General features: G+C 33.9%; 1 protein-coding gene across 2 annotated transcripts; it reads left to right on the top strand.

Moving 5' to 3' along the window:
* Positions 1–36,553: 36,553 nt before the first annotated feature.
* Positions 36,554–140,397, top strand: Csnk1g3 (casein kinase 1 gamma 3). Of its 2 annotated transcripts, none has more exons than XM_026396190.2 (14): positions 36,554–36,886; positions 63,167–63,592; positions 71,038–71,078; positions 75,272–75,341; positions 89,348–89,496; positions 91,209–91,443; positions 110,080–110,165; positions 110,287–110,371; positions 112,254–112,402; positions 113,791–113,886; positions 123,583–123,678; positions 130,114–130,220; positions 130,732–130,755; positions 139,763–140,397. In XM_026396190.2, exons 2-14 carry the CDS (start codon positions 63,415–63,417, stop codon positions 139,815–139,817), a joined length of 1,371 nt encoding a protein of 456 aa, XP_026251975.1. In that variant the 5' UTR covers positions 36,554–36,886; positions 63,167–63,414; the 3' UTR covers positions 139,818–140,397. The 2 variants fall into 2 exon arrangements, with proteins under 2 accessions (XP_026251975.1, XP_026251974.1); XM_026396189.2 differs by having other exon boundaries at positions 36,554–37,128.
* Positions 140,398–144,179: the final 3,782 nt, after the last annotated feature.

The raw sequence follows: 144,179 nt of genomic DNA, 5'->3' as shown, positions 1-144,179 counted from the left end.
CTAACTCGGTAGAACCATAAGTTTTTTTATCAGGTGAAAGAAATCTTTGAGTACCAAAATTCCAATTTAGCAGAGACTAAATAAAGAAGGGAAAGAAGATCATTAGGTTGAATAGAAAGAGGTTCTATCTCCATTTAATTTTTACACCCATTATATTTCTGTGTGCATTCATTCTGAATGTTTGTGTCTCTCCAACACTAATATGCTGAAACCTACCCACCAAAATGATGGTATGAAGAGTGAAGCTTTTGGGAGCTGACTTGGTACTCATATAAGCAAAAATTGAACAGATATGTGTTCTCTGTCCCTTACATGTGAGGACACAGAAAGAAGTTCGCAACTACGAAGCACAACAAAGTCTCATCAGACACTGAACCTGCTGGCATATTGACCTTGGACTTCCCAACCTCCAGAACTGTGAGAAATAAGTTTCTGTTGTTTATAAATTACCCATTTTAAGGTATTTTGTTAGAATAACCTGAACTAAGACTCTATAGGTGAAAGAACACCAAATACTTGTCTCTGATTCAAAGCTTCCATGCTTTGGATATTTTAAGTTTGTCCCCAAAGGTTCAGTTGTTGGAGTCTGGTTCCTCAGTAGGGTGGTGGAACCTATAAGAAACAGAGCCTGGTGGAAGGTTCTTGAGTTTGTGGGACTCTGTCATGTTCCTTGACTCATGATGGGTTTTACTCTGTCACATGCTCTGCCATGATGTGCTGTTTTGTCACAGGCCTAATGCAGCAAGGCTAGTTGATCAGGGAGTAGAACTTTCAAAACTATGAGCTAAATCCTAATACCAGACCTTAAACTAAAAAAAACGGCATGGTATTGGCACCAAAATAGACATGTAGACCAATGGTACAGAATAAAAGAGATAAACCCACATAAATATGGTTATTTCATACTAGACAAAGGTGCCAAAAGCATACATTGGATAAAAGATAGCCTCTTCAACAAATGGTACTAGGAGAACTGGAAATCCATCTGCAGCAAAATGAAATTAAACCCCTATCTCTCACCCTGCACAAAAATCAATTTAAAGTGAATAAAAAACTTAGGCACTAGAACAGAGACCCTGCACCTAATAGAAGAAAAAGTAGGACCAAATCTCTACCATGTTGGCTTCTTAGGAACTTCCTTAATCAGACTCCTAATACACAAGGAGTAAAATCTAGAATCAATAAATGAGATGGACTGAAACTAAAAAACTTCTTCTCAGCAAAGAAAACAATAACATGAAGAGAGAGCCTAAAGAATGGGATAAAATCTTTACGACATACACGTCAAATAGAGTACTAATATCCAGGATATATAAAGAACTCAAAAAACTAACATCAAAACGCCCAAATAACCCAATCAATAAATGGGCCAAGGAACTGAAAAACACTTCACAGAGGAAGAAATACAATCAATCAACAAACATGAAAAAATGTCCCTTATCTCTAGCAATTAGAGAAATGCAAATCAAAACTACTCTAAGATTTCATCTCACTCCAGTCAGAGTGCAATTATCAAGAATACAAGTAAAGTTTTGGTGAGAATGTGGGGACTGAAAACTGATGCAACCAATTTGGAAAGCAGTTTGGAGATTCCTCAGAAAACTTGGAATGGAACCACCATTTGACCCAGTTATCCCACTCCTCAGTTTATACCCAAAGGACTTAAAATCAGCATATGACAGTGACACAGCCACATCAATGTATATAGCAGCTCACAATAGCTAAACTATGAACCAACCCAGATGCCTTTCAACAGATGAATGGATAAAGAAAATGCGATACATATACATAGTAGAATATTACTCTGCCTTAAAGAAAAATGAAATTATGGTATTTTCAGGAAAATGAATTGAGAAAGAGAATATCATGCTTAAAGTAAAATAAGCCAAACCCCCAAACCCAAAGGCCAAATGTCTTCTCTGGTAAGTGATACTAATCCATAATGGGGGTGGAGGAATGAAGGAATTTTGGATTGTGCACAGGGGAGTGAGAGAAGGGGAGGAAATGTAGGGATCGGAAGGATGGTGGAATGAGACAGACATTGTTACCCTATATACATGTATGATTACACTACTAGTATGACTCTGCACCATGTTCAGCCAGACGAAGGAGAAGTTGTGCTCAATTTGTTTACAATGTGCCAAAATGCATTCTGCTGCCATGTATAACTAATTAGAACAAATTTAAAAAAAAATTATGAGCCAAAATAAACATTTTCTCTTTATGAGTTAATTACCTCAAGTATTTTTTATAGTAATAGAAAGCTGAGTATGCAAAGATTTAATGTCTTCTCTGATGGATTTTGGCTTTGCTTTAGGCTGATTAGTCCCTTCTACTTCCTGATTCCTTCCTTTTGCAACAGAAATGTTTATCCTGTCCCTATCCCACTATTGTATCTTAGAAGTATACAACTTTTTTTTTTAAATAGGGGCTCACAGCTGAAACAGTTTGTCTTGCATCTCAGAGAAGACTTTTGACTTGGACTTAGCAAGATTTGGGGAATATTGGAGATGGAATGAGTGTATTTTTCATTGTGAGAGGATCACGAATCTTTGTGTCCAGGGATGGAATACTGTGGTTTTAGTTTGTCCCCAAGTGTTCATGTGTTGGGATCTTGGTTCTTACAGAGACAATGTTGGGAGGTAGAATCTTTTTAAAAATATTTTTTATAAGTTGATGGACCTTTATTTTGTTCACTTATTTATATGTGGTGCTGAGAACCAAACCCAGAGCCTCACACATGCTAGGTAAGCGCTCTACCACTGGGTCACAAACCCAGCTCCGGGAGGTAGAATCTTTAAGAGATAGTGTTCAGTGAAATATTATTGCTGGCCCATCCCCTTGCTCTAGATTCTTGATTTATGGTGTGATATTTTCCTCCCACATCTCTGCTCCCATGGTGATGTCATCAGCTTTGAGATCCCTACACAGCCAAGCTAATAGGCATTTTGTTCTTGAATCTTCCGAACTGTTAGCTAAATAAGACAATTTTTCTTTATAAAATTAGCCTATTTCAGTTATTTGGCTACAGTAACAACAATGGACTAATTCAAGAGTACACACTGTGTCTACAGAAGAACACTCCAGCCTGGAAAGATATTGTTCCCAAGCTACATAGCTGAATGTGCAATAGGCATGCTACGAAGGCAAATTCTTTCAAGTTTGGAGCATAGTATGCTTGTGATTCCACAGATATCAGTATATTGTTTTATTTTACTATAAAGTAAATGGATCAAAAGTAATATTCATTAAATACATAGATGATGATGCTTGTAGATACATCACATTTAGAAAAAGCAAATTTAAACTTAAAATAAATGTTCATTCCAATAATAATCCCAAACCTCCCCTTCATGAAAAAATTTAATCAGCCTCATATCAAGCATCCATCTGGTTCCCATGGAGTTGATTATCACATTGGAGATTCATGTCTGATCACTGCAGTTGTCAAGTTGGACACTCAGCAGTGGCAATACCAGGTAACCATTGGTTAGGGGAAGTCCATAAACTTGAGTCCATGCATAGTTAAATTTATCTCAGTGTGACAAATTTTTATAAGCTTATCAAACATAAGAGTATCTTTACAAGTGTCCAACTTTATTGCAAATCTCTTTCATTTATTTTTTACCAGGACCAAATAGCAACCAAAAGCCATTCCCAAAAAGAATTATTACTTGGCCTAGGGGATGTGCTTCCACTCAAATACCTTAGGAACCTCTGCTGTGATGAATTTCCACAGGGTTTAGATGGTATTCCAAATTAGCTACAAAATCTTGTGACCTAGTATATCCTGTTGGATTCACTAGGTCACAAAAATGAAGTAGCAGAGGCTGCCTGCTGTGATGCTTAGAACCTTTCCTAGTCCAAGGTTGTGTAGTCAAAGCTTGAAGCCATTGGGTTATTGTGTAAATGAATCAAAGACTCACATCCATATTATTCGTTGCTTCCAAAATCCAATGAAGTCTATGAAGTGTTATGTTTCTTTCTGTAAGGGTACTTGGTGCAAGGTAGAGTAACTCATCCTTTGTATTGAAGAGGTTATCCCTATGGGCTTCAAACAGATGAAAGGCCCATCTAAAGTCACTGCTACTTTCTAGTCCTGGGTATTATCAGCATTATACAATAATGTAGTGGACTAGCATGATGTCCTATGAAATGATGAGACAACAGAGTACTCTATAGACTAAATTATGGCAAAGAGCTCAAGAGTTGTAATCATTAGACAAATATACTTCCTACTTTTTCCTGCCAACTGAAAGTAAACTTCTTTTGATACACTTTATTTTTTGAAATAGCGTTTGTCAGATCAATAGAAATACACCCAAAATTAATTTTATTTGCTCTAGTAAAGAAATTATATCTGGATTGCCTACTATGATTTGAAAAACAAATTAAGTTTATGACAATCAGTTGGATGAGAATGTTTATGAAACATAATCTGAGTCTAGGGTAAATTCTGCTTAGGTCAAACAAGCTACTTCTGTATCTTTTTAAGTCTTGCAAGATGGCATTTAACCTTGCATCTGTTCCCAACCTCTCTCAGCTTCCTCTCCATTATAATATGGATTTTGATTTACTCTTCTGACAGGGACGGGGAATTCTAAATTTTCTTTGGTTCTTCCTATCACAATCGGTATGACAACAATACGGATTATTATCAAAACCAGGACATCTTTATAGTAAAAAAAAAAAAAAGGAATTCTAGGGCTGGGAATGTAGCTCAGTGACAGGCCACTTACCTAGTGTGTGCAAGACCTTGGGTTCATCCCCAGAATTGCAAAATAAGTACATATACACATACATGCATATGTACATTAAATAAGGAAAAAAATGAAAAGGAATACTAGCAACAATTATGCTGGAAAAGCAGACAAAACTGTCACTCCAGGAGTCAGGAATCCAGTGTGAGGATTTGGTCATTTGCTGAGGTTAACTATACTGATAATACATTTAGGACTCAGGAAAATAACCATTACATAAATTTAGGAACACATTGGACTTCCATGAGTCACAATTCTATACAATATCTGATCTTCTTTAAGCCTCTGTTTTAACCAGTAAACCACTTTGATAACTTATCTTCACCACCTGGAATTATTATTAGCACAGAGCCTGTAGCCAATAATTCCTGAAAGGTCTGAGAATTTCCCTGTCCTCAATGCACAATTATTCTGGTAAAAAAATTACAAATTTTTGGTGGAAGTTTACAAAGAGTATTTGTAATTACAGCATACTTTTGTAAATGTATCCAGCCTTCTCTAGATGCTCTGGGGATGTCCCTGCATGGACCCAGGTCTGGGAATTAAAAGCTTGACTCTGTTGTGGTAGCTCAAGGCAGTCCTTCCAACCTAGAGGGCTGCTGAGTTATATTAGTCAAATAGGACCTCTATGGGATGTTCCCCAGGGAATCTAATTAGAGACCTGATGACAGTCAGGATTAGTGAAGTCAGACACTTGTTTGATAATTTCCTCAGGAAAGCCACTACCAGGTCTTCAAAGAAGGCAGAAACAACCATATCCCAAAAGGAAAAAGAAGCTACCTGATGAATCGTTCAGTTTCTTCCAAATATCCCTATTCCAGTTTTTAAAAATCCACTCTTTTCAGTAACTGCTTTAATTTTCACGAGACCAAAAACAACAACAACAACAACAAAACACTATGGATTCAATTAACAATATTCCTGAACACACTGTATTAAATTTTGAGTTTGACTTTTGGCTATTTTAGCCTAGAAACATAAGAGATAAAACATTTTGTGTATATTTACTTGGTTTTTAAAAGTAAGTCTATTGCCATTCACTAACTTCAAGCTGTCTGCTACCAAATGATGCAACTGCTCTACCAACCTTCCTTGATCTCCTTTTCCTAAGATTTATTGTACATACCAGGACCTTTAGAGAGTAAAAGGAGATGCTAATGAAAATTATGCTGGCGTAAGAAGTATAAAATATCAGAGGAATCAAACATAACAACTGTATTTATGCTTTCTATATTGTCTTATGGCATTAACCATGAAGCTGCTCAAAATCTTATCTTCAATGGGCATTCATTGTAGGTTACCAGAAACAATAATTGAATTAAATTTTAATGACTGTATCACCAGAATAGCATGCTTTCATAACAGTTTAATTTTATTTTATTTAAGCCTATGCATATTAAATATAACAATCCCTGATTTCCTGTATTACTATTGAAGTCTCTTTCTTATAATTGCTTATCTTGCCAATGTCTTATCAGTCAGAGTTCTTAGTATCAAATGATTCTTCAAAGAGAGTGTTGGATCTCCTAGATTCTCAGAAAAAATAACTGTTTGCTTCAGAAATTGGCATATTCTGGAGTGTTTTGAAAATCTAATGTGGGGCCATCTGGCACAGTGGTATCTGACACCAACACCAGGTCTACCAGGTGTTGACTCACAACAGCCTTTTCAGTTTTATTATTGACAACTAATTACTATCATGTGCACTAATGGACTTTAGCCTATTAAAAAAATTTACAATAAGCATTTGCCTTCCACATTAATGACCAGATACTACTCAGTCATTTAAATGGGTGTTTTAATCAAGGCAATGTATTTGTGTAATTTACAGAGTTAATTGTGTAGTTTAGAGCTAAGCCTTTCTTTTAATGCCCGGAATAAATAGGTAATTCTGGTGCATATGAACAGACTATAATAATGCCAGTGGAATGGCAAATGTGGCAAAAACAATCATTTTTATGCTTTGGAGGAAAAGGGATCCAGGGCCAATCCTCTAGCTTTAGGACAGAAATTTGCTTCATCAATAAAGGAATTAGATTAGTTGAACTATAATTTCCAGTTCCATTATTCTATGAGTCTATAAAATACCAGCATGGAATTGCATATCATTCAATGTTAGAAAAGAATAGTTACTTTAGTCCATTAAAATGCATATGCCTACAAAGTTTAAGTTTTTTGTTTTTTCCTGCTAGCAAAAGAGGTGGGTTGAAGGGAGAAGAGGGCATTCCATGCTTTGGCAGAAGGTGATCTTTGTAGGATTGGTTCAGAAAATTATTCTGTCATCAGTTTGGAAGATTCTGAAAAGAGGAACATGACCAACTATGCTGGGATACAAGGAGCCACCTGCACGGACACTTCAGATTTCAGTAGGATGTAGTACTGGTGGCTCACTCCTTTTTGACATGGAGTGCCCACTCACATGGCAAGTTGAATTTCAGGTCTTTGACATTACCATTTGCAACAAGGTACACATTTCCTATATGGTTACAAGAGGTTTTGTTTTGTGAGAATAAATGTGGCCTATGCTCCAAATATTGTGCTCCAGAAGATTAAATACTAAATTTTCATATTACTACTTTGAAATGTCTTTTGAAAATTGCTTAAGTGACCCATCAATACCAAATAGTGATGACTTTCCTTTGGACTTAAGGCTTATCAAACAATGAATGTTCCCCAGAAAAAATATTTTTAAAAGATGCTGAAGAAGGGCTGGGGATGTGGCTCAAGCGGTAATGCGCTCCCCTGGCATGCGCCAGGCACTGGGTTTGATCCTCAGCACAACATAAAAATGAAATAAAGATGTTGTGTCCACCAAAAACTGAAAGATAAATATTAAAAATCTCTCTCAAAAAAAAAAGATGCTGAAGAAAAGAAATACTGAAAAACAGATGTCTTAAAAACATTGTGTGACTTATAGGCAGACAGGGTACACCTTCTACCATCTTTATTTTTTGTGCATGTATGGATTTGATTAATTACCATGAAAAACAATACTTTAAAATCAGGAAAGTAGAAATTTGTTCTTTGAAAGTCATTTTTTATTGAATTTCTTGAAGTTATGAAACTCTACTTTTAATCAAATAAAATTCTAATTGTATTTTCTTTTATTTGGAATCCAGTTTTCCCAGTTGAAAATTTGGGCTTGGGCTGGGGATGTGGCTCAAGCGGTAGCGCACTCGCCTGGCATGCGTGTTCCATCCTCAGTACCACATACAAACAAAAGACGTTGTGTCTGCCGAAAACTGAAAAATAAATATTAAATCTCTCTCTCTCTCTCTCAAAAAAAAAAAAAAAAAGAAAGAAAGAAAAAAGAAAATTTGGGCTTTGATCTTAACCTGTGAATTACTCAACATAATCCTGAACATGTTCAATTTTATAAGAAATCACTGTGATCCATTCTGGAATGAATTTCCCCAGGGCTTCTTTAATGGCCTGTGTTTTAATGCATATTAGTTTTAAAATTTTCCAATTTGATCAATTCCTTTTAAATTTGAATGAGATTCCACTTTCCCACATGTACTCAGATAATCTATTGACTCACCATCAGTGGAGCATGCACTTTGAGCAGGTCTTGCAGTAATGGTGGTATGAATCCACCCAGACCCAGACACTCATCTGACTATTGCTGTGAATACAGATGCTCCTGATTAGCTAAGTTACAGGTCTGGACTTTCACTATGGAACAGAGTGAAACCTGGAACTTTGCACTGGGCATACTCTCAGGCTGAAGCATGTGGTACCAACTTCTGGCCTGCAGATTAACCAACAGCAGACAATTACTTTCATTTCTGAAGAATATCCAGGCTTTCACTCTCTTGTTTCCTCTTTCCATGTCCTTAGACTGGAATTGTTGTATTTGCTAATATTTCCTAGCTGAGGTTGAGTTTCAAGCCAAGGACGTTACTGCAAGCGTAGCAAGAATAGAAAATCAATACCTTATTGATTGCCAGTGAAAAAGGCTATGAATAACTTCAGTTACCTCTTTCTAGTTTAAGGACCATTGTTCTATCTTCCCCATTTATGGATCTCTGAGTTTTTATAATGAAAATGTTAACACTGAAAGACCTAGAAAAAACTTTTCATGTCTGTTCAAAGTTTGTAAATTCTAAAACAGTTGCTTAAAAAAAAAATCTTTCAACCTTGACCTAAAAATGTTTATTTTCCTTTTTAGCTTTTTAATAAGAAATATCATTTTCTTGGTCACATCACTAACAAAGTGTTTATGCTTAGACTGATCTAATTTAAAGTAAAAATATTTGCCAGTCTACAATATTTTCACTTAACTTCATTATATCAAAACTATATTGTTTGTATGATAATGTATTTATTAAAAGTCTTTCCCCTCCCTCAAGGGTCAAGGACCAAACCCAGGACCTTCTTTCATGTGTTAAGCAAGCACACTGCCATTGAGTTAAATTTTCAACCCCATATTTATTTTATTTTATTTATTTATTTATTTTAAAGAGAGAGAGAGAGAGAGAGAGAGAGAGAGAGAGAGAGAGAGAGAGAGAGAGAGAGAGGAGAGAGAGAGAATTTATTTATTTATTTATTTTAGTTCTCGGCGGACACAACATCTTTGTTTGTATGTGGTGCTGAGGATCGAACCCGGGCCGCATGCATGTGGCTTGAGCCACATCCCCAGGCCCCATATTTATTTTAGATATGACATTTCTTTCAGACATTGAAAATGGAAGAGAATATTTAGTTAACTATAACATAAACATATTTCATAGAGAGCTTGGTTAATGCTTTAACATTTTGGAGCTTAAGAAAATTTATTCATTAGGTATCAGAACAGAGGGTGGAGGAAAGTAAGTTAAAAGAGTCTGCCTGACTTTGTAGGATCAGGAAGAAATATGATTCTGCATATAGAGAGCAGCTCTTTGGGTGTCTACAAATTGCAGACTCAGGGACATTGATTCTGACTCTGCCTTCGGGAAGGCTGATTCTGATTCTGATAAGAACTGGAATCTTGCTGTCATTTTTGATACTGACTCACTGATGACACTGTGGTTGCAAGCAACAGAAGTGACCTCAGCTAATTTTAATGAAAGAAATGCAACACAGGTGCATGGATATTTCCAGAATTCAAAAAATTTTGAAGACCCAGACTTCAGAAAGGACAGGAACTAAAACAGCTTTGGCAATCTAAGTGTCCATTCAAGTCCAGACTCAGGAATGAAACAGTATCAGTTATTTTCCATTTCTTCCTTTGACATTCAAATTCTGGGAGAGAGAGTATACAATTGATTTAGCTAAGGTCCTAAGCCTAAGGTGAACAAGGCATTTGAACATATGGCTCTACCTATATTAATGGCAAATGGGGAGGGGTCTCAGAGAGAAATTAGGAAATGAGCTATTACCAGAAGAAGAGCTGGGAAAACAAGCAAACCAATAAATAAGAGATATCCAGTATAGGCAGTATTGGGGATTGGCTTACTTGGCATAGCAGTATTTTTCTCACCCTAACATTTCAGGGTGAGAATGTGTTATTCCTTGTCCCAAAATCCTCCTCTCTCCATAACCATACAGTCTTGACACTATCCTCAGCCATACCCAATCCATAGACTCACCATCCCCTCGGAAAGTATGTGAAAAACCAAGTTCAGCTCTAAGAGGACTGCAGATTAAGGAGCTCTTACTTGGTTTAGGCTGTGCCTTATGAGTTAGTTCTAGATAGGTTCTACTTTATTCTTGAGATCGAGTCTCCTTGTTTCTGAAACTTTAGTTCTAGTGATTGGAAACTATTCTTGTCTCCTGGATCTGACTTGGATTAGGACTCTGCTTTGCTGCTTGCTTGTCCCTCATCCTCACCAAGTCTTGGATGCCTTCCTAAACATCTAATATATGCCTGGTGCCCTGATGCCTATTACAAATTATTCCTGAGGTGTTCTGCCTGATTTCTTCCAGCATAATGTTTTGTCTGTGAAACTGCTTTTGATATACCTGGTGGGATCCTGCTGATGCCCATTGATTTTCTGCCAAAAATTTGCTTTTTAAAAAATTTATTTATTTATTTGAATTTGTTTTACATGACAGCAGAATGCATTTCAATTCATAGTACACATACAGAACACAATTTTTCATGTCTCTGGTACACAAAGTAGAGTCATACCATTCGTGTCTTCATATGTGTAGTTAGGATAATGATGTCCATCTCATTCCACCATCTTTCCTACCCCCATGCCCTCTCCCTTCTCCTCCCTCCCCTTTGCCCTATCCAAAGTTCCTCCATTCCTCCCATGCTCCTCCCTTCACCCCCAATATGGATCAGCATCCACATATCAGAGAAAACATTCGGCATTTGGTTTGGGGATTGGCTTACTTGGCATAGCATGATATTCTCCAACTCTATCCTAATCCAAGTCAGATCCTGCAAATGCCATGATTTTATTCTCTTTTAATGCTGAGTAATATTCTATTGTGTATATATATCACAGTTTTTTTTCTACCATTCATCTATTGAAGGACACCTAGGTTGGTTCCACATTTTAGCTATTGTGAATTGTGCTGCTATAAACATTGATGTGGCTTCATCACTGTAGTATGCTGTTTTTAAGTCCTTTGGGTATAAACTGGGATAGCTGGGTCAAATGGAGGTTCCATTCCAAGTTTTCTAAGGAATCTCCATACTGCTTTTAAGATTGGATGCACCAATTTGCATTTCCACCAGCAATGTATGAGTGTGCCTTTTTTTCTACATCCTTGCCAACACTATTGTTGTTTGTTTTCTTCATAGCTGCCATTATCACTGGAGTGAGATGAATTCTTAGAGTGGCTTGGATTTGCATTTCTCCAATTGCTAGAGATATTGAGCATTTTTTCATATATTTGTTGACTGATTATATATCATCTTCTGAGAAGTATCTGTTCAGTTCCTTGGCCCATTTATTGATTGGGTTATTTGGGGTTTTTTTTGTGTGTGTGTGTGTTAAGTTTTTTGAGTTCTTTATATATCCTAGAGATTAGTGCTCTATTTGATGAACATGTGGTAAAGATTTGCTCCCATTCTGTGGGGCACCTCACCTCACTGATTATTTATTTTGCTGAGAAGAAACTTTTTAGTTTGAATCCATTCAATTTATTGATTCTTGATTTCATTTCTTGCACCATAGGAGTCTTATTAAGGACATGATGGAGATTTGGGCTTATTTTTTATTCTATTAGGCACAGAGTCTCTGGTTAAATTTGTAGGTCCTTGATCCACTTTGAGTTGAGTTTTTTGTATGGTGAGAGATAAGGGCTTAATATCATTTTGCAGCATATGTATTTCCAGTTTTTCTAGTACCATTTGTTGAAGAAGCTATCTTTTCTCCAATATATGTTATTGTCACCTTTGTCTAATATGAGGTAACTGCATTTGTGTGGGTTTGTCTCTGTGTCTCTGTGTCCTCTATTAATTAAGACAATATTACTATTGGTCTACAAGTCTATTTTGGTGCCAAATACCATGCCGATTTGTTACTATCGTTCTATTGTATACTTAAAAGTCTGGTGTACTGATGCCACCTGCTTCACTCTTCTTCTTTTATTTTTAATTTTTTTTTTTTTAGTTCTATTGTATACTTAAAGGTCTGGTGTACTGATGCCACCTGCTTCACTCTTCTTCTTTTATTTTTAATTTTTTTTTTTTTTTAGTTTTCGGCGGACACAACATCTTTGTTTGTATGTGGTGCTGAGGATCGAACCTGGGCTGCACGGATGCCAGGCGAGCGCCCTACCTACCGCTTGAGCCACATCCCCAGCCCCCTGCTTCACTCTTCTTGATACAAATTGCTTTGCCTATTCTGGATCTCTTATTTTTCCAGATTAATTTCATCATTGCTTTTTCTATTTCTCTGAGGAATGTCATTAGGTTGTTGATTTGAATTGCATTAAATCTAAATAGTGCTTCTGGTACTATGGTCATTTTGAAAATATTAATTCTGCCTATCCAAGAACAAGGGAGATCTTTCCAACTTCTAAGGTCTTCTTTAATTTCTTTAGCATTCTGTAGTTTTCATTGTAGAGGTCTTTCACATCTTTCATTAAGTTAATTCCCAAGTATTTATTTATTTACTTGTTGAGGCTATTGTAGGGGTAGTGTTTCTAGTTTCTCTTTCAGAGGATTTGTTACTGGTGTACAGAAACTCCTTTGATTTGTGGGTGTTGATTTTATATTCTGCTACTTTGATGAATTCATTTATTAGTTCTAGACGTTTTCTGTGGAATTTTTTGCACCCTCTATGTATAGAATTATGTCATTGAAAATAGTGATAGCTTGAGTTCTTCTTTTCCTATCTGTATACCTTTAATTTCTTTCATCTGTCTAATTGTTCTGGCTAGAGTTTCAAGAACTATGTTAAATAGAAGTGGTGAAAGAGGGCATACTTGTCTTGTTCTAGTTTTTAGAGAGAATGCTTTCAATTTTTCTTCATTTAGAATGATGTTGGCCTGAGACTTAGTATAGATAGCTTTTACAATGTCCCTATTATCCCTAGTTTTTCTAGTGTTTTGATCATGAAGGGGTGCTATATTTTCTCAAATACTTTTTCTGCATCTATTGAGATGATCATATGATTCTTATCTAAGTGTACTGATGTGATGAATTACATTCATTGATTTCTGTATGTTGAATCAACCTTGCATCCCTGGGATGAACCCCAGTTGATCATGGTACATTATATTTTTGATATGTTTTTGTATTCCATTTGCCAGAATTTTATTGAGAATTTTTGCATCCATGTTCATTACAGATATTTATTTAAAGTTTTATTTCTTTGATGTGTCTTTGTCTGGTTTTGGAATCAGGGTGATATTGCCCTCATAGAATGAGTTTGGAAGTGTTACCTCTTTTTTATTTCATGAAATAATTTGAGGAGTATGGATTTTAGTTCTTTGAAGGTCTTGTGTAACTCAGCTGCATATCCATCTGGTCCTGGGCTTTTCTTGGTTGGTAGGCTTCTGTGGCATACAGTATTGTGGTTGATAGCTGTCTCCAGACCCTGTGTGGTGTCCCCAGGTGCAGGCTACCATGTGTAGGGGACTATGGTAGTGGTTGCAGTGTCCCAAGATGGAGGTGACCGGAGGAGCCCCATGTTGGTAGATGGGGATCCACATGGAGTGGCAGCTGAAGGTCCTTTGCATGTGCAGCAGCCAGGTGTCCTATGTGGGAGCAGTGGTTAGGATTCCTGCATGGATGGGTGGGCAGGAGTCCTGCACAGGATCTTCTGCCAGTGTTCCTGCTCAGGCACCCAGAGGTCCTGCGTTGATGCTGAGGCCTGGATTCTTATGGGGGCATGGAGGTTGTGATCCCTGTAAAGAAGCCTTTGTTGGGAGTCCTCTAATAACTCACAGAGAAACAATATTTCCACTACTTGAATCCCAGCTTATGGAGTGACACAGAATGCAGCCTCCCTCTAGGCCGCCATCTTGCATCCTCGCTCCAAATTCTCTCTTTTTGGCATTCAGAAATACCTCTTTATGTGGTTCTAATTCATCCAGTATTCTCATTTAGTTTTTAACTTTGAAGTTTATTTCAGTAAACATTATATAGATATAAAATCTTTCTAATACTATATCTAAAATTTAAAGACATTTAAAATAATGACCTGCAGTGCAGCTACCACCCACTTTAATAAACAGAATATCTCTTTCTTGCTTTTTTCACTTTGTTATCTTCCTGAACTCAGCCTCATAATTGGCACAATGTAGGTGCTCAATAAATGTTTGTGGAAGTTGCAGAAGCAAGGTTTAGTAGCCTACCCAGTCTTTCTTAATAAAACTTTGATCTAAAAATAGCATTTAAGCCAGGTGTGGTAGCAACTGCATACAATCCCACTAGTGGGAGGCAGAGAGAGAGAGAGAGAGAGAGAGAGAGAGAGAGATTAAAAAAGGGCGGGGGCTGGGAAATGTAGCTCAGTGGCTACAATCCCCAGTTCCACAAACACCCAACCCCCCAAAACCATTTAAGTATTGCATGTGCAGTGAAACAAGTTTTAAGATTGCTGTTCTGATACTTACAGCCAATAATCATAGTTGAACACAAGGTTCATGGAACAATATAATGGTGTCAGATTGCTTTTTTGTATGAATTTAAAACCCTTAGTCTGTGTCTGTTCTAATAAGATATTCTATCATTTTCTTCTCCCTAATTCCAATGCTCTGTTTCAGGCTGGCTTCTGTGTTTGTAAGTGGGTGGAGAAAATACTTCAGATTCAGCCTGAAGCAATGAGGGGGAGCTCTTGGTGTGAATGTGCAATCCCCACACCCACCCCATGATCTCTGCCCACAGTGGGCTATCGCATTATGAGTGTGGGGAATATTATATATATGTTGGCAGACAAAATCATACTCATAAGTCAGTTCATTTCAGTTTAAGTGGATATTACAAGTGAATTGCCACCTACATCTGAAATTTCCTGGTTCTTATAGTACTAGTTCCCACCCCCCCAAAAAAAATCCCTTTCTACTAACAATAAAAACTGTTCAGATTTTCAACAATTGTGACATTGTCTTATAAAGTTCACTAAGAGCCTTTGCAAATCCAATTTAAGAGAAACTCTATAAATATGCACAACATTGCTCTCCATTAGAAAAAAACAACAGAATTTAACACATCAGACTCTAAGGAGGACATAATAAGTAAGTACTTTAACTTTCGCTATGTGGGGGTTGATTCTGTAGTGGCTGAGTGGCTCAGAATATTGAAAGAGCAGTATTTCTCTGTGTGGGTGGTGGGTGGGAAGGAGTGTCTCATATGCAAGCAGCTAAGAGGCAAAAATGTTTGTGGTTGCAAAGCAGGGGAAGACATTTGTAAAGCTTATGCGTATAAAACAATCACATATAGACTTTGCATGCATTAAAGCAAGGGTCAGTAACCTAGAGTCCAGAGTCTAGCTCTGGCTCACTTAAGAGTTCTTCATGATTCACTGTGTAGCTTTTACCAGTCCAAACTAGATCTGGCCAGACACGGATTGGCACTGTTTTGTAACTTTCCTGATTCTATATGTACCTGGGGCCTAACCAAAATGTTTATCACTCAACTCTATCACAGTTTCCTGAATTTAGCCTTTATGTGATGAAGTCACTTGACATTATGATGGAAAAATCTCAGATTTTCTCATTCTCATAAAAGATGATTTTATAGGCATTTTAAACACTACTTGTCATTGGATTTTTTTTTTTTTGTGTGTGTGTGTGTGTGTGTGGAGCAGGGTAAAAGGGGAGTAGATACCACTCCATTCAAAAGCAATTTGAATTCTAGAGGTCATTTTTAAGTGAGAATAATCTGAAGATGGAACAACTGTCATTAAAAAAAAAAAAGAAACAATCAAATAACTTTTAAATATAAAAGTAGCTTGAAAATGTATGGAGGTGAGGAAAAGGAGGGTTGAACAATGAGAATACCCTAGGAAAAAGACAAAACTGTTTGGAAAAAAGATGATTTGGCAAGACAAGTCAACTTACTCATGGAGGCAATGGGGACAATCATCTTCAGAGTTTTATCTCAGGGGCTCAGAAAAGATTTGTCTGCAATGAAATTCTCACTTACTATAGTAGTTAATTTTGTGCTGCTATGAAAAAAATACCTAAGAATGTGTAATTATAAGGAAATAAGTTTATTTTGGCTCACAATTTTAGAGACTAGTAAGTTCAAGACATGCTGGCACATCTGTTCAGCTTCTGGCAAAGGCCTTGCACTGTTTCAACTCATAGCAGAAAGGAGGTAAGTGCATATGAAAGAGAGAGAACACAGGATGGACTTGCTTTAGGAGGCCTGGCTCTTGAGTCATTACTCCATTCTAGTGAGAATAAGAATTCACCCATGAGAAAGGACTTGATCCTCATTAGGGATCTGGCCCCATGACCCAGATGCTTCCCCACGAAGCTGTACTCCCCATGTTATGCTCGAATTCGGGACCCCCCAAAACCACCGGAGACCAAGATCTATGTAAGCTGCAAAGAGGTGTTTATTGCGAGCTAGCTCTGTCCTCCGCATGCACACAGCAACTGGTGACGCTGAGAGGCCCAGATCCCAGGGTTTGCAGCAGTTTTATACACTCTTTGGGGAAGGCAGGAACTTCACATACATCATAGCATCTCTTAGCAAATCATCATTCAAAAATCAAACAACAACTCTTAACATTGATTAGCACATTCACTGGCGGGAACAAGTTGGGTAAGGGTGATTGGTTAGTACAAGAGGGGGATTCATTTGAACTGATTGGTTTAAGCCACCAGGGGAGTACGTGCTGAACTACATGGCTTCCCAATATGTTATCAACCACCATAAACTACTGGGAGGATCATCTGGCATCCCAGGTATTTTCCCTGTCTCCTGATTGGTGGTTGCTAGGGGGTTGCTATGGGTCCTCACCCAGCCTGACTGAGACAGGGACACCTGACTCTGCAGATCTCTTATTTGTAGATAAACAACTCAGCAGGGTGGGTATGTCCCTAGGAGTGCTCTGTGGGTTTTTCCAAGGACAAGGGTCATACCCCCTTCCTTGGGCAGGCTTTGCTCTGAGGTGGAGGCTGGTTTTTCACCCACCATTGCATAAGGCTCCAACACAAGAACTTTTGGGGTGCACACCCAAGCCATGTCATTCATTTTTTAAGATTACTACTTGATATCCCTATAGGAAACATTCCCAGGGTCAAGGAGTAAAGGTTGTATCATGATATAACAGTGTCATGATATAAGTTGTAAACATCCCTAGTAATAGTAATGACTATTTGAGTTATTTCCAATGATTAATTGTTTTTATTTAATATCTAAAGAAATGGGAGTTCAATGACAATTAAGAAGAGGTCATTTTGGAGCATAAAGTATGAGAGCACTGGGCTAGAGTAGGAAAGATGGGAGGGATTCCAATGGGTTAGGGAAAGTAGAAGTAAAAATAGTGGGAACAGTGGTCCTGGGGAAGAAAAGATATTTAAATCATATTTTCCCCCTAGAGGAAAACTTTTAGTTTTCTAAAATTAGGATAGGGGTGATGTTTTATACTATCTGGTTATGTTAGTCATCTTTCTGTCCCTTTAACAAATGCCTGATGGGGCTGGGGTTGTGGCTCAGTGGTAGAGTGCTCGCCTAGCATGAGCAAGACCCAGGTTCGATTCTCAGCACCACATAAAAATAAAGGCATTGTGTTGTGTCCATTTATACCTAAAAATAAATAAATAAATAAAGATTTTTAAAAAAATGCCTGAGATAATCAACTTATAAAGAGAAAAGATTTGTTTGGCTCACCGTTTTAGAATTTTCAGTCCATTATCAGTTGTTTTGGGCCTGTGATAGCAAATCAAGGTGGGAGCACAGAGCAGAGTAAAGTCACTCACCTCTTGGCCAGGAAGGAAAAAAAACAAAGAGGAAGAAGAGGATGAGATAAGATATCCACAATCCTCTTTGAAGGCACACCCCTAATGGTTAGAATATCTCCCAAGTGGCCCTACCTCTTAAAGGTGGGGACAAAGTCTTTAACACATGGGCCTTTGGGGAATATTTCACATCTAGACTATAGCACTGGTAGTCTTTCCAAATGCCTGATACAATGTAAAGTAGTAAGAACACAAGCTTTAGAATTCAGATTTAATTTTAAGCCGCCTTCCACCTCAGACAGGTTAAGTTCTCCATACCTAACTTAAGCACAATATATCTGGTGGATGTACTGGTTGCCTACCCAGGATTTAGTTCCCTTGTCTTTTTTCCTAAGAAAATCTTACCTATACTAGCCAGTGGCCAGTGGCAGTTCAGAAAAGTTCAAATCCAACCCAGCTGTAAAAGTTGGATTTGATGGCTTCATTCTACAAGCATGTGATCAAATTTAAGCTAATGCTGTATAGAGCAATATTTTTGGTGGTGGTGAGGGGGACCTTTTTCAATACGAATTAACTCTCCTGAGACATCTACTGTAAGAAATATTCTCTGTCTGCGTGTATGCTGGTGTGCTAATGTGAGTCTCCAAATGACCGTAGCCATTTTGCTACCATGAAGGAAAACAACTGAAATTGAATTTGACTTATAAAAGAGGATAAAAATGAGAAAATTGAAGAGGAATTTAGGCAGGGCAGCACTGGAATTTTACTAGAAAACCTTACCTACTACTGAACTTATTAGTATATGAGTCAAAAAATTCCCTTTATTACTTAAGCTAGGTTTTGATTTAGGTTTTTTTGTTATTTTCAACTAAATCATTGCTAGCCAATGCATAAATTTCAAATGGGTTTTGTGATGTTCATGGCCTAGCACAGTGCTTGGTATATAAATAATAGTTTGAAAAACATTTCTCCACGCTGGGGATGTGGCTCAAGCAGTAATGCACTCTCCTGGCACGCGTGGGGCACTGGGTTTGATCCTCAGCACCACATAAAATAAAATAAAGATATTGTGTCCACCGAAAACTGAAAAATAAATATTAAAAAATTAAAAAAAAGGAAAACATTTCTGTATTAGTTTTTTTAAAAATTAATTTAATAACTAGTGAACTCCTATTGTGTCATTATGAATAAGACATGACACTAAGTTCTAGAACTATAAAGATAAATAAGACTGGATCCTTGCTCTTAAGGAGTTCACAAAACACTGACTAGTTTGTTTCCAATAATATCTTGGGTACACTAGAGAAGCAGAAGCAGAAGTAACTGGATTCTTTCACCTGGAATAGAAAGTTTTGTTAAATCGAACTTAAAAGGCTATTTTTTTTTCTTTTAAAGAGAGAGGTGAGAGAGAGACAGAGAGAATTTTTAATATTTATTTTTTAGTTTTTGGCGGACACAACATCTTTGTTTGTATGTGGTGCTGAGGATCGAACCCGGGCCGCACGCATGCCAGGCAAACGCGCTACCGCTTGAGCCACATCCCCAGCCCAAAAAGGCTAATTTTGAACCTAATATTGACTTCAGTGTTAGGTTACCTGAGTATATTAATATTGATGATACTAAGTAGAGCAACCTAATCATTTGTTAGAACTGAAAAATGGTGGATAGTCAATGTTTGACAGATTTTTAATTATGTGTTTTACCTTTCACAGAATTCCAACAATTGTTAGTATTCTTCTTAATATCATTTAAAAATAGAAACATTCTTCTTTTGTTAAAAAAATAGTCTAAGTTAAGGAGTGTAGCTCAGTGACAGAGCACTTGCCAAGCACAAGTAAGGCCCAGGGTTCATTCCATAGCACTCCACCCCTCCACCAAAAAAAAGTCTAGGAAATACAATACAACTTCCACTATATCCTATTTGGACAACTTTCATATGACTCAAAAGAACCTGCAGAACTGCCATTACCCAGAAGCTTTTTTTGAAGACTTCTAGTCAAACTGCTACTGCTGCTAGTAGTTTCTTGAATGGGAGAGTTATTTTAGAGTCAAAAATACAGTTGCTATTTTGAGCATTTTCTTAAGGATAGTAATATTCATCAGTAAATATTACTTAAAATTCTTTTGGCTTTTATAGTGATTTAGATTTCCTCCTAATAGTTTTGGTAACACTAGCTAATATATTGTTATGAATCCATCTAAAGTTAGAAATTTTAATATATGCCAATTCTTACACTAGTATCATAATAAATTTGGTATGTTGGCATAATATAAATTTGCAAATTAATAATAGTAATTTTTGCAAGGAGGAGCACTAACGAGATTGATTATTCAACGAAACTGAAGTCATGATGAAGAATGCATCAAAAAGGATTTTAAAACTTACTAGTGATAAAGTAACTGTTCTGGTTTCAAAAATACCAAGCCTAGGACACAAAATCATATTCCTATTATTTCAGTGAAATTCACCTCAGCCAATTAATGTACTATTCTTTTTAAGAATCTCAAATGATAAATGCTGGCCTATTTAATGAAATGTCAATCAGGAAATTTCAATAAATATTATCTCTTTTAACTTTCACAGGCAGAAATTGATCAATAACGTGGGTAGGGAACTGAAGTAATTCTTTTTCAAGGTAGGAAAAATTAACTATGTCTTCAGGAACTAATATATCTTTTCTCTAAAAACTGATTAAAAAGAAAAGAAGGAGGGGGCTGAGGATAGAGTTTAGTCAGTAGAGTGCTTGCCTTGCCTGCACAGGCCCTGGGTTCAATCCCCAGGTCTGCCAAAAAAAAAAAAAAAAAAAAACAGAAAGAAAGAAAAGAAGGAATCTGGAATGGGGGTGCACACCGGTGATTCCAGTGGCTCAGGAGGCTGAGTCAAGAAGATCACACCTGTGACTCTAGCTGCTCAGGAGGCTGCGGCAGGAGGATCACAAGTTCAAAGACAGGCTCAGCAAAATCGAGGCACTAAGCAACTCAGTGAGACCCTGTCTCTAAATAAAATACAAAATAGGACTGGGGATGTGGCTTAGTTGGTTGAATGCTCCTGAATTCAATCCTTAGAACCCGCCCCCGCAAAAGAAGGAAGACAAGGAACAAATACACATTATTGCTTGTCACCGCCTGATCTTGCTTTTTTTCTTTCTTTTCTTTTCTTTTTTAAAGAGAGAGTGAGAGAGGAGAGAGAGATTTTTTTTTTTTTTAATATTTATTTTTTAGTTCTCGGCGGACACAACATCTTTGTTGGTATGTGGTGCTGAGGATTGAACCCGGGCTGCACGCATGCTAGGCAAGCGCGCTACCGCTTGAGCCACATCCCCAGCCCTATTACAAAGAACTTTTTGCCCATCCTTTCATGTTGTTGGGTTTTGTTTTTGCAGTATCAGCTTGAGGTCAATTCCAATGACATATGGTTCTGTCTCCTCATCTTCATATTAAATCTTTGGTCATTTATACAAAATTCAAGTAATTTAAGACCCTTGGGAACAGAGTGAGTCGTTGGATTTCTGATTAAAAGTGAAGGTCACTTTCAATCTGGAAAGGTGGTACAGACCTATTTTTTTTTCCTGATTCTCTCCACTAAACACAACTATAAGCATGAATATAATGGAAATGAAAATTGAAGAACTGAAGGATGTGATTAGAAGACGCAAGCTGGTTTGGGCCCACAGGAATGTAGAATCAGCTCACTGGCAGGGTATGTTATGTGCTGAGAGCCATAGCTAAGTAAGAATGACGCATGGCATGACCCAGGTCATTTGAAGTGACATTGCATGAAAGGTGACCTGGCTCAAGGACCAGGGTGGATCCGGGTTTAGGACAGATCAGGGTTTTTATGTACTTTCACACACAGAAGAAGGCATCTCATACTCAGGGTGACTTTCAACCTAGCAAGAGAAGACAGCACTAGAAGGTTTATTCCTTTCTTAGATCACGTTCAAGTCCTTCTGACAGCATAAGATGAGCCTCACATCACCAGTAAGGGGGCTGAACTGGGAACTTTGTGAAAATAAGTGATCAGAGGAAGCATATTCCTTCTCTACTGGGCCTGAGATTTCCCTTTTCCATTGAGATACCAAGGTAGGCAGGCATAACTACCAGAAGAGACCGAGAATTGTTGTCGGAAATCCCATTTGTCCCCATAGGCTTGAGACTCCCCTCACTTGCCCAGAAACACTAGAGTGGAATGTGGAGAGAGAGCATGAGTGGTAACTTTTTAAAAGATGAATTTATAATGATTTTATATAATCTCTTCCTGAAAATAGAAGAAGACACTCCCCAACTTCTTTTAAAAGGTCAGAATTAACCCAATGGCAAAACCAGATTGAGTACTAGACAGCAAACAAAAAAAATCAAAAGATAAAAACTACAGACATAGATTTAAAAAATGTTCAACAAAATATTAGCAAACTATTCCCAAAATGTATTTAAATGAGTGTCATTTATTCCAATTATGAAAAGCTGGATATATATATATATATATATATATATATATATATATATATTTAAAAATCAATCAAATTGATGTAATCTATCATAACAACAAACTAAAGGAGAAAATTATAGGGTTATATTAATTGATGCAGAAAAAACAGTAAATAAACTCTCACACCTGTTTATGAAAAAGACTCTCAGAAAACTAGGAATAGAGGTGAATTACCACAACTTGATAATGAATATCTACAAAATCCCCCTACAACTAACATTATACTAAATGGGAACAAGGCAAGGATATCCACTCATACCATTCTTAATCAAAATGGCACTGGATGTTCTAACCACTCCAATAAGGCAGAAAAAGAAACAACAGCGTAATGTTTAAAAAAAAAATAAAACTTTTTTCACTTGCAAATGACATGAACTGATTGTCTACACAGAAAATACCAACCATGAGAAAGTCTGTCTGATAGTGAGCTATGGTTTATACAAGTACAATAAATTGCTTACAGTTTACAAAGCACTCAACATGGTTGGTTCATTTGATCTTTATGACAACCCTATGAAGCAGGTTTTATTATTGTTCTCAGTTCACAGGTGTGGGAACTGAGGCACAAATGGTTTTATTTATTTATTTATTTATAGCAGACTATTCCCCAAATGTATTTAAATGAGTGGCATTTAAATGGTAAGCCCAAGCCTACCAATGATAGAACTGAAAAATAAACTTAGGTCTTCAATCTCTAACTTCTTCTTCTACTATATCGTGTTTCAGAAAGAAAAGTGAACTAAGATTGGTATACAGGCTAAGTTTGTTTGCATTGTGCCTTAGTCTGTTTTGTACAGATAAAACAGAATGCCCAAGACTGTATAATTCATAATGATCAGAGACTTATTTCTATGATTCTGCAGGCTGGAAAGTCCAAGGTTGTGGGACCCACATGTGGTGAGGGATTTTTCTCTGCATCATCCCATGGTGGAAAGCACAAGGGCATGCATACACGTGAGAGGAATGGGGCTGAACTCATCCTTATATCAGGAATCTACCCCCATGATAACTAGTCTGCTTCCACAGTAATATCATGAATTCATTTATAAGGGTTGCCCTCATGACTTCATCATCTGTTGAATCCACAGCACCACAGTCTATATTGGGGATTGAGTTTCTAACATATGAACTTTGTGGGGACAGCAGACTGGAAAATTTGGGCTTGAGAAGGGTAAAGAATGTGAACCGGCACTCCAACAAGGGGTAATATGGTTCTAAGCAACCAGGGAACAAAAAAATGAAATCAGGTACCTAAGTTGGGAGTTGGCAGAAGTAAAACAAGAATGTCAGAAGAAAGACTAGAAATTGTTCCCAAGGCAAAGCTGCCAATTTGGGAAAATAAAAAAAAAAAAAGGAGAAAGAGAGAAAGTGAATTCTCAATATCAGTTCAGCCTCAGGGAGTTGCTCGGTGGATGCTTTAGGCATTTATGAGGCTATGCTCAACCAGGAAAATAGAAAACACCCTAGGTATTTCCTTTTTTTATTTTTATTTTTTGTAGTTATAGATGGACAGAATACCTTTATTTTATTTGTTTATTTTTATGTAGTGCTAAGAATCAAACCTAGTGTCTCACACGTGCTAGGCAGGCGCTCTGCCACTGAGAGCTACAACACTAGCCCAACTCTAGGTATTTCTAACACAAATGACTTAGTGAAGTGATTTTTTAAATATAAAAGGGATTTTAAGACAAAAATGTTTTAAATAAAATAATATTATAAGTTTATAGGATAAGATAGGGAAAATGAGATCCAGAAATTAATAATTGTAATAAGCTGCTCCTAAATAGAGTACTAACTCTTTTCAAGGGTCACCATAGCAATTTATATCCTTCAGGATAATTGAGTGGTTTGTTCAAGCGTTGGAGGAGAACAGGAAAAGTGAGTAAATAGGTCAGGGAGAAAGTATGCTTAGGATTTTGTTCCAGTGTAGGTTCGTGAGACCTATTATGTAGATGATTTGAACCAAGGAGTGATCTTGTAATTGGATCAGATTCTGGGATTAAATTGGACTTAATTTCAGAACATTTAGATCTGACACTGCTTCCAAAGGCTAAGGGACCCTTTGCTTTCTGTGATTTATTTCCAGTATCTTGACCAAGCCACTCATCCAATCTGAGAGCACATGAAACTCTTCAGGGTGGGCTTCAAAGTCATCCAAGAATCTGTAGTTTGTAAAAAGAGATGGAATTAAGGGTGAAAAAAATTCCATGAACTTCACTAGAAATCAATAAAACTTTACTCTGAAAAGGATGTGGATCTGGGAGCTTTTTGTAGGATAATGTGGTTGAATGAATTTGCATTTTGGGCAATTCAGAAACAATATTACTAAATATGTGTGTTTGTGTTTATTTGTACGTGTTGGGGATGGTCGTGGATGAATAACATAAAAATTAACCCACAAGAAAATAACTACCTATTTACGTACTATATGATAGATATGGTTACATATACATATATTTATATAAACTATATATTATATAAATACATATTATATTACCCATATACATATTTAGATAGCTAAAAACTTTAATGATATCCTTTTTGACTGCTGCACCCCAAATTGGATTTTAGTTCAGGCTAGCTCAACAATATGATGGCAGCCTCACACCACATAAAAGTACCCATAAAACATATAATCTGCTTGCAGTCAGTAGAAAGACATGGGAAACCAGTAGTCCCGAGACCACAGCAAGGAGATCATAAAGAAGGAAAATACATTTGAGACAAAAAAGGAGGACAAAAATTAGAACTTTGGTCTGGCAGGAGGGTCTGTATCATGCCAGGCCATTTTAAAATACATTATGACATTCAGGAGCATGGGTTTGGCAAACCACAATAACTTCATTTTAGTCATGTTTTTTAGACTTGAGATCTGGCAAGATTTAAATTGGCTCTTACATTTTCACCTCAGACTTTTCTGGCTGTTGGAATCCCCATTGCTTTTATTTACATATGAAAACTCTATATTAAGTGGGGGAAACTTCTAAAAAGGAAAAAAAGTCCAGATATAACTGAAAAATCTTAGAAACTTAACATACTTCCAAGTTTTTAGCTTCCCAACTTCTGTTCCTCCAAGTTTCCCAACACAATGGGTATTATGAAATACTCAGAAGAGAATGTGGCACTCACAAAGTGAACACAATAAAGAAGATGGGTGGCAGTTTTCTCCTTTTCCACAACAAAATCACAAACCTTACTTGGAAGGCAGCCTAGATGGGTAGCACAAAATCATCAGAGAAAAGGTTTCATCCTCAACGTGGACTGGAATGACAGGGAACTTAACTTAATATTTGATAGTCTTTATTTAGTCTACTGAAGCCTATTCTCCTGAGAAGGTATTGACTTTGAGAAAGAAAAATGGTCTCTCTCTCTCTCTTTCTCTCTCTCACACACAAACACACATACTCACACACACACACATGTTCACATACATTAATTAAAGCATATTCTCAGCACCTCCATTATTCCATTATCTCTTCTGGTCCTAGTCACCATGTGATATATACACTATTACAATAGCTGCCTAACTGGCTGCCCTGGTAATCCAATCTCTTCATAGTAGTCAGAGATCTTTAGATTTGAAATCCGATTATATCAAGCTGCTACTTAAATTACCCAGTGGCTCACAAATGTAGTTAATTACTTGGATTCTAAAGATAAAATAATGTATATAAAAGTATTCCATATAATGCCTGCATATAGTAGACACTCAACAGTGTTAGCATTGCTATCATATTTCCTAAATGGGTAATTGATAGTTATTACAGAAAAAAAAAGAAAGGACAAAAATTAGAACTTTTGTTCTAAATTTTTGTTCTTTTAAGTCTTTTTCCCCTAGTACCATGGATTGAACCCAGAGCCTTGCTCATTTTAGGAAAGTGCTCTACCACTGAGCTACATACCCAGTCCATAATTCTGTTTTTAGTTACTAGTGGTTGTTTCATTTGTATTGCTTGGAAGAATCATTAACATTGCTAAATAAACGAGTCCTTGTTACTGCACATGTTATAGAAATATATGTGCCCATGTAAAAAGCAGCTTCTTATGCAAAGGGTTGCCTATCAGTGTTTCTTTTTTGTTTGTTTTCTCTGACCAAAATACTTTAATGAAATAGCACATTTCTTCCAATTCAGATATTGGCCTCTTTGTACCTCAGTTTTGGCTGATCTAGAAGACAAATGCATTTCTCCTTCAGATGCCTCTCAGGAAGCCCAAATATAAAATTCAGGAGTGCCACATTTAGGTCAGACTAATCTAAATATACTCTCCCAAGTTTTAAAAAAACCCAACAATTTTCATGGGATGTGCTAAATAGTTAGACAAACAGACACTAATTTATTTCACATATTTTCTAAACTTTAGTTCAAAGAAATCAAAAGAATCAAGACAGTTTACAAAATACATACATATCATTATAAGATAAAAATAAAAGGGGAGGGGAGACTAAATAAAACAAGAGTATACCAGACTTTATTAACTAAAGTGTATATTATAAGGTACATGGACTATCTAGAGATAAAAAATAAAGTTGGCTTTAGGCTTCCTAGCAATCAGCATCATAAATAAATATAGTAAACAATTTGGTATCTGTAAGGTTAAAAAAATCAGCTCTTTAAAAGGAAAATAATTATTTTTGATGTTGTAATTTAAAAAGAACTTCTTCTTTGTGTCCTCATGTCAAAGATTTGGTGTACTACAGTAAATATAATTAAAAAATATTCCTGTAGGGATTACTATAATGAGTTTCACAGAGTTGGTTCTTTTGCTCCTCAATATAAGCAGTTAAAACAGAAATGCACAATTGGTAAGTCAAGTCTATGCAAGGAGTAAAGTTTTTCTGAGACAGTGAAGGAAACACAAAATCAGATGGGCCAAATATACCTCATTAAATGTAACATAAATTTGAAAGTATCTGCAGAAACAGAGGGCAGCATATGTTTTAGAAAATCTCACAAAATACTTTTTAAACTAAATTTTTGGTTTAAAGTGTAGTGTGGCAAGGTCATTTAAAATTATACATTCAAGCATTTCTTTTGCTAATTAATGACAGACCCATTAATTAGACTGGCACCATTTTATAAAAGCTAGGCTTAATCAGGACATGTTAGAACAGACACTAATTTCAAGCAATATAACTTCCTAAGGAATCCTCAAGGATAAAGTGGTTGAAAGAAGTACCTGGAGCTCTAAGCACTTAAAAGTTATATTTACTAAAAATAATCATTAATAACTATTTGCCTATATATGTGACTGAAAGATCAAGTATATTACTGAGCAAATTACGTATAAGTAATGGTCCTTTAGCTTAAAGAACTAGTCATTCTTTGGGACTTGACATTTGGAACAAGAATTGATTAAAATTTTTCTGACTACAGTCTATAGTAATTCTCTGACTGGTGTTATTTCCTGTGGGTGCTTTAATCTTGAAGCTGTATTTGAAAGAAATAGGTCTTAAAGAGTTTTCCCTCAGGAGGTTGTCCTTTTACATTTCTCTCTCTCTCTCTCTCTCTCTCTCTCTCTCTCTCTCTCTCTCTCTCTCTAACACACACACACACACACACACACACACACACACACACTTGGAATTTATTTAATTCAGTTTGGCATAAATCACTAATTTAGGATCCCTCTTTCTCTCCCTGTTCCTTTGAACAGGTTAAACAGGTAAAGTGTAGTAAGTAATCCCTTACTGATGATGCATGCCAGGGTGTCCTTATTTACAACATGAAAAGCTGTGCAAATACACAGACTTTGGAGTCAGACATATTTTTATATAAATCCCAGTGTGTCATTTATTAGCTGAATGACCTGAACATTTTGCTTAAACTCTGAGTCTTACTTTTCTTGTCTAAGAGGAAAATGATATGTACCTATGATAATTAAAAGAGATGCTATCTAGAAAATGCTTGAAATTCCTCAGTTAGGAATTTCAGTAGTTTTTTGTTTTATTCTATTCCGTTTAACATTACACAAGTCCTCTAGGAAATTATAATTAAATTATCCTAAGAGCCAGATGTGATATTTCTAGGTATTAATACTTATCTCAGCATCTAGGGTTAGACTCTACCCTTTAAAAAATGTAAAGCCCTTCTATTTGACATGGTACCTGTGGTAGGTATGCTACCTCTGTCCCCAAGATGTCTATAATCCCCAGAAATTGTGAGTATATGATATTGCATAGAAAGGGGAATTTTGTATTAAGGATTTTGAAACAGAGAGATTATCCTGGATTATCCTGGTGGGCTCAATGTAATCACAAGCATCCTGATAAATAAAAGAGGGAGGCAGGATAGTGAGAGTCAAAGGAGATGTGATGACAGCAGCAGAATCTGGAGTCATGTGATGCTGGCTTTGAAGATGGAAAGAGGAATGCAGGAAGCCTCTAGAAGCTGGAAAATGCAAGCAAATGAATTCTTTCCTAGAGCCTTCAAGAAGGAATAGTACCCTGCTAACTCTGGGCTTTTAGATCAGTGGGAACCATTTTGGACTTCTGACTGCTAGACCTATAATAAATGTATTGTTTTAAGTCATTAAGTTTGGGACAAGTTGTTATAGCAGCAATAGGAAAGTACTATAGTGTCATATTCTGTTTGGAGTCTGAAATGTGGAGGCTAAAAGTATTTATTGCAACTGAGTTGGGCTTGCCTCAGCCTTTTTAGTAGATAGAGCTAGGAAATACCTGAGTTCATATTATACTTCCAGTTCAAATTCAAGACTATAGATTGTTTAGTTGGTCTCTCTTTTTATTTGTATCAACATCTGAGACAGCATAATTAGAATATACCATAATTTTTCATTTTGCTTTATCCCATAGTACACACATAACAATCTCAGAAAAAAATCAAAATCAACATTACTACCAACAATATGACTAATGAAAAGTCAAAAAGATTGTTTTTTGCAATTTTTAAAAATCTTTCAATATATCCCACTAGGGATATACAAAATCACTACATTTTAAAGTCACTCAGAATTATGACCCTTAAAAAAACTTTATATTTGCAGGATCAGATAATCATTCTTTCTCTTTATTTACCAATTATAACACTAGTGCCTGCTTACATAATTGTCTTGCTTTAGTCTATACTTTAGTCTGTTGAGTTTAATAATAATTAATATTTGTTATCACTTAACCAAATACAGTTGAGCTTTCTGATACTTAGAAAAGAACTCTACAACCAGCTTCTTTATTGAGACCTAGATTATGATTCTGTATAGAGTACCTTGTTTAATACCACTGATAGATTTCTAGTGAGTTAATGTCTGATTTAAAGACTTAGAGGAGGACGCTGAGGACTATATCTTCATCTTGTAGCCCAAATATTCCACAACTGGATTCTTTTTAATACTCCTAAAACTAAAACTAATTTGATTAAGCAGCTTACAAAAACAAGTGCTACCCCATCATCAAGTACCCAAATAGTTGTAGTAACTTTATTACACAGAATTTATTCCGTAGTAAAAAGACCTGTTGATTTTTCTTTGCTGATATGTGTAAACAAGATTAGAAGAATATAGGTAATATGTTTAAAGGAAATGGAATATAGGACCATAGTGGATTTTATTATCATGACAAATACACATTAATATGTATTAAAGTAACAGTTTTAGAAAGCAGCAAGTATTGGCATTTGGTTGAAATATGTTCTCAGATCAGGTCGCTCAAGCTGGCAGAACACAAAGCATTAAGTCACAGTCCAAAGGGTTAGGTCTGCAATTGGCAGGGTTTCAGCAAGAAGCTGAGATAGAGCTGCCTAGTGACAGCAGGCAGCTGCGCTAAAATACAAAGGTTTGGCAAGGTGTAACCAGCTTTGTCAATTAGGAGAACACAAACTGAAGCCAGAGTAGTCTCACAACAGTGAGACAGTCAGAGATTATATTAGAGCAAAGCCAGAAAAGTGGAGCAAGGTTGAACTAAGGTTTTGAATTCAAGCATCTACTTAGAAACAGCTAGACCATGCAAAGAAAGGATATTTATAAGAGAAGAGACACAAAGGTGAGCTGAACTAAAAGCAAAAAATAAAGCCTGGTCTTCAGTATTCTTCTGTTGCAAACAACAGAAATATATTTTGGGCGGTGTAAGCAAAAGATAATTTTAATGATAGACAAGTGGGTCTCAGAGAACTGACAGAAGCTGGAAGACCTTGTCTAGGCAGAATCCAAAATGGTCCAGAGATTGTGTAGTAGAATCATACCCACTGTTCTGTGGAAGAAACTATGTAGTCAAGGTGCTGGTCTTGGGATGTATTTTTTTTTTAAAGAGAGAATTTTTAATATTTTTATTTTTAGTTATCGGCGGACACAACATCTTTGTTTGTACATGGTGCTGAGGATCGAACCCACGCATACCAGGGGAGTGCGCTACCGCTTGAGCCACATCCCCAGCCCCTCTTGGGATGTATTGCCATTCTGTTTTTAGTTTCCAAGTTCCTCTGCTCAATATTCAAATGTGGTGGGAGAGAGGAGGGAGGAAATGGAGAAAGGGGGTGGGAGAGAATGAATACGAATGAAAATTAAATTGGCATTGTTTAGACAATGTGTCTCCCATTATTCCTTCCCTACCTTATACCACAGTTATAGAAGGTGGGGCCCCTGGCCAAAGAACAGAGTGAAATGGAGGAAATTCAACTAAGGGAAATCTGAATGCTATCAGGAAAAATAAACAGACACTGGACAGCCAATATCCCACAAATGTCCATATACACTTGATAAATCAGTGATAATAGGGCCTGAAACAAATTCAAATGTCTTGCTTTAGAACTATAAATCCAATTCTAAGTCTTTAGATTCAAAGCCAGGAAGCAGCTTGAGTTCTAATATTTTCAGCTTCTGATTACCAATCACGTTGGATTGGAAAACAGATTCCTAGTAGTTACAGTATCATATAACAACAATTTATTTAGTGCTTACTCTTTTCCAGATACTGTGATAAGCATATTACAAATGTATTATTACATTTAATCTTCCTGATATCAATATGACATAGGTATCACTGCCTCATTTTACAGATGAACTGTTTCACTTTACAGATAAACTACTTAAGAAGTTTGTGCAAAGAAGGAGCATAGATGTACACTGGAAAGTGGTATAATCTTAATTATAGCAGAAGTAGAAAGCAAACTAAAAGGAAGTGATGGTTCTAACTGAAATATCCTCTTATATCAATTTTAACTTCTGTGGACCTTGTGATTTTGTTCAGTTAGATGTAGAATCAATGTCATGACAGCAATAGGTGGAAGAATGAAAGCACACCAGAAATTTAGTGGTAAAAATTCCTGTACTTCCCTCTGGCGAAGAGAGGGAAGAAGTTATGACCAACCATGACCACATATAATAGAGACTAAAGAAACATAACTAGACAAAGTGGCTGACTTCCCTGTTTACTGTCCAAAGGGCACATGAAGTTCAGCTATGGCTTAGGCAAGCTTTGGCACTGTTGTCCTATCAAGCACAAGGATATAATAATCCAGTAATCCTGAGTAGTGGATGATGATTGAAGAAGCTTACCAGTTTGAAGGTAATCCATCATTGCAGACCCCATTCAGTGAAGTGGTATCTAATCACAACTAGAACTAGTGAAAACTTTTCCAAATCAAGTTTATATCTTCTCTGCATTGTTTGGCGGTTTGGGAAAGGCTGCAGTTTCAATTAGGAAAGGAAACCAAAGGAGATTTCAGTGCTACAGATTTGGAAACATTAGGGAGATAGATGAGTACAAAGCTTGAAATCTACCTTTAAGAAAGAGCATGTATTTGGCACTTTACATCTTCAGCCAGAGGACTGCATGGTTCTTATAGATGGGTACTGATAAGACTTAGTCACTCAGATTTGGTTCATGAGCTGAGATGAACTCCAGAGGTGGATATATAGGAAGAAGATAAGGAGACAGGGAATGGATCAGGTACTAGTCATTATGACTATCTCCAAATTTTAGATTAGTGTATTACCCAGAATTCAAAGGATTCTTGAAACCATCAAGAAAAAAAAAAATAACAACTTTGGCTAACTCTTCCATGTATCATAAAACAAAATTCTTTGGATAGCCAATCTTGCTTAAAAGCTGCCAAAATCAGGTCTGCTAATGGAAAAAAACAAAAAAATTAAATTGCCTAGCTAGAGATTTAGCCACTTTTTTCTTGGCAAGGTATTGTCATACTTTAGTGTTTATAGTTTTTCTCTTTAGAGATTCTTTTTTATTGAAGTTCTTTATCTTAAGAATGTGTTCTTTCCCTCTATGAGGTTTTAATATTGTCCACAAGTGATCTTCCCTTATTAAAACCCTTCTAATCTTTACTTTCTTTTTTATTTATAGTTGATTAACTCTCTACATGAGAAGTATTCCTTTGAGGAATGCTATGGACTGAATTTTTGTCTTCCCCAATTTTACATTTTTGAACCCTTAAACCCGAATGCAATGCTATGTGGAGATGGGGCTTTGGAGAGGTAATTAGGTTTAGCTGAGATCAGGGGCCCCCAAGGTGAGATTAAGGTGAAGCTGAGAAGGATCATTTGTCTCTCTATGCCCACACACTGAGGAAAGACCATGTGAGGCCATGAGGAGAAAGTTCTCCCCAGAATTTGACCTGACTAGCACCCTGATCTCAAACTTCCATGCTCTAGAACTGTGAGAAAACTAACTTCTATTGTTTAAGCAACTCAGTCTGTTATATTTTGTTATGGAAGCTTCTTTTAGTCCATTTTTCATTCATATAATAGAATACTGAAGATTAAATAATTTATATAGAAAAGAGGTTTATTCTGGCTCACAGTTCTGGAGGCTGGAACTCTAAGATCAGGTGGCTGAATCTGGTGGGGGCCTTATGGTGCTTCATTTCCATGGCTGAAAGTGGAAAGGCAAGCAAGTATATATGAGGGAGAATGAGGAGTAGACTTGGTTTATAACAACTCATTCTCCACAAGAGAGAACTCACTCATGCAAGGAAGATATTAATCCATGCATGAGGGCTCTGCCCCCATGACCCAAATACCTCCTGCTAGCTGCCACTTCCCAACCCTGTTTTATGAGGAATCAAGGTTCCAAGATATGAACTTTTAGGGGACACACCCGTACTGTGGCACAGTCCAAACAAAGACAAGAAGTCCTAAAAGAGGGATTTTATCAAACATTTCTGGAAATCATTATTGTAAAATATAATAAAGCCTCAGAAAATTTTGGTTTGTATACATTAATTTCCCACCTACTAAATTCTTAAAATCATTCTTTTAAGGATGACATAAACCAGGGTCTTGACTTTCTAGGTGTACTTATGATTTATCTGAACAAAAGTTTGCTAAGTAATACCTTCCCCCAAACCCAATCAAGCTGCTGTAGGTGACTGGCTTTCTCCCAAAATCCTTCCTGTCACTGCCCTTGATTGCAGGTTTGACTTGGGAAGAAGTTACTAAAATATGTTGTTCTCCTCCCAGTCCCTGCCTACTGTTACAATGTCTCACTTTGTATCCTTCCTCCTTCTACTTGACCATTTACTTTTTCTTAATTATAGCCTTCTTCCAGGTACTTTACCTTAAGTAAAACATTGAAAAAGAAAAAAGATAGCATACTTGGGTAGTGCCTCAGGCCCTACCCTATGTTAACCAGTAAATCACTAAAGTCAGGATTACTATTAAGGTTAAAATATTTGGAAGAAAATGAATGTTTCATCTGTTTTTACTTTGACAAGTTTTAGTAAATATTTTATATTTCATGCTTAAAATCTTAATCAAACTGTCCCATTTCTTTATTTCTTCCACTAAAAGATTCATTGCTTACAGAGAAGGGGAAATGACCAGCTTTACTTTTCACAAAATCTATATGCCATTCTCTCTCAAACAAAGCAAAGCATTTGTAGAACATGAAAAGAAAGCTTCTGTCAAAAGAAAAATCTGACAAATGCAAGCTTCCAGTATGTTATAAAAGACTAAAACAGCATAAACACATAGATTTATGATACAACAGTAATGAAAAATATTAATAGACTATAAATACCTGAAGAGTGGAAATGCCTGGAAACTTGGGATGACAACACACAAACTATTTAATTTGTGATATAACAGATGAAAAATAATAAATTGCCTGCTTATTTTGAGCCATTATATTAGAAAACAAAGGTTTTTAGTTGAGATGTCTGTGGTTTGGCTTTTCCTTCACTGATATAAGCCATTTTCATATTGTCAATTTTTTCTTATAATACAATGAACTTGAAAATTTATTGCTTCCTAGCTAGGTTACTTTCCAATTTTAATCTAGGAGTTTCTAGGCCAAATTTTAACCAAACATCTTTACTGAAGTATTAAAAAATACAAACATTTATTCTCATCCATATTTAATTTAAAAATGATTTGAAACTGACCAAATTAATTATGCAAATGTATGAATATGTAACAATGTATCCCACTATTATGTATAATTATAATGTATTGTAAAATAAGTAAAAATATATTACTTGATTGTATATATTTATACTTGCATTTCTTAAACACTTAACAAAACTTAGTGAGGTTTGTATTCTTTATCTAAACTGGCTTTTTTTGAGGCAGACAGAATAAAATGGTTTGTTGGGAGCTGAGGACAATAATATTTAAATGTTCATGTATTTGACAATAGAATATCCTGTATTGCAGACACTTCTTATTCATTTAGTGAGATAGGGTTAACTTTATTTTTTGTCTAGTATTGGGTCCTGGAATAGATATCAGAAACGTTGGGATATATCATTTGACCAGGCATATTATTCCCACATCTGAATATGTATAAATCTGAGCCCCCCCCCAATGGTAGGAGCAAGTTCAGGGCCTTGCACATGCTAAGCAAGCACTGTAACACCCAGCAGTCCTCTTGCCTACTTCTAAATCTCTTATACAAAGATGGTGTGTTAAGCATGAAGCAGTGCTCTTATCATTGCTCTTCTACAAGTGGTGATACTAGTCAGTTCTTAACTTTCAGTCTGGGGAAGAATGTGAGGAGACAAGGGTAAAAAATTCACGGTTATACTATAAAACATAAAAAACAAACAACAACAAAAACAACAAAACACCCTGGCATCTTTCCATACATTAACAATCTAATCAGTTTTTCAAAGGAGGGACAGGAAAGATAAATTCTCAATTATTTTAACATGCATTTGTTTCACTGGAGCCTTTGAGAGAAAGGAGGAGCAAAACATATACACAAAACACAAGTCTTCTGTTATATTGAGTGTATCAAGAGTATAACAATGTTTGATAAACAAATTCACATCTTTAAACATAGCACCAGGCCATGCTTTTGCTTTGCACAGACCATAATGCCTAATTTTTGAAAGAATTTCAAACATACGTGATAGAAAGACTAACAATTTAGAAAATTATAGTTTTAGAGTTCTCTGCAATGCCTTCTTGATGGGTCAATTTCTATAGGGGCCTTTCACTATGACATATCTCCATTCCAACTACAAAGGAGGAAGGAATGTAATCAGCTCTTTGTATGTGGACAAAGTGGACTGGAAAGTAAAGTGAGAAAACATAAATTTCAGTTTGTGCTCTATATCTTGATGACTTCTGACAAGACTCTGGGAACTCTAGGTTTATTTGAAAATCACCATAATACCTACCACACTCAATAGTTCAGAGGACTACCTCAATTCACAAAATATCTCCAATTTAGAGACAGCAAATGAGAGGAAATGGAAGCAGCAATTCATTTTTCTAAGCAGCTGAACCCCTAATATGGCACTGGGGTCAGAAAGAAGTGGGAGAAAATGTCAACCCAGTGATGTCATCCTTCATTTCCTGGCCCTAAGATTCTCTGGCATCTGGAGGGCTGTCTCGGCACACCTGAAAAAGCCTTGGTACCTGATTTGGCACAAAGGCGCCCTTAAGGATTTTTGGCTTGTTCAATTTTTGGTAGGTCTAAACCTTCTAAACCACAGGAGTGCTCACGGTCTGAAGCACAAAAACATACTCGCATCTACTACTGCTCCTCATTCTCGCTACGCACCGCTCGCGCGAAGGTGGAGACAGGGAGTGGTTAAGGTTTTATAAAGCTTGCCAGCCAATGAGTACGCGGCCTCCCTTCCGGTCGGCGATCCGACCAATCCTAGCAGTTCGGTGAAATCTTCGGCTCTACTCGGCTCTATTCGCTGATGCGGGCAGCTCCGGGGGCCGCCACCGCTAGAGAGACGCTTTCCTTTTTAATTTTTTTTTTCCATGTGTTCACTTCCGGGTCCGGCGCCGATCCGGATGCTCGAGGCAGAAGGATGTTTGACCTCCGGATAAGTGAGGTGCCGCTGTGCATTCATTCCCGACTGCATCGGTGGCGACAGCAGCGGCCCGGGCGGCGACTCTCCGGCCAGCGGCGGCGGTAGGAAGCACTGGCAGTAGTGCTGAGACCTAGTCCGAGCCGGGCCGAGCTGCCTTACCTCCCTCGCTCGTTCCTTTCCCCCTACCTCGCTCGATCCCTCCCAGCGTGGCTTGCTTTCCTCCTCCGGCCGCCGGCGGGTGTGATGTGCCGTCGCAGCTGCCCCCGTCGCCGCTGACTATCGGAGTGTGGGGGCGCCGCCCGCGCCCGGGACCGACCCCGCCACTCGCGGCCGCGCCTCTGAGGTAAAGCCCCCTCCGCGGTGCTGGGCTGGCTGGCCCGGCCCGGTTACAGGCTCGGCGCGGCCGCGGGTTCCTGCCTCCCGGGTGGGGCTGAGTGGGCTGGGGTCCTGGGCAGGCTGGGGAGGGCTGCGGCGGGGGCGGCGCCGCGGGCGGGGGCGCGGGAAGAGTAGGCGAGGACCCGGGCTGGCGGCGCCGAGGCGCGGGCCGGAGGGGCCGCGGCCGCGGGATGAGGGTGCCGAGGGGGCCGCGGGCGGCGGGGCCGAGCTAGGTGCAAAAGTTGCCCGAGTGGTGCTGCGCGTGCGGAGACGCCTGGGAGGTGGGCGAGCTGGCTTTAGGTGGAGGCTTCTTTTAGAAGGGGTTTTGAGGAGGTGAATGCAGTCCCCGGTGCTGCTTGCTGTGACCACAGAATTACCTTCGGAATGGGGGTTTTGGATAAGAGGAAGACAAGGATCTGGGGAAGGAGGTGGCAGAGGCCAGCATTCAGTTCGGGGATAAACTTCCCGTGGGGGGGGGATGTTTGTTTTAAAGGAGGGGGCAGGGATTTACCTATTTGATTGAGCTTTCGACTTAGCTCCAAACTTAACCAAGGTATTAGTCAAAAGGCAACAAAATTACTGTTGGTTACTGTTACGGGGCTGGTTTGTTTGTTTATTCCTCATGCACGGGAAGAGGCACACAGAAGAGTCGTTTCTGTGGGTCTACATCCCCACATTTGTTGTCAGCAGTGTGGTGATGGAAATGTGTGTGTGTGTGTGTGTGTGTGTGTGTGTGTGTGTGTGTGCTTGTGGGGTGGGGGTAGTTAGGCCTGTGTCATGATCATTCCAGTTCTCCCACCTCAGGCTTCAGGAAAGAAGGAAAAGTTAATGGGCGGGAGTCAGTCTGTGTGGGAGACAGCTACTGTTGCTACACTGTGCGAATTAGTTTTAACTCTGTTGTGATGAGTGCCCAGGTTGTTCAGCCAGTGGCCCTCTTTAAGTTGGGTAATAACTTATACTTAAAAATGGAAAATGAAAAACCTGCTTATTTTTGATAAATTAAGAAAATAAATCATTTACTTCTTTTACTCTTGTAATTATTTCTTGTGATCGTTAGTGACTTGATTATAGATAGTAAGAGAGATTGCAGGGCTGGGGTTGTGGCTCAGTGGTAGAGTGCTCTTCTAGCATGTGCACTATAAAATATAGGTATTGTGTTCATCTACAACTAAAAAAAAATTAAAAAAGGAGATGTTCAACTATAAAATGGAATACTTAATGAAATAAAACCCCCTAATTTTAAAGTCATATGTGTTTCTTTGAAGAATATTGAAGTTTCCCATATATAAATACATGGTGGAAGGAAAATATCACACAAATTATTATAAGAATAATTTAGAATTAGAAAGATGTGAGACTGGTTTAAGAAAACATTTTTTTTCTCTCTCTCTCACACACACACACACAATCAGATCTGATATGTGATATTCTCAGTAACTTTTTTCTTTGAATGTGCTTAGTATTTTATATTATTTCCAAACTTTGCTCCAGCTGTTTCCTGAGTTCAGATAAATTATCTTCATATTTTTTGTTATGACCTTTATAGTTTGCACAAAAGATGAAAATTATGTTTATAGACATTGGAAGAAAGATGTCATAAAATACATTGTGTGGTTTTGGCATGGATACTTAACAGAATGTACAGATACTTTTGCTTAAAGTGAGCTTGCATTTCAGGATATGCATCAGGTAGGAGTAGTTTTTATTAGAAGAAGGGAGAGAGATTCGTTTTACTGTTGACATAAATAAGACTTTCTGCAGAGATTTTTGAGAGATTATTTTAGCAATGATTTATTTTGTTCATTGACCTGCTATTTGTCAACTTAAACATTTATGAATTATGTAATTATTGACATTTTGGTCATCATTCGGTTTGCAAGCAATAACAGTATATCAACAAAATCTTCAAAATGAAAGTCATTTATTTCTTCAAATAAAGTACTGGGATTAGAATCAAGGAATAATTTAATTCAACCCTCACCTTTACTACATGTAAGAGTGATTTTGTGTGTGTGTGTGTGTGTGTGTGTGTGTGTGTGTGTGTGTGAGAGAGAGAGAGAGAGAGAGAGAGAGAGAGATAAATTTTTGACTGGGGAATTACAATGAATGAATACATTGCATCTGGACCTTAAAATATTTTAAAAGGCAAAATGAAGGGTGGGGGTATTTATTATTCCTTTAGATCAGGAGAGCAGCCTGATCATAGGCATGTGATTGGGTGTTATAAGACCTGTTGGGCTGGACATAAGGTTGCTGTACCAGGAGGTCCTGTGGAAGAGGAAGCTATGAAAATAGGTGGAGATCAGGCCATGGAAGTCCAGAATGCCTTGTATTTAAAAATGAGTCAGTTCAAGGCGTGAATGTTTTGTGAATATGTTCTATACTGATAGTAGTTAGGTCAATAAGGCTATTTAAGTTTAAGGAAAACAATTATAACAAAATAGTCAACTTGCTATCATTCATGCTACTGGAGGAAAGCAGTATGATCTAAAAATTTATGCATTTTTTTATATTTCTTTACTTAAATTTGTATATGGGTGTGTCTGGTAATCTGATAATTGGTTCTATGTGAAATAAATCCAGATTGTAAAAATGTGACTCAGAAAGAAATGGGAAGCTCTTCAGTTAACTCTCGGTGTCCCCTCTGATACATCCTGCAGTCTCCATGGTAGAATACACCATTATTCTGTTTTTTGTTTTTTTCTTTTTCATATACACGCCCCGCCTCCTTCTCGGCCCAGTGATAGCTTAATTTTGAAGGGCTTCCAAAATAGTATATCAGCTGAATAGAGGGAATACTGAAATATTAACTAGCAAAATATAGGTCATTGGGTAGTTCTAGCACTGTTAGTACATTTGAAAGTGAGATTTATTAGGGATAGAATGAAATGTAAAGAATCTATACAAGAAAACAACTGTAACAGTGGGATGATAAAATGAGAAACTGCTACAGTTCCAGGTAAACATATATGAGGTTTTTAGTCATCTTAAATATAAGATGACCCTAAAATAATTGAACCCCAAACTTAATCATTATCAAAGGAATGCTTAGAAAAATACTACCCTTGCAACACCAGTTTCTGAGTTTATTTAGAGTCAGATTCAGAGGAAGTTCTTTGGATTTTCCCTCTTAGCATTAAAAACGGACTTACATTGTAACTGAATTTGTGTTACCTTAAACTTCTCTGAAAAATAGTAACACCTGTTACAATGTGTTTTAAGCCAGGCTTTGTGTTGAGACCATAAATGATACAGTTAAGAGCTCTAAGTTGCATGGTATAACTCCCATTTTTGAGAGTAGGAAGTAGTTTTTTAGAATTGAACCTTTTGAAGACCCAGCTTGGGAGTAGCAGAATGAATATTTGAATTCTCTTTTTCTTTCTTTCTTTCCTCCTGACTTTATATCTTAAACTGGTTTGTTTCTGAAGCAGTTGGTACTTTGTGGTATTACTTGATACTGTTAGTATATCTATTGGTTTGTCACAATATAATTTCTTGGAAGTGGTAATTTTGAGGGTATCTGTCTTTTCCTAATTGTAGAGATTCTGTAGTATGGTTCCAGTAACTTAAACTATCTCAAAACATACTCCTATGATAGTCTGTAGAAAAGAACCATACTTGGGATATGTAGAAATCAAGTATATATTATCCACTAATGTGAAGTGACTTTGGAGGGCCTCTAACTACTCAGAAAATATGAAAGGAGAGAGATACAGAATGAGAGAGATATGTGTGGAGGGTAAATCATAGTGGAGGCTGCTTTTTATAGTTCCCTTCTCAAAGTTGGAATCTTAAAATTGTTCATGTTTGAAGTTCCCTCCTATTATGGGACCTGAGGAGGCCACACACTCATTTGTTCTTTATTAAGAGATTGATTATATTTTCTCCTTCCATTCTTTATCATTTTGGAATTCTTGCCAATGAACTTAAAGTGTTTGTGCATTTGGGAGATGAGACATACTTTTTAATCATTTTCTTTCCTAATGATGTATTTTATAGTTATAAGTAAATTTAATGAAAATTTATGACTTGATCATGTCCACATTTTTTATAATTCAATGGAATTAAATAAAATCTCATGATATTATTTTTTAAAAAAAAATTTTAATGCTTTTTTTTCCCTCTAGTAATATTAGATTTGAAGCTGAGCTCAAATTTATTGCATTTATTTAGATGACTTAGTGTTATCTGAAAGTATTTTCTTTAGCTGATAGCTACATTTCGGAGTGAGCAGAGGCAGATTATTGAGACTGACTCTGCCATTATGTTCTTTATCAAGATTCGGAAGATTCATATAAAGTGCCAAAAATATGATGCTTTTTACATCTTCCTTCATTTCAGAAGTTGCTGATGTATGTGAATTGTTGGAGGGTTGATTGGTAGGTAGAATAACCAAAGACTTATTCATTATAGGTGAAGGTCTCTTAGCTAAACTCTCTTTAACCCATTCATGAGATTAAATGATACTCTTATTTCTCTGTATAGAATTAACTGATTGATGTCGCAGGTGGCGCATGCCTGTAATCCCAGCGAGTGGGGAGGGTGAGTCAGGAGGATATTGAGTTCAAAGCCAACCTCAGCAATTTATTGAAGCCCTGTCTCTAAGTAAAATATATATAAAAAAGGGCTGGGGATGTTGCTCAGTTGTAAGCACCACTGGGTTCAACCCCCCTCGACCAAAAAACAAAACCAAAAACCAAAAAACTGATTGGAGATTATGCTATATTGAGTGGCAGTAAACTACTCTCTGGGCTTGCTCTTGAAAATTTATTCCCATTAGTTATTATGTATTTATCAAGAATGATTTGTGTTTGTACTCAACAAACTGTTAGTGGCAATTACAATTGATATTATTAAATAGTGTAATAAAACATTGTTCAGCAAACCCTGAAGGTGTTTGTATCAGAATCAATTGGTTGTTTTGAAAACAAGTGAATAGCTAAAATCAACTATAATGAAAATAGGCGAGGGTGACATAATTTTAAATGATTGGGAAAAAGAAAACCAAATAATCTAAAAAGATGCTCTAATAAAATTGCTATTCAAGTGTTTTTAAGATGTCTTTCCATATTTAAGAAATGGAAACTGGAAATCACAGGTGATGTACTATGGGTGTGGATTTTGCAGAAAAGTAAAACAACTTCCATCCAGTAGATTGGTACTTGAAGAGGAGATCTTGGCTCTGTATTATAAGATTACTTTGTGAATGTACCTTATTTTATTTTAGTAGCAATAAAATGTTTAGGGTGTGTAGATTTTTAAAAGACTTCCTTTTAACACTAACTTAAGAACTCTTAGTTAATAATTTATTAAAGAAGTGTCTCCAAAAGTATTATCTTTCTTAGTTTACACTCCTAGTTTACACTTAGAGATTTGTTTATTAGTATCTTCTTTTGAAAAAGTAATAGATTCTGTTATTATTGAATCTACCAGAGATTTCTTCCTTAGAGTGAATTATCTGGTTAAGTGATCAGTCTGATTTGCCTATATTTTCTTATATGGTCCCTGATCTGATTTCATATGGTATATCAGCTTTTATACAGCATCAGCATTGGGGAAGAGCCTTTTAATAATTCTGATATCTCCTTAACCTAGGCAGGGACTTCTGGGGTAAAATTTGTAGAGGAGATTGTTTTTGAAAGAGAAAATGCCATATCTTTGTTATGTATCAGGACAACTAGAGATCTGTGAAAAGCATGCTGGTCTAATAACTTACAGTAGCTTCCTCCTGATTTGTCTAGCTTAGCCCAAGTGGAAAGGAGAACTCAGAGTTGAAAAAGGAGGTCCAGGATGGGGAAGGAGAGGTATGTGGAACATGCTTTTATCTGGGTTTCACAACACTACAATGGGTGAAATGCAGTAGTTACTAAAATGGAACGTTGAAATAAAGAGGTAGAGTGAGAGGTGAGAGGCTTCAGAGTTGTGGTCTGCCTGTTTTTCTTGGCTCTGCTGTTCTGTCCTTTGGATTCTTCCTTAGACTGGCAGCAAGATCCCATTTAGAATCCATTGACCAGAGAAAGGCATAGTGTTTTTCCTCCTGTGTCCATCTGTGTCTTTTTTACTATCTCTCTCTCTCTGTTTTTGCAAAAGTGAGGAAATCTTCTGCAGAAGCCTACCAGTATAATTTTTCCCTTTATATTTTATTGACCAGTTATGACAAGGGAGATAGGCTTGTTTCTACTAATCAGGATATATCCCCTGTAATTGGTGATGTTGTCACATTTCCCTGAATTACATGGTAGAGGGAGGATATTTTAAAAATAGTGAGAAGGAATAATGTGGGAGAAATGGATGTTAGGTAATCAATAGTGACCATTATTATATCTATTTGTTTTGAGATTGAAAATAAATAATGCATATGAATGCACTTTGAACTCTAAAGTGTTGTATTGATATAATGGATGAAAGGTAACTGGTAGAAAGCTAATTCCATATTGGTATCTTAAATATGCTCAGGTCTGAATATTTTCAGAGCTAAAAACAGTGCTAGCTTTTTAATAGACTTTGAGTCAATAAAATAGATTATCTAAATTGTAGGATTATATATTCCCCCTCCCCGGAATTCATAAATTATTTTAATTTAAAATAAAAGTTTGTAGATATAAACTTGTTTCATTTTTTTCAGAGTTGCTATCAGCCCTCCTTGTTGAAAAATTGCCCACATCTTTGATCTCATTAGATTACTTTGTTCCTCATACAAAGTGAGGAACAACAAGTATATTGAGGAAATGAGAGGTTGTCTTCAGATAAATTTGAAATTAAGGAGTCTCAGTAAGATAGGAAAGGATGGTTTTTATCTATTTTGAGAGCCCCAAAATTTAGTAGAGGATTCAGGAGGCATAGGAGGAACACAGAATTTTGGAATTGAGGTGAATCGTAGGAAGGTTGAATGAAATGCTCAAGTAACACATTTGATTATTAGAACTCTTGCATGCTAATTGCTAGTGTAGTGTACTTTCTGATCAAGAAGTGGGAGTCCATAAAAGTATTCCTGTCTACATTGCAAATTTGCTCAGAATCATGGGCCCCTTACTAAATCAGCTGGCCAACCAATTTTAGTACAGATACCTGTGTTCTCAGGCTTAGAAAATATTGAGCTAGAGCTAGAGGTTTTTTTTTTTTTTCTTTTTCTTTTTTTTTCTTTCAAAGAGAAACAAGCAAACAGATTTTCATCTCAAGTGGAGAACAACAATAACAACATAGAGAAACACACACTAAATAATCTCAAATCTGATCTTGGCAATTCATACATTTGAATCAGTTGGGGTATAATTTCTTATTTTTCTGATTATACAGATTGCAGAATCATATTGGTCATACAGTTACCTATATACATACAGCAATCATAATGTCTATTCTGCTGCCAAGATCATTGTAATGTCATGTGTAGCTAATAAAAATAAATAAATAAAAAATAAAACTAAAGTAAAAAAACCCCTCAAATCTGACCTGCTTTAATGAAATGGCAAAAGCAGAATGAGCTAAGACCAATTTTTATATTTTTACTTTAAAGAAAATTATCTTGAACATTTTTTTACCTTCAACATATGTAAAGGAAAGAAATATATACATGCATATATATATGTGTGTATGGTTATAAATATATAGAGTAAATCCATTTTCTGGAAGAATATTTATGTTAATGATAGTATTTATAAATGGGGAGATTTGGGATGGTTTGTTGCTTTCAAACTTTTTGTGTCTCTCTGTATTTGGATTTTCAGCTATGCTTATACATTTTTTTCTACTATCAGAAAAAATAATAATGTAGATTTTTTGAGGAAAGAAAATAGATTCTTAGTGGGGGTGTGTTTTCTACCAAATTACACTATAACATATAATTTGCTTTCACTGAATAATACGTTGAATAAAATACTCATTTAATGCATTGATACTTTGTAATTTTATTTATTCTGAAAATTGAATTTATTAAAATTATTTACCTTAAAGTTTTTGATTGAAATAGGTTGTGTGATACTTTTGGGTACAAGTGTACTTTATAAAAGTAGTGAATTTCTGAATATTTTGAATTTATAAGTTGTGTTTTTTTTTTCTTTTAAACTTACTTGGTTTTGACTTCAGGTAGTACTCAAAGGAGTGTATTAGAATGTGATATATTAGAGTTAAGATTATATTCAGAGTTTCCTTTGGTAAAAGGGAAGTGAAAAAAAATTTTCTCCCCTGATACCCAGTCTATGTCATGTTTATTTTCTATTTCTGTGAAATACTTATTCTAGCAATGAATAATGTACTTTCAAATAGTAGGCAAATATGTAATGTAATGGAGAAAAACAGATAATTCATGGTATTCTGTTAGTTTTATGATGTGCAAATATATGGCTATGGTATTTTACTTTATTACAAAAGTAGCCTAGCATCATTTTGGAAATGAAACTGGTAGGTATCAGTTGTAGGTGACATTAAAAAAAACTGATAAGTAAATGTAAATTTTTATAAAAATTTTATTTTTTACGTATATTACAAGGATTGGAAAACAGTAAGACTTACCTCACCGCAAAAATGTAAATCTTAAAGATGTGGAATCTTGTGATACCAATTTTCATTGAAGAAATTGGTAGATTACTTATTGATTTCTTTTTCTGCCAGGACATATTGTAGCTAATATATCTTTATATAATTGAGATTCTACAAATGTCTGTGGTTAATAAATATCAAAATATAATCAATTCTTTAAAATTATTTGAATATTTTCTGATCACCAATTAAATGTTGATTAGCTGGAATTTGTATTGTGTATTTGTTTATTATCATATGCTTTGCTATTTATCTTAATAGGTTATTATTAGTGAGGGTTGTGTTCTGAAGACTGAAGAAAAAAATCCTGAGTATTTGGGAATGCGAATATCAAATAAATAAAAATGAACTTTACTATATGGATTAATTTAAAAATTTCCAATCAAAATATGGTGTGTGTGTATGTATATGTATGTATAGGTGTATGTATATACATATATATATGCTTGTGACAGCAAGGAATTGAAGAAAATGGGCAGTTTTAAAGATAGCCATTGCAGTCTTGTGTATGGGCTTGGGAATGCCAACACTTTCTTAATAGAAAAGAGAAAGGTTTGAGAGACGGTGGAACCTACTCATGCTAATTTATATTTGAATCTGGGGATAGGGCCAGTACATTGGTAAATTTTAAGATTTCTGGAAATTATTACAGTTTACTGCAGGGTTAAAAATTACTGATTACTGATTTCTTCTCTCTATATACAACTTGTAGCTATTTTTTCTTTCTTTTAAAAAAGACTTCCTTTTATTTTTAAGCTATCTTTTAAAACTGGGATGAGGTATAAAGGTGACAAAAAATGCATGTAGTAGCTAGAGGACAAGGGTAAGAAGTGACATTTCTCATAGTTATTTATTTATTTATTTTTTTAACTTTGCATCCTTAGTGAGGCTGCTATTTTCATTGTACGTTATCAATTTTTGGTAGGCATAGTTTGACCATTTCTAAGGTTTGGAAAGTTTGCTAAAAGGAAATTTTTTTAAGAGTAAATCAAGGCATTGGGCTGGGGATGTGGCTCAAGCGGTAACGTGCTGGCCTGGCATGCGTGGAGCGCTGGGTTTGATCCTCAGCACCACATAAAAATAAACTAACGATGTTGTGTCCACTGAAAAACTAAAAAATAAGTATTAAAAAGTTCTCTCTCTTTAAAAAAAATAAATCAAGGCATCAATTCGGTGCCCCTGGAAATCTTGAGACCTAAGTAATAAAAACTTATCTTTAAAGTTACTCTAAATTACAAGGAAGCAAGAATTTTTTGCTAATTAAAAGTTATTTATTTTAAACTTTGTATCATATTTAGTGATTCAGTTGAATTTGAATTTTGTTTTTCATGAAACATCAGGACAGAGGAAACTTTAATGGTTATTTACTAGAATTGCACTTCTTCTTTTTTTTTTTTTTTTTTAAAGAGAGAGTGAGAGAGGAGAGAGAGAATTTTTTTTAATATTTATTTTTTTTAGTTCTCGGCGGACACAACATCTTTGTTGGTATGTGGTGCTGAGGATCGAACCCGGGCCGCACGCATGCCAGGCGAGCGCGCTACCGCTTGAGCCACATCCCCAGCCCAAGAATTGCACTTCTGCTTTACTTTTTTTATACCATTGTTGATGAGGACCTGTCTCTCTTTTTCTTCAGTAGAAATATTTTACTTCAGAAATAGTATATTGTGTTGCTTATTGTATATTGTCTATATTATGTATAGTCAGTAAATGTATACATATAAATACACCATGATAATAGAGTTTTGTAGGTTTATTTTGACATTTATGACAAATCGAGATCCTTTTTGTGACTCATTTGGTGCTGTTTCCTGGGTCAGGAACATCCCTACCAGTTATAGCATTTTTCCTCTGACAAAATGGGAGCAAGCCATTTTATGATTAATTCAATATGTTCAATTCAACTTAAGAAATATTTTTTGAATGGTGGCAAATTCGGATTTGGGAGTTCTACAGATTGCAAGGGTTAGCTTTCTGAAAGTTTCCTGAGAAGAAACTTGTGGTTTATAAATTTAACTTTATGTAAGATTTAGAGAACATGTTATTAATGAACCTGTGGAAAACTTTTAGATTATTTTGAGTTTACCAAAACAGCACAATAAAATCAGCACATGATAAAAATAATGAGTTCTATTCTACAGGACCATAATTTCTTATTAATAATCCTAGCATCCAGATTTTTTGGTATACTTGACACAAATATTTTTTTTTCCATGAAATCTATTCTGAACTGTTGTCTTGCTTTCATGTATTTGTAGGTTTTACTGCAAAAATACCAAATTTTGATTATAATGCATTGTCCCAGACTTCTCTGTTTCATCCCAGCCTTCACTGAGTATATACTCATACTACCATCTATCAAAAATCCCCAGACTTTCTGAATTCCAAGACATGTTTGACTGTAAAAACTTTGGGAAACTGTGTACTTCTATTAATTTGCATGTACCCCTCAATAGAAACTACCTAGCATCTTACTTCTCTGTGACAATTTTAATAAGATGCTAGTAATTTTGTTTTTTTTCTTGTAATTATATACATATCAAGAGGCATTTTACTTTAATCTGTGTTAGTTTCTTTAACAGTTATTGAAAGCTTTTCCATTTCTTTCCTGACATTAAGTTGTTAGCACTGAATTTGTGGGCCCCACTGTGGTCTCAGAAGCACAGTGTAATTAGGATGTTTAAGATGGAAAATGTTTCAGGTAATTTTGGCATAACTGAGTATTCTTCAAATACTGTCTTTAGTCCTTCAGTTATATAATTTTCTCTCTGTACATGCTACAGCACCTGCAGGGAACTCCCTCCCCCCTTTTAAACATATCTTGGCTCCCCCCCCCTTTTTTTAAATAACAGAAAGAAGCAGGGGCATGGTTGTAGTGCTTCTATTTTAGTTTCTGTGAACTTCCTTATTTTGTTTTTAAGACTTCATTGCAAAAATCTTTACACCTATTCTTCTGGCTTTTTTTTTTTTTCCATTTTAAGCTTTTAGTTCCTATTTGCTTTCCAATACATTCCACCCCTGCCCCCACCCTTTTCTCTCCTTCTCTATCCCAATTAGTATTGCTCAAGAAAAGAAACTTCAAATTATGGTATTCTGTATCAGAAAAATTTCCAGTTTATTGGAAAGGTAACAGAAATAAGTCTGCCTTGAAATTCTATTTAGTGCATATTATACTTATGGCTGGTTTAAACCATATGATTAATGTCAGGGATTGTGCTTGTCTTGTTTGCTATTTGTATTTACTGTGTTTAGCATATGGTGGGCCTTCAGTGGTCATGTATTTGTTGGATGAATGGATTAATTATTTCATCTTTTTTATTAGGAGAATTTAAATATGGAAGAACTTTGATTAAATGCCTTCTGAGGCACCAAGTTCCTTCCAAACCAGTTTAGTTTGCATTGTCACAATTGTATGAGACAGATCTCAAGCAAGTAAATTGACCCCAATTTAAATGAAATAATAAATACAAGAATCTGACTTAAGATATTTAGGCTTAAAAGTAGAAACATTTTTATAGACAAATGTTAAATGGCAGAAGTTGAAATTAAATGCATATTGGCTAGCCAGAAAATCTAGTTAAAGGAAATATTCATTTTTTTGAGCAATTCCATTAATAATGATTTTGTTTTTAAGATTTTTATATTGGCTTTTTTCTTAGTTCTGCTTTTAAGTTTACACACACTAAAATTCACTCTTCCCATAATCCAGATACAAAACTGCTCTATCACCATTCCCCTGAATTCCCTTAGGCTTTGTAGTCAAATCCTACTCCTACTCCTACTCCTAGTTCCTAAAGACCACTGATCTGTTTTTCTTTCTATAATTTTGTCTCTGTCAGAAATAAGTCTGCCCTGAAATTCTGCTTAGTGCATAGTATACTTATGGCTAGTTTAAACCATATGATTAATGTCAAGGTGTGTAGCCCTATGAATCTGACTTCTTTTAAATAATGTAAAACTTTTGAGATTCATCCATATAATGCATGTGTCAGTCAGTCTCTTTATTGTTGAGTAATATTCCATTGTGTGGATGTATCTCAGAATGTTTTTCCCATCACTGTTTAAGCTCTTGTTTCCAGTTTGTGGTGATTCCAAATAAAACTACCATAAACATTTGTGTGTAGGTTTTGGTGAGCTTAAGTTTTCATTTCTCTTGGATAAATTCCTAGAATTGGAGTTGTTGGGGCATATGTCAAGTGTATGTTTAACTCTGAGAGTTTGTTAGGTTATATACTTGCAATATCATGACAATAACATAATTGTAAATATAATATTTTTATTGGTGTAGATTTGTTAGAGAATGACTTAGGGGAGCCTCATTTTTCAGTGAATGCAATCCTCAGTATATATAGAGCTGTTCTTTCTTGTTCAAGTAATATAGCTATGATCTCCATGGAAAAAACTATGCTGTTAACCCTAGGGAGGTTTAAGGTATCTCTGGATTTATTCTCTGTCTCTGTCTTCAGGCTATCACACTTTAGAGAAATATGCTCTTGATTTAGGCTGGGCAGAAGGAAATCTTATCTCTGAAGAAGCAGTTGTACTTTCTATTTGTTTCTGTCACTTGTTGCACATTTCATTCTAGAATTTTATAGTTGTTAACTTGATTGTAATTGAAAATCTTTTATACTAAGTCTATTTTGTGATGAGAACTGACAATATTAGCTTTGTAATTAAAGTACCTAAACATGAATACCCTTCTACGAACCTTGTAAATTTGTGACCTTTGCCTATACTGGGATATTATTTGTAGTTATATATTATAAGTGAGCTTAGTTAGGCATAAATTATAATGCTGTAAGGTGTTTTTCAACAGAACCATACATAAAACAATGAATTATGTATTGATTGGTTTATGAAAATCTTGTGACCAAAGAGGCTGGCAGGAACCTAAACTGTATTTTTCCTAGGAGCAGTGGTTCAGTGTTTGATTTTTCTGTTTGTAATGCCTTTATAGAAGATAACTACTGTGAATCAGCTGTTTTTGATCAGCTGAGGAACAGAAGAATATCATTTTTAATTTACCTAAAAGTGTACTTCAAAGGTTGTGGGTCATGGTGGTACTTAGCTCAGTAAGAGTCTTGATGAGATTTTTTTTGATGAGAGTCTCCTGCCCCAAACTAGGGATTGAACATAGGGGTGTTTAACCACTGAGCCAAAGTCACAGTCCTTTTAATTTTTAATTTTGTGATGGTCTTGTGAAGTTTCTTAGGGTCTCACTAAGTTGCTGAGACTGGCTTTTAACTTATGGTCCTCCTGCTTCAGCCTTCCGAGCTGCTGGGATTATAGGCATGTGCCACTGCACCCAGCTAGATGAGATCTCTTTGAGGGCAAGTTCACTGCTGTATTTCTAGCAAATATGCCTATTTCTAGTGCATGGTTAATACTCAGTAAATATTTGTATTTAGTGAATGAAAGTTATGCCCCCAAATGATCATGATTTTCCCTGGTGGCTTTCAGCTTATATTATTATTATTATTATTATTATTATTATTATTAGTAGTAGTAGTAGTACTGGGGATTGAACCTTGGGCTTTGCCCATGCTAGGAAGGTACTTTACCACTGAGCTACGTCCCAGTCCTTTAAAAAAATATTTTGAGACAGAATCTTGCTAAATTGCCCAGGTTAATCTGAAACTTGTTATGCTCTTGCTTCAGACTCCCATGTAGCTGGGATAACAGGCATGCACCACCATACAAGTTTTTTTTTTTTTTTTAATCATTGCTGTGATTAGGGTTTGCAGTCCAGTTGTGATTACAGATAGTGAGATGATTTGCTCATATCAGTTGGTTTGGTGAATATTTTAATAATACAAATTTGGGGCTTGATTATTCCTGTCAGTCTTCTTCTTTATTTTTATTTTTTATTTTTGTACTGGAGATTGAACCCAGGGGTGCTTTCCCTTTTTATTTTTTGTTTTAGACAGGGTCATGCTAAGTTTCTTAGGGCATTGTTAAGTTGCCCAGGCTGGCTTTGAACTTGGGATCCTCTGCCGCAGCCTCCCAAGCCACGTCTCTGGGATTATAGGCATGCATCATTGAGTCTGGCTGATTCTTGTCATTCTTAAGCAGGCAGGAGGCGAAGGTGATCTGTGTTTCTCTAGGTGAACATATAATAAATACTTAGGATCCTGGCATTCTTACACTAAGTATTCTGTCTCTTTCCATCTCTTGAGACACATGAACTGTGATACAGGTATGAGTGTATAAATTCACTTATGAAATTGAAAATAGAAGACACAAAAGACATTTTTTTTAAAGAGAGAGTGAGAGAGGAGAGAGAGAGAGAGAATTTTTAATATTTATTTTTTAGTTCTCGGTGGACACAACATCTTTGTTGGTATGTGGTGCTGAGGATCGAACCTGGGCCGCACGCATGCCAGGCGAGCGCGATACCGCTTGAGCCACATCCCCAGCCCAACACACAAAAGACATTTTGAAGACTTATGAAACAATCATTTTCTAGTATATTAATTGGCTTTCTCTTACTGTAATGAAATATCTGAGGCTGAGTACTTTTATAAAGAAGAGATGTTTATTTAGCTTACAGTTCTGGAAGTTCAATTGCATGGTGTCAACAGGAGCTTGGCCTTGGTGATGACTTCATGGCTGATGACAACATGGGATACACATATGTGAAAGGGAAGGGTCACATAGTGAGCCAAGAAATCACTCTCCTGAGAACTAACTTGACCTTTTCCAACCCCTAATGACCTAAAGACCTTCTTACTCAGACTTATCTCTTAAAGTCCTCTGAACATTTTCACACTGGGCATCAAAATTCTAACACATATACCCCCTGGGGGGCACACTTAAACCATAACTAAATCTTAGCACTTAAACCATACCTAACCTTTCTAGTTACTAGAAATAATCAGACCTGGATCATTAGAATAATAATTTCATTAGACCTACAGTAATATTTATATTTATTGAGGAAATTTAGGTTTTAATAAAGTTTCTCATTGAAAAATAACCTTAATTGTAACTAACAGTATGTTTTGATACTCCTACATTTTATAGTAGCTCTAACCATGGAACCATGTTTTGACCCAAACCTATAGAAATGTATTTTGCATTGTGACCAGTGATACACATACCTTCATTTAAAGAACTGAAAATCCCATCAAACATGACTTATCTTTATTACATATGTGTACTGTTTTCTTTTCTATTAGATACTGTGTCATTTAAAAAACCGTTGCTTAGGACCCATTAAATTGTTTTAATGAGTTCTGATCCAGTTTGGAGAATACTAATAGAATTGGGTGTTAAAAATTTAAAGGCTAGAAATTTCTGGATCTTGATAGTAATGTACAGGGACATTGCTGGCATTCAGTTTCAAAAATATAAACTGTTGTAGATGATAGTTACTAAATCTTTCTGAGATAAAGAAAGCTTTTGTAGTATGTAATTACAGAAATTGATCTTTATTTTGACATTACAGTTAATGATTTAGCTTTTTAAAATAAGTGTTTATTCTTTTCTTAGACAACCACAGTTGAGCTAATGCCAGAAACCAGTAACTGGGACACTTGCTGCTAATAGAAGCATGTGATGTAAGGGCTAGCCATCACATCACAAATATCCTTACTCATCTAAATTTTGGAGAAGCCTGAAGACATGTATTGTAATATAATTTTTATGAGACTGAATAAAGCATTTGACATACTGAATGAGACATTTTATGTACTAAATATGGAGTTTTTCATTTGAGATAATAAAACTGAGGGGAATCAACACTGTGACGAGTAACATTTGAATGTAAAATTTGATTTTTAAAATTTTATTTGTTGCAATTTTGCATCTGCAAAGAATATTGAATAATATGCTAAACATGAAGTTACCTGTAGAAAATTTTAATGCTTAGTATGCAGGTGCATGTAACAGTTTTCTATTTATTCCAACAGTATTTTGGAGACTAGGTCTTGGTGTTTTTCTTATGAGGTAGAACATACTAGACTGACTTACCTAGATGTAGATTTTTACTATACTAGTTTCAGCCTTAAGGAGATCATTTGGCTCTGTAAAGTCCTAAATTATTGGATCATGCAGATTAGAGAATCTGATTTTCTGTTTTCTGTTTTGAAGATTCATCAGTGGTCATCAAATTAGAAGTATGCCAGTGGCCCGCATTTCTCCTCATATAATCAGATTATGTCTAATGTTTTCTGTATATAGAAGCACATATTTTATCTTTATTAGTGGATGTTGCTATATCAAAATTAAAATTATTTATGAAAGCAAAGTAATTGATTTCATATTTGTTAATTTATTCTTGAGGATAATTTCCTTTTGATGAATTCCCTGTCTTTTTAATATAGATACTTAAATGTCAGAATAATTTTAGAATTGAATATGTTACATATTTTATTACAATTTATGCACAGTTTGTAGCTTAATGCACATTAACTAAATACATGTTTATTATCTTTAATAGTAGAAGGATTAAAATTTCAATTAAAGAGTCAAAAATCTCTACAAGTTAAAATATTATTAAGCAGTATAAATAATCATTTAAATTATGTTAAAATAAATTGTAAGCAAGGCATGGTTCTGTGAAACTTCTTTCAATAATTTTTATTTCTATGGATGCCTGAGTTTCAAGCTTTTTTAGAAAAAAAATTTCTTTGTAATTTTTGAATTGAAAGCTTCTTTGAAGCAGATATTAGTTTGTATTATTGATTGCATCTGCAGATATCATACAATAGTAGGATTCTTTATTAGTCTTTTTAACAGGTCTTTTTAGTGGAATTTAAATAAGCACTCTGAATTTTATATCCAGTTGTTTTCTTTTTTTTTTTTAAACAAGGGGATTTCTCTTTTTTTTAATATTCATTTTTTAGTTTTAGGTGGGCATAATATCTTTATTTTTATGTGGTACTGAGGATTGAACCCAGTGCCTCATGCATGCTAGGCAAGCACTCTACCACTGAGCCACAACCCTAGCCCTATATTCAATTGTATTCTATTTTTGTTTGACCACTAGAAAGTACAGAAATAAATATGTTTTGTCTGGATACCAAACTTCATAGTATATAATGAGATCATTTTACTTATAACATTATTTTACTTCCTTCCTTATTTCTTAAATCTGTTTTTTAGTCCTTTATTTGGTATGTTTATTTTATGTGGCTCTAAAAACTTCTTTTTTAAAAAATAAGGTTGGATGTTAAACAAATAAATACGAATGTTACCTAGTTTTAAGGAAGATTTTTTTTTCTAAGAATGTATTATTTATTCATTTATTTATTGTCAGGCTGGATCAAACCCAGGGCTTTGTGCATGATAGGCAAGTACTTTACCACTGAGCTATATTTCTAGCTGTAATTCTAAGAATGTATTTATAACGCAATTTAGTGAGAAAATAACAGTATATTTTTCAGTTATTCTTAACTTTCTTAGGATCATGAAATCTTTTTTTTTTGTTTTAATACTGGGGATTGAATCCAGTAGTGCTTTATCATTCAGCTACATCTACAGCACTTTTAATTTCTTGAGACAGGTTCTCATTAATTTTCTTAAGGCCTTCCTAAATTGCTGTGGCTGGTCTCAAACTTGCAATCCTTCTGCCTCAGCCTCCTGAGTTGCTGGGATTACATGCCTATTTGCCATTGTGCTGGAAGGATCATGATATCTTCTGAAACCTGTGGATCTATTTTGAAAATGCCCAGGGTTGGCTAGGGGGTCATGTTAGGTTAAGAATTCCACAATTGTCCCCACTATGGCTGGACTCTTTTTTTGGAACTGGGTTTGAACTCAGGGGCACTCAAACACTGATCCACATCTCTAGCCCTATTTTGTGTTTTATTTAGAGACAGGATCTCACTGAGTTGCTGAGCACTTCACCATTGCTGTGGCTGGCTTTGAACTCGAGATCCTCCTGTCTCAGCCTCCCAAGTCTCTGGGATTATAGGTGTGCGCCACTGCGCCAGGCTGAACCTTACTTTTTATTCAAAATAAGCAAACAAAAATAAAAACACAAACTGATTTGTAGAGGTTTGTAATATTTTACTGTTTAGTCATTTGAAGTATCGAGTTTTGACAATATTTTAAAGGTATTTTTTAGAATTAATTTACCTGTTGATAGTAGAATTAATATACTTAAATTAATACCTATATATGGAAGAAATTAAAATAATACAGAAGGATATATAAATAATAGTCTCGCCTCATATCTCCAATTTTTGATTTATTTCAGTATATATAACCAGTTTTAATAATTTGTTTAAAATACTTAGGGTGGTTATTTCCATAATTCTGAATCATGTGCTCTCTTTTCTCTTTGATAATATGTTAAATCTAACATTATCTTTTAATTTATCTTAAATCAGTTATCTTTTTTAATGATGTGATTTTTAGCTCACATTCTCCCATTTTGTATTTTGTCTTTAAATGTTTGGGCAGTTATTTTCCTTTTAACACTTTAAATAGTGTTCTTTTATCTGTTTCTGGTTCCAGTAAGTTTTTACATTTTCTCTTAACTTGGTACTATGCAAGATAGAGATATTCTTGTCCTATCCTTCCTATACCTTCCTATACCTATTAACAGCTAAACTTCTGTTATTTGTACTGTTATTGTTACACTGTTATGATGGGCAAAATTTATATTCTTTTCTAGGACATTTATCTTGCCTTTTTTTTTTTGATAAGATTTATTTTGAAAGTTGAAAACCAGTTATCTGTGCTTACACTACTACAGTTAGCTTTTGGAACCAAGTAGTACATAACACTAGGTTTACTTTTCTTTCCTACTTAGAATTCTGTAGCCCATTTTTGCCCCTGCTCAGGAGAATTTTCTTTAATGATTTTTCTCTGCTTAGGAGAACTAGAGCAGGATACAAAATTTGGAATTTGAGTATGAGAAAAGATGATGTTTTACCTTGAATAAGACTCAGTCTTAGAGGAACCATGTTGGAAAAGCCTATGTGACAGGAACTTTAGGAAATGGTGAGAAAATGTAGGCAACCTGTGACAACTGAGGGTTGCCTCTGACAGCCAACAAAAAGCTGGGGCCCTCAATTACACAATGCAAGGTCATGAATTCTTTCCACAATCTGAAGGAGATTGGAAGAGGGTATTTTCCCACTTGAGCCACTTAAGGAGAATGAGCTCTAGCCAGTACCTTGACTAAAGCCTGAGCAGATGACTCAGCTAATCTGTGTCCAGGTTTCTCATCTGTGGAGACTATGAGATAATAAATATGTATTGTTTCAAATTTCTGAGTTTGTAGTAATTTGTTACATAGCACTGGAACTGATAAATTTATTCATATTCAAGAATATTACATTCTTTGGCATAGTTGTTTTTGTGTAGAAAACATAATGCTTTCCCATCTAATTTGATAACAAGCCACACCTCACTATGCTTTAAGATCATGATAGTCAAAAAGTCCACTTTTCTTTTCTGGTTTTGACATGATGAGTTTGCATTGGTAATAAAATAAATACAGTGTAATGATATGGCAATATGTGTGGCACTGTAAACACTGTCAAATTATAGCTGTGCCACTGCAGTTTATGGTGCTCTGAGCAGCAGTGTGAGGTGATAAGAGCACCACATAGGGTTTGTCATAACTACTCAGTTCTGTTTTGGATGAAAACAGTCATAACTACACATAAAATGTATCAGCAAGGCTTCATTTCTATGTAGCTTTATTGATGAACACTAACCTTTAAATGTCTTTTTAAAATATTTATTCTTTAGTTGGACACAGTAGTTTTATTTTATTTATTTTTATGTGGTGCTGAGGATCGAACCCAGGGCCTCAAACGTGTTACGTGAGCACTCTACTGCTGAGCCACAACCCCAGTCCATATATCTTATAATTTTCACATGTCACAAAATGTTATTACCTTAGTTTGAATGCTGTACAAGAATAGGAATGGGCAGGAGTGAGCCTACAGGCTATAGTTTGCTGACCTCTGTTATGTACAGACGTGAAGTAATACTGTTTGATAGATACTGTGATAGGGAAAGTACTAGCACTATTTGAGATTCATCATAAAAAATGGTTTAATTAAAATCTAATTTGTTAAAAATATTTTTTAAAATAAAAATACCTATTACTAGTTTATGAATAGTTAGGTGAATGTGCTGAACTGAATGGAGTAAAATTGGAAATGACTTAAATTTCTCACTAACCACCATTGTCATATATATTCTTTGATTTTTCTCCCTTCCCTACCCATGAATGATATCCTAGTCAAATTCCATTGATTTTTTGCCATGTATATTTATAAGAGTAGTTCAGCTTTGGCAGTAGACTCATTTTCAGGCATTAAGATGACTTTTTTCATTTTTGAAATTCAATTTTAAGGTAATCTTTTCTTCCTGCCTTTTTCTCACTACTTCCTGGTTTCACAGTTAACCTTGGGCCCTGGGCCCTTTTATAGGAAAGAGAATTAGGGGCTGTTTCTTGACTCTTTACCCAACTCATTATGCTGCCCCTTGTTCATGTTGTGTAGATAAGGTAGGGTATCAAAGGGAAGGGCCACATATCCTTCAGTTTTTCAATAGGCTCTTAAATGCTATTTCTTTCTTTTTTTTTTTTTCATCTAAAAAATATTTATTTTTTTTATTTTTTTTTTTTTATTGGTCGTTCATAACATTACATAGTTCTTAATACATCATATTACACGGTTTGATTCAAGTGGATTATGAACTCCCGCTTTTACCCCGTATACAGATTGCTGTATCACATCAGTTTCCCTTCCATTGATTGACATATTGCCTTTCTAGATTCTGATGTATTCTGCTGTCTGTCCTATTCTCTACTATTTCTATTGTTGGGCAGTTTTGGTTCTTCAGAGGCTTTTATGGGCCTCTATGTAAAACCAACCAATCTACAAGTATATCTACATATAACTATGCATACACAAGCATTACAAAAAAGGTCTGTAGTATATATACCAAACTGAAAGTAATGTTTATCTCTGAGAAGGGGTGAATTGAGAGACATGGGTGTGGGCATCCCAAGGAATATTTTTTTTGCCGGGGGTGGGGGGGGTGGGGGTGTGAGTACTGGGGATTGAACTCAGGGGCACTAGATCACTGAGCCACATCCCCAGCCCTATTTTGTATCTTACTTAGAGACAGGGTCTCACTGAGTTGCTTAGCGCCTCACTTTTGTTGAGGCTGGCTTTGAACTCACAATCCTTCTGTCTTAGCCTCCTAGCTGCTGGGATTATAGGCATGTGTCACTGCTCCTGGCCCCAAGGAATATTTTTGCTTCATTTGTGTTATTTGATTTTCTGTTACATGTAGAATGTGCCTTTGAATATTTCATTAATTAAACATATATGAAAAGCTATGTATTGAAAATAATGTGAAAATTCACCAAAAGAATTTCCTTCTAAGTTAAAAAAATAAAAGAGTTCTTTTTTTTTAACTTCTAAATTAAAATACTGATATGTTCAGAAACTTTAAAAAAAAGCTGCATTTTTAGGTTAAGTTTTATGGTAAAGGTCTGGTGCATTTTGAGATAATAATGTTCAGTTTCTTTTTTTGGGGTGGGGGGGCTGGGGATTGAACCCAGGGGAGCTTAACCACTGAGCCACATCTCAAGCCTTTTAAAAGATTTTATCTAGAGACAGGGTCTTGCTGAGTGGCTGTGACTTTGCTAAATTGTGATCCTTTTGACTTAGCATCCTGAGCCTTTGGGATTACAGATGTGCGCCACCCCTGGCATTTAGTGTTTAGTTTTATATGTGTAAATGGGTACTTATTTTTAAAAATTATATTTGGAGTGTAATTGGATGTAATTTTTCTATTTCACCCAAGTTATCAAATTTAGTGGCCACAATAGCCCTTTATTATTTTAATATAATTTGCAGGATCTTTTTGCTGTCTCCATTCATCCTTCTTATTGGTAATTTGTATATTCTGTTTTTATTCTTGATCATTTTTGCTGGTAGTTACTAGTTTTATTCACCTTTTTCTAAAGGATACAGTTGTGGCTTTATTTATTTTGTCCTTTTGCAGCCTGTTTTCAATTTTATTGATTTTTGCACTTTGGATAATTTCTCTGAATATTGAGAAAGGTTCATTGACACTTTCTTCTGCTTTATCTCATATGTTGATTAGTGTATCCAGTGAAAGTATTTCATATATGTTTCTTTTAATTCTAGGGTGTGTTAATCAGCTTTTTATTACTGTGACAATATACAAGAGAAAATCAACTTGAGGGAAGATTTATTTTAATTCATGATTTCAGACTGTGTTCCCGGTGGCTCCATTATTATGGGCTTTTGGTGAGGCCGAACGTCATGTCAGGGAGCATGGAGTGGAGCACAACTGCTCACCTCAGTGGTTGGAAGCAGAGAGAAAGAAAGGTGGAGAAGGGTCAGGGATAAGATATACTTTACTGGGGCATACACCCCAGTGAGCTACTTCCTTCAACTAGACCTGATTTCCTACAGTTTCCACCATCTTTCAGGAGTCCATTCAATTATGAATCCATCAGTGGGGTTGATCCTTTGATGAGATCAGAGTCTCATGATCCAGAGACCCACCTCTGAACATTGCTGCAATTGGGGACCAAGCTTTCAAACATCTGAGCCTTTGTGGGACATTTCAGATCTCAACTATAACAAATGGTTTCAATTTTTTTTTAAGGTTTGGTATTTCTGTTATCTGTTGAGAATTTTTGTTTTCACTCATTAAGATTATATTTTATTATAAGTCAATGGGCTATTAATAATAGTTGTTAAAATTATTTCTTTAATTTATGTCTTGTTTGCTTTTTTCTAGCTTCTTAAGGGGGAAATCTAGTTGATTAAAAACTACTTCTTTTCTAGTGTTAGCATTCAAGCTTCTAATTTCCCTCTAAGCACTGCTTTGGCTGGAAATTATAAACTTTATGTATTTATTTATTTGGTACTGGGGATTGAACTCAGGGGCACTCAACCACTGAGCCACATCCCCAGCCCTTTATTGTATTTTATTTAGAGGCAGTGTCTCACTGAGTTGCTTAACGCCTCAGTGTTGCTGAGGCTGGCTTTGAATTCATGATCCTCTTGCTTCAGCCTCCTGATCCGCTGGGATTACAGGCGTACACCACTGTGCCCAGCTTGCAAACGATAAACTTTAATGTTTTCTTTTATTATTATTCTGTTAGAATTGTTTTCAGTTTTCTTTATGATTTCTTTTTCAACTTATGAAAAAGTATGTTTAATTATTTAAAAGTATGTTTAATTTTCAAATATTCTTGATTTCTAGATATATTGTTACTGATTTCTAATTTAATTCTGTTTTGATCAAAAGTACTCTAATATTTTAATTATTTGAGACTGCATATGATTTCACTTGGTAGACATTGAAAGGAAATTTTATTCATGGTTTTGGAAATTTTATCAATGTCTCTTAGTTCAATAGTTGATGATATTTAGATTTACTGTGTACATACTGCTAGTTTTGTCTTTTATCTGTTACCAAAAGAATGGTGTTAAAATTTTTTACTATAGTTGTCTTTTTTCTCTTTAGTTTTGTTTTCTTTGCTTCATTTTCTCATACATATGTCTATGATTTTTATGTCTTTATTGAGTTGATATTAATACCATGAAGGGATACTACTGTGTAACCTCATCTCATTCTTCCTTTAACTTTGTCATAGCCATTTTCCTCTAGGAGTTTCAAAATGTTCCTGAATGTATGTGTAGCCAAGCTTTCTGCCATACTTCCCTTTATGGGGCACTCAGGGGCACTGTGTGAAATTCCTACTGTGAAATTGCCTCCCTTTGGTGCCATGTCCTGCAAATTCCACTACAGCTGCTCCAAGCTCTGTTCTGTGATCTTGTGTGCTAAACCTTACCTCCTTGCTTTGTGTTCAGGAAATTCTCAATAGGCAGCTTGGTGGACTCACTTTCTGTCACAGTATATACTGATACCTGAAAACAGATCCTTCCTATGTTTTATACAGTTAAAGTTGCTTATAACAGGAAGAATTGTTTACTATCAGTTAATGTGTTATGGCTAGAAGCAGAGGTCTCATTCAGCTTTACATGTAGTGAACAGAAATTTACAGTTTCACCTACAAATAAAAAAATATGGCAAACAAAACATTAAAAATAGATTGTTAGGACTTATTGCAAATTTGGCGGTTGCTGAAAATTAACCGGTAACACTTTTTGTTTCAGTTTTTGTTATGTCTGCCTTGTATAATCAATTTCAGAGACAGGAGTTAGTCCTTGGTATTGTTTTTTTTAAAATAATTTTTTAGTTGTAGATGAACACAATATCTTTATTTATTTTTATTTGTGGCTGAGGATCGAATCCAGTGTCTCACACATGAGAGGCAAGCACTTTACCATTGAGCTACAACCCCAGCCCTTGTTGTCTTTTTTTTATTAGTGACTATCTTTTGAAGTCAAAACTTTTTTTTTAATTGCAAAGAATAGAAGACCACTCAGATTGTTCAAAGAGGAGTAGGGAGATCATGTAGTAAGGTTGCAGATTTACCACATGATCAAGGTACATTTGAGGGCTGAAATTTCTAAATAAAAATGAATGGGACAGAATTTTACAAAAGACTTGAATATTTTATTCATATATTAGAAAATAACTGACTTCTCCATTTTGTAAGGTTGATGCTTGTCAGCATTTCTTAGCCTTGTGGGGGGGAATCTATCTATCTATCTATCTATCTATATTTGTTTATATGTATGTATGTATATATTGGTGCCAGGGATTGAACCTAGCTGTGCTTAACCCCTGAGTCACATCCCAAGCCCTTTTTAAATATTTTATTTAGAGACAGGGTCTCACTGAGTTGTTTGGGGCCTCACTAAGTTGCTGAGGCTGGCAATGAATTCATGATCCTCCTGCTTCAGCCTCCCTAGCCACTGGGATTATAAGGGCATGTGCCATTTTAAGACCTGGTTCAAATGATATTTTCGAATTGTTTTCCTTGAGACATAGCAAGAATGTTTTTGTCTTTTCAGTCTTATGCTCTTTTCCTGTATATATAGGACAATAAATATTTGAATTAATAAGACCAAATGAATATATATTTGAAGACTGAAGTTATTAAGTGTATGAACATGGGAAGATACTTTTCTTAAGATATTTTACTAATTTTCAAAATGTATTCTGTCTTGCTTCTTTTAAATAGAAACTATTTTTTAATTTCCTGGAATTTTTTAAAAAACTTTTTTCCCCTCTAATTAAGGTGATTTCAAGTTGAAAGGTCTGTTATTGAATGTATATTTTTGGTGAAACAGTTTCTTTTGCTCCTTTTTAATTTTTTAAAAGTAACTGAATCCCTGATTTCTTTGTTGTTTTTTGTTTTTGTGATTTCTTTGGTATTAAAGTATGGAAATAAAGGATAATGACTAATTTAGGAATCTACTGTGATTTGATTTTAATGGACATCAACAAATAGAAATACATCATTGCCTGAGCAGTTGTTATTTATTTCCCAAACACACATTTTAAAATTTTATTAGTTGACTAATTGTCTTTTCTTAATGTTCTAGCTGTTCATTGATATCAGCTTACATCACTGAGAAGATAATTTTGAAGACATGTTTTGTTGAAAAGACAATTGAGAAAGATTTTACGAATGGGATGAACACGCTCCAGTTGATTGACTACCTACTGCAATTTGAATGTTAACGTTACCCGCCTGGTACAGTTACCTAGTGATGTACCTGTTCTCACAATACCCTATTTCAGCGTGCTTGTCTTGATTAAAGAATTCAAAGTGGAGTACCGCAAACTTGATATGGATAATAAAAAGAAAGACAAGGACAAATCAGATGATAGAATGGCACGACCTAGTGGTCGATCAGGGCACAACACTCGAGGAACTGGGTCTTCATCATCTGGAGTTTTAATGGTTGGACCTAACTTTAGAGTTGGAAAAAAAATTGGATGTGGCAATTTTGGAGAATTACGATTAGGTAAGACTGTTTTATTTATTTCATTATGTGAAGAGCATTTTTTAAAAATGGAGGTTACTTTTTAATGAAAAGTATTTAGTCATCTAAGTTTTTAGTTACTTAATTGGATCATGTTGATTTAAAGAATATGTTGAAAATTTCTTATGTGCTGATGTTTTCATTTGTAAGGAAATCCCTGTAATAGGAATGTCTGTACTTTCTTGAGATTAACCCTTCTTATTTCTTAAGGATCTGAGAATACAAGAAAGTAGCTTTTAAAGGCCTAGCAGATTGAAATAGCTGCCAGGAAGGCTTTTGAGTATGTTCTTTGGACTATATTATTTAGTTTCCTTTTTCATATTTTAAAATATTTAATATCTAACCACTTTAAGACCATGTATGTGACTAAAATGAAAGTTAATATACTGAAATATGAAATTTACATTGTTGTAATTAAATTTTTTTCTTTCCACTCTTTTCCTCCCCTCTCCCCTGCCCAGGTATGTCTGGGGTGAGACTCAGGAGTCCATATTGACAAAGGATTCACAGAATTGGCTTAGGTTTTTGTAGTTAGGCAATTTTTAGAATTGGTGGTCTAACTGAACTTTGTAACTCTACATTTGGGAAAATTGAGACTCAGAGAAAGTTACTTGCCAGATTTCATCCAGAAATTTAATGACAGTTCTCAGGATCAAAATCTAAGTCTTTTATTTCTTAGTACTGCAGAGGTAATCGCCGACTCGATTGAAGAGAAACAAGGACGTGGCATGGTTATGTAAGAGTCAGTATGGAGGTACATTGAGGACTCTGGTCAATGGATCACCAAGAGTGGGAGCTTTAGAAATTAAAAAAAGAAAATTCTGGCTTGATGATTTTCCTTAGATCCAACCCTGCTTCTAGAAATAAATCCAGTTGTGTTTATCTACTCAACTACTTCTTATAATCTTATAAAACATTCTAATTTGTAGTGACTCTTTAATATCATTAGTTTTGTGTTGTTAATGTACTTTAAATATTTGAATTAAGCAAGCTAATAAAAAGGCAGTGACATACTTTATACATAGCTATAACATGATGTGGCTGGCAGACTTGAATTTCATAGGGAATCAAATACTTGAAGGAGTAAATGTTTACATTTTATTTCTTGAGACATGTTAAATTAGATGCTTTGAAATTCTTAAACTGTTTCCGAGTTAGAAAAACCAGATTATTTCTTTGAGGTCTAATTTTAAGCAATATCCATTTAATTCTTAACACTTACAATGCACTAGAAAAATATAAAAATGGTTCCTGCCAATTTGGAGCATATAAGTCATTTTAACCACTCAAGGGCCTCAAATTCTTCATAATTGGATTATTTCCACTTTCAGGTTATTGTGAGGGTTGAATTTAGATGATAGTGTAAAAGGAACAGCATTATATTTGAATATTCTTTGTCCATTTAAAAAAATTTAAAAATATCTTTATTTTGTTTATTTGTTTTTATGTGGTGCTGAGGATCGAACCCAGTGCTTCACATGTGCAAGGCACAAGTGCTCTGCCACCGTGCCAATAATCCCCGCCCTCTTTGGCCATTTTTTAAGCAAAATTGTTTCATATCATTTTTTTTCAAGATAACCATACACACACATACATTTATACACTACATACACATTTTGTGTGTGTATGTATGTGTTTGTGTATATTCACACAAAACAAATCCAGTGGACCATATTGCCCAAGACAATATGAGAAACTATAAGAACCATATACTGAAACTGTACTATGTATTGTAAAAAGCAGCAAAACACGCCTTTCTTTTGCAGTCCATGAATAAACAGGATTAGAAATAAGAAGACTTCTTAGTACATCTATTTATATATGTAATCTATCTATAAGTATTAATTGTATATATACATGTGTGATATTTATGTATTTAGCATGTATATGTGTCTCAGTTTTATGTATATGTATATAAACATATATATATATATATATATATATATATGTATATACCTGTATATGTGTGTGTGTGTGTGTGTGTGAACACACATACAACAGACATCAACTAATAATTTTATCCTTCCTTATTCATAGACTATACTAAAGGGGTATTGTACTTCTAGCTTCAAATCCCCAAATGTTTTTCTATTTTGAAAAAGTTATAAGCAATATTCTTTCTGTACTTGGATAAACAGTTTCTAATGTTAAAAGTTGGTTTGGATTCTAAAAATACTTAAAAAAACACAGTAATAGGCTCATCTTGATTATTCTTAGTATTGAATTTTTTTGTGGTTGGTATTAGATAAGAAAAAAGTATAAAGTAAACTTTTTGGGCTGGACAGTTAGTAATTTCTATTTTGGTAGAAGACTATCTCTCATGTTGTAGAGCATTAAAAGCTTCAGACCTCTTGGGCACCAAAAAAGAGTTGCAGTCCTATACACAATGCAGAATATCCCTCCTTGCCTAAATGCCTCAAGGAAAGGCAGTCTTGCACACTGTTGTAAATGATTCTTATAGGTAATTAGTTTTAAAAAAAAAGGATCATGAGATTTAAAAAAAAAAGTTATATCTTAAAAAATCTTTTATATTGAAATAAATGTGTTAAGCATTTTTATCTGTATTTTTTTACTTTAAATGATGTGTTGGTATATATTTGTGATTTCTTTCTTTCTTTCTTTCTTTTTTTTTTTTTTTGGTACTGAGGATTGAATCTAGTGGCTAGTGGCACTCTACCACTGAGCTACATTCCTAGGCCTGTTCATGTTTTTATTTTGAGACTGGGTTTCACTAAATTGCTGAGGTTGGCCCTGAACTTGAAATATTCCTGCCTTAGCCTACGGAGTTACTGGGATTCCAGGTGTGCCTGGCTTGTGGTTTCATTTATGTGTTGGTGGTAAGGCTTGCAATATGTATTGGTAGATGTATTTTTTAGCTTAGGTAGTGAATGGAAACCATTAGAATTTTTTTTTTCATAGACTCTGAATGAGATTAATCATAGCAATTATACAATACAACCATACACACATATATATATGTGTGTATGGTTGTATTGTATAATTTTTATTTTTCTGAGTTTTTGTGAGTTTTGGACATTTTCAAAGCCTTTCTGGCTAGGGAAAGACTGCCCCTCTGGCTGTTAGTTTTTAAAGATAGCAAAGGACTCAGCTGGGAGAATAATGCCTTTGATAATGTAAACTAACCAACCCATTGCCTTGTCTCCTCTATCTGGCCTATACACCCAAGAGGTAGTATTTCTCTGCTTTGATCATCCAGAGCCAGCAACCATGCAAGTAGAGAGCACCCTTAAAGCCCAAAAGTCACTGGAATTATGGAGAGTAGCCAATTCTAAATTGTTTACCCTGCCTTGTCTTACCTTTCTCTTGACAATTCTAATAGAGGCCTTGGGCTAACCTCTCCTTTTGCTCCTGTCTTCTGCCACCTAACCCCAGCCTAGTGCTTTTTCTGTGACTACATGGTATGCAGTGTGATTCCTTAAGACTTGTGAGTATAGTGAACTTTGTTTACCTGAGCCTCTCCTGTGTTTTGTTGTAGCTGCACTTAATTATCATATAAAAGAATATGAACAAGGATGTTTTATGTTGCTTTATGAATTATTGTATCTGAAAAAAGATATTGTAACTTTTGACATAATTAAGTTTTCCATGGGATTTTTCATATCTTCTTTTATTAATGTTTGTTTCTCCTCTTATTCATATGTAATTTTTAAATTTTCCTTATTTTAATGTTTGTGTTTGAGAATTGTTTTATTGAAAATTCTACTGGCCTTCCAAGATATATCAACTACATAGGCAGATTTGGGTGAATTCATCATTTTTATGTTTATTGATTTTTCTGTTGCTAACTAAAGCTCATTATAAATCTTAGACGGGTGAAAGGGGCAGGGAGGGGGCATGGGGTTAGAAATGATAGTGGAATGTGATGGTCATCATTATCCAAAGTACATGTATGAAGATATTAATTGCTGTGAATATGCTTTGTATACAACCAGAGATATGAAAAATTGTGTTCTATATGTGTAACATGAATTATAATGCATTCTGCTGTCATATATAAATTTTAAAAAATTATTAATAAAAAAGACCTAAAAACATAATAACTAAATAATTGATTATAATGCTGTGACCAAAAAAATCCCCAAATATAATGGATTTAAGCACTTAATTTCTTCTTCTTTCCCATTACATAGATTAGAGGGCGAGCACTCAAAGCTGTTAGGGTACCTCTGCATCCTTAATATGTGGCTTTGGTGTCTGTGTAAGGTGATTGTTGTGGTTGTTGACTTCTTGCATCCAGCCAGCTAGCCAGCCAGGAAGTTAGAAGAAAAAGAGTGAGGAATACGTGCATCAATTCCTGGAAGTGGGGAGTGACATACCTACTGTCCACTGATATGCAGAACTTAGTCACATGGACACAGTAAACTGAAAGAAAGGCTGGGAAATGTAGTCTGTAGTAGGGTAGTCATTCTCAAGTTTGGGCATTTTATTATTATGGAAAGAATAGAATGGATGTTGGTGGATACCTTTAGTCCCTGTTATAAACATTTATGCAGTTTCTGAAGAATATAGTTTTCTATAATAATTACCATCCTAGCACCACAATATTGGTAAAACTATCTTTTCAAGTTCAATGTGACAGAAAGCGCTATTGGAAATATCTTTTGAAACAGAATTAAAACTAATTAACTAGCACAAGTCTACTTGGGAGCCTTCTTTTAATGGGATTCCTTCAATATGTATATTTCCTCCCTCTCACACCATATACACATACACATAGTTTATGTGCATCATTTGTTTATTCATGCTTCCAAACAAATATTGATTAAACACTATGTGAGACCATGGCTATGGTAGGTGACAAAAATGCTTTTATATTGTTTAATATTTGTTAATGTTTATAACTGTGACCCACCCCTCCAACTTCAGCAGAATGTCCAGTGTTCGAAAACAGATGATGCTTTTAGGATTTAATGCTTTCTGCTCTGAGCAAAAAGGTAGATGCTAGACCATGTAAAAGCCAACAAACACAATAGTTTTGGAAGTATTTGGTATATTTTGGTTCTTTGGGATCTGTGTTTAATATAACTTCTTGTAAGCTCTTTTTTCCCTGTGTACTTGTGAATAAACATAATATAAAAAAATTGTGAAAAGATAATATCTTGAGGAAATGCAAATTTCATCAAGAACCAGGATTGTTCATTTGTTAATTAGATGCCAGTCTTTGATATTAAGTTCCTTATTTTATTGTTATTTACTATAAGCTTACTTGAGGAAAACTAAAATTTCTTGCATAATACGTTCTTGAAAATGTATATGAAGACATCTAGAGTGCTACCTTGGGTAAGAATATTAAATATTCTCTAATATTTAAAAAATGTTTATATGAGTTCAGTGAGTATATAAATAGAGTTTAAGGTTTACCACTTTTGGTATGTTTATATATAAAGTTCCACCTTTGTGCCAGATATATGGAATTTATGAGACTTCTGCTACTCAGCATTAGTACCAATGTATGATGTTTTTTCTCTTTGCTTTTACTTATTTTTATACAATAAGGACAAAATTTAGAAAAATATTATAATACTTGTATGAAAAATGTTGAACAAAGGTGGATATATATCCGAAGCTGATATTTTCTTAGAAATTTTACTACCGTTCATTGCTGCTGTATGAAAGGAGATTGAGTATTATGCAGAAAAATTGTGTCTATGGAAATTGATGATTATCTATTCTGTACTCAGTAGCAAATATGACTGGGGCCAGTTACTTTCACAGTTAAAAAGATAAATCTGTCATTTTTGTATCCTTTATTACAAGAAAAAATATTGGAAATTCAGAAATCACATGTGATACGATCTGTTGTTTTTATTCTTTTAAATGTACTTGTAAAGGTATACATTAATTTGTATATTAGATTATTTTCATGTACTATTTCTTCCAAATTCTCCATAGTATTATCCTTAGGCTACAGATTTTGACCCATTGGAATTTTTTAGATTATGGCCAATGCCAAAGTGTACTGCAGTTTTTTTAGAATTTTCTGTATGCTAATGATGTTAAGTCTCTATTTTAGTTCGTCATTTACGTTTTCTTTGCATATAATAAAGTTTTTCATCATTCAACCAAATCTATATAAAACCTATTGATTTTTAAAATATCTTCTTATGCTTAGAAAGTCTTCCATATATTGGGATGGCAAATATTTTTTCTTGTCTAAGGTTATATTTTTTGGAGTTAATTTGGTTATAAGACGAAGTGCTAATAACCCCTTTTTCTCAAAGTGTTGTTAACTAGTTTTTCAGAGCCAATTACTGAATAATATTTTTCTTTTTTTGTTGTAGTTTTAATATAGATCTTTTTCTGTATATTGATATATTAATAAGATTAAATATGAGTCTCAATAAGATTATATCACATAATAATGAAGGTTTTAAAATGAGATGATGGATAGGAAAGGAATTTTATATTTCTGTTTTTATATAGAAGCGATACTTAAAAAAAAATTTATTTAGCATGCATTGATTATTTATTACTCTCTAAATTGTTTACAGGGCTGGGTGCAAGTGGCACAGCAACTCGGGAGGATGAGGCAGGAGGATTGAGAGTTCAAAGCCAGCCTCAGCAACTTAGGCCATAAACAACTTACTGAGACCCTGTCTCAGAATGAAAAATAAAAAGAGCAAGGGATGTGGCTCATGTGGCTCAGCAGTAATGTGCCCCTAGCTTCAACCCCCAGTGCAAAAACAAAAAAAAACAAAAAACAAAACAAAAATTGTCTAAAATATTACAACAAAATCAGAATCTTTCTATTTTTGTAAGTGGGATAACGTTTATTAGTATCACTTTCTACTCAATATGTGATATGCTAAATATATTATTGAGTTGATTAATTAAAATATTTTCTTGTTGAGGTGTTTTTGCTTAATAGTTAAGGCTTTTTACTTCATTTAAATGTATTATTTTCTCCAGAATTGTGAGAAAACAAATTTTTATTCTTTATATAAAAAAACCCATAGTGTATTATTTCCCTTTTCCTTCCCAGAGTACAATTTATGTATCTTTAAAAATTTTGTTAACAATAGAATTTTATCCAGTCATGATGAAGAATGAAATTTTTTAATTTGCAGTAAAATGGACAGAACTTGAGAATATAATGTTAAGAGAAATAAGCCAAACTCAGAAAGTCAAGAATTGTAAGTTTTCTCTCATATGTGAAAACTAAAAAGGAAAAAGGAATTGAAGGGGGGTGGAGGAATCTCAGTAGAGGAAAAGGGACCAGGGAGAGGGAGGAGGGGAGGGAAAGAAGAAATACTGGGGAGTGATATTGGCCAAATTATATAGTTATATTGTGTGTAGGTATGAATATATAACAACAAATCCCACCATTAATTTCAAGCATAGTACACCAATAAAAATATAGAAAAATTTTTTAGCAGAAACTGATATTTTTTTCTTTCTTTTTCAAGGGAAAAATTTATACACGAATGAATATGTGGCAATTAAGCTGGTAAGTTCATATATCTTGCCTTTCCTTAATTATTTCCTTGTTTATGTTTTAATTATGTTTCATTTTCATATCATTTATAATTTGGGTTTTTATTTGAAAGGGAAAAATAATATGCATAGTCTGCTTTTTTCATTACTAAAATGCTAATATCATCATGACCTTCAAGTACATGATTGATCTGTGTAGAATGTTAGTGTTTCTCTGTGCTTCACAAACTAAGTCCTTTTACTTTGGCAACTTTACAGAATAAATTTTGGCTCTATTTTTTTTTTCTTTTAGTTATAGATGAACCCAATACCTTTATTTTATTTTTTGTGGTGCTAAGGAATGAACTCAGTGCCTCACGCATGCTAGGCAAGTGCTCTACTACTGAGCCACAACTCCAGCCCAATTTTCACCCAATTTTTAATTTAAGGTAGCATTTTTAATTAGATAAAAATTAGAAAGCAAGATTTCTCTTCCTGATTCAAACATTTGGACAAAACAAATGTGTCCTTAAGTATTCAGAATTACATTCTTTGAAAACATACTTTCAAGTAAGCTTCTGAAATTTTTTCTATTGACATTTTATAAATCAGGTAAAGCTGGCTATTGTTTGACTTTTAGGGTTCAGAAATGCTTGACGTGGCTGTAGGATAGCAGGGAAAACTGGCTCCCATGGGACTAGTCTGGGTTGGTTTGTTGTTTTTGAGGCAGGACCTCATGACATTGTCCATGCTGTCCTTGCATCCATGATTCTCCTAGTATCTCCAAGTATCTGAGATGAAAGGAATGCACTACCTTATGTGACTTCATGGGACGGTTCTGAAGTCCTGAATGTGCTACTATAATAGTTAAAGGATGGATCTCTTTGGAAGAATTGGGGCCTAGGAATTATTTTTATAAGCCATACTTTGCTCTTCTATCTGACTTGCCACCCACTTTTCCCTGAGGCTTAGCATGGCTTGGTTTTTTGGTCTGCTTGCCTTTGCCAATCTTGTCTCTGCCGATATAATTTGTATTATTAGGGTGATATGAAACTAATATATAAAGGAGAGACTTTTTGAGGAAGAAGCAAGTAGAAGGAATTAGAATAACTTTTGAGATGAAGTAGAAAACTCCTATTTAGTGTGTCTTTGTGAGTATAGACCAAGTTTCACTGTAAGAAATACTGTTTATTTTCACTTGAAAATAAAGATGTATAGTAGACTATGGCACCATAAGGAGAGATTGGCTGGTTGATATTTGGCATTTGTTTTGATAAGTTCACTTTGATTTCAAGTTTATTCCTTGGCATTATATTAGAAAATCTTATTTTAGTTAGTTAATTAATTAATTAAATTTTGTGTTACTGGAAATTGAATTCAGCAATCCAGCACTCTACCACTGAGTTATATACACCCTAGCACCTATCACATAAAATCTGATTAGGTCATTATACCAAGATTGTTTCAGTTTCTAGAGTTGGATTTACATTCTCACAGTTAATTTCTCAGAAATGAAAATATTCAGCAGGGTTTATTTCTAATTTATAATGACATATTTTATTATTATGGGTGCAAAGTGCTTAAATTAGTATAAACAATGTTTCCTTCCTGTAGGCTGATCTACATAGAAAACTAAATTAAAACTTAAAGTTTCCTCATGAGCATGAAATCAGTACACAGAAGAGGAGTTACTATATGTGAATCATAGTGAGGAGGCCCAGGATACAGGAGCTGGACAGTAACTGAATGGACCCTATTGATTTTTCTTTCTTTGGAATTCTTCCTTTCCATGTTCAAGGCCAATGTTCTTGAGTCTAGACATTTTATGGTTTTGGGTTTGAGGGGGTAGAGTGTAAGTATAGAAGTATGGCCTGTATTCTGTGTTACTGATGCAGCATCCTGTAGTGAGTAGCTGCATTCAAGAAAATATGTCCTGTATGTCAATCATTTTAATCAGCTAGACCAAGGCAGCTAAACCATGTGTCAAAGCAGGAGCCACTGCTCTAGGCAACTTTCCTTGTCTATTTCAGTCATCAAGTAGTGACCTTAGATCATTTATTTTTTAGATTTGGTACTTGTTTGTTTTCTTCATACCTCTCATGCCTTAGCAACCATTTGTTCTGTCATTTTTAAGTCTTCTTACACATACATACAAGCATTGCTTTTTCGTTTATTTTGTGGCATATCACTATCTCTTTAATTATGTTTTTTCCTTTAAAAAATTTTGTCATTTTTTAAAGCACAGCAATCAGCTTTACATATAATAATTTCTCAGAATACTTGGTGGTAACGGGGAATATGTTTAGAATCTATGTCTTTAGTATTTTGAGGTTGAAGTATGGTATTTAGTCATGCTTTTCTCAAGCTTATCCAAAAAATATACTGGGAGGACAGAAAAATCTTCACATAAATTGTTTAGACCATAGTTTGGTATTTCTATGTACATTTTTTTTATATATAATGGTATCCTAGTTCATGCCGATAGTTTGTTTTCACATAATTTTTCAATTTGACCTTGTCCATCACCCTCAGAGATTTTGCACATATATAACAACTGGTTGTGCATGAATAATGAAAATGTCACCCTGTTGTAAAGGGACTTTTGCTATGTGATGGTATAATAAAATTTTATTGCTAGTTAAGTACTGGAATCTAGTTGATCAAGTCAGTTATGTGTCTTTATTTTTTACCTAGGGGAAATTGTAGGTAATTTCACTTATGATTGCATAAATTGGCATCTTTTTAAAATTTGTTCTTTTTACATACACATGACAGTAGAGTGTATTTTTGACATATTATACATACATAGAGTATGACTTATACTAACTAGGATTCCATTCTTGTGGTTGTACATGATGTGTAGTTTCACTGGTGGTGTTTTCATATATGAATATAGGAAAGTTATGTTCAATTCATTCTACTGTCTTTCCTATTCCCATTCTCCCTATCTTCCCTTCATTCCCCTTTGTCTAATCCAGTGAATTTCTACCTTTTCTATACTGTTGTTGTGTGTTGGCATCCACCTATCAAAGAGAACATTTGGCCTTTGATTTTTGAGATTGGCTTGTTTCACTTAGCATGATAGTCTCCAGATCTATTCATAAATGGGCATCTTGTACATTTTAAGATTACATATTTTCAGATTGTTATCTGAAGAATTACAGATAATAAGGTACTATATAGAAGGCACTGTTTTAAGCACATTGTATGTATCTGTTAGTTATACTTTCCTATTGGTTCTTGCTTAAATTTCCTGTATAATTATGACAGTTTTCTTTTTCTTATAGATATTTTCACATTTAATGTTGTATATAGTATCCAAAAGTTTAGTTACTTCTGTTTATGTTGCTTCTGTCTGTGAACATATGTGTATAGGGATAATCTTAAAAAACATTGATTAAAAAGTCTGATTTATAAAACATTGATTTTTTAACAGTTTATTATTTACACGTATAAAATGGGATATTATACAGTATAAAGCATATATGTATATGCTTTATATTGTATAATATCATTTAGATGAAATCCAACAATAGGCAAAACTAACCCCAGGGTGATAAAAATAAAATAGTCTCTTTGGAAAAGATTATTTACATATTCTGTAGATCATTTGTTATGTTGATTGTAGGAGAATATGTAATTAACAAAACTAATGGATCTATCACTTAAAAGCTCTGTTTTATTATATGTAAGTTTAAAAAAATTTTGAAAAGATGTTACTATCAACATTTTTCATATTACCATCTTTGCTCTTTCTTACCTCTTTTAGGGGGAAGGGGATGTTGGGAATTGAACCCATTTATGCTAAGCACATGCTCTACCACTGAGGTATACTCTCAACTCCTCATGCTTTTCATTGTCTTCATGTTAACTTGGAACTTTTACATCAGATATACACAGTTCAGAGCTGAATTTCTGGGAGAGAAATAGTGTAAGGGCCAACATTTCCTTAGTCATGAATGTTCAGTGTATATTTTTTCCAGGGTCAAATAGTTGAACATAATAGAATTCCCTAATGCTTGATCTAATAGCTACATACCATTTATATATTTATGGATGACATCAGTTAATTTTACTTTGAACATGGTGTTGATTTTTATACAGATATAATTTTAGAGAAAAATGCCTAGTAGAATAAAAGAGTTGACACCAAAATTTATAACATTTGGAATTAGGGCCTAATGATCTCTTAACTTAAATGTCTTTGTTCATTTGTTTTTTGATTAGGAGCCCATGAAATCCAGAGCACCACAGCTACATTTGGAATACAGATTCTACAAGCAGTTAGGATCTGGAGGTAAAGAATAATACATTAATTAAAAAATTTGAAATAAAATAGAATTGCATGATAGTCATTCTTGAGATTCAAGGAATAGTATTTTAAATTTGATTTAGTCATTTCTTGAGGGGCCAGGGTTGTGGCTTAGGGGTAGAGCGCTTGCCTAACTGCATGAAGGTACTGGGTTTGATCCCCGGCACCACATATAATAATAATAAAAACAAATAGAGGTATTGTGTCCATCTACAACTAAAAAAAAAAAATTAAAAAAAGAGTCATTTCTTGGAGGCTGTGCTTACCAGACATTGTCTTATTATAGTCTGAAAGGCCCTTATTTATTTTATTTTATTTTTTTTTAATTTTTTTTTTTAAAGAGAGAGTGAGAGGAGAGAGAGAGAGAGAGAGAGAATTTTTAATATTTATTTTTTAGTTCTCGGCGGACACAACATCTTTGTTGGTATGTGGTGCTGAGGATCGAACCCGGGCCGCACGCATGCCAGGCGAGCGCGCTACCGCTGAGCCACATCCCCAGCCCCCTTATTTATTTTAAATATGAAAATTGGGAGCTTTTCGTTGGTGTTAGCACAGATTGAGAATATTATAAAAAAACTTAGAATATAAAATACATATAGCTTCCATATTCTTAGCCTTTTGAGCAATATTATAGCTATTGAAGTTTATTGTAGTCTTGTAATAGACTGAAAAATAGTACCATTAAAGATAGTCATATGATAATCCCTGGAACCTGTAAGTGTTACCATATGGCAAAGAGTTTGTAGACATGATTTTTTTATAACTTTTTTTTTTTTTGAGAGAGAGAGAGAGAGAATTTTTTTAATATTTATTTTTTAGTTTTCGGCAGACACAACATGTTTGTTTGTATGTGGTGCTGAGGATCGAACCCAGGCCGCATGCATGCCAGGCGAGCGTGCTACCGCTTGAGCCACATCTCCAGCCTGACTTGATTAAATTAAGGATTTTGAGATGGAAAGATTATTTTGGATTATCTGGGCAAGTCCTAAGTGCAATCACAAACAACATCCTTGTAAGAGAAAGGCAGAGAGTCATTTTATATACACAGAAAAGTAGAGGGCAATGTGACCATGGGGGAAAGATGGACTGATACTTCCATAAATCAGGGAATGCTTGTAGCTATGAAGTCTTTCTTGCAAGAGGCATCTAGGATTATCTCCTGGAGCCTATAAAGAGAGCGTGGCCTTGCCAGCCCCTTGAGACTGATTTCAGACTTATGCTATCTAGATTTTCAAAGAATACATTTCTATTGTTTTAAGCCATCAGTCTTTTATTAATTGTCACAGTAACTGAGAAACTAACAGAAGTGTATTTTTATATAAACTTTGGATTCAAGTGAAAATGAATATTTTGTGTCATTGGAAAAAATTAATGGAAACATTTTGTACTGTACCTTATATTTCTTCTGTTAAAGCTTTTCACAGCTCTAGTTTTGTGTACTCTTATTCTTTTAATCATAATAAATTTACTTGTACAGTTTTTTTTTAATAATGTAGGTAGGGCATTTTGTTTCCCCAGGTTTAATAAAATGGAATTTTTATGTATTGCTATTATTTTTATCATGTATTCTTTTGTAAGCTTGTTTACATTATTATTATTATTATTATTATTATTTTATCATGTATTCTTTTGTAAGCTTCGTAGAGCTGTCTATTTCTTCATATAGTACAGAGATTTGTGGATTTTTTTTTTTATAAGAGTAAAACTTTACAAATGGGTCATTGCAGGGACAACAAGTTTAAAATTTTGTGTTAAAGCATCTAATACTATAAACAACAACAACAACTACTACTACTACTACTACTTCTCTTCCTCCTTCTCCTTTTTTTTTTCCCCCCTCAAGTTCTTGTGGTACTGGGGATTAAATTCAGGGCCAAGCACTTGCTAGGCAAGTACTCTATCACTGAGCATCCCCTACCCAACAATAGGCTTTGTATAATGCATTTTTAAGTCTGATACAAACAGGCCTTTGTTAGCTTTCCATGTTGCTATGACAGAACACCTGAGGTAATTAATTTATAGGGAGGAAAGATTTATTTTGGTTCATGGTTTCAGTCTATGGTCAGTTGACACTGATGTTTTGGGTCTGTGCCAGTAGTAATATATCATGGCAGGAGTACATCCATGGAGGAATTCTGTTCTGCTTGTGGCAGCTTGGATTCAAAGAGAGGGAGGAAGGGGCCAGGTCCTAAATCTCCTTTAAGGGCACATCTCTACTGACTTAACTTTCTTCTACTAGGCCCCATGGTAGAGGTTTTACCATCTTTCAGTAGTGCCACAGGCTAGCAACTAAACCTAAAAGATGGGCTTTTGGAAGACACTCTACATCCACATGGTAGCAGGACCTCGGTTACCAGAATTAACACTGACAAATGAGTTTTAAGTTATGGCAATTAAACTAATTGTATGTAAATCCATACATGTTAATTAGGACTGTCAGGTAAGAAGTAGAAAAGAAGAAAACAACACAAATTTATTGACATATATGCTGAAAATTCCAGGAAATAACCTACAATATGCGACATTGCTTTATCCAGGGTTTCAAACACTGTCATCAATATCTTGACTGTTTATGATTTACTGTTCTTTGTATGTATAAGCTCCACTGTCTGGTTGCCTCTGCTTAAAGATGGCAAAGGTAGCCATTATAGACTAGGCTTAGCAATTATAAAAACATCCTTTTTTCTAAAAATTCTCCAGCAAAAGTGCTAGGACTAAATTTTGCTGTTTTATATTGAGTCCCATTCTTCTTTTGTTTGAGTCACTATGAATTTGATTGCCCAAAGTGAGGTTATGTGCACATCCTAGGAACTACCTGGACCTTAGGAACTGAGATTGGGAACAATGGTTGTCTATTGGGAAATTGAGGTGTTGTTAGAAGGCAGATTGGGTACTATGAAGATAAAAACACATAGTTCTATCTATTAGAGAAGTAGAACTTTTATTTAGAAAATGGTTTAATTTGATAAGAATAAATAAGTCAATTTGGAATTTAGTTGTATTGAGTAATAAAAGTATACTTTTAGTATTTTAATATTCACCCATTTTAACTTTAAATTATGTCAGAGGTTGTTATAATAAAAATTAAACATACATTTATATATCTTTTTGCAGTCACATACCATAGGACTACTGTGTAGCACAGGTGCAGGTACCACCCTTTATTGGGTAGCTTTTATACTTAAGGAGGTTTCCTGCTGCCATGGTATTATTTCTGTAGATTGAAATGTGAATTGTATTGCCAGAAGATGTATATCATAGTGGCTGTGAAATTATGATAAATGTGATATTTTTAAATATTTCATGAGTCACATGAATTTTGAGTATTTTTTTTTACTTATATCAGTTGTGAAGTTTAAAAGAAAAAACAAAAAACACTTTTAAGTACCTATGTTAACCTTATAGAAAAACAAGAGTGCTTAATTGGGAGAACTGGTGACCGAAACAATTTTATTTTGGAATTGATAGCTGGAATGATTATATTTTCAGATTGTTCTTAATCATATATGAGCCTTTTCAAGCAATTTCAACCTATAAATCATGCAGTATAATATTTAATTTTGATAACTTGCTTGTTAGCATTGTCTTTAAAAATATATTAAAGTTATACTTTTCAAGCAATTTCAACCTATAAATCATGCAGTATAATATTTAATTTTGATAACTTGCTTGTTAGCATTGTCTTTAAAAATATATTAAAGTTATACTTAATTAATATGCAGAATATATAAATAATTCCTAAACTTAACAACAAAAATAGAACCAATTCAATTAAAAAATGGGTAAGGAACTTTAACTCAGCATCACTAATAAATAAGGAAATGCAACTCAGAATGTTATTGAGATGCCACTTCACCCACTTCAGTATAGCAACTAAACAAACAAAACTAAAACCAGAAAACAGCAGGTATTAGTGTGGGTGTGGAGAAATTGGAATTCTTGTACATTAATGGTGGGAATTATAAAATGGTGCAGCCACCATGGAAAACTGGTGGTTCCTCAGTAAATTAAACAGAATACCATTTGATTTAGAAATTCCACTTCTGGATACGTATGTAGAAGAATTGAAAGCAGGGACTGCAACAGATAACTGAACACCCATGTTCACAGCAGTATTGCAGTAGCCAAAAGCTGTAAGCAAGTCAGATATCTGTTATAGAAAAATGTGGTGCATAATTTCTGTCGAATATTATTCAACCTTAAAAAGGAAAGGAAGTTTTGAGACATGTTACAATATCAATGCACCTTAAGGATGTTGTGCTGAGTGGCAGAGGCCAGTCAGAAAAAGCCAAATACTCTGATTCCACTTTCTTGAGGTACCTAAGTAGACAGATGCATACAGACAGAAATTATAATGGTAGAGCTTATGGGAGAATAAAAATGGAAATTATTGTTTAAAGGGTGTTTTAGTTTAAGATGATGAAAAATTTCTGGAGATTGATAATGGTGATAGTTACACAACAATGTGAATGTACTTAGTGCCACTGAACTGTACATTTAAAATGATTAGAATGATAAAATTATGTTATGGGTTTTTGCCATAATAAAGAATAAATTAAAAGGAAAGATTTATTTAGAATTATTTTGTAAGGTATCTGTGAAAAAGTAATTTGTCTGGTTCTGTCTGGGTTTTAGTCCTCCTATAAGTTCGTGTGTCTAATTTTCCTTTCACCTAGCATCCTTGGAAACATCCCTCTTTTTTTTTTTTATTTACTGAATCTGTTATATATGATCAAAAGTTTGTTTTCAGTGTGCATATGAAGGAGTGACTTACATTACTTAGCTTTAGCTAAGGATGAGAATATTGTTTTATCCCATTGTCACTTTCTGTGATAGCAAATTTAATGTACTAAATAATCTTGTTTTCTCACATCTACTTAGCTTTCCCTGAGTAAAATGAAATTCTAGATTTGGGAATCATCAGCACCGAGATGGTTTTGAAAGCAAAGGGAATGTACAAGATCTCCTTGGGAGAGTACAGGGATGGATAAGAGTAAAGGATTGAGGACAAAGCTGTGGGGTCCTTTGTGTTGGGTAGGAATGATTTGACTATTAGTTACAAAAATTGTGATACAAGTAGCTTAAACAAATAAAGGATATTACATAAGAAAATAAATAAGGAGTTGTGGGGCAGGCAATCGTAGGATTGGCATAACTGCTCAGCCTACTATCCTTTGTGTGTAACTTTCTTCTTACAATCCAGGATCTTTTGTAATAAGAGCGAGGGAAGAGAGGATCAAATGAACATCTGTATAAAGACAAGTTCCAATTCTTTGTCTCCTTTATGCACAAATGTCCCTACTGGAATCAGAAGTTCAGTGTACCTAGAATTGAACTCTTATCTTCTTTTCACCTTCCAGTGATTTTCCTCTTTTCCAATAGACCTGTTTGGTCTTCTGGATTACCAAATTTTATGAGTTGCACACCCATTCAAGCCGAAATGTTAGTCTCTTCAGTGATTTTGGCCTGTTGGGATAGTCAAAATGTTCTGTCTCAGAATCCCTCTTGATTTCATTCTCTTCTTTTTGTCCCCATTGTCACTTTCATTTGAATTGACTTCCTTTTGTACATCTAACCTTCTTCTTCCTTACACCTCTTCATAGGAGTTCATCATTTAGCATAGAGACCAAATTTCTTCCTCTTTCTACTATCTACTTTTTAGTTGCATTCAATTTATTATTATTTGAATAATATTATTTCACATGTCTATATTCTCCTTTCTGGAATATCTTTCTTTCCCAGTGAATTCCTTCCTTCTTTAACCCTGAGCTAAATGTCACTCAGTTTGAAGTGCATTTGCTGACATCTGTTTGTTGCTCTTCAGAAAAGGGACTTTTACTTTGATCAGATATTATTTTAAATGTACTTTTATTTTTCTTTTATCATATGTTACTATTTGTTTATGTTGAGGACAGTGATAATGATATGTTCACCTTTTTCTTCTTGGAACTGAGCAAAATGAATACCAATTGTAGGTCCTTGGTAAATAGTTGTAATGATAAATTGTTAAATGAGGAAAATAGATGTCTTTTTTTCATTATGTGTGAATTTGTGATATATAATCTCCAGATTTCCTATAGCCTTGTCACATCTGCGATCATATGTTTAAAACTTGGTTTCTTAACCTTAGTGTGAAATTGCAATATTATTAAATTTGAGTTTATTTTAGTTTTGGATAAGTAACACCATTTCAAGTTTTTATTTATTTAAACTGATTTTTTTGTATTATCCTATAATTAGGTACATTTAATTCTTGATTTTAGTGAACTAGAGAAAGAAGAAAATTAATGCTAATATTTAAATTAATGGAAATGGTAAGCCAAGGTAATATGCAGAAGGTTTTATAATAAAATTTTATAAAAAGTTTATTAAAGTTTATATAGACTTTTCTGGACTGTACCATTCAGCCATCTAAAGAATTCACTTTCCAGAGAAAGATTTTAATTGTTACAAATTTTTATTTGCTTAAAATGCATTTGAATTATTGATGTTACATGAAAATGCATGGAAATATTTTAAGATTTTATGGGAAAGTTTGTTACGAAGATCTGTGAGTCTGAGTAATGCTTCTTTATATTAACTTATTTCTTTGACATCAGAAATTTTAAGTAGGCTATATGGCAGAAACTTGTCAATTAATTAATTCCTTTTTTAAAATATTTATTCTTAAGTTTTAGGTGAACACAATATCTTTATTTTACATTTATGTAGTGCTGAGGATCGAACTTAGTGCCTCCTGCATGCTAGGCGAGCACTCTACCACTGAGCCACAACCCCAGCCCTAATTAATTCCTTTTTATCATAGGAAGTAAAATAACTTTTTCTGTTATAGTTACTTCTTATCTGAAAAAGTAAAGATTCTTAGCAAATCTTTGACTATAGAAATGATATTAAAAATATTCCTCAAGATCATGCAGACAAGGCCGGGTGTGGTGGTACACACTTGTAATCCCAGAGGCTTGGGAGGCTGAGGCAGGAGGATTGAGAGCCAGCCTTGGCAATTTAGTGAGGCCCTAAGCAACTCTGTGAGACCCTCTCTAAATAAAATACAAAAAAAGGGCTGGGGATGTGGTTTGATGGTTAAGCACCTGGTTTTAATCCCTGGTACCCCACCCTTTCCCCCCAAAAGATCATGCAAACATTAAATCATAATTTCTTAAGTTATTAGCCTGACTTTTTGAGGGGTTCTTGAACTGTATAGTTCAAAACAATGATTAAATGATAGCAGCAGTGGCTGTTTTTAAAATTGTAACTTTATAGTATTGCCTTCTCGGAGCTGTTAGAAAAACCTCTCTTCCTTTTATACACAGGCTCCACTCCCCCTTGATTTGTGTCTTGCTAAAAATGTGAGGATTTTTGTGTATCTTACATGTTTTACTTTGATTCCATCCCTACATGTTTTGGACGCCTCTAGTTAATTTTTTTTTTAAGACTCTTTACTTCTTTCTGTTAATTCCATAATTGTTTTTATCAGCTTTTTCATTGCTGTGACTGAAAACCAGACCAGCACAACTATAGTGGGGAGGAAAAGTTTATTTAGGGACTCAGTTTCAGAGGTCTTAGTTCATAGACAGCTGGCTCTAATTTTTAGGGCTTGAGGGGAGGCAGAACATCATGGCAGAAGAATGTGGCAGAGGAAGCAGCTCACATGATGATCAGAAGGCAGAGAGAGGTACTCCACTGGCCAGATACAAAATATATACCTCAAAGCCACGCCCCAATGCCCCAGCTTCTCCAGCCACACCCCACCTGTCTTCAGTTACCACTCAGTTAATTCCATCAGGTGATCAATTCACTGATTGAATTAATGTTGTCATAACCTGATCATTTCTTCTCTGAACCTTCATGCATTGTCAAGATAATGATAAATCAAGATAATAATAGTAATGGAAATTTTGTCAAATTACTTACTTTTGAGAAGGATTGTGGGTAATAGTTCAAGCCTTATAAACATTTTGAGTAATAACTAAAATTCATTTTGTTCAGCATTGCATGATCAAATTTATCAGACCACTTTATAAAAATTTTGTTGTCTCTCTGTATCTTATAAGATTCTGTGTGATAAAACAAAATAAATATTGTAAAAAGCATGAAAGTAAGTGATTTATTGGAATAATGCCTATTGTATTTTAGTATTACTAAAATCATGAAGAATACTATATGGGTGGGTTAGTCATTATATAAATGTACTCAACCTAGATAACCAGTATTTATGTAGCAAATTTTTAAGAGTTCCTTTGTCTTAGTTGTCACATTTTGAAAATGGGTAATATTTCTAATTCTTTGTTGGGGTCTCTATGGGAATTTCTGTAAGTTTTGTTGCTAAAATTGACGAATTTATAGGTAAATATACATGTTTATTGTTACTATGGTACTAGCATCATAGTAAAGAATATGAAGTTTTTCTGTCAAAGTTGTAGTTTACAGAGAATGTATACATTTAAAGAGTGTCATGTATTGTCAATAAGAAAGAAGTTTGGTTTATATGATATAGTCATTAAGACTATAATGTGTGTTGTATGGTAGGTGTTATATTTTTCAGTAATTTACCAAGAAGAATCTTTAAAAAATAAACCATGCTTTTTAACAGGGTATCTAAATTGTAATGAGGGAGTTAACTTTTCTTAAATACTGAATTATTTAAAAAAAATTAATGCAATATTAAAAAGATAGAATGTATAAAACCATGAAAAATATGGTAATTTCATATTTATTTTTGCATTAAATGTACTTTTGCATGTTGTAAGAAAAAATGGCTTATAATATTGTGCATTGGAGTTGTATAAGAATAATAGTCATTTTTTTCCATAATTATTTAGTCCCAAAAGGATAATAAACTAAATTTTTTAATTTTTGTAGTATTACACTTTTACTTGTTTGTAAGTGGCGTTATTTTTTATCTTTGAATTTTAGAATAATTTCTAAATGTATAAATAGAATTTTCACAGAAATGATGTTGCTTATTTCTCCAGTAAGGAGACTTGATTTCTTTTATTTGTGGTAATTGGTAAAATTTTATAACTACATGTAGGTATTGTATTATTTTAACAAAAGGATTCTTGCCAAGTCTATAACTCACTGTACCTATTTGTTCATATCTGCACTTACAGCTAGGACAACAGTTCTCAAAAATTTGGGTCTCAGGATTTTTAAATTTTATCTTATTATTTATTTATTTATATTGGGGATTTAACCCAGGGGTACTTTACCATTGAGCTGCATCCCTAGTTCTTTTCATTTTTTTGAAGACAGGGAGGGTCTCACTGTTACTGAAAGCCTCACTAAATTGCTGAGGCTTGGTGAATTTATACACACACTTACACACACAAATAACATTAAAATATCTTATTTAAAAAGTAATACCGGATTGTATTTTGAATAACACATTTAATCAGTAGTATTATAAGATGTAAATAGCAGCAGTTTGTTCTTCACAGTTATCTCTGAAGACAGTTAAAATTGTATTCCACAGGATAGGTTTGGCATAATTCATTTATATAATTAGTCTAGCATTTGTGGATATTTAGGTAATTGCCAGTTCTTTTTTTCAACTCCAAAGAACAATACAGCTTGAAAATCATTGTGTGCATACTTTTGCTTATTTTGAAAAGCACAGGAAAATTTCCCTTCAAACCTAATTCATATTCTCACCAGCACTTCAACCCATGATTTGTCAACCTTGATTAATAAGTCTTTAAATTATGTATACTGTTTGGTACTATACTAAAACTTGAAAATGGGAGTTTCTTACAAGTGAGTTATAATGTAGAGTGAGAAGCCTTATCAAAAAAATTTTTCTACTTATATTAAAATCCATTGTACTTTGGACCACTTATCCATGCATGTAACTTATGTGCATTGTCTTTTGGAAGATACTGGTTCACTGAGTTATGCATATATTTCAAATATTGATGTTTTATTACTCAAATCAAAATAGTTAATATCATTACAGTTTCATCAGAACAAGTTTGTAAGTTGGGAAGCTGTCAAAGCTACTTTGGCAGATAAAAATTTTGCACAACTCTAATTATTGCTTGAAAGCTTGAATATTATTAGCTATTATTGGTAACAAATAATTTTGTTGACATCTTCCTTGAAGTAATAGGGTCTCTTTGTCCATCCTCTCTTTATTTTTTTCTTTTAGGTCCTGGAGAGTGAAACCAGGGCTTTGCATTTATTAGGCAAGTGCTCTACCTCTAAGCTACATCCCCAACCCTCTTTGTTCATTCTCAAGCATACTTTCTATTTGTTTTATTGCACTTGTCAGGGGACACAGGATACACAGCAGGATAGTGTAATGATCTTAATTGGCTTTATTTTTGATTCCAGAGTCCTGCAATACTTTCCTTAAAACAGAATAAAGTGTTCTGAAGAGCTGAGCAGAAGAGTTGGATTTTATAGAAGAGAAAGGCTGAAAAAAAGCAGAAACAAAGGACAAAAAGTAGACTGATCATTTCGAAGTTATTTATTTATTTATGTTTGGTAGGGCTTTGGGGACAGAAAGACAGAATAGAAACATAACTGGTTAACACCAGATTACTGAGCCAGGTGCAGTGGCATACACCTGTAATCCTAGCTACTCTGCAGGTTGGAAGCTGTGGAAGGAGGATCGTGAATTTGATGCCAAACATGGACCATTTGGGGAGACCCTGTCTCAAAATAAAATTTTCAAAAGGTCTGGGGATGTTGCTTAGTGGTAGAGTGCTTGCCTGTTAACATGTCAAGCCCTGTGTTCAATCCCTGGAACGGCAAAACAAAAACCCTGAGGTTACTTTATGCTGCTGCTTTTTTTTTTAAGTATTAAAGCAGAGGGAACTTCATTATCATTATCATGATGATTGAAACTAGCCTTTGAGACATTTGGTTGTTCTCTCTCATTTTTCCTGGTTTCTTAAAAGTTCAGATAAATAGCTTGATTTCCTTTAGTGATGTTGAACTTTAGCACAGGTGACTCCATTTTGACTTTTAGTAAATTCATTTGGGGTCTGTTGCAGGAGTCTGACCTCCAAATAGTGGCCCCCTGTACTTTTTATTTAAAGCACCATTGAATTAAATAGTGAGATCTCTAAGTGGTTTTCCATATGTTTTGGAATCTTTAAAAACATTTCAAAAAAATTCAGTCATTTAAAAAACTAAAAGTTTATTATATTTATCTATAGTTACCTTATTCAGAGATCATTTCTCAATAACTTTTTTAGGAAATAAATGGTGACTCAGAAGGAATTAGCGAAGCCCTATGACAGTCCTTTCATGAAAGAACTTCAAAACCTGTTAATTTTAAATTCTACATATAATTGTAGCTAGCTTTGATAATCTGGTTTCCTTGTACCTGCAGATCAGAAGCAACAAACTAAAGAGTGGAAGTGAGTTATTAGAGGTTGTTAAATTGACAGCATAAAAACTGATAACTTCCAGTGGCATGGAGGGGGAGAAAAAGCATCGTGGAAAGAATTTTAAAGGCTTGATAGCCAAGAGCTGTTGAAAAGTTCTAGTAGCTGAGTGCTGTTTATAAGTTTTAATTATGAGTTTCAGCTCTTAATGTGTATACATAGTAAAAATAAGCTATCAGAATTGGAATAAACTTTAGTGAGCCTCTCACTATTTCTGAAACTTTTCTGTGCATTTTCACACTTGAGGGGTGGATTTGACACATATGATGAGACTGGCTATTGTAGGAGTGGCTTATACTAAGATTGTGGTTCCAGATGCTAAGGGAAAATGGGACAAAGTATGGGATTTGTGTGTGTGCATGTGTATGTGTATGTGTGTAAATGTGTTTGTGTGTTTGCAGAGGTATTGACAAATACACATGGGAACATATCAGTGTTTCAGTTTCTGAAGAGGGGATTATGTGTGTAGCTTGAACTTGTTTCCTCTATCCCTGCTGTGCAGTATTGTCTTTCTTTCTAGCCCCCAGATGTTGTGCTGCCTAACTCATATTCACATTGAAATATACTAGTCTTATCCAGACTACCACTATAGGCCAACTTGAGAGGTTGAGTGGCAAGCCAGGCACACAGCTGAGTTGGAGAACATCAGGCTAGACTAAGAACCTAGTTGTCCTGGTTTCTATTTTGGTGTGTTCTATTCTGGTGCTGCAATAATTTATATTCAAAATGATAGGGTCATCAACAAGAATTTATCCATGTTTCCCAAATTTCTTATTAAAAAGAAAGGGAAGTTTTAGAAATTATAGTTTAGAAAGATTTTTTTCCCTTTTAAAGTTACTGGGAAAAAAATTATTTGAAATTTTTTCAGACATTTGTGGTAGAGGAACTTCATTTTTCTTGTGATAAATAAATAGATAAATGAATTGTTAAGGTAAATGGATTACTTGCTATATGTTAGATTATTGGAAATCTGCTCTTAAAATACAGGTGAATTCTGGGCATTTAGGCTTTATGTTTGGAGTGTGTGTTATTTTGTATGGCTGCACAATGAATTATTACTAACTCAGTATCTTAAAACAAGGGACTTTTTTGTATCACAATTTTCATGGGCCAGGAGTCCAGGCATGGCCTAGCTGGATTGTCAGTTTAAGGTGAGAGCGTGGCCTATGATCTGATATGGAACTCAGTTCTAAGCCTGTTGGTTTGATTTTTTATTTAACCCAAAATATTTTTATTGCTATATTAGCAGTGGATTTTTTTGTATATGTTTCTAAGGGCCACAAAAAACTAGATTGAAGGAACAAATCAAATTGAGCCCTAGATTAAAATGTTTGGTTTAAAGAATTTTCTATAACAAATTTTATGTTTAGGTTTGAAAAGTTATGTAACCTTTCATGAAAATATCATGAAGGATTTTTCTGCACTATACTAAATGTTTTCCCTTAGAAAAAAAATGAAAATATCTAAAGTATATTAGATTAAGATTACAAGATATCTTAGATATCTCTATATCATAGATCTTTTGAACATGCATCTTTTTACAGAATTATTCATATACAAAAATGTTTATTTCATTATGGACCATAAAGAAATGAGTTGGTGACAACTGTCCTTTGTACAACATTATCAATTCACTTCAGCCACAAGTATGTCCTTGATATGTGTGTAAAAGAAATAGGTTCATTTACCCCTCATTAAAACTTATACAGATTCACTTAGAAGTAAAGATGAAGGTGTAGAAATGTGAAATATGTTGTGTAATTTTTCTTTCAAACAACATTCTAAGAAGCTTGATGGTTTTTGTTAGAATTCGGCTTCTCATTGCTATAGGATCAAGGCCCTCAGTTGCTAGAGGCTTTTCCCTGGCATATTACTCTTTCCACAACAATATGGTTTGCTTTTTTAAGGCCAACAGGAGAGCCTCTCTCTGCTCCTTTTAATATCTATGATTCTAGAGCTTTTTAAAGGATTAACCTGATTAGGCCAGACTTATCAAGATACTCTGCCTTTTGATGTCAACTGATAGGGACATTAATTTTATTCATGTTGTGTATGTGTGTGTGTGTGTGTGATTGTGTGTGTGTGATTGTGTGTGTGTCTATGTATAGAAATAAGCAAACTTAACCTAGCTAGAATATTAGAGTGAAATCCTAGAAATCATGCCACATTCAAAGGAAGAGTACTTGTACACCAGATGTTGGGAATCTGGTGGGTCATTTTAGCTGTCTGTCACAGGGTTATTAAAGATAGTAGTGACTCCCTTGTTCAATAAAAATGGATTTTTTCCTATGTTCTGAGCATTCTCTAGGCCATGGAAATATAAAGCTAGGAAAGCGTAATGTATGAGATGGTGGAGAGACAGACAATAAAGTATTATTTATAATGTCATTCAGTAATTTTCAATGTGAACACTGAAAGAGAAGGTATAATAAGGGTGTAGAAGTTCAATCAGGAAGAGTTTACTGAATATCTGGAAAAAATAAAGATACTGCTGTAGTTCTTGAAAGTATAAAATTAAAAAAATTGTTTATTGATTTCCTAGGAAGAAAGGCTTAATAGTTAAGATGATGAAATTCTTAAATGACTTTTCTTTTCCTGTAGATGGTATACCTCAAGTTTACTATTTTGGCCCTTGTGGTAAATACAATGCTATGGTGCTGGAACTGCTGGGACCTAGTTTGGAAGACTTGTTTGACTTGTGTGACAGAACTTTTTCTCTTAAAACAGTTCTCATGATAGCTATACAACTGGTAAGTAAAGCAGGGTGTTTTGGAGTTGTTTGAAAAGTTATGTGTTTAGTTAGTTACAAATTTTAAATGAAAATTTATATTAAAGTTTTGTGACATTATTTTGAGAGCATTTGATTCACCTAACACAAATGTTTCTACTTTCATATGGCCTTTCTAGAATGGCTATAACTTAAAATAACTGTCAAGTGCATTTATTTGTATGAAAATTGGTATCTTTAAGAACAGAATGCTTACTTTGTTAGTTGTTTGTGGTACTCTTTCTTGTTTAAGGTGAATATTGAAATAGTACCCTCAGAAAAATGGATTTTTGGTAATAAATTTTAATGAATTAATAAGAAATAAACTCTTAAGTGTCTTACTGATTATTTAAATTTCAGGGAATGTATGGGAAAACAATTCACAGGATGAGATTGAGACAGTTTTGAAATAAATGCCAATATTAGTATGCTGTAATAGTCTTAAAATTGTTTTCTGTTTGACTTATTAGTTCTACAAATTTATCATATGGAAGTGTTCAGATGTATTTAAAGTTTGATATGCAAAGATTGGTACTAAAAAATGGGAACAACACAAATGTGCAAAATTAACAAGATAAGTTGGGTAAATTGTTAATAGCCATAAAATAATATGCAGTTAAAGCATGTACTAACAGAATGTTTATGACCTGGAATATGCTCATATGTATTGTTAATGAAAAGCTTGGATCTTGGAATATTATGTCTTATACAATCCAAAGTAATAAACAAACTAGAATGGGCTGTGTGACTGTATATTTGCATTGCATTGTTAACCATGATCCTTATTAAATGAAAGGTTTTTAAATTTTCTTATTTGTAGTGTTTTATTTTGTGATAGTTTGTATATTAAATATTATTTGAGGGCCTATAAAACAGTTAATATAAATGTAATATATTATTAGATTTGGATTCCAAAATTTTCTAGTTTCAAGATTTTATTTTTAAGTGTTTAATACCTAGGAAAACAAAAACGTTATATAAATGTTATATAAAAAGAAATACTGAATGTTGCTTGACTTTATTGTTGTTTTTATTGAACAATTTAAACACTTGCATTTCTTTAGTATAATTATAAAAGTTGCTTGATTATTATAGCCAGATGCAGTGGCTCAAGCCTATAATTCCAGATGCTTGGGAGGTTGAGGTGGGAGGATTGAAAGTTCAGGGTCAGCCTGGGAAAATTTAGAAGACCCTGTCTCAAAAAATAAAAATGACTGGGGGAATAGCTCAGTGAGAGAGTGACCCTGGGTGTGTTCTTCAGTACCAGGAAAAAACCAAAAGTTGCCCTCTTATTGAACTGAGGAAGAATAGTGCAGCCTTAGGGGTATATCTGTTAATACTTATGAGTTCAAGTTTTTTTTTTTTTTTTAAATCAGTAAAGCTTTTTGATTTTATGAGACAATATCCTCTGTTAATGTTGATTGAGTTAAACTTGCTGATATGAAAAGAATTCATAAAATTTGAACACTTTCATTCATCAGTGACCATAATAGTAAGGGCAAACATTTAAAATCATAATTGGTTATATATATGTACATTTGAGTAATTATAGACATATCTTGCTTTTAAAGTGTTGAAATAATTTATTTTTTTGTTTTCATTGTGATTATTCTCTCTTGCCTCTATCTCTATCGTTTTTTCTTATGTTAATCAAAACCTAAAATAAAATTCCTCTTCTTTATTTCTTTAACCCAGATTTCTCGCATGGAATATGTTCATTCAAAGAACTTGATATACAGAGATGTAAAACCTGAGAACTTCTTAATAGGACGACCAGGAAACAAAACCCAGCAAGTTATTCATATAATAGATTTTGGTTTGGCAAAGGAATACATTGATCCAGAGACAAAGAAACATATACCCTACAGAGAACACAAGAGCCTTACAGGAACAGCTAGATATATGAGCATAAACACACATTTAGGAAAAGGTATGTGTACCTTTAGTAAGTATGGATGTTTGAATTCAGCAGCTATGCTCACAATATATTTATGTTTGTTATTATGGTTCCTTTCTTTGCTATTTACCATAGTTTGTATTGTGATTTTCACTTATCATGTACAATTAGAGTTTACTTTCATTTATATTGTAATAATACTTTAAGTGCCATAGAGTAAATGAATGACAGATTTTGTTACATTCATTTTGTCTCTTTTCCACCCTGTAACTTGAGATGTTCAACTTGGATACAGTTAGGGGTCTACATATATACATATGATTATTCTATTAAAGAATATGAGTAAATGCCTACTTTTAATTGAATTTGTTGCATATGAAATTTTTTATTAAGATCGTAGCTTTTCTATATGGCTATCTAGGGAAGCAGCAAGCATATCCTCTAGAGGGGGCAGAACTGGCTTCTAATGCTGGCTTAACTATATCCTAATTATATGACTTCTGCTAAGTTCTTAAACTTTTTAAGGGAATTTCTTATTTGTAAGAAGAGTAAAAATTATTACTAACATTTCACTGTTTTTGTAGTTTTTCTTTTTCTTGGTGTAGTATCTAATATCATAATTAAATAATTTGTTATATCACCAGTCTTTTCACCTGGAGAATTCCTTGGACTTTCTTCAAGTTATTTTTGAGGAATGCAGGCTATTTTAGAATGTTCTCAATTTGGGTCTGTTTTTCTCTATAATTAGGTTTTGGTGTGTACTTTTATTACAAATACAGAAGTGGTGTGCTCTCAGTGTATCAAGTTGGGGCTCAGGATCTAATCATAATGCAACTAGTTCTAAGTAGCTTTAATCACTTCCTTAGGGTGGTATCTGATGAGTTTATCCACTAAAAGCTTCTTATTTTCACTTTGTAATTAAACACTATTTTTAAATAAACTTTGAGATTATGTAAATATTTTCTTTATCAAACTTTTAAAAAATATTTTTTAATTGTAGATGGACACATACCTTTATTTATTTATCTTTTTATGTGGTGCTGAGGATCAACCCAGTGCCTCTCCCATGCTAGGGAGTGCTCTATCTCTGAGCCACAACCCCAGCTCCAAACTTCTACCCACATTTAGCATGTATTGATAATTTTCTGTCATTCCTTGCATATTTAATAACTGACATTTGAATATAAGTACGAACTTTTCCTTTTCCCTCATTTATTGATTTATATCTGTATGGACTTATGAGTTCTTATTTAATGTGTTATGTGTCAAATGCATTATGATCATTATTTATTTTGATTGTCTCAGATTTGGCCACTGGTTGCTCCTTAAAGCTGGTTCCTCTTTTCATGTTCTCATGATTCTTTGAGCATTTCCTTACTTTCTGGTTGCAAAAAATACTTCCAGATTCATCTTGTGGTTTCTCTGCTCTAACCTCATCATGTACCATTTCTCTAAGAAGTTCTAGTTCCTTTTATTGAATAACGGTAGTATTTAGAAACCAAAATTTGTCTCCTGAATATGCTCATTGCTATGGTTTGTTTTTGCTGATAGGCTCTTTTTGAAGCAGAACTAAGAATTATTGTGTGTAAATGTGTACATGTACATATACATATACACAAATATGCCTACATATATATATGACATATATATATTTTAATACCTATTAAAAATGTCAAGTTTATACTGATACTTCTGATTTTAATTTATCACAATAAAGTAGTTTTACCCAACTATATTTATAATTCTTTTTCCTTTTCTATATTTGTATTTTCCTTTGTTAACAGACTCATTCACTCATTTTTAGAGGCCTACTATACTCAGAAAGTAGCTTCAAATTGCCAAATGACACAACTTTGTAAAGCAAGTTTACTAGGACTGTAACATTTGTAATTCTTTTTTTATTGAAGAGTGCTTCTTAAAATTGAAGTAAAATTTATATGGAGTACAGTATACAATGTCTGAGTGTATAATTTGAGAGTACTGATGAAAATATGTGCCATGTAACCCCCAACCCTATCAAGATTTAGAACATTATCATCACCCTGAAGACTTCCTTCTTATTTCTTTTCAATCCCTGCCTTCTCCAGAAGCAACCACTGAGCTGATTTCTCTCACCATAAATTAGTTTTGCTGATTCTATTATGTCATGTAATTGGAATCACTTGGCTTCTTGCTCAGTATAATCTTTGTGAGATTCATATTTTTCTAAGTATCAGTAGTTTGTTCATTTCAATGCTGAGTAGTAGTCGATGGCAGGAACATACTACATCCATTCTAATATTGATAGATAGTTGGATTATTAACAGTTTTATGACTATTATGAGTAAAATTTTAGGCATTCTTGCCGATCTTTTTGTGGGCATATGTTCTGTTAGAATTGTTGGATGGTATGATAAATGTAGTTTAGGTTTATAAGAAACTCAGGGGCTAGGGTTGTGGCTCATTGGTAGAGTGCTTGTTTAGAACATGTGAGGCACTGGGTTTCATGCTCCACATCATGTAAAAAAATAAAATATTAAAAAATAGAATGTTTAAAAAAAAAGAAAAAGGAAACTCAATCAGATCCCTATATTTTCACCAGCAGCGAATGAGAGTGCTTCCCGTTTTTTATAGCATTTGGCAGTTAGTCTTTCTCATTTAAGCACCAATGGATGTTTGGTATTTTATTTCCCCATGTTTAATGTTTTGGAGCTCTGTTCCATGTGTTTATTGGCCATTTGTATATCTATTTTGAATTTTTTGTATATATCTTTTTGTTTATCATTTTGTTGTTGATTTATAGGAGTTCCTTATGTGTTTACAAGTCCTTTGTCAAAAATAAGTGTGGTAGGAATCTTTGTATATTCTAGATAGAAGTCTTGTCAAGTATAGGCATTGTGAATATTTCTTCCAATAAACCAGTCAGTGTGTATCCATAATCATTGTTCAAAAATGCCTTACAATATAAAAGCAGATTTGACAGGACTTTTAGTAGTCATCTAATCCAGCTTCTGATTTCTTATCTTAGCATCTCTAACCATCCTCCCTATGATCACTTAACTATATACTGCATATATATATATATCTTTGTTTTAAAAAACATCTTTCCTGACAGTCTGCCTGATAGTAGGCTCATGGTATTTTTTCTTTGAAATGCCTGAAAAATTAAATTTGTCTTTCTTCATAAAAAGTAAGTTTTAAACACCTAAAATTATAAACATAATTTTTATTCAGATGATATTTTTGGTGAGTTCCTTTTAATAGCAAACTTTCCTGGTAGATTTAAAATATAGTTGGGTAGACATATAAATTTCAGGATTGTGCCTTCTATTAAAACCAGGCACACCTTTATTTGTGTGTGCAGTGTCTGAGAAATTTTCATTTCATGGAAGTTGTTAACAGACTATTTTATAGCAAGTAACAAAGGTTCGCCACTGTTTTATTGTGAGACATGAAGTCACAACTTCCTTATGGCCTAATGTTTTTTATCTGAACAATGGTAAGTGTAATACCATTCTATTTGTAGAAATGGCAAAGCCAGTCTGATTTGTTTGTCCTTGTTGGTAAAAGCCTTCGGAGCTTGGGAAATGGCATCTAACTGATGCAATAATCTTTCTTTGCTCCTCTTTCAGGAAGAAAACAAAAAAATGATTTCTTTGGCAAGTATTACAAACAACAAAAGCTTTGATATTTACTTTTCCTCTCTTATAAAAGTCTTGCTTCTCAGTTTCTGTGTAGGTGGAGGAAATGGGTAATATTAATAGAGAAAAATGTTTGTTTGCTAGATTACATGAATTCCTTTTGAAAATAAATGAAGAGTAAGGTAAAGTGGTGTGAGTTTAGGTGCTGAAGAGTTAAAGCATACTATAAGTTTGAGGTGCCTGTCATATGGAATATTCTGTGGTATTTTAAAATTTTGAATATATTGCATTGAGAGCAGTCATTAAAAAGAAAAAGGAACAGAGAAAATATGACTTGACTTTGTGCATCTCTAACTTCTGCCTTTCCTGCTTTGTCTGGGCTTTGATGATTACTTTTAAAACCTCATTCATTCATTCATACATTTTAGGGCACTTCTTTGCTTTCATGAACTTTTCAAAATAAAGAATTTGGTCACAGGAACATTATATGGGTTTATAACTATTTTTCCTTCTTGAATATTGATGCAGTATCATACTTAAATAGGGAAAAGATGTTCCTAATATGGAAAAATAGAATAAAATTGCATTGTAGGATTTATTATCTTTTTCTTGTATCTATTGAATATAAGGAGGCAATTTATGTTCAGAAGGCAGATGTGATTCATGTTTATATATGCGTTCATCGTTGGTTAAGTCACTAAGACTATATGTGGATTTCGCATAGTCTACATATGAAAGCTTTTTTAAAAAAATATTATCACATTGAACTGTTTTTGTGTTTTGTGTGATGTCTCCTTTTGGATACCTTTTTAAAGACATCTTTTTAAAAACTGCTTTGAACTTCATGTTATAATCTTTCTTTGGATAATTCTCTTTCTCCCTTTTATATCTTTTGTTAAAGTCATTTGAGATTAAGCAAATACTGTATACATTTCTCTTTGGTAAGAGGTCTTGAAATGAAATTCAAATCTTTTATTTTTTAAAGTATTGTTGATTAATTAAGAGTAAAGAGTATGATTTGAGGAGTACGTTAGAAGCTGCTTTGTAAATATTAGTAAGAAAAGTTTGTATTCTATAGAAGCTGCTTTGTAAATATTAGTAAGAAAAGTTTGTATTCTATAGAAGCTGCTTTGTAAATATTAGTAAGAAAAGTTTGTATTCTATAGAAGAATATATTTCAACCTTCTGAATAGGGGAGAGGAATCACAGAATTATGCTGTTTTAAAAGCATCTTATTTCCATACTTCATTTGTGATGTAATTAATTTAATTTAATTTCTAGGTGAATTGTCCAAATTCCTGAGACGTGTTCTGTGTGCTGCAAGGGTTTTAACAGCATAGAAACACATTTACATTTACAATTATATTTTAATAGTTTAAAAATGTACTGCATGATTCCTTACTCTTTTAAACAAAGTATGATAAACATAAATGATATTTTATTGTTATTTCAGGATAAACAATTTTTGCATGATTGCTGTTTTATATATTAATAACTTGAAATCTGTTGAAGAATATTTGGATATATGTTTTTATCTACATAAATTTAGAGAAAATGTTATTTGTATTTTGTAACATAAATTTTTTTTGGTGAGGTTTTTTTTCTGTCTTCCACTATATTTTCTTGTACTTTTTTATAATATGTACATATACCTACTTCTGGCAGCAATATGTATTTCTCTTTTGATATGCTTCTTTTAACCTGATAGCCCTGCTTACTGAAATTATATCTAAATTAATAAAAGTAAATGTCAAGAAAGAACTTCTTTAAGAATTAAGTGAATGCATGTACTGGATTCAGTTGCTCAGACAACTCTTATTTTTAAATTGTCTTGATATTGCTATGTTAAGTGTTTGGATTAGTGAGCTGTTTGCTGCATGTTGTTTTGAATTAATTTTTTTTCCCTTTTATATTTATATTCTCATATTTTAAAAAACTCATCTTTATTGAGTTCTTTTGAAAAATGTAAGCCTAGTGAATCTTACAGAAGATGTATTTCTGGGTCCAGGGGAAAAAATTTTAATATTTTAGAAATGTAAGTAAAAGTTTTACTTGCATATAGTAATTTTTATATAGTAATGACTTATATTTTCTTCAAAGAGAAATTTTTGTTGTCTTTCAGCTTCATTGTTTGTATATTGGTATAAGTAAGTTTTTTTTAGCAAGTATAATGTGTATAGTAGAAATTTTCCAGCTTATAAGTGAGGCATTTGGTATATTTTTTTTTGACAGAGATAAATTTATGAAAAAAGGAATATTTTTCTGTTGAATACTGAATTAAAATTTCAACTGAAATGGAACATTATAAGCAATTGAGAAATGAGATCAGATTTAAAAAGAGAAAAATTAAGTTGACCTGTGAAAATAGAATTTTTAAAAAGAAAATCACTGCACAAGGTTTGCAGTAAACATTTGCTTGATTGTTGGACTTGACTTTGCTTTCTGAAATTAAAAAAGCCCACACTGGTAGGCTAAAACCCTGTACTTCATTTATTAAATATATATTAGACACTTACTGATTTTTTCTTCTTACTTAGGATTACCAACATCTACTTTCAGTGAAGTTATAATTTAAAAAGATCAGGTATTGAAGCACGGACATATATTAAGCCCATATGTGTTGGTTATGTTTATGTGGTACATATATTTTTAAAGAGCAAACTTTTAATTGGCTTTCTATATTACTTTAAAATTGAACCTATGAAAAGACTTTTAAATTATACCTATTATAAAGCAAATTGTCTCTTTTTCATTTCTTTACCCGCTGCTCATAGCAAGAGTCCCTATAATGATTCTTGGCTTTGAGGAAAACATCCATCTTCAAACAGGATTTTTCAGTTAAGCAATTTAAAAAAATGTGAACAGAGTTTAATAAGGGCCAGATTACCTTTGAGAGATCTTTTTCATGTAGGAGACCTGAGGGGGTATTTTTTAGTTACTGTGTTTCAAAGAGAAAGCTTTCCTACCACCTCTATTCCTTATTACCTACTGAAATTTATTTTCAGATATGTTAGTTGATGAAAGAACACAAAGAAAGGGATTATGATGTTAAAGAATATTTTGGAATGAATTTCAGTAGTAGGTTTACTTTGCTAGCTTATATTATGGCTTAAAATTTTAAATGCCTTGAAGGTTATAAGACTAATACTATTCTTTGATATGACTAAAGTGGCCAGGTCACCTTATTAACAGGCCTTGTTGGCAACTGTGGTAACTAAAGTCTATCTTGGATGGAATTCAAAGAGGAATTGCATTTTATACTGAGTTCCTTTCCTTAACAAAGAGTCTTGCTGTAGAGCACAATATGCTTGTATATATTTTTTAGGACTTTTCAGTTATATCATATAAATTTAAAAACACATACCTTAGTCATATATGATGTTATACGTATCATACATATGATATAACTTAAAAGTCTTCATAGTTGGGAAATTTTATATGTATGTATATACCTCCTATAGGATGTAATATACATCCATCCTATATAAATGTGTGTATATATATTTATGGGATACATAAGCTATATTCTACATATATTTTATATAAATAAATTTATACCTACATATTACTTTGAAGGTTATGATGTTATCTGGGTCTTAATCTTTAAGAAAGTTTTGAATTATAAACCATATTTTGTTAATTGATAGCTAGTCACATTTTTTTCTTGATGCAGTTTTGGTAATTTATAGCTTTCAAAGTATTTGTTTATCTCAGTTGTTGAATATATTGGCATAATGTTGGTTCATAATATTCTTTATCATTCTATTAATATCTGTAGAATCTGCCCTGATGCTCTGTCTTTTGCTCCTATTATTGGTAATTTTTGCTTTTTTCTTTTCACCTAGTAAGAGGGTTAATAATTTTATTGAAGTTTTCAAATAACTAGCTTTTGTTTTTATTGCCTTTTTTCTTTTCTTTTCTCTTGATACTGGGAATTGAATCAAGGGGTATTCTACCAACAAACTACTGTATCCCAGCCCTTTCTTTTTCTTTTCTTATTTATTTTTTTAAAGATTGTACTTTTTCCTCATAGTTTTTGAGTGGTGCATTATAGTTGTACACAATGGTGAGATTTGTTGGTACATATTTATACATGCACACAACATAGGATAAAATTTGGCCAATTACATTCCCCAATATTTCCCCTTACCCTCCTCTCCTTCCTTCCTTTCCTCTATTATACTGATCTTCCTTCGATTTTCATAATCCCCTTGGCCCCCACCCCTTTCTTTTCCTTTCTCATCTTTAGCTTCCACATATGAGAGAAAACATGTAACCATTGAACTTCTGAGTTTGCTTATTTCACATAACATCATGTTCTCAAGTTCTATCCATTTACCTGCAAATGACATAATTTCATTTTTTTATGGCTTAATAAAAATGTGTATATATACCACATTTTCTTCATCTATTCATCCATTGATGGACACCAAGGTCCAGTCCTATTTATTTATTTAAATTTTATTTTTAATTAATTTATTTATTCTAATTTGTAATAAAGGAAGCAGAATGCACATATAGAGTACAATTTTTCATTTTTCCAGTTGTACACAAATAGAGTCACACTATTTGTATCTTTATACATGTACTTAAGATAATGATGTCCATCTCATTCCACCATCTTTCCTACCCCAAGACCTCCTCCCTTCTCCTCCCTCCCCTTTGCCATATCCAGAGTTTCTCCATTTCTCCCATGCTCCTCCCCCACCTCCATTATGGATCAGCATCCACATATTAGAGAAAACATTCTTTGTTTTGGGATTGGCTTTCTTGACTTAGCATGCTATTCTCCAACTCCATCCATTTACCTGCAAATGCCATGGTTTTATTCTCTTTTAATGCTGAGTAATATTCCATTGTGTATATATATCACAGTTTCTTTATCCATTCATCTATTGAAGGGCATCTAGGTTGGTTCCACAATTTAGCTATTATGAAATGTGCTGCTATAAATACCCACGTGGCTACGTCATTGTATTATGCTGTTTTTCAGTCTTTTAGGTATAAACCAAGGCCTGGGATAGCTGGGTCAAATGGTGGTTCCATTCTAAGCTTTCCAAGTAATTTCCATACTGCTTTCCAGATTGGTTGCACCAATTTGCATTCCCACCAGCAATGTATTAATGTGCCCTTTTCCCCATATCCTCACCAACACTTATTGTTTTTTGTTTTCTTCATAGCTGATATTATGATGGAGTGAGATGAAATATTAGAGTAGTTTTGATTTGCATTTCTCTAATTGTTGAACATTTTTTCATGTTTGTTGATCGATTGTATTTTATCTTCTAAGAAGTGTCTGTCCTATTCCTTGGCCCATTTATTGATTGGGTTATTTGTTTTTTTGGTGTTAAGTTTTTGAGTTCTTTATATATATATATCTTAGAGATTAGTGCTGTATCTGATGTGCATGTGGTAAAAATTTTCTCCCGTTCTGTAGGTTCTCTCTTCATCTCAGATTGTTTATTTTGCTGAGAAGAAGCTTTTCAGTTGGAATCCATCCCATGTATTAATTCTTGGTTTTATTTCTTATGCTATAGGAGTCTTATTAAGGAAGTCAGGGTTTAATCCAACATGATGAAGATTTGGGCCTACTTTTTCTTCTGTTAGGCACAAGGTCTCTCTGGTCTAATTCCTAGGTCCTTGATCCACTTTGAGTTGAGTGTTGTGCATGGTGAGAGATAGAGGCTTAATTTCATTTTGCTGCATATGGATTTTCAGTTTTCCCAGCACCATTTGTTGAAGAGGCTATCTTTTCTCCAATGTATGTTTTTGGCATCTTTGTCTAGTGTGAGATAACTGTATTTATGTGGGATTGTCTCTGTGTCATCTGTTCTGTACTATTCGTCTACATGTCTATTTTGGTGCCAATACATGCCATTTTGTTACTAGTGCTCTGTAGTATAGTTTAAGGTCTTGTATAGTGATGCCACCTGCTTCACTCTTCTTGATAAGGATTGCTTTAGCTATTCTGGGTCTCTTTTTTATTTCCAGATGAATTTCATGATTGTTTTTTCAATTTCTATGAGGAATGTCATTGGGATTTTGATTGGAATTACATAAATCTGTATAGTGCTTCTGGTAGTATGGTCATTTTGATGATATTAATTCTGCCTATCCAAGAGCAAGGTAGATCTTTCAATCTTCTAAGGTTTTCTTTAATTTCTCTAGCGTTCTGTAGTTTTCATTGCAGAGGTCTTTCACCTCTTTTGTTGATTCCCAAGTATTTTATTTTATTTTTTTATTGAGGCCATTGTAGGGGTAATTTTCCTAGTTTCTCTTTCAGAGGATTTGTCACTGGTGTACAGAAATGCCTTTGATTTATGGGTATTGATTTTATATCCTGCTACTTTGGTGAATTCATTTATTCTAGAAGTTTTCTAGTGGAATTGTTTTTGGATCCTCTAGGTATAGAATCATGTCATCAACAAATAGTGATAGCTTGAGTTCTTCTTTTCCTATCCATATCCTTTTAGTTTCTTTCATCTATCTAATTGCTCTGGCTACAGTTTCAAGAATTATGTTAAATAGAAGTGGTGAAAGAGGGCATCCTTGTCTTGTTACAGTTTTTAGAGGGAATGCTTTTCAATTTTTCTTCATTTAGAATGATGTTGGCCTGGGGCTTGGCATAGATAGCTTTTACAACATTGAGATATATTCCTGTTATCTCTAGTTTTTCTAGTGCTTTGAACATGACAGGGTGCTATAGTTTCTCAAATGCTTTTTATGCATCTATTGAGATGATCATGTGATTCTATCTTTAAGTATATTGAGGGGATGAATTACATTTATTGATTTCTGTACATTGGATCCACCTTGCATCCCTGGGATGAACCCCACTTGATCTTAATGCCCTGTCTTTTTAATATGTTTTTATATTCGATTTGCCAGATTGTATTGAGAATTTTTGCATCTATGTTCATTAGAGATATTGGTCTGAAGTTTTCTTTCTTTGATGTGTCTTTGTCTGTTTTTGGAATCAGGGTGATATTGGCCTCATAGAATGAATTTGGAAGTGTTCCCTCTTTTTCTATTTAATGGAATAATTTGAGAAGTATGGGTATTAGTTCGTCTTTGAAGGTCTTGTAGAACTCAGCTGTGTAACCATCTGGTTCTGGGCTTTTCTTGGTGGGTAGGCTTCTGATGGCGTCTTCTATTTCATTGCTTGAAATTGATCTGTTTAACTTGTGTACTTCATCCTGACTCAATATGGGCAAATTATTATGACTCTAGAAATTTGTCGATGCCTTTGATATTTTTTATTTTATTGGAGTACAGGTTTTCAAAATAATTTCTAATTATCTTCTGCATTTCTATAGTGTCTGTTGTGGTATTTCCTTTTCATCATAGACTTTAGTAATTTGGATTTTCTTTCCTGGTCTTTGTTAGCATGGCTAAGGGTTTATCAATTTTATTTATTTTTTCAAAGAACCAACTTTTTGTTTTGTCTGTTTTTTCAATTTGTTTGTTTGTTTTGCTTTCATTGATTTTGGCTCTGATTATTATTTTCTGTCTCCCACTGCTTTTGGTGTTGATATGTTATTCTTTTTCTAGAGATGTAATGTTAGGTCATTTATTTGTTGACCTTTTCTTCTTTTAAGGAATGAAATACATGCAGAGAGCTTTCATCTTAGTACTGCCTTCATAGTATCCCAGAGATTTTGATATGTTATATCAATGTTCTCATTAACCTCTAAGAGTTTTTTAATATCCTCTTTGATGTCTTCTGCAATGCATTATTCATTCAGTAGCATGTTATTAACTCTCCAGGTGTTGGAGTAGCTTCTATTTTTTATCATTGATTTCTAATTTCATTCCATTATGTTCTGATAGAATGCAGGGTAGTATCTCTACTTTTTTGTATTTGCTAAGACTTGCTTTATAGCATAATATATGATCTATTTTAGAGAAGGATCCATGTGCTGCTGAGAAGAAAGTGTATTCACTCGTTGATGGATGAAATATTCTATTAAGTCTAAGATATTGATTGTATTATTGAGTTCTATGGTTTTTCTGTTTAGCTTTTGTATAGATCTATGCAGTGGTGAAAGAGGTGTGCTTAAGTCATCCAGAATTATTGTGTTGAGAATAGTTTGTTTGATGAATGTAAATGCTCCATTGTTTGGGGCATATATATTTATAATTGTTATGTCTTGTTGATGTATGTTTCCCTTAAAAAGTATGAAATGTCCTTCTTTATCCCTTTTGATTAACTTTGACTTGAAGTCTACTTTATTTGATATGAGGATGGAAACCCCTGCTTATTTTCACAGTCCATGTGAGTGGTATGTTTTGTCCCAACCTTTCACTTTTATTTTGTGGCTCTTTTCCTATGAAATGAGTGTCTTCTTTTTTTTTTTTTTTTTTAAATCCAGTCTGCTAGTCAATGTCTTTTGATTGGTGAGGTTAGGCCATAAACATTCAGGGTTATTATTGAGACATGATTTGTATTCCCAGCCATTTTTGTTTATTTTTAATATTTGACTTGCTTTCTCATTTGATTGGTTTTTCCTTTAGTGTAGTACCTCCCTTTGCTGATTTTCATTTTCTTTTCATGCAATATTTTGCCAAGGATGTTCTGTAATGCAGGCTTTCTAGTTGTAAATTCTTTTAACTTTTGTTTATCATTGAAGGTTTTTATTATGTCATCAAATGCTTAATTTTTCTAGATATAAAATTCTTGATTGGCATCCCTTTTCTTTCAGAACTTAGTAAAAATTCCAGGATCTTCTATCTTTTAGCATCTGATTTGAGAAATCTGCAGATATTCTAATTGGTTTCCCCCCATATGTAATCTGATTTATTTCTCTTGTGGCTTTTTAAATTCTCTCCTTATTCTGTATGCTAAGCATTTTCATTTTATAATGTGCCTTGGTGTAGATCTGTTGTGATTTTGTACATTTAGTGTCCTAAAAGCCTCTTGTATTTGATTTTCCAATCCATTCTTTATGTCTGGAAAATTTTCTGATATTATTTTATTGAATAGATTGTTCTTCCTTTGGTTTGAAACTCTATGCCTTCCTCTATCTGAATAATTCTTTTTTAAAATGTTTTTTATTTTCAGTGGACACAACATCTTTATTTTACTTTTATGTAGTGCTCAGGATTGAACCCAGCAGCCCGCACATGCCAGGCGAGCGCAATACCACTTGAGCCACATCCCCAGCCCAATTTATTTATTTATTTATTTTTTAGATGTAGTTGGGCACGATACCTTTGTTTTCTTTATATGTGGTGCTGAGGATCGAACCCAGGGCCCTGCACATGCTAGGCAAGCACTCTGCTGCTGAGCCACAACCCCAGCCTCCCTGAATAATTCTTAAATTTGGTCTTTTTATATTATCCCATAATTCTTGAATGTTCAGCTCATGGTTTCTTACTTTCTTCACTATGTGGTCAAGTTTATTTTCAATATTATATATTTCGTCTTCATTGTCTGAGGTTCTGTCTTCAAAATGATCTAATCTGTTAGTGAGGCTTTCTTGAATTTTTAACTTGGTTTATTGTTTCCTTCATTTCAGGAATTTCTGTTTTTTTAAAGAACCTTTATCTTCATATTGAAGTAATCTTTTGCTTCCTGTATTTGCTTTTGTAGCTCTTTATTGAAATGATCTTTTATTGCCTGCATTTGCTCTCTTATATGATCCTTTAATTTACAGAATATTTTAATTATGTGCATCCTGAAATCCTTCTCTGTCATTTCTTCTGTTGTGCTGGCCGGGATTTCTTATAATGTAGTGTCTTTGTTTGTTTTGGGCACTTTATTCCCTTATTTTTTCATATTGTTTGTGGTCTTCCCTTCTAGCGCTGCGGGTCTGAGTTGTCACAGTTTTTACCACGTAGGCATATAGTGTCCAATACCTCTCCTTTCAGGGGGAGATCAATAGTAACAGATCCCAATACAAACAATATCTAGCCTTAAAACAAATAGCTCCAATCAAGACGTTTATAGTTTTGTCACAGTATATAGAAATGTTGAGTTCAGTTATTATCTACAATATAAATAGTAGATTTGCAAAGGTGTCTACAGTTTCTGGTGGTCGACAAAGAGAGAACTGGGGTGTAGGGTGGGGTGTAGAATGAGATGTTAAGGAGGTAGGATATAGAGCATATACAGTTATTAGATCTTAGGAAGCAAGAAAGAGGAATCTAAAAATGTTGGCTATTAGCAGGTTAAAAGAGAGAACGTGATTTTGGGGAAACAAGTAAGTGGGGGAGACAATAGAGAAAGTAAACAAACATAAAAATTAAGAAAAATAAAAAATGCTAAAATAATATACAACACAACTGTAATATACTATTCAGGCATCCAAGTCCTTGGTATTCTAATTCATGAAAAGTAATTGGTTTCACAAATGTTGGGGATGTGAGGGTGAGAGATGAGATAGAGAAAAGAAAGAAATAAAAAAGAGGAAAGAAACAAAACATTTCAAAGGAAAATACAAGGATTGTTTTTGTTGGAATTCAGTTTTTTTCCTGCTTCCCTTTTCATCCAATAGGCGAGGTTTTCTGTTGTTTGCTGGTATTTTCACTCTCAGGATGATTAGATTATTAGGGTAGCAGGGTTGGTCTTGGGGACAGAGCTCTTGCAGGTGGGGTATAGCACTTGCTGGTCCCCAGTGGGAGACTGCACCCCAAGGATCTCCTTTGGGGCCTGCTGGTATGATGTGGGTACCTGGTCTTCTTATCTCCTTGTATCTCCTATAGACCTCAAATTCCTGCTCTCTAATTTAGTCTCTAAACGTATATCCCTCACCCCCTCCCTTTCTACCTCCCATTCCAGAACCTTCTCTCTGGAGGTCTTTTGGGCTACGCTCTGGGGGTTGCACACTGTTATGGAGAGCTCTTTTGTATTGGGACATTCAGGGCCAGGCTTTGTGAGCTACAGTGGGCTGTGTAGCCACAAGCACTGTGCCCAGTTAGTGGTTGCTGGGGAGAGGGGAAAGTTGGGGACTATAGGTACCTTGATAATGCTTCTAAGCCCCTGTCAGTGTTCCTAGCTGGAAGTTGCCCCAAATAAAGATGGTGACAAAGGTGTCCCAAGATGTAGGCAGCTGCTTTTAGCAATGGGGTGTCAGGTTGGGTCAGGCCGGGTGGTGGCATGCTCAGAGATGTAGCTCTGTGGTGTGCAGTGTTGGCTGCCTCCAGACCCTGTCCAGTATCCCCAGGTGCAGACTACTACGTGTAGGGAAGTATGGTATTGGTTGCAGTATCCCAAGATGGAGGCGACCAGGAGAGCCCCATTTGGTTGATGGGGCTCCACACTGGAGTTGTGGTGGGAAGTCCTGTGGGGGAGCTACTGTAGAATTCCTGTTTGGGTTTATAGCCAGGGGTCCTGCACTGACATTGAGTCCTGTGGACCTGTGCGGGCAGTAGCTGTCGGGTCCTCTAATAACTTGTAGAGAAATAGTATTCCTACTGCTTGAATCCCAGGTCACAGAGCAACAAAGAATGCAAACTCCCTGTAGCCCTCCTATTTATTTATTTATTTATTTATTTATTTATTTTTTATGAGACAGGGTTTTGTTAGGTCACTGAGACTGGAGTTGAACTTGCAATCCTCTGCCTGAGCCTCCTGAGTCACTGGGAGTAAAGGCGAGCATCATCATGTCTGGCTTCATTGTTTTTTTCCTATTGATTGTCTGTGTTTTGGTTGTTAATTTTCTCCTTTATTATTATTTTCTCCTTTCTTTTACTTATTTTCGATAGTAATGATAGGAATACAGACATAGATAAGTGGTTCAGAATATAAAGTCCTAAAATTGACCATAGACAGGTCATTTGATTTGTGAGAATGATGCTCAAGCAACTCAAGGAAAAAGAATAGTCTTGTCAATAAGTAGTATAAGTAGGTATCAACATTGGAAAACATGAATCTAAACTTTCACCCCACACTACAAGCAAAACAAAATTAAAACCAAAAACCTTCAAAATGGATAACTTGAAATGTAACAACCAAAACTGTAAAACTAATAGAAGAAATAATAGGAGAAAATATAATATACATTATAATATATAATTATGTTTATATATTATATAATTATAATCTGGAGAGTAGTCAGAGTTCTTATTGGACATAAAAGAGCATGAATACTAAGAGAAACCTCATACATTGAACTTCATTGAAATGTAAAACTTCTTTTAAAGATGCATTAAGAATACACCAATGAGGGGCTGGGGTTGTGGCTCAGCGGCAGAGTGCTTGCCTAACACATGCGGGGCCCTGGGTTTGATCCTCAGCACCACATATAAATAAATAGATAGATAGGTATGTAGATAGATAGATAGATAGATAGATAGATAGATAGATAAAGGTGTTTTGTCCAACTACAATTGAAAAATAAATATTTTTTTAAAAAATACAACAATGAAAAGTAATCTGTAGTCTCAAAAAGTATTTGTGAAATTTCATCTGAAAATGACTTGTATCTACAGTATAACAAGAACTATTACAAGTTTATGACAAGTAATTAATTTTCTTTTTTAAAAAATATTTTATTAGTTGTTGATGGATCTTTATCATATGTATGTATGTATGTATGTATTTATTTATTTATATGCAGTGCTGAGGATTGAACCCAGTGCCTCACACATGCTAGGCAAGCGCTCTACCACTGAGCCACAACCCCAGCCTTTCTAATTTTCAAAATGAGCAAAATACTTGAACAAACACTTCACAAAAAGATGATGAGTAGTAACAATGAAACATCAGTCACCAATGAAATGTGAATTAAATCACAATAAGCTAATATTTCACAGCTATTAACATGGCTAACATTAAATGTTGTACAAGCTTTAAAGCAACTGAAATTCTTGTATGTTATTGGGCATATGAAATGACACATCTCTTTAGAAAACAGTTCTGTGGAGCTGGGGCTGTAGCTCAATGGTAGAGCGCTTGCCTAGCATGCGTAAGGTACTTTGTTCGATTCTCAGCACCATATATAAATAAATGAACAAAATAAAATCCCATTAATGTCTAAAAAAAATTAAAAAAACAGTTCTGTATTTTCTTATAAATGTAAACCTACATTTTCCATAAGATGCCATGATACTGTGCCTAACACCCATACATACTCACCTCATAATTTCACCCATGAAAATATATATCCACACAAAAAGTTTTGTAAGAATACCTGTAACAGCTTTTTTCCACAGTAGCTTCAAACTGGAAGCTCCTCAGAAGCCATCAGCAATGAATAGTTAAATATATTGTGCTGTACTGTTCAGCAGAAGTTCACTGGATTAAACAAAGGGGAATAGGAAAGACAGTACACTGAATCAGAAATAACTTTCCTATGTTTTCACACAACCAATGAAACTCCACATCATGTACAACCACAGGAATAGGATCCCAATTAGAATAATTTATAGTCCATGTGTGTATAACAGGACAAAATATATTCTAATGCCATATGTATCTAAAAAGAACAAATAATAAAAATTTAAAAAATATATTAAATGGGCCTGGGGGTGGGGAGTAAAGAACTACTGAAGCATGGAATACCATGAATGACTCATGAAAACATATTGAGTGAAAGAATTTAAACATGAGTCCATCCTGTATGATTCCATTAATGTAAAACTCTATAAAAAATAAAGTCTAATTTATAATTACAAAAGCAGATAAGTGGTAGCCTGAGGCTGGAGGTTGTAGGTGAGAAGGAGATTAACAAAGAGTATTTACAGTATTAGTAATGCTTCTTGATTGTGGTTGTAGTTATGCAGGTGTAGAAATTTAGCCAATTTTACTCTTATCATGCAAATTATGGTTTAGTGAAAGGGGTCTCTTTTCTAGTGGTTATCAAATCTTGCTATACTTTAGAATCATGCACATACTGAGCTTTAAAAATGCACATTTCTCCACTTTAGACCCAAGGAATCAGTCTCCAGCTATAGGCCTTCTCATGAGTTTTTGAAAAGTTTCAGAGATTATTTTTATTTTCAGCTGGAGTTCAGAAATATTTTTTGATTGTATGACTTTTCATTCTTATGTTTCTCAACCTAAAATCCCAGAGCCTGCTATGTACCAGCCATCATACTTGGTTTTGAGAATGATGAGCAAGAGAGACATGCTCTTTTACAATGTGTAGTCTGGTGGGAGGATGGACATTGATTAAATAATAACAAAAATATGTATCTTTAAACCTTAGTAGATGTTGTAGATATCATATATAGAATGTTATGATAGTGCATGGTAAAAATTAAAGTGTTTTTTCTGATCTTACTTCAGAGCCATACTTGAAAAAGTGCTTTCCTGAAAGCACTTAGTATTGCTTACATAGTATGATTATTCATTTGGATAAAATATTTTGCATGCAAACATCTCTTCACCAAAGTATTTTTCTCTCTCATTATTTGTCAGCATCTTGTATTATCTTAAAACATTAAGAAATCTTTAATATTTAACTTTAGGGACAAAACATTGAAATGTCATCAGCAAATATCTATAAGTATCTAAGTCAGTCTGTGATTATCATTCAGCTATGTGCTATCCAACATTTTGTTACTGAAACAAAACAACCATTTGAAAATGACAGTTTGTTCTAATAGTATTGTTTTGGTTGTAGTGGAAGAGTTGTTAATGTTGGTCAAACACAATTGTTTCCTCAAATATATTACACATAATACTAATTGTGTTTAATAATGGAGAGTATTGGGATGGAAATTTTGAACTCATGCAAGTTTAGGAAATGGAGGGTAAAATCAATTTAATAAAGTTGAAGAACCTTTAATATGTCACATTTGAAATCTTTAACATGACTCTCTTTGACCATGGAACCCCTTTTCTCTTGGCTTGTATTTTCATGAATACATACCTAAGCAGCTAAAAAAATCTACAATAGCATTTAACAAGTTATAATGGCATATTTAAAAAATACACAATAATATTTATGTAAAAGCCTCTTAGACATGGTACTAGATTTGTATTTTGTATTTATATATTGAACTTTTGGAAATGAGTTTACACATATTAAAAAAAATCAGTTCTTCATTCTTGCATCCTTAACTAATGGAGAAAAGTGAAATTTATGTTTCTCTTCTATTTTAGAACAAAGTAGAAGAGATGATTTAGAAGCTTTAGGTCATATGTTCATGTATTTTCTGAGAGGCAGTCTTCCTTGGCAAGGCTTAAAGGTAATTGTTTTTATATTTCCTTATTGAATTTTATAAAATATTAATATATATATTAAGGCCTGTTTTTCTAACCTAATAATTTGAAAATTACAACATTCTTAAGATTTTTTTTGCATTTTAGGCTGACACATTAAAAGAGAGATATCAGAAAATTGGAGATACAAAACGAGCTACACCAATAGAAGTGTTATGTGAAAATTTTCCAGGTAATAAATAATGCTAATTGATAAATGTATTTCTACACAGAAAACCATAAGTGATTCATTTTAGCTGCTAAAGTTTATAGATACATTTTTTTCATGCCTTGAAAAAGGTGAGCAATTTGTGATTTAAAAGTTGTCAACAATTGATGCATGGACCACAGGGACAGTTTGTGCATTTGCTTTTGCAAGATGATATTAACAGAAGAAAATTTCCTTGATTAATAATATTAACGAATACCAGCTGAAGTAGTATTTTTTAGTGGCATACTTTTATTAAGTTAAAAATACTTGCTAACCAATGCTAAAGTTTTAAGTGTAAAGTTTTAGTGTACAGTGTTAGTCATATAGTTCTCAGTGTCAGGTTCAAAATTTTAGTTTCAAAGTAGTACTTGATTTAGTTTTCAAAGTACAGTAAAATCTTACTGACTTTACTAGCTTTAGGCTAATTTTATATTGGAGAGCTGTATACATTTATGCAAGTACTGTTTTTCCTGGTAGATTTATGGCAACTCTAATTAAACTAACAAAAATTTAAAGTTTCTAAATCAGTTGAGAAATAAGAATAATTTATTAATAATGTACTAAAATACCTACTGTGATTTGTGCAGCAATATTAAGTGAAAAGAACTGAATTTGAAGATACAAGAACTGAGTTCCTGTCTCACTTGATTATTAACTGGTTCTCCCGTACAATGCTGGGATTATTATTGTGGTGATAATTTCAATATAATTTGAGCCTTTTTAAAAGCATGCTTATTATTCATTGTCAGCAAACTTCAATTATGTTTTTTCTTGCTGTAACCTATAGAAATGGAAAATTAAGTAAACATTGGTTGATGCAGTTTAGGTGTAGGCAGATTGGCTGACTGTCTTTATAAAATTCAGAATGGAAAATGGAGGTAATTAAGTAGTTTAGCTAAGTGATTAGCCAGAAAGTGGAATAGTGAGAGTCACTGTGTGATGAAGGTCACCTGTCACCACTATTGTTGCCTGTTGGGCTGGGATGTGTAGCATTCTTTTACTGACTGCCTGTGAATTGTAGCAGAAAAGCAGCTAGGTCTCCATGTCAGAGGTAGGAGAAAATTGATATCCCATCGTCTCTATAGTCATTTTCTGTACTCTGAGGGGTGATACTAATTTTTACTATTTACTCACCATTTTGCCTGTTGCTTTGTATGTCTTCCTTCCCACTTCTTTTCCTCCTGGAAAATATGACCTTTAAAAAAGTGTGTACCTAATACATTTGGGATTTATATTGACATGCTGAGATTTGTATATAATTGAATAATAGTGCTCATCTGACCAGAAATTAAGTGAAGACTTATACTCTGCTCTTGTGTTTTATATTTGAGGTTTTTTTTAGCCTTTTTAGCTCAGTTGGTTAAAATACCACTCGTAGCCAAGGTTAGGAATTTGAATCCCCTATTGGTCAATTTGTGTATGTCACTGATTCTAAAGGAAATCCAGCAATCTGGTACAAATGCTTTCATATAAGTAAGTTCCCACCAATGTTTAAAATAAATGTTTAAATTGATGCTAAGTATGATGCTATATAAAGATTAAATAATTATGCATTATTAAGCTGCTAATTTAGCATCTATGGCTCAAGATTTCTATTAAAAATATTATAAAGTAGAACATTTATCTTTGCTAATAAAATGAAGCAAAAATAGTGGTTAAACTTCTCACTTATCTTTTGTCCTTATTTCCTTTCTTCTCCCTTTTTTATTTTGTTGTCATCAAACTCAGAAAATTTTAAATTGAAATATAATTTGCTACATTTTTTTATGTTTTTACAATACAGTGTGCTTTTAGACATTTAAAAGAATCTTATTGTTGAATGTTTTATAAAAATGTAGTCAGAATATGTTTTTTTCTTTTCTAGAAGAAATGGCAACATATCTTCGTTATGTAAGAAGGTTAGATTTTTTTGAAAAGCCAGATTATGACTACCTAAGAAAGCTTTTTACTGACTTGTTTGATCGAAAAGGATATATGTTTGATTATGAATATGACTGGATTGGTAAACAGTTGGTGAGTATGGTATATAGTAAAACATTATTTATAGTATTTATTTTCTTTTTAACAGCAGTGCGGATCCTTCAGTTTAGAAGAGTTGAGAAAAAGTAATTTTTAAAGAGGATTCATTTTGTTTCCCATTTTGGGACATTTCTTAGGTGACATTATGTTATTCCTTACATTTTGTGAAAGTCCTATGTTTGGACTACCTGCTTTTTCGAGCAATGAGTTATTTTTGACTTTTCATCCTGATTTGGTTCTTAATATCAAGTCTGTTTTTTTTTTTTTTAACAGTACTGGGGATTGAATCCAAAGGTACTTTACCACTGAGCTATATATCCCCAGCCTTTTTTATTTTTTGAGTGTCCGGCTTAGTTGCTCAGGCAGGCTTTGAACATGCTAAGGCTGGCCTCAAATTTGTGATCCTCCTGCTTTAGCCTCCTGAGTTGGTGGAATTATAGGCGTGTGTCACTGCTCCCAGATTCAAATATACTTTTTTGTATAATATATTTTCATGATTAGCTTACTGTGTAATACATTGAAATTTGAGGGCTTTTGAAAAATTTCAAACATTGAAAATAAGTGATTTTGTTAGTTTTATTTAAAAAAATTATTCCTTTAATTTTATTAAAATAATTTATTCTGTTTATGCATTAAAATAAATTTTCATTTTTGTTAAAAAAGTAACCTAAAAGTTATGACATCATTAGAAGTACTTTTTAAAAAAGATATGTTTATTTAGTTGTAGATAAACAGAATACCTTTATTTTATTTATTTATTTTTATGTGATACTGAGGATTGAACCAGTGCCTTACACATGCTAGGCAAGTACTCTGAGCTACATGCAAGCAACTGAGCTACAACCTCAACCCCTTGAAGATCTTTTGTGGATATAAAAATTAATATTTTAATATAAAGTATATTTATATTTAGTGCAATATATATTATATATAAATTAATATTTTTAAAATATTTATTTTTTATATTTTAGGTGGACACAGTATCTTTATTTTATTTTTATGTGGTGCTGAGGATCGAACCCAGTGCCTCACACATGCCAGACGAGCACGCTACTACTTGAGCCATATCCCCAGCCCCCCAAAATTAATATTTTAAGAAGTATTTATTTTATTTTTTTTAGTTGTAGAAGAACATGAATACCTATATTTTATTTATTTTTGGTGGCACCGAGGATTGAACTCAGTGCTTCACACATGCTTGGCAAGTGCTTTACCACTGAGCCACAACCCCAGCTCTGCATTTAAATATTTAAAAAAAAAATTAAATAGTACTTATGTTCCCTTTGATTTTTTTCTTGATCCTTTTAAGTGGCTAAAGAAACGATTTTAAAAGAGATTTCTAAAGTAGTCTATATCAATACCATTTGTTATTATTGTTGTAGCCTACTCCAGTGGGAGCAGTTCAGCAAGATCCTGCTCTATCATCAAACAGAGAAGCACATCAACACAGAGATAAGATGCAACAATCCAAAAATCAGGTTTGATGCCCTTTTTAGTTATACTTATCTTAATTTGTTTCAACATTAAAATGCATACTTTTTCTCCAATAGATAAAACGTTATACATATAAACATTGAAGGTTGATAAATTATTTCTCCTAATTTTCAGTATTAATTTAATAATAATATTAAAATGCTTAATTGTAAATTCCTGATTAATGGTATAAATTTAATATAGTTTTGAGCCATATTTGATACTCTATTAGTATAGAAATTTTTGATATCTTATGGGAATGGATTATAATACCATTTGATCTTTCTAACTGTAGTTTAGTTCAATAAATTATTCACTGAGTTTCTGCTGTTTAAAGCATTTTTTCCTTATTTTTTAAATTAATTTTTAAAATTTATGACAATGGAATGCATTACAATTCTTATTACACATACACAGCACAATTTTTCATATCTCTGGTTATATACAAAGTATATTCACACCAATTTGTGTCTTCATACATGTACTTTGGATAATAATGATCATCACATTCCACCATCATTTCTAACCCCAAGCCCATTCCCTTCCCCTCCAACCCCTCTGCCCTATCTAGAGTTTGTCTATTCCTCCCATGCTCCATCTCCCTACCCCACTATGAATCAGCCTCCTTATATCAGAGAAAACATTTGGTATTTGGTTTTTTGGGATTGGCTAACTTCACTTAGCAGTATCTTCTCTAACTCCATCCATTTACCTGCAAATACCATGGTTTTATTCTCTTTTGTTGCTGAGTAATATTCCATTGTTGTATGTATGCCACATTTTTTTAATCCATTCATTTATTGAAGGGCATCTAGGTTGGTTCCACAGTTTAGCTATTGTGAATTGTGCTGCTATAAACATTGATGTGGCTGTGTCCCTGTAGTATGCTGTTTTTAAGTCCTTTGGGTATAGACCGAGGAGAGGGACAGCTGGGTTAAATGGTGGTTGCATTCCCAATTTTCCAAGAAATCTCCATACTGCTTTCCATATTGGCTGTCCCAATTTGCAGTCCCACTAGCAGTATATGAGTATACCTTTTCCCCCACATCCTCGCCAACATTTATTGTTGTTTGTCTTCATAATAGTTGCCGTTCTGAATGAAATAAGATGAAATCTTAGAGTGGTTTTGATTTGCATTTCTCTAATTGCTAGTGATGATGAACATTTTTTCATATATTTGTTGATTGATTGTATATCCTTTTCTGAGAAGTATCTGTTCAGGTCCTTGGCCCGTTGTTGATTGGGTTATTTGTTTTTTTGGTGTTTAACTTTTTGAGTTCTTTATATACCCTAGAGATTAGCCTCTATTTATCTGATGTGTGAGGGGTAGAGATTGGCTCCCAAGATGTAAGCTCTCTCTTCACCTCACAGATTGTTTCTTTTGCTGAGAAGAAACTTTTTAGTTTGAGTCCATCCCATTTATTTATTTATTGTTTAATATTTATTTTTAAATTTTAGATGGACACAAAATCTATTTATTTTTTTAAATTTTTATGTGGTACTGAGGATCAAACCCAGTGCATCATGCATGCCAAGCGAGCACTCTACTGCTGAGCCACAACCCCAGCCCCATCCCATTTATTGATTCTTGATTTTAATTCTTATGCCAAACGAGTCTTATTAAGGAAGTTGGGGCCTAATCCCCCATGATGGAGATTAGGGCCTGCTTTTTATCCTATTAGACACAGGGTCTCTGGTTTTATTCCTAAGTCCTTGATCTATTTTGAGTTGAGTTTTGTGCCTGGAGAGAGATATGGGTTTAATTTCATTTTGTTGCATATGGATTTCCAGTTTTCCATGCACCATTTGTTGAAGAGACTATCTTTTTTCCAATGCATGTTTTTGGCACCTTTGTCTAATATAAGATAATTATAATTTTGTGGGTTAGTCTCTGTGTCCTCTATTCTGTACCATTGGTCTACCAGTCTGTTTTGGTGCCAATACCATGCTGTTTTTGTTACTATTGCTCTGTAATATAGGTTTGGTATAGTGATGCCATGTGCTTCACTCTTCCTGCTAAGGATTACTTTAGCTATTCTGGATATCTTGTTTTTTCAGATGAATTTCATGATTGCTTTTTCCATTTCTATGAAGAATGTCATTGATTTTGATAGAATTGTATTAAATCTGTGTAGTGCTTTTGGAAGTATGGTCATTTGATAATATTAATTCTGCCTATCCAAGAGCAAGGTAGATCTTTTCATCTTCTGAGGTCTTCTTTGACTCTTTAGGGTTCTGTAATATTTATTATATAGATCTTTCACCTCTTTCATTAAGTTGATTCCCAAGTATTTTTTTTTTTTTTTTGAGGCTATTGTAAATGGGGTAGTTTTTCTTGTTTCCCTTTCTGAGGATTTGTCACTGAAATACAGAAATGCCTTTGATTTGTGGGTGTTGATTTTATATCCTGGTACTTTGCTGAATTCATTTACTAGTTCTAGAAGTTTTCTGGTGGAACTTTTAGGGTCTTCTAGGTATAGAATCACATCATCAGCAAATAGTGCTAATTTGAGTTCTTCTTTTCCTGTGTGTATCCCTTTTTCTTTTGTCTGTCTAATTCCTCTGGCCAGTGTTTCAAGAACTATGTTAAATAGAAGTGGTGATAGAGGGCATCCCTATCTTGTTCTAGTTTTTAGAGGGACTGCCAACATCAACCAGGCCATGATGTTGGCGTGGGGCTTAGCATAGATATCCTTTATGATGTTGAGATATGTTTCTGTTATCCCTAGTTTTTCTAGTGTTTTGAACATAAAGGGGTGCTGTATTTTGTCAAGTGCTTTTTCTGCATCTATTGGGATTATCATATGATTCTTATATTTAAGTCTGTTGATATGATGAATTACATTTACTGATTTCCATATGTTGAACCAACCTTGCATCTCTGGGATGAATCCCACTTGATCGTAGTGCACAATCTTTTTGATATGTTTTTGTATACGATTTGCCAGAATTTGAGAATTTTTTATCTATATTCATTAGAGATATTGGTCTGAAGTTTTCTTTTCTTTTTTTTTTTTTTGATGTGTCTTTGCCTGGTTTTGGAATAGAGTGATATTTGCCTCATAGAATGAGTTTAGAAATGCTGCCTCTTTTTCTATTTCCTGAAATAAATTGGAGAGTATTGGTATTAGTTTTTCTTTAAAGATCTTGTAGAACTCGGCTGTGTATCTGTCCAGTCCTGGACTTTACTTGGTTGGTAGACTTTTGATGGCATCTGCTGTTTCGTTACTTGAAATTGATCTGTTTAACTTGTGTATATCATCCTGATTCAATTTGAGCAAATTATATGACTCTAGAAAATTTGTTGATGCCTTTGACATTTTCTATTTTATTGGAGTACAAGTTTTCAAAATAATTTCTAGTTATCTTCTGTATTTCTATAGTTATCTTCTGTATTGCTGTGATATTTCCTTTTTCATCATGTATGTTAGTGATTTGAGTTTTATCTCTCCCCTTTTTTAGCATGGCTAAGGGTCTGTCAATTTTATTTATTTTTTCAAAGAACCAACTTTTTGTTCTGTCAATTTTTTTCAGTTGTTTCTTTTGTTTCAATTTCATCTCTGATTTTAATTATTTCCTGTCTTCTGCTGCTTTTGGTGTTGATTTGTTGTTATTTTTCTAGGGCTTTGAGATGTAATGTTAAGTCATTTTTTGATTTTTTCTTCTTTTAAGGAATGAACTCCATGCAATGAACTTTCCTCTTAGAACTGCTTTTCATAGTGTCCCAGAGATTTCGATATGTTGTATCTGTGTTCTCATTCACCTCTAAAAATTTTTTAATCTCCTTCTTGATGTCTTCTGTAACCCATTGTTCATTCAGTAGCATATTATTTAGAGTTCAGGTGTTGGAGTGGATTTCTTATTTTATCATTGATTTCTAATTTCATTCCATTATAGTCTGATAGAATGCAGGGTAGTATCTCTACTTTTTAATGTTTGCTAAGAGTTGCTTTGTGGCATATTATATGGTCTATTTTAGAGAAGGATCCATGTGCTACTGAGAAGAAAGTGTATTCTCTCGTTGAAGGATGAAATAGACTATATATGTCAGTTAAATCTAAGTTATTGATTGTTTTATTGAGTTCTGTAGTTAGTTTGTTCAGCTTTTGTTTGGAAGATCTATCTAGTGATGAAAGAGGTGTGTTAAAATCACCCAAAATTATTGTGTTGTGGTTTATTTGACTCTTGAACTTGTTTGTTTGATGAACATAGATGCTCCATTGTTTCGGATATATATATATATATATATATATATATATATATATATATATATATATATTTATAATTGTTAAGTCTTGTTGGTGTATGGTTCCTTGGAGCAGTATATAGTGTCCTTCTTTATCCTTTTTGATTGATTTTAGTTTGAAGTCGGCTTTATTTAATATGAGGATGGAAAGCCCTGCTTCCTTCTGCAGTCCGTGTTGAGTGGTATGATTTTACCCAACTCTTCACCTTCAGTCTGTGAATGTCTTTTTCTATGAGATGAGTCTCTTGGAGGTAGCGTATTGTTGGGTCTTTTTTTTTGGATCCAATCTGCTAGTCTATGTCTTTTGATTGGTGAGTTTAGGACATTAACATTCAGGGTTCTTATTGAGACATGATTTGTATTCCCAGCCATTTTTATTTATTTTTCTTATTTAATGTGACTTCGTTTCTCCTCTGGTTAGATTTTCTTTAGTGTAATCCCTCCCTCTACTGATTTTCATTGTTGTTTTTCATTTCCTCTTCTTGGAATATTTTACTGAGGATGTTCTGTAGTGCCAGCTTTCTAATTGTAAATTCTTCTAACTTTTGTTTATCATGGAAGGTTTTTATTTCTTCATCAAATCTAAAGCTTAGTTTTGCTGGATATAAGATTCTTGGTTGGCATCCATTTTCTTTCAGAGCTTGGTATATGTTGTTCTACGATCTCCTGGCTTTGAGGGTCTAGGTTGAAAAATCTGCTGAGATACAAATTGATCTTCCCCTATATGTGATCTGATTCCTCTCTTTTGCGTCTTTTAAGATTCTCTCCTTATGCTGTATGCTAGGCATTTTCATTATAATGTGCCTTGGTGTAAATATGTTGTAATTTTGTACATTTGGTGTCTTATAAGCCTCTAGTATTTGGTTTTCCAATTCGTTCTTCATGCTTGGGAAATTTTCTGATATTATCTCATTGAAGAGATTGTACATTCCTTTGGTTTGAAACTCTGTGCCTTCCTCTATCCCAATAACTCTTAGATTTGGGTTTTTGATGCTGTCCCATCATTCTTGGATGTTCTGTTTATGGTTTCTTACTATCTTCACTGTGTGATCAACTTTATTTTTCATATTGTATACTTTGTCTTCATTATCTGACGTTCTTTCTTCCAAGTGATCTAATCTGTTGGTTGTGCTTTCTATTGAGTTTTTTATTTGATTTATTGTATCCTTCATTTCAAGGATTTCTGACTGGTTTTTTTTTTTTTCCCCGAGTCTCTATCTCTCTCTTGAAGTAATCTTTTGCTACCTGTATTTGCTCTCTTATCTCTATGTTGGAGTGATCATTCTTTAATTCACTGATCATTTTAATTATGAACCTTCTGAATTCCTTCTCTGGTATTTCATCAACTTCGCTGTCCATGGGTTCTGTTATTATAGTGTCTAATTTGTTTGGGGTACTTTCCTCCCCTGTTTTTTCATGTTATCTATGTGTCTTCCTTTCTTGCAGTGTGGATCTGAGATATTACAGTTTCTTCCCTATATTCTTGTAGTACCTGTGCAGATTGTCTGTACCTCACCTTGATATTGGGCTTCTAGACCCTGCTGGTGTCCCTCAATTTATGCATCTAAAGGTGGTGATGGCAATAGCCGAGGTAACTCGAGATAATAGTTAAGGTGCCCCAAGATGGAAGCAATGTCTTATAGAGATGGGGCTGAAAGGGTGGGCCTCACACTCCCTTTGGGATGCCTGCTCTGAGATGCAGCTGCTTTTAGGCCCTGTCTGTTGTCAAAAAGTTATGGGCTACTGCATGGGGAAGGCTATGGTGGTTACTGCAGTATCCTAAGATGGAAGTGGGTTAGGCTTAGGCTCCAAGGTGGGTGAGGGGTGAACTCGGACCTACCGAGGACCTGGATCCTGTGCAAGCTGTTGTGGACAGATCTGGGCCAGGCCTGGGCTCCTGGGGTAGTCTGCTGGTTGGAAGAGGTGGTCCTGTGCTGGAGACTGGGCTCCGGAGGATGCCTGCCAATGGAGGGGTGGACCCAGGCCTACTGTGAGCCTGGACCCCACACAGGTGGGTAGATCTGGGCTGCTGGGCTTGACGTCCCACGTAATCTACTGGTTGGAAGGGATAGACGTGTGGCAGAGGATGGGCTTCAGTGGCTGGCTGTCCCATGGGTGGAGGAGTGGACCAGGCTTACTGTGAGCCTGGGTCCTGAGTGGGCTAGTGTGGGTACTCTGGGCTGGTCCTGGGCTCTCGTGGTAGTCTGCTGGTAGGAAGAGGCGGTTCTGTGCTGGAGGATAGGCTCTGGTGAGTGTCTGCCCCACAGATGGAAGGGTGGGACTTGGGCCTGGTGTGAACCAGGGTGCCGCGCTGGCTGGTTTGGGCCTCCTTATTTCTTTAGAAATGCAGAGGTAAAGAAGTCTCTAAGAAATGATGGATTATAATACACCAATACAAATATGAAAAAAATTTAAAACTTTAAAAATGATGTAACAAGTGACCCTTAGAGCAGTATTTAGTTATGAGCTCTGATAACAGACCAAAATGTGACTTGATCCTGGTAAAATCTCTCAAAGCCTCAATATCCTCCTCTATAAAATGGAAATAATGAATGTTAATTCCTATTATATGCTTTTAGTAAATCTCAACTTTTGTGACTGGTATTACTGTTATCATGATTATTGTAATAAATGCACAAATAACTTCATTTCAAAGAGGAATAAGCTATATTGTGTGAAACATATTAATAAAGTTCCATGGAGGGGTATGTGAATATGTGGGGATCTTGTAAAAATTTTTATGGAAAGGGTGGCTTTTGAGATGGACCTGAAAATGAATGGAACTGTTAAAGGCAAATAATGGAATAGAATAAAGGCCTTTTGAGGTGAGTTAACAGTTAAAAAAACAGAAATTTAAAAATATAGAATTATAGAATTTGAAGAATAGCAAACAGTCCAGTTTTTAATCTTTTTTTTTTTTTTTTGTAATTGTAGATGGACAGCATGCCTTTTTATTTGCTTATTCTTGTATGTGGTGCTAAAGATCAAACCCAGTTCCCCACATGTGCCAGGCAAGCACTCTGCCACTCAGCCCCAGCCCCGTCAAGTTTTTTTTATTTTATTTTATATTTTTAGTTATAGATGGACACAATATCTTTATTTTTATGAGGTGATGAGGATTGAACCCAGTGCCTCACATGTACTAGGTAAGCGCTGTACCACTGAGCTATAATAACCCTAGCCCCAAAAGAGTCCAGTTTGCATCAGAGAATAAGTTTGACAAAGGCATGGAGTATTGATTTAAACTGAGGAATTTACATTTGTTGGTTAAGGAAATGGAAAGCCATTGAAATTTTTGAGCAATGTTTTTCATTTTTTTGTAAATGGAAGGTATATGAAAGCTATCTTTGTTTAAAAGTTTTGCTCTCACTTTGAGTAAAAGAGGATTTAGAAACTTACAGACCTTTTTAGAGAAAGATAGTGTGTTGTATTTTTTTACTTTTTTTTACATCTTTTATCCCATCAAGTTCAAGTGAGGGTTAAAATGAGATGAAAATTAAAGGACAGTAACTTTTATTAAAAACCATAATAGAAAGAAATGGCTCAGAAGTTGAGACTTAGAGTTTATGTTTTCTGAACTACAGTTTCTTGAGTGTAGTTGGAAGACTTTCAATAATTAATTATTCTCTAAATTTCTCCCCTTGAACTCTTTGGTATTATAATAAGTGAAACTCTTTGTTTACTATTAAATTAAATTATAATTTAAATATTTTATACTGTTAGCTTTCTACATATTTCAGACATGGCTTATTTGTTAGATTATAAGCTCACTGAGGGTGGCAACTATATATGTGCCGTCCTCATTGCATTACATGTAGGGAGGTTATGTATATATAAAATGCAGATTATGCATATGGAATTTTTAGTAAATCTTAGGATTTTACAATTGTATATAAAGTGTTAGGTATGTGTAGTTGTTTATTCTGAGTAAAGGGTGTATAACTTTTTATTACATTTTTAGAGAATTCTATGACCCTGTAATTTTGCCTGTTACCCTAGATATTTGTCTAAATTTGTAGTATCATTTTCATTTTTTCGTATTGTTTAGATTTGACTTCATTTAATTTGTTTCAAAATAAAATTAGAATCTGTTTAATTTTGGTTATGAATTTAGAGGGTTTAATGAAAGGACATTATAGAACCATCATAAATTGTTTTGATGACATACTTAATGCCATGGAGTAATTTTGTACTATATAATTTAATTTAGGAAGTTGAGTGCCGGCGCATTTATTTATTCTACTTGAATTTAACATCTCTACTCCAATGGTTGCTTTGGTCACTCTTTTGCTTGGGCTTCTTTCTTCTAGTATGTTATACTTCGTACTTTGTGGAAAGGTTCTCCTAACTTTGGGTGAAAAAGAAAAGTGCACTGAAGACTTTAGAACATATGTAATTGTGGTAAGAAGCTAGGTAGATTTTTTGAAAAAGCAATAGGCACTGAGTTGCCATCCCTGATGTACTCCTTGTTAGTTTTGTGACCTTCAAAGTGTTCAGTGTTTAATATCTTCATCTGTAAAATGGAGATGATATTATCCATCTCAAAATATGATGGCACATACAAAGTAACTAATGCAGAACCAAACATGTAAGGACTAAAATATTGTATTCTTGTCCCTCCTTATTCCAGGGCTGTATACATTTTCCTGAAATAAAAATATTGACTCCTATTAAAAAAAATTACTTTTAATTCTACTAGCAGGTTGTTACTAGACTATGGTTATTGGCATATAGATTTGCAAGGGGATCTAAAAACGTTGAGAACTTTTGGCCTGTTTCATAGAAGTAGGCTCTTTGATGTGAACCAGATTAAAAAAAATAAGATGAAAAAAAGCAAGAGGATTCATATATGTAGATTTGTCAGTTTTTTTAAAAAAGCATTTTGTTATATTCTCATAGCATTTTATATAGTTATCCTCATTTTTAAAGTAACTTTTCTGTTTTTTCTTATCATTCATACAATCAGAAATAGACTACTAAGCAAGAGGAAAAAATTTTCCAGGACCTTAATTACAGAACTATTTTTTATATTTTAAGAACTATTTTTTACATCATTAAAAATAACTGCTCATGAGAAAACCAATGTGGACTTCTACTCTAAGAAAGTATACTGGATGGCCTTTTGTTGTACTTCTAATTTATTTGGAATGCTTTCTTGGGCATGCCGTTTTTACTTCCTTGATTATTAAAATTTATTATAAAGTTAGAGGATAGAGTCTTTGACCCCAAAGTCCTCTTACTGCTAAAATGTTATGGATTTATTTTATTTTATTGATCATTACACAATTTAGCAAAAATCTCTCCACATTCCATATGCAAAGGTAACTGCACCTGATTCAAAATAGTATTTTGAATTTCCTTTTGTGCATTTGCTTTATATATTATGAGGATGAGATGTTTAACATATTGGGTTTTTCTTCTTCCATGCATGCCACATGCATTAAATAAATGGCAGTCGGCAGACCACAGGGCAGCTTGGGACTCCCAGCAGGCAAATCCCCACCATTTGAGAGCTCACCTTGCAGCAGACAGACATGGTGGCTCGGTACAGGTATTTTCTGATTTTTGCATGAGTGATTATTCCCCAAATTTATACAACTAACCCTTTTTTTTGGAACTCGTGGCATGATTTCATATCCTAATGGAAAGCTTGTTGCTGAATTCTATTAATAATTCTTTTCCTTTGTTATTTAACAAAAAGAATAGAAACAACAACAAATTAACATAGTGTGGAAGACCACCAGGGATACTAAGATTTTTGCCTTTATTCATTTTTTGCAAATACATGCAATAATATTTAAGACATACTCATAACAGATTAGAAAAATGAACTATATTACTTGAAATATGTGTTAAACTTGATTTTTCAATAATTAGCTAATTCTTAATGTTTTAAGTAATAGAACATTTTAATATCTTTCCCATTCATTGATTTTGCCTCCTTCAAACTTAATTTTTAGATATCGAACTTTTTAGAATTCTTGTATCAGAATATACTTGGTGATTAACTAGTCAAATAAATATGATCCTGATTTTTATAATGGGATAGTTTGTTTGTATTTAGATAAAAAATTTTTCATGATAATTATTACCCTCAGTAAATTGTGTAGATTTTTACACAAATTTAAAGCAGTTCTTTATTTATGATTTATTCCTTTTCTCCCTTTTTTATACACTTAAGGACAGCAACTGTAGTCTGCCCTCCCATGACCTCTAAATTTTAATTATTTATGTGCATTGTAGAAATAGGAAAAGACAATGGAGTCACATGTCTTTTAAAATGTTGTTTTAAGGTATTCTAAATGCTGGCTTAAAGAATATTTAAACAACACTTGTTATCTCAATCCATTTCATTTTAGAGTCTATTTTTATTTTTTATTGATATATTTCTACTTGAATAATTTTCCTTTATAGTTTATCAATTTCGTATTTTTCTTAATATGTATTTAATCAGTTGAATTTATACTCCAAATTTTATTCTTTACTTAAATTCTAAAAATAATTTGATGATTAAATTTTATAAGCACTCATGTTTTAGAGCTAATTTTAAAGGTCATTTAAATAATGTAACCAACTATTTTTATAGAATTTTGTAGTGTGTAGAATTTTCAATATTGCATAGAAGTATTTGAATACTTCTAAAAAAGTCTAGAGTGAAAAACTCAGAGACAAGCAAGCCTGAATTGTAAAACTTTTTAACATCCTCAATTCATATCATTGGAAAAGCTAATTGAACAAATTATTTTTAATTTACATACAAAAACTGCATCCAGTAAGTCTCTATATATGTTTGCACATTTCTAGGTTCATGTGTATGTATTATAGCAAGTGTTTTAGTCATTGTTCAGGAAAATCTGCAATAATTAAGGCACTGTTAGAAATCTTTTCTGCTGTTTTTGTGCTGTTATTGCAAATTTATTTTCTTAACTTCTTCTTACTCCTATATGATTCCCAAAAATGGCTCATTGTATCCATTCGGACTATCTAAGGGTGAATGAATTTGATTATGGCTCATACTTCATGTTTTTTTTCCAATGTACTTTTCTTGTTTCTACTCATTTCTCTCTAAAACTTGTCTGCTTATAGAGACTCCATCTAACCTCATCCTAATATTCAATAACTGATTAATTTACTTATTAGAATTATAGTAATACATAAAACATATAAATAAAACAAGAAATTATATACTATTTTTATTGACTTCATGAATATATTTTATATTATTATACTGACCTTATATAATAGACATTAAAGAAGTTAATAAAAATTTACTAACACCCTAAGTAGCATAGTACCTGCGTATTATCCCAATGCAAAAATACTGAATTCATTTTTTAATTTATATCCTTCATATTTTTAGAATTATTTGGAATGTTATGATACTTGGGCTAGTAAAATTATAAATTAAAACTAATAATAAGAGGAAAAAGTTTCTAAAATCTAAACTAATATGATTGCTACAGTTGAATATTATTGTTGATCATGGATGAAGGCAGAAAGGGAAACAATGTATTTTGCCACTCTTGTTGTCTACTAAAGGGAAGAGATAAAGATTTTTTTCTGTGCTGGGAATCAAATCCAAGGCTTTGCACATGCTAGGCAAACACTCCATCACCAAGCTTCACTTCCCAGCACCCGAAAACTTTTTGCTAGTAAAAAAATATGAAAGAAATTCGCTTTGAGATTCTTCATGGTCATTAAATTACCTGTTGAACAAAGATTCAGGGATTGACTTTTCTAGAAATACAATGGCCTTATATGACATTTAAGAAAGTGTTCTCAATAAATATTAAAGGCATATTTTATTGTTTGTCAAAAAAGACATTTCAATAAAAAAAATAGGTGGCTACTTGGTAATGAAATGTGATGCAGATTCAAGATACTCAGAAGCAGGAACAGCATGAAATGAAATAAGCCATTCTGAATCTGTGACTTTCTTCTCTGACCACTGCACTTTATTCCATAGAACTGATCATTGTCAATGCAGCACTGTAAAGTATTCCCGGCTGTTTAGTGTTAACATGGAGGGTGAAATCTCTCACAGTTTTTGACCTACAGAAAGTTCTGCAGATTTTCATTATTTCAGATGTGTTTTTAATAGAAACTGAGGAGCAGAGTCTAAACTTGAAATCCCTGCCTTTCCAGAATTATATAACAGACCAGGCATGCAAGTTGCCAGATTGATGACATTGTGCTTATAAGCACAGTGACTGGAGTCAGATTGGGTTCAAATTTTGTGTCTCAAATTATTTATCAGTAAAAAGAGGATGTTAATAGTACATTTACATCTATCTCATGGTTTTATTGGTGAAATATAGTTTTAAAAAGTATTTAACATGGAGACTGGGAATTAGTAGTAGATGAGTAAAATCTATTGTTTTTACAAAGTGTAAGAAACTTGACTAGTATTTTTATGCATCTCTGGGAAGTAAAGTATAGAGAGGCACAGTCAAAAGAGCATGGTCAAATGGAATTTTTTTTTTTTTTTTGTAATTCTGTTTTCTTAGAGCAGTCATATTAATTCACAACTATAACTTTGAAATGTACCTACTAAAGAGACTAAAGAATAATGTTCAAATATATGAAGATTTTATTTTGAATCTATTCTTGGTCTGTGTGTGTTTTGGAAAACAAAACAAAATCGATTGACTATTCCACCTGTGTTCCCCCTTAGAATCATTGGTAATGAGTATGGCTGAGAAACAGACTTATCACATTCAGTTTTTTTTTTTAAATCCTTATTCACAAAAAATCTCTAAAAATGATTACTAGGTGCTAGATATTGCTCTAGGCTCTTTCATGAAAGGAAGAATACAAAGATATGGTACCTATCTCCATGGAAATTTCAGTCAGTAGAGGAGGCTAATAAGTACGCTGTGTAATATGTAGAGATGGCACAAAGTGCTAGGAATATAAATGGGAAAAGCACCTAACCTAGATTTAGTGGGTCGAAATTTCCCAGAAAAAGTGATAGCTAGGTAAATTGAGACCTAATGAATCGGTAGGAGTTAATCAGCTGAAGAAGGTAGAAGGGCTTAGGAGAACCGTGTACCAATCAGGCTGAGAAGACAACACGTCATGGAGGTCATGGAGGACAGAGACATATTGAGTAACTGAATTCATTCTACTATGTGTTGAGAAATGAGAGAGGTAGGCAGGAAGCAAATCATGAAGGATCTAATAGGTCCTCTAATTAAATTTGGACTTTATTCTGAAGATATTGAGTAGGGGCTAATATTGGTAGGGGCTAATTTGTTTCAATTAGTGTTTTCTAAAGACTACTTTTACTAGAGACTCTATTGAAGGGAGAAAAGTCTGAACCACAACTATCAAAAGTGTGTAGCTGAGGAACAATGGTGATGGAGATGAAGAGAAATGAGAGCACTCGAAAAATAATTAGAAGGTGGAGTTTAGTTGGTTATGGGGCCTGAGGGGAAAGGAAGAGTTTAGTTATCTCTTTTTAGTATGTTTCTACATATCCTGACAAATCAGATCTCTAAAATTAGTTTTAAATATATACTAGTGATAGATAATGACAGTCTCTAATTCCATTGTAACTGTGCCTTTCACTGTAGCACAGTGCCATTGAGCTCAGTGCTGCTTGAAAATCTAATCCTATGAATTTGGAGGGTGGGAAACTGAGCAGAAGGCATGTATTAAGGACACTACTGTACTGAAAAATCATGTTACATAGTAAATAGTGTACCTCATCATAGTTTTGGAATCTCTTGTTTGAAAGTCTTTAGTTTGAATGATAGGATTTTGAGCTCTTAGGGGAAGAAAGGAGTAGAATAAAAAATGATACAGAATAAATATTGTGCAACTTGATACTATTAAGAAAATACAGGATAACATTAATTGTTGTAATAAGCAATCTGGTATTTTTTCAGTATACCATCAGAAATACAAATACATATGATGATAACAGGAAAATAATTGGACAAATATATCTTGCAGTTGTGAGAAAACATACATGTTGAAATGTCAGGACTAATATTTGTCATATCTCAGTCAGTTCTACATTACAGGAATTCTGAATGCTGACCTTTCTAAAACATTTCTAAAATTGGGTTTCAGCCTTCTCTATAAAATCTTTGAAAATAAAAGAGTTACTAATGAGGAACAAAATTGAGTGACTGTTATAATCACATTTTTTAGCCATAGATTTCTGGGGAGCTAAAATTATAAGAGAGGTAATGGAAGGAGTATAGTGACCTGTGTAGTCACCTGCTTTTATATGTAAATAATTTTTGGTTCATCTCCTTTTAGTTTAGCTTAGGAAATTCATTTTCAGTTATCACTGGGGCAAAGCAGTATTATTAACTTATTTTGATATTCTTTTTATAATAACATTGAAAGTAACATCTTTAAGTGTTATTATAAATGTTATTTAAGATTTGAATCCTCAAAGAAAATTGTACTCTAATACCTTTGTAAGTAAAAGTTAAATTGAAAATTTGTTTGGTTTATTTTTGTTGAAAGTTCATTAAATTGTTCCTATACTCAATGGTCATCTTTTGGGATATAATGAATATCAATTGTAGCTTTAACTACAGTTTTTAACACTATATATGTAAGAAAGTTGGTTTCAAATAATATATGTGTAGCTTTAAACAAGTCCAGTAAACTCTTTGGAACTATGTCAGTTTTTAGTGTGCTTTTAAAAAAGAACTTTTAGAAAAAAACTGAGTACACAAGTAAAACATGTAATGTTTTAGTATCTCTAATACATTTGTTGGATTTGAGATCTGGTTAATTAACAGATTATATTGAGCCTCTACTGTGCACTTGGTAATGATGCTTGTATAAAATTAAATAGAAATTAGGAAGATAGTAGTATAAACAATTTGTATAAATTCATTATTTTTATGCAGTATAGTTGGGAATGTAGCTCAGTGGTAGAGTGCTTGCCTTTAGTGCATGAAGCCTTGGGTTCAATCTTATCACCAGGTGGGGAAGAAGATTCATATTTGGAAATAAATTAACTTGCTTTTAAAAGTTATTGACCACAAAGATATTGTGACAAAAAGGTATTTAACATTGAAAGGAAGGGAAAGTGGTGTGAGATCAGAGAAAGTAGGCAAGTATCATGTCATGAGGGACTTTGCCAATGGAAAGGATATAGAATATAGATTTTTATAGAGGAAAGAATATAGAATATAAATTTTATAGAGGAAAGAATATAGATTTTTATTCTCAGTGAAATGGGAAGCCAATAGTTGGAGCATTTTAAGCAAGAAATATACCCAGTTGATTTACATCTTAAAAGGAGTACTGTGGTTGCTGTGTGGATAATACATTTTACTTGGAGTACAAGTAAAACCAGAAGACCAGTTAATAGGCTTTTACTCTTATTTACAAAGAAAACATGGTGGCTTGATAATAGGGCCTAGTAGTAATAGAACTGGGGAGAACTGATTAGGTATGGGGTATGTTTGGGGAGGATTTAACAGGACCTATTTATGTATTAGATGTGGGGGTTAATTCAAAGAGGAATCACGGTGTTCCTATATTTGGGGCTTGAACAACTATGGAGATGAATAGAGTTGCCATTTCTTTAAAAGAGCAATAGGTGATGGAGGCCTGAGCATGATTACAGATTGAAGTGAACCCATCAGAAGGGCAATATGAAAAATTTCAAGGAAAGTAACTCATGAGGTAGTGATGTACCAAAGAGAAGGGGTATACAAGAGGGAATTGATTGAGACATTAGTGGAGCAGTTAGCTTTCAAGCCTAGGAAGAGGAAGATAGAAGACAGAAATTTTAAGATAAGGGAAGTAAGTTGAAAATACAAGTAGTATGACTTTATCTTCAGTAAAATGCTAGACTTATTACTATATTTGTTATGAACAGCTTCCTACTAATTGTTTTGTACTCTTCCTATTAACTTTCTAATTTAAGTATTTTAATCTTTACTTAGTGTGTGTGTGTGTGTGTGTGTGTGTATGAGATATATATATTTTTTTCTTTTTTTTTTTTTAACAGGTTGTAAGTTCCACAAATGGAGAGTTAAACACAGATGACCCTACTGCAGGACGTTCAAATGCACCCATCACAGCCCCTACAGAAGTAGAAGTGATGGATGAAACCAAGTATGTATTCATTTTGCTTGTTTTAATAACTTCTTATACTATGCATGTTCGAGATTTATAGTCACATAAAATTATTTCAGAGAATTTTTCTTTCAAGGAATAAATGCATGCAAAACAAGTGGTGTGATTAATTATTTTAATCACTAAATTTAAAATAGTTTTATTCTAGTAAATATTTTAATAATAAAAAGCAGCTATTTAAGAATTGTGCTCATATTCTTATATATAAGTAATAATAAGTTTTTAGTTTTTAACATTTAGGATTGTTGCATGAAGGTTTATTCCTGTATTATTATTTTTTTTCCGTAAGAATAAGAATCAGTTTTTTTCTACAATGTTGCATGCTTTACTATTGGTTTTAAAAATATAAGTTATTATAATGCTGCTTGGAAAAATTAAGCATGAAAAATAATGTGATCATTTCAGTGTGGGCTGTTTCTGATGATCTCTTTCTCTCTCTTTCTCTCTCTCTTCTTGTATTTTTTTTTTTTTTCCGTGTGTGTGTATATAGCTGCCAGAAAGTGTTGAACATGTGGTGAGTTTTCAAGTATAGGCAGGCAGAAAATAGCTCCATTGACTATAATTTCAAAGATTTAGCACTGCTTTTTTTTTTCCCCCTAAACAAACCTCTTAACTTAGAAGCTACAGTTGGTAAAAGTTATTTGAAAATATTTGCTGTCATTACCATCAGCTCTTTAGAAGCAAGAAATAATTGTTTGAGGAGCTCTTTTGCCTGCTACAACTGTTTTCCTCAAATGACATTAATTTTGGGGCACTTTTTAATTGCATAGATGGAATGTGAACACTGCTTTTGCTTATGCATTCGTTTTCTAACAATGGGTTTTTGTTACTTTACAACAGATATGTTTTTGAGTTAAGTTTTCTTTTTGCCTGTTTGTCATTATTAAATACACATAGCAGATTCCCTCTTCCCCCATAGTATCACTAAAATAGTATTTCACTTACTAACCAATTATCATCGTCATTGCATATCATATTCTTGTTAAACTGTCATGAGAGAAAAATTTAGAAATCCTCTAAATAGTCCTGATAATCACCAACATTATGAAAAGTAATATCTTTATTAGTAGAAATAATATTGAATTTAAATTACATTCTGGCTTTTAGTTGTAATATTGTGCTTAAAATGCTTTTCTCAGTTTCAGGATAAATTTTGAGTCAGCATGGAGTGAATAAAGGAAATTGCTTAGAGTAGTGAATTTTGAAGCATTTTACTTATTCACTCTTTTTAGTTATGTGCAAACATTACATACAATTTCTTAAAAAAATGCTCATTTGTTGGCTATAAAATGAGACTACTTTTGTGGATATTTCTTTTTAAAGGGCACTTTAATTTCCATTTTAATCAGTTTTGACTCTAGAATTTATGGACACTGTGACTAAACATAAGAGTATTCAAGATATAATTAGTTAGTGATTTACTTTAAATAAAAAATAAAAATAGCAGCTTATGTATGTGAATTTTAGATACTACCCTAAAAATACTTAGGAAAGTATAATGGCACTGTGGCAAGTTAGAATGTATTTATTCTTTGCAGTTAAATATGGATTGTAGAATCCTACTTTTACCACTTATTTGTTACATTCTTTAAGCTTGTTTCTTTTTCTGTAAAATGATGCTAATAATATCTACCTTATAGGTTATTGAGAAAATTAAATGTGATAAAGTGCTGATGTTTTGTTTGGCACATGGCAGGTACTCAGTAGCTGTTATCATCCCTTTTTGTTTCTTCATTATCAGCTTCCAGTGGTCTTTCTCATCTGCATTCTTTCTAGTCTTGTGCCTGTTCCATCAATGTCCCATAATATTACTTCTATACACACCCTCTTCTCTGAAACTGACAATTTCTGTTCACATCATTCTAGAGACTTGCTTTCAATTAAATCTATTACATTTACCTGTTGGTTTATTCAACAGCTATACTATTAGATTTCAGAAATATCTGATACTGGGCTTGCTTTTAAGTAGGTTACAACTAACAGGAAAAATTGTAGTTGTTTTAGGATGTATCAGTATATTATACATATTATGAAAAAAGTATTAAAATCTTAGAATTTGTAAAGAAAAGACCACTTCCTGACTTGGATAATGATAGAATGCTTTATGAAGGCTGCTTTGAAGAATGGTGTAGTAATTTATTTAGTTGGTATGGGTGTTGTTGTGTGTGTTTATGGGTTCAGGTCTCATTTCTGTAGGCATTGGAGAATGAGATTGAAGAAAGTGATGGGAAAGCTATTCCTGAAGAAACTATTCTCAATTGCTTGGAGCATCGGGTCCAGATTTCTTGCCATGACACTAAAGCCCTTTTACATTTTCATAATCTGGCCCCTGACTTTTTTTTCCCCAGCCCCATTTTTCATTCTAAAGTCTATGTTCCATCGATTTGTTAAGTCTGCCTTTGTTATATTATTCTCTTTATGTACCTCTCACTTTCATGAATTTCATGAAATCAAGGCTTTTTTATCTTCACATCCCTAGTAGTCAAAATAGTACATCTCAATATATTATTAGTACATGATTGACTAAGAAATGTGGTATACCAGTGTGATGGAATGCCATCCAACAACCTAAAGAAGTGAAATTGAAAACATTTTAAGTGAAAGAAGCTGGACAAGAGGACACATGTTATGTGATTCTGTTTAAATATACTGTCAGTTTAGGCAAATATGCAGACAGGCACAGGAAGTAGATTAGTGGTTGCCTAAGGCAGAGAATAGGTGGATGGGAGTGACTGCTAATTGATAATGGAATTTCTTTATAGTGGGACGAAAATGTTATGAAATTAGTGGTGATGACTGTGCAATGCTGGATGTACTATACAATATTGCATTGTACATGTTAAAGGGTGAATTTTATGTTATGCAAATTATTCTTTAATAAAACTGTGTTAAGGGGGAGAAAAGGTAGCAACCCGTGATTTCAGTGAAAGTTTACTCTAGAAGGGTTCCAGGAATCCTTAGAACTTTTCTGCCTCTTCACTAAAAACTCTTCAAATGTAAGGTTTTATCTTTCCTTTAATTAGGTTAGTTCATAACATCTCTATAAGTTCCTTAATAAGTTCCTTTTATTCTCTTTTTCCATGATTAAGAAATCTAAGTATACTTTCCTTTCGTAGATTAAATCATATGGCTGTCTTCCTTCTGTTACCATTTTGCAGAGAACCTGCTGGGAATCTGCCTAGAATTCTGTTTCAGAATTTCTTTCCTTTTTCTGATTGGCAAAGATCCTGTTACCTAGTCCCATTATTTAAAATGTATTCTCTGTTGGACATTTTAGCATTCTCAGGTTTCTTAAAATAGTACCTCATTGGGACACATAATTTCCAAATGACAGAAAATATTCTGTCCCCTCATGTATAAGTTGGCTTCTTCATTAGTAAAGAGATTTTGCTTTATCTGTTTTAGGTGAGAATTTTGTTTCAAGGTCATACAAATGATAGCAAGCTCATCATTCCTTCCAGAAATTTAGAACAAGATTTCCTTTAGTTTAATTATTATTTTTTAGGTAGTAGGATACTATCTGTGTTTGTTTCTTCTACTTCTTTTCCCCCAACTAATATTCACTGAACAGATTATTGATGTTAGTAGATTATGAAGATATGTCAAGGCTTCCATAGCACCAGAGAGACAGGAAGTACATCAGTGACTTTCCTATAGTGTTTTCAACCCTAGTTTTATATTATAATCACCTGGGGAGTTTGAAAATATACTTAGGTTATACATTCAGAGTTTCTGATTTAAGTAGTTTATCTGTGGTGAAATCTAATTATCAGTATTTTTAAAAAGTTTCCAGAGAGATTCTAAGGAACAACTAGCTTGAGAACCATTCATATAATGCAAGGCATTATGAGATTCACACTACAGTAGAGAGACAAAATGTTATTGGAATTTAGGGAACAGAGCATGTAGTTCTAGCTGGGAAGATCAGAGAAATCTACATGGTTAAGAGTACTTTTGGAATAGTTCTGAAAGACAAGCATAATTTTTAAATTGGGTAGCTCAAAATAGATAAGCATATTTGACAAAGAGAATTAGTGGAAGGAGTCAGAGAGAAGAGGTTGAGCAGTGATGTGGGCCAAGGAAAAAATGGAGCAAGTTTGAGGAGTAACCCCTGTGAGTATAGAGACTATGAATATGTTAATGGAAACTGCAACTGGCTATGTGTCCAGTCCCAAAGGACTATGATAGTCAGGGAAGGAAATATGAACATTATATTTCTCACTACAAGAAAGCAAGCTGTGATTTAAATCTAGAAACAATACGATCCAGATGGACTTTAGGAAAATTAATCTGGCAGCAGTTAAGAGGCTCTGTCACTTCCTGAGGTTCATCAGATTGCAAAGAGTGGCTCAAAATTACAAATGAAGTTTTCCTGTGAAACTAGATAGATAATTTATATTTTGGGTTAGTTGTCTCTAATGATTAAACTGTTGTTTAAAAATTATATTAGGATGCCAGGTGTGGTGACATATGCCTGTAATCCCAGTGACTAGGGAGGTGAGGCAGGAGGATCACAAGTTTGAGGTCAGCCTCAGCTACTCAGTGAGACCTTATCTCAAAATATGAAAAGGGCTGGGGATGTAGTTCAGTGGTAAAGCACTTGTGGATTCAATTCTGAGAACAAAAAAAAAAAAAAAAAAAAAGGTATTAAGATGACGGTTTGGTCCATTTAGTTTCTAAGAGTTCAGGACTTTGATAGTCTTTAAAATTATAAAGATTAACAAAACATGTTTCCTCAAGGACCATCTTAATAAGAAAGAGAAAGGCATTAAAATTATGGTATAAAATAATAAATAGTGTGTAACTTGTTTTAGGGAGAAGATAAATGGATTCTAAGTGCAAGGAAGAGCATTTGTAAAGATAAGGGAATATAAAAGTCCATATGGTATGTTCTAGTGCCTTGTTCTGTTCCTCCCTTCCTGCTTAATGCAACGTGTGACTGAGAGGAGCATAGACATAAACTGGGAGCCAAATTTAAAGAGTATTGTGGACTTAATTCCTTAAGCCAATGTAGAACCATTGATGAGATTTAAGAGGAAAAGGGCATGGTTGTATTTATGATTGGGACACTGAATGGCAGATTGGCAAGTAGACTGCAAATTCCATTAAAAGACTAATCAATCACAGAAGCAGGATGAAAATTTCTGAACTAATCTAGCATGAGAAGATACAAAATACAAACAGGAAAATTTTTGCAAGTCTTCCAGACTGAGAGACTTGCCCATGGATAGAGAGGAAAAATTGGAGATGAGGATAGGCCTATATGTTTCTACCTGGAGTAGTGATGTGGATGGTTTTCCTGTCTAATCAGAATTCTTATTGCTTAATTGAGCAGTTCCTCATTTTTAAAAATCAAGAGATTCAAGTTAGAAATATTACATTTAAAGTATTAAGGGAAAAAATCCTTTGTTCAACAATTAAAGATTAGATGTCATAAAATATTTTCTGTATACTCATCAACGCAGGTCAGGAGAAACTAGATTCTGAAGTCTTAAGTGGGTAGGTTCTGGGAGGCACAAATAATCTTGGCTGAAGGATGAGCCAGTGAGTTGTTGTGGTAAGTAAGAGCTTCTGATCCAGATAGGAAATCATTTCAGTTTTGGGATGGGTTTGAGAGAAATAAGTGTATTACATAGATCCAGGCAAACAAAGCAAATTCTAGATGAAGAGAAAGGCAATGAACAGAGGGTAAATGTTGGTGCATTATCAATAGCAAAACCTTGGTCCTTGCCATCTATGTTTTCGTCATGGTTCAGGAATTTGATCCATTATGATTCTTGTTCCCTAATAGCATTTAAAGAAACAACCTTAGAATTCATCAGAAGAACTTAATATTTAGTCCCAAAGGGTTTGGGTGTAGCTTTAAAGCTTTAGGCTAGCTACTGAATGATGTCAGATAATGATTCTTCCTTGGGAGAACCTGTTGGCTCAGTAGAACAACATAAGGAATAATAAAGAAGGAGCCAGGGGGAGGGGAGAAGACAGCATTGACAAGAACATGATTTTAATGTTCGATAAGCTTAATCAGATTCCTCAGGTTAGTTGCCAATAGCCTATACCCAAAGAAACCCCAAGTGAGTATGAATTAATGAGTAAGAAATCACAAACAGCAAAGAGAGAAAATATATTTTAAAATTTACATGTATGGATAATTTTCTAATATCAGATAGTTGAATTTATTTATAAAATAATTTGCTCATATTATCTGTGAGAACTGTTATATGTGCTAATTCCTAGAATCCTTGCTGTTATTATAGTAGTTATCCATATTAACTGGTGTTCACACCCTGCTTTCAACCGTACCAAGGGCTAAAATTACTTTGATTTATATATATATATTTGCCTGTGCTCATATAATTTGAAGGCATGGAACCATGTAGTATCTGCAGTTTCAGCCTATAGTATCAGACTGAAGCTCTTTTGAAAATGGACAAATAGAAGAAGTGACCCTGCTGTTACATTTAGGGAGCAGTGCTTCTTAACCTTGGGATTGAGACTCCTTTAAGAATCTGCTGCAAACCATTTTTCTCCAAAAAAGAATATTTTAGGCACTACAATACCATTTTATGAGGTTTTACTAGAGTTTGTGTTCCATGGCTTTGAACTGTAGAGTTAGAATATGCTTGAGCATTTTGACTAACTTCTAGAAATTAGTTGCATTTAGGAGAGAAAGCATTCTTTTATTTAACAAATATTAAATGAGTGTCAGCTTTATGCTAATTTGTTGGAATATATCTGTGAGCAAGTCCTTAGAAAGATTAAATTCTAATGTGAACGAATATTATGAATAAATCAAAGAATTTTAAAGTGGTAGTAAGTAATTAGAGGAAAATAATACTGATGTAATACAGTGATTGTATGAGAGTAGATTTCTGATTATTAACCACTAAAACTATAAATCGGCTGTTTTGGAAATGATTTTTAAGAAATTAGCCACAGATTAAAACACCATTTTCTTCTTATCTTGTGTAATTATGTATTTTGAAATCTGTATACATGAATGTTGGATACATTCATATCACATAAAGCAATGCTGCCCTCTGGTGGTAGTCATCTTAATAGCGGAGCAGTCCTTTGCAAATCTATTTTAAGAGGATTTTAGTGGGATATCTTTCGGAAAAATCTAAGTCTTTGTTTAGATTGTTTTTGAACTTAAAGGCTACAACTAGAATTCATCCATGACTCATATTTAGTCTCAAATAAATGCTTGGCATGGTTTTCTGTACTTGATAATACAAGTACAAGTATTTATACTATTTGAAAAAAGTTTATTTAAGAAATGGGAAGAACCTGGCTCAAAAACAATACTGGAAAAATAAACTAGGTAATGTGAATCACAAATACAAGTGTGGAAAATCTGGGACTTGAACTTGTTCCTTAAAACTTGTATTACATTAAATTTCCTGTTCTAAAAGGCTTCCATATGTTAAAGTATCTTTTGAGTACAAAGTTTTTTAAAGAATGTTCTTTGGGATTTGAAATGATAAATAATAGTATTTAGGAACAATGAATATTATTAAAATAACTTTGTATTAAATAATGATTTTCCAATGAAATATGACCAGATTCTTAAATGTAATACTTTCAGTGTTTGGCCTTTCTTCTAAATACCCCCCCCCCCATATTTTGCTTCCTACCATATGGACATTTTCTGAGTATTTTATTGAAGGATTTATTTCAGAGTAATAATTTTCATCTCATAAATTAAATTGTCTTTAATGTTTTGTTTTGCTTTTATATTTTAGAAAATTTATGTAACAGATTTGAGGAAGCACTAGATAGCTAAATTTAAAAAGAAATTTGACTTATTTTTCTCAATCCAGGAAAAATCTTTTTTTTTTCTTTTCTTCCAGTGGTAGCTTTTCTCTAGGCCTAGAACTGGGTAACTCATTGCAGGTTTTTGTGAAAAATTTAGCTAAGTGAGGTAAAAAGAATCTTTATGAATTTATAAAGATTCATAATTACATGTTTCTCATTGAATCTTTATAAATTGATAACACAATTTTGAATTATTTGTGTTCTATGATCTAGCCCTTATGTACTGTTTGGTACATTGTGTAACTTGGTTTCCAATATTCCATAGAAGTTCACAATCATGGCATAAATGACTTGAGATTATTTTAAACTAATGTTTATAGAGAGATTGTGTAGTTTAATTGAATAGTGTTGATTTCTGTTAGCATTTATTTCACTGTAAGATAAAATGTCTTAACAATTATTTTATTTCCATAATCTTTTGCTGGATAGGACACTTGAAGCTACCTGCATATATCTATTATGCTTGGTTTGCAGATATGAATTAATATTCTCTTAGAATGTGAGTTGATATGAATTACAAAACTGTTTTCATAAGATCATATTTTCTTTGAATCACAATTTTGAATTGACAGATTTTGGTGATGGAATCACCATGAACTTATATATGCTTTGCTTTTTTCAAAACTATAATACATACACCACACTTCACTGGAAAATCCAAGGATAGCTAGCCATACATGCCCTATACCTTTAGTAAATTCAAACCAAGGAATTAGAGGTGACTTTCAAAGGTTAAAAAAAAAAAGAAAAATTGAAAGTACAGTGCCTCACTGTATATGGTAGGATATTCTGGTAGATTGACTTTCTTTTGAGTGTCAAAGGAGGAAAGAGCCATATCCTCATACCTGTATTTGAAAAACTTCCAGGCTTTTAGTTTGCACACATGTGCATATGCATATGTGTGTATATGTATGGTTTTCAGTTTTATTTTTTGGATGAATCCTGATCAGCGATTCTTATTTAACTTTCGTTTTATACCATTCTCAGCATTTTTCTACAGCAGCCATAATGTATTACATCTTCTCATGACTAAGTTTAAATAGTTACCTTAAGGATTATATCTAGACTTTTCCCCTAGGGAATAAAAATCAAGACTATATTATTTTGAGTATCTATATTTTGAATTACAAAGCCGAATCACCTTTCTTTTTTCCAGTTTGTAAATATGATGGGAAATATTGATACATAGATCAATATCAATATGGCTTTTTCTTTTGATCTTTGGAATCTGAACTGATTCTTAGTGAAAATGTGAAATCCCCAGTATTAGGATCATTATTGACTTTCTAGCAATGGTGTCAACAATCAGATATAAATATCAAAGAGAAAGGGACAGACCTCTTAGGATGAACTTCATCATGAAAACGTGCCACTGTCAGAGATTATTGAGCATTCTAAATAACTTTGTCTGGGTCAGCTGGGATTCAGAATACCATAGCTTCTCAATTCTTGATGCAAAGCCATTTGAATTAAGTGGTTCCCTTTTATGTTACACAGCATGTCTTGCTATAACTAAAAGGCATGTTGATGAGACACAATAGTAATAACTCTGCCATAGTTTCACTAATATATGTGCTTCACTGGTGTGTTCACTTTCTTTTACTGGCCTGTTGCTTTTCATTACCACTTAAGATAATGTTGTATATTCAACCTTTGATAATTTTAGTACTTTCATAATAAAAGAATATTTCCTTTATCTGCAGGTGCTGCTGTTTTTTCAAACGAAGGAAAAGGAAAACTATACAACGCCACAAATGACTCTGGACACAGACAGATCATGGGGAGTTACTTACATGTTCATCTGCTGTCTTGTGATTAAAATCATCTCTGTAGTGACCACATATATTTTCAAGGACTCACTCTTAGAAACAAATATGTCATACTTTCATACTTCGTTTTGTGGTTGTCTTACATTCATATTTTTTTCTAATTTAACTTTTATGGAAGCTTTAAAGTTTTGTCAAAACATGAGTGCTTTGCCCATCAATGAATAGAATGGACCAATGAGGTGGTTTTGATGAATACAGTTCTATAGGACATTTTTCAGAAGCTCCTCTCCTGTTGTAGAAAACAGAGCAGTATCTTAAGTGTCAGCCAGTTATATATACCTAATTTGATTTTTTTTATATCTTCTGTAAGAGGATAATCACCAGGAATTTTCTTCCCAGTGGATAATGCAACAGAGAAAACAGTTGCCCAAATGTTTTTTAAAAAGTTATTCCTTGAGAAGTTCATATTTTGTGACATCTGCATTGATTTCAGTATTACTGATGGTACTGTTATTCATGGATCATATTAACATTCTCTCTGTGAAATCATGGTACAGTCACTGCCCAGAGGTACTGAGGAAAAAGCTCTATGAGTTCAGCAGATGGTTTGGTAAAATGAATCACAATAAGTGCGGGAAATATGAGCTCTGCTTTTGTTGCACCGCTATGTGAAGTACAGTGTTGTAGGAGTGGCAAAAGCGCTTATTTTTCAAAAATGCAAAATATTTGTATAATGTAACTTTATGCTTCCAGATAATAATGTATGTTAGATAGCAAGAAATGAATGCTTTGAGAAGTGACATGTTGGAATTTTCTTCTTTTTTTTTTCTTAAATACACTAAGGAAAAGAAATAAATGTGAACCTCTTTGCAATGTATAAGGTTGAACCTAAGGAGATCCCACTGAAACCTACTGCTGAATGACTGACTGCATTCTCCCTTAAGCAGAAAACTTTGGATGTGCCATGCAATGGTGTCTTGTTTATTATTTTTGCTCTTTGATAAAAAAAGACCCCCCAGCAATAAAAACTGGGTCACTCTTTTTCCCTCTGTGCACATTAGTCTCTTGTATTCAACTTTGCTAGTTCTTGGAATTTTCCTACCCTTTAGTATAATTTTGATGATTGAAAAATATTTTGAAAGGATGGGTCAGGTGCTTTGCCTCCATAGTCTTTTGAAGTGCCTGCATATGAACAAAGAAACAATTCTGTAAAAAAGGAAGCCCATTCCACTTTTCAAGTATGCTTTGTTTTAAGCCATAAGGACACAGCTGTACTTTTGTCATGGTGTAGTAGCCCAAGTTTTCAAGAAGGTTTAAAACAAAGACTGGCTAGAAATTGATCAAATCTCATATTCACCTCTCATTTATAAAATTGTTACTCTTTCCATGCAGTCTCTTCTTTGTCTTTAAGTGTGTGCCTCCAGGCATGCTTATTTATTTTTATTATCTCAAGGTAACATTTAAAATGTGTATTAAAGTAAATAAATCCACATTTTTTTACTTCATTATTACATTTACAGAGATTTAATTGTACTTTATAATTTATTTTTCTTATTAGCCAAAATTTCAGTGCAGTGTTTGGTGATTAGGCACCCATATGAACACCACAAATCAGGACATTATTTATCACTATTTCTCTGAAATCTCTGAATGATCTTTTCTTGATTTTAAAGACCTACTTTCAGACTAGAAAACATTTGCTGTATAATTTGGTCAACAGTTTCCATTTCTGTTTCTTTGTTTACTGTCATGATGTCTTAAACTACAGGAGTCACTGAGTTTTTATTTTTGTTTGCTTTAAGTAAGGTAGATGGGTGTTTTGGCCATTATAATGTGAAACCACTTCTTTCTTTACAGTATTTGACCAAATTTGTGTGTCTGTGATATTTGTAAATACATGTGATACCTGTATTTCTTATCATAAGCCTATTTAGTTTTATTCTCAGTAGGGTTTTTTGGACTGTACAGTGTTTATATGATCTGAACTCCTTATACATAAGAAGGTGTGTATAATAATCCAATTATGGACTTAAATATTTTAAAAGTATAAATACCCTTATTTGCTGCAAAGACCAGTGTGTTAGACATTTGCTTTTTAGCAATATTTTTAAGTGCTCCATTTTAATGCCAAGGAATAAGTCTTTTGGCAACACAAACTGGTCAATAATAGGTAATGCAGGTATGTTCAGGTGAAGCCAACGATGTTTTGCATTTTTATGCTTCTTTTCTGTCAACACTAATGAAGTCAACATTGCCTGAATGTCTGAATAATGAAACACATCCCTGTTTAAAAGTATGTAACTGAAAAAGAAATAAAAAAATAAAGGTAGTTTTTTTAAACTTGCTCTTTCCCCTTTCCTCTAATCACAGGTAAAATAATCCCATTCATTAAGAGAGAAATTTAAAAAATTCAATTCATTGAGCCTATTACATGTATGAAGCAAAATTAGTTAAAGGAATATGGTTTTGTTATTTTTTTTTTACATTTTGTTATTTTGATTTTGTTTTTGCTTCCCTTTGTTGGAATGCAATTGTAAGAAGCATATACCAGGAAGGATCTAAGCTTTGTTTTTAATTTTTTAAAAAAATTCTCTGAACTACTTAATAGAGTGCTTAGTTACAGCTGTCTTCTAAAAAACAAAAGGAAATAAACAGAATAATTTTATTCGTTTTAGAGAATAAAATCATACTGTTATGTTCACAGAAATTCAGTATAACTAATCCAGTTTTAAGTGAATGACTTTAAAAATCCTTACAGATGATGGCAAGCACATATTCCTGTCAATAACTCAGTTTATCATGATGCTAGGTGCTTTAAAGATTTTTGACCAAAAAGGTATTGATGGTGCTGTATTTAGTAAAGATTGCTACAGATAAGATGTGACAAAGCAGCACACACTCAGCCCGTGAATAGTGTGTCTGCTAAGCACCAGAGACATTAGGAAACAGAAAAATCTGAAGATGATATATAACCTTTAAAAGGCCCTATTTAGAAAAATCTGACACAAGATTGGAGTTCCAATCTCAATGATTATGTATTTGTCTTGGTAAGAACATTTTGAATGGCAAGTGATAGAAGCTTATGCTTGCTTAAGCAATTGGACTGTACATTATTTCATTTAATGCCAAAACCCAGTGGTAAAACTATCTTCAGATGGTTAATCCTGATGTTAAGATGAGAATCTTTTTCTCCATATCTCTTTGTGTAGCTTTCCATCTTGCTGTTTTCACTTCCCATATATGATGATAAAGTGGCCACCTAGTAGCTTGAGACTTTTACTGTACCATATTAGAAAACAATAAACTAGTAACTAGTAAAAACAATAGACCATTTTTCTCAAGAGTTTCAATAGAATTCTGACACTCATACCCCTTGCCCACATTGGTTTACTACTTCACCATTGAGCCCCTTACTATGGATAAGAATCTGTTCTACCAATGTGTGAGACTGAGTCTTGAATCCACCTTTAGAAGATGTTTAGTCTGAGAAATGAGGTAAAAAAAGGAGCTACACAAAAGGAAATCAGGATATTATAATCAAAAGGAGAGTGATTAGTTATTGAGCAGGCAAAAATAAATAGATAACCCCATCATACTAAAGGAAATAAAATACAGCATATATGCAAATGTAATTGTTTTAAAATAGAAAACATTTTCTCAGAATTGTATAAACATGGATATATTATTAGAAGTCACATATAGTGAATGGGTACATCTGAAAAGTGTTTGGGACTTAGGTGTAAAGGAAAGTTACAAGTACTTTATTTGGTATGTTTTGGTTTTTGTTTAGCTTTTCAGGGTTTTGGTGATAGAATTAGGTTAGAAGAGTTAAAAAGCACTTTAAAAAAATTAGTAAAAATAAGTGTTTAAAAAAATTTGCCATTCTTCAGGATAACTAGTTTCTTTTCTCTGCCCACATTTGGACCCATGTAAGTTATTAGGAAATTTGCATCTTAAGAACACATGGCTTGTAACCAAAGAAAGGACTATATATAGAAGTATTTCAGGTAATATTTCTAAGATATGAAATTGGTTTTGTTAGAATAATTGTTTATAGGGATGTTTACTATATTGTAATTTAAATAAACATTCCTGCACTTCTCTGGACTAGAGGTTGGCAAACTACTTTTTAGGAAAGCTTATGCTGTATGAACCAAGAGGTAAAATTGAGGCTTTTATATACTTAAGCAATGAGAGAGAAAACAAATTTCCACAAATATTTTACTGATGAAATTAAAAAATATATATTAATACTTGAATACTTTTTTTGTATTTCAGGTTTATTAATGATAATTAAATTATTTTGAGGTGATAGTATTCCACTTAGTTGGGGTTTGAAATTGATGACAAA

Source organism: Urocitellus parryii, chromosome 1, assembly GCF_045843805.1.
Source record: "Urocitellus parryii isolate mUroPar1 chromosome 1, mUroPar1.hap1, whole genome shotgun sequence".
Lineage (NCBI taxonomy): Eukaryota > Metazoa > Chordata > Mammalia > Rodentia > Sciuridae > Urocitellus > Urocitellus parryii.
Note: the sequence above shows the minus strand (reverse complement) of the source record. Positions and strands in the feature narration are given on the sequence as shown.

Coding starts and splice junctions, on each gene's coding strand:
- Csnk1g3 (XM_026396190.2), top strand. CDS start 63,415: ATGGATAATAAAAAGAAAGACAAGGACAAATCAGATGATAGAATGGCA. Junction 110,166..110,286: donor TTCCTTGGCAAGGCTTAAAG/GTAATTGTTTTT, acceptor TTTGCATTTTAG/GCTGACACATTAAAAGAGAG. Junction 110,372..112,253: donor GTTATGTGAAAATTTTCCAG/GTAATAAATAAT, acceptor TTTCTTTTCTAG/AAGAAATGGCAACATATCTT.